This window comes from Mixophyes fleayi, chromosome 1 (assembly GCF_038048845.1).
Source record: "Mixophyes fleayi isolate aMixFle1 chromosome 1, aMixFle1.hap1, whole genome shotgun sequence".
NCBI lineage: Eukaryota > Metazoa > Chordata > Amphibia > Anura > Limnodynastidae > Mixophyes > Mixophyes fleayi.
In genome coordinates this window covers 71,309,694-71,436,967 of record NC_134402.1, presented here as the reverse complement: position 1 = coordinate 71,436,967, position 127,274 = coordinate 71,309,694, and the positions used below count along the sequence as shown (strand labels likewise).

Sequence of the window (127,274 nt, the reverse complement as noted above, 5' to 3'; positions counted from 1 at the left end):
TTCTTCCCTGGCTGTAAGGCCAGCAATCATCTCACCTGTGTTCACCTGTCCCGCTCATCCATTGGTTACCTCTTATTTATGAGACTCCTCCCAGCACCTCTCAGTGCTGGTTCTTCTCGTCAGACTCCTGGCCTGGAAGCAGCTCATGCACTCTGCTGTGCAACTCCCCTATAACCTGCTCCACTCGTTAGTGGCAACTCCTGCAGTTCATCGCTGTCATCTCTCCAAGCGTGCTTCAGCAATCACCTATTACCTGCTCCACTCATTAGTGGTAACTACTGCAGATCATCGCTACCATCTATCCAAGTGTATTGCTGTAACTCACGTATTACCTGCTCCACTCGTTAGTGGTAACTACTGCAGATCATCGCTATCATCTCTCCAAGCGTGCTGCTGCAAATCACTTACTATCTCTCTGTGGATTATCACTGAGCATCACTCAGTACTCCTACTCATTTGTGGCTATCTAGTGCCTACATTCTTCTCGGTACTAGGTTCTCTATCACTGCTCACTGGGAACTCCCCTAGAGGGCCGCGACCTGCAGGATGGAAGCTGCCAAGCCCAAATTCCTTTACGGGAACCTCTGGTGAAAACCTTCCACTCTGTTCGATTCCGTGCCTCTGGGTGAAGTACGATCAGTCCCAGGCAGAACAGAAGGATCCCACTTATCCTAGTGAATCCTGACAAGCACTTTGTTTTGTTTTATTTGATTTCATAACCAGACTAAAAATCTCTCTAAACGATGAAATGTCAGGCAGTGTATATGCGCTCACAACCAGCAGTGTAGGCAGATCTTTCAGTCGTTGGTAATATCTCTCCTGATCTTTCACCATCTGTGTTGTCTCGCGTTACTGACTGTCTTACTGCCATTTCATCTTGGATGTCTTCTCGTCAACTCAAACTCAATCTTTCAAAAATTGAATTAATAATATTCCCACCCAAAAACAGAAGCTTCCTGCCTGACATTTCTATTTCTGTTGATAACATGACCATAAATCCCACCCCGCAAGCTCGTTGCCTAGGTGTAATCCTTGACTCACAACTATCATTTATTCCCCACATCAACTCTATATCTAAATCATGTTACATACACCTAAAGAACATTTCCAGAATACGCACATATCTGACACAAGACACTGCAAAAACATTAATTCATTCACTCCTCATCTCCCGCATCGACTATTGCAATTCCCTCCTTACTGGTCTTCCCAAAGTCAGACTTGAACCCCTACAATCTATTTTGCACGCAGCGGCTAGATTGATTTTCCTTACTAACCGTTTTTCCTCTGCTGAGCCACTCTGTCAGTCTCTACATTGGCTGCCTGTATTTCAACGAATCCAATATAAAATTCTTCTACTAACATACAAGGCCATCAACAAAATTGCACCGACATACATTTCCTCACTGGTCTCGAAATATCTCCCCACTCGACACCTCCGTTCTGCACAAGATCTACTTCTCTCCTCCACTCTCATCACATCCTCCCATGCTCGGTTACAGGATTTTTTTCCGGGCTGCACCCACTTTGTGGAATTCCCTCCCACGCACAATAAGACTTTCCTCTAGTCTTCAAACCTTCAAGCGTTCACTGAAAACCCACCTCTTCAGACAAGGTTATGATATTCCTCAACCACCATCTTAATTTCCTTAGATTACCCTATTACCATCCCCTAACGCAAGACAACAACCCTCTGACCAACATTGCAACACACACAGCCCACTCAATACTTTTACCTTTGCGTTCTAGCTGGTCCATTGTGCAATATGATGTAGCACATGCCCTTGTGTTTCTAACTCCCATTGTCCTATAGATTGTAAGCTTGCGAGCAGGGTTCTCTTACCTCTCTGCATGTATTACCCAGTATTGTTTTATCAATGTTTGTTCCCAATTGTAAAGCGCTACGGAATTTGCTGGTGCTATATAAATAAATGATGATGATGATGAATATCGTTAATGATATCGCATTGGGAGAATTTTTCTGTAGTGTGTACCTAACTTTATTCCTCTCTGGTGAATTACAGGAAGATTTTTTTTTCATATGTAACAATAGCTAAAAAACAGGCATGAGGCAGGTGCTGGGTGGGCTGTTGGTCAGGGTGGCATCTGCCCCCTGGGCCGATCCAATAGTGGGCTACCTTGGGTCACCTGCATTTTTTTTTACCAAAACTTTTTGCCAATCCAGAATGGGAAAATCTACTCCCACTAAAATAAGGGACTGCATAGCTTCTCGCAGGACAAAACACTTTGCTCTGTTTCCTTTGGTGAAGAACCATCTGTGCCAGGAATTCTAGAAATCTATCATGTAACCCCAGCTGACAATGCTCCTTACCCATTTGTCTTTGGTGGAACTAAACCATTGAGCCTTTAGGTGGGAAGCCTGACCCTCAGGATGACTGTTTGTAATAGCACTGACTGTCTCGCCAGCCAGACCTGTCTACCTCTCTGTATCTTTCCCTGGAGTGCGGAGGACTGTCCTCTGGAATGCTGATCCCATCTCTTCCCATCGGGCCAAAGGAACAAAATCTCGACCCCTTAGACTTGGGACTAATTACAGAAAGGTAGGACCTCTTCCCATCTGTGAATTGGGCAATGATTTTTTGTCCAACTCAGGACAAAACAGGATTTCTCTGGAGTATGTGAGATTGCAGGGCCCTCTTTGATTCTGCATCTGCCTCCAAGGTCTGAAGCCAGAGGGCACGCAGTGCCGCAATTGCTTTGGCTGAAATTCTAGCCCAATGGCAGTTTCACCCAGAAACTCAGAGGCATCCCTCATATGCTCCACAAAGGTCTGATCTGGGTCTACAGACTCCTGAACCTCTACCAACTGCTCCATTCATCTTGCCTTTTTGACCCAAACTGATGCTAAACTAGGACTAAGGAAAATACCCACTGCTGTGTATCCTGTCTTAAGGGTGGCTTCCTTTTCCTATACGGACTATGCCTTAAGGTAATCAACATTTGGAATAGGATTTGGGGTAGCTTTTGATAGTCGAGTGATGGGAGCATATACCTTGGCCCAGGGATTCCTATTTAGATATATCTCTCTTAGGGAGAGGATTGCAGCCTGCAACTGCAGCACACCTGAAATTTCCAGTCAGGTTTAGCCCACGCCTTTCTAAACAGGTCTTCCAATTGGGAAGCTGAAGAAAAAGAAACATATTGCTTTTTCTCAGACTCCTGGTTGTCCCTAATCTGAAGAGTCTGTCTAACAACTTGCACTAAATCATTCACATCTTGTAGGAACCCTGCTCAAGAAATGATGAGGTGTCAAGGTCACACCCTCTGCCATCTCCCCTTTCTACTGGGAAGAAAAATCAGAATCATACCACTCCAGAGTCAGAAGCTAGTGCTTCCGAGATCCATAGGCGAGGCAGATGTCGGATACATGCCCAAGGAAGAGGATACCTGAACTAAGCCCAGCACAGACTTATCCAGATCCTGTATCCAGGATGGTTGGTCAGGCACAGATAAGTCAGAACCTGAAGTTTCCAGGGGTCTGGGCTCAGGGAAAGATATAGCACTCAGCTCTGAAAAAGCTTTGGCCAGAGATCTGCCTTAGGCTGTCTCCAACATATTTAGTGGGTGCACACACAGGAGTGCAGCCACTGATCCTTTACACATCCTGTGCACAGGGTATCTGCCCCAAAACTGGTCACAAGACAATTTGGAGAGACCTTTGCCACTATCCCACCTGTAAGCTTAGCCAGGACAAATTCTCTTTTCCAGTAATAGAAAGATGAGAGAAGAAAATGATTGATTACACAATCCAAAAGGATGTGGATATACACAGACAAAAGCCAAATAGAAATAAAAAGCCACAGCCAAGCCAACCAATACCTCAATAGCACTGCTTCCAAAATAGCTGCTGTGTCTCTGATGGGCTTGCTCATCTAGGAAGCCCCACCAGGGATGAGGTGCTGAAAGAATCTCACCACCTTCCAAAGATGGCAAACTTCCAAAGAACAGCCCCCTTAGCCAGCCAGTGCCTAGTGATTGGCTGCTATGAAAATCAGCCCCCACCTGGCACTCCCATGACACATAGGGAATGATGGCGGAAACTGCCTGGTTCCCCCCGAAGATGATCCTATAGTGAAAGTAGGCTGCCAGCAATTGGAGCCCTTGTGGGACCTCTGCAGCCTGTTCCAGGCATCCCCTGCCACTGCTGAAGGAACCAGTCCACAGTAAAAGGTAGCCACTGAAAAACGCAGAAAATAAAGCAAAACATATTTGAAATAGAATAAAAGTTCAGAAACTGCGATAGGCAGCCATTAGAAATGCTCCCATCTCCAGCAGGCACTTTGTAGACTGTACACCTCTCTACACCATTTATGTAAACTTAAATTTATTCACTTTATATATTCTAGCCTACTGCCATTCCAACCAACCTTTGCTGTGTGACTGGATTATATAGCACCACTAAATACTTTTCCCATTGCTATCTGTCTGAACCAATATGGAATACATGTATCAAATGACTGTTTTTTGTATAATGTAAGCTTGCATTCTGAGCCCACTTTGTCTATTAATACTCCAATACTCAGTCTTGTTTTTTCACTCTGTTCATTCCCAGTTAAAAAGCACTGTAAATTATGCTGGAAATATATAAATAAATGTTATTAATAAACATTTTATGAATACATATTTTAAATATTCCTATCACAGAAACCAAGAGAATTCTATTAATTACATTAATATTGTAAGATCCTCTAAATAAAAGGAGTTGATAAAGGTAAGCAGGAGAAAACTGTACTAGGGTGCAAAGTTGTCCACGTTCAGACCTTTAGCATGGACACTTCACTAATAAAATGGCTTTATTTTCCTAGATTTCTTTTTTCTGTTTTTTAATAAATTATTTACATCATCAGGGCAGAAGTGTTTCTCTCTTTCCCGCCATTGCTGGACACTGTAACAAAGGACCCTTTAAATCTTCAGACTGTTGCTCCTCCCCTACTATGCCCCTCCCATTCAAAGCCATGTTTAGGTTAAGTGCTCTTTGGAGTAGGGTGTTTTCGGTAGGGCTCACAGCCCTGTGTTGTGACTATGTGTTTTGTTTCATTCATTTTTTTTTTTTTTTTTTTTTTTTTTTTTTTTATTTTTTTTTTTCCCCTCCACAAGATCAGAGATGACTCCCCAAATAATGACTAGATTGTTGGTTGCCTTCACTCTGGGTTCCTGCGTGAGTAGCCTCCTGGCTTCCCTTACCTCAGGCATTTCACCGGCCCTAGAATTTAAGTGGCTGCACTGCAGTGAGAGAGCTTGTTTAATCACCTACTAGTGATGAGCAGCTCTCCATAAGTCGAGTACTGCATGAGCAGTGGACGCGACGCAGACTACTCTATGGAGAGTATAGTGACAGCAGAAGGAGTGTATGTATACAACCCGAGGGGGAGGAGGTCTTTTCACAAAGAGAATAGCTTGGCCACAAGAGAAAAAGTAGAACAAACAGATCTCCTAGGAGAAAATAGTTGCAGCAGTTAGAAGGCAGATGCACAGGAAGTGATTTGGTACCAATACAAATAATTGATTAATTCTAGGGGAACGGCCTCCTACGTAGCAGGTGGAGGGGGCATGGCTTCATTTGCTAAAGACAATTTGGTTCAGATTCATTAAGAAAGGAAAGGGGGGAAAAAAGAGTAACTTTGCACCTTGGCAAAACCATGTTGCATTGGAGGCAGGGCCGCCATCAGGGGGGATGCTGTGACAGCCAAGCTGAAGACAGCAGCGAAGACGAGACTGGAGGACAGCAGGCAGAGCTGTAACTGTACCTTCAGGACTTAACTTCTGCGGTGGAACGCACGTGCGTTCCAATGCAGTAGTTAAGGCCTGAAGTCTCTCTCTCCCTCCCTCTCCCCAAATATTATTTATATATATATATATATATCACTTTTTTTTTTTTTTTTTTTACACACACATATATATATATATATATATATATATATATATATATATATATATATTTATATATATATATATATATACACATATAATCACTTCTTTTTTTTACATAAAAATAAATAAATATATATATATTAGGGCCCCCGATCGTGACCACAAAAGGTAAGTTGTTGTTTTTTTCATTGCCATGGGCCCCCTTTCACCTGCCCATCGTGCCCAGTCGGAAAGACGGCTCTGGTTCATCGGGGGGCCCCGCCTGCTTCATTGTACTGGGCCCCACGATTTATGATGGCGGCCCTGATTGGAGGTGTAAATTTAAAATGCGATGACGGATTTATAGTTAGGATATGGCATGTCCTAGATGACCTTCAAATTTCAGTGTAAAAATAAAGCTATCAAGTATTTGTGTGCTACATGAAAAAAAACAGCCAGTATTTAACTTGTGTGCAAAATAATAAACTAATTTGCTCCCCTTACATTGTAACATGGTTTGTGCAGTAGAAAACTTACTCTTTTTTTTTGCCTTACTTTCCATAAGGAATCGGGCCCTTTATCTCCAGTATCGCTGCAGTTTGTCTTCCCCTCGTCCGGTCCCATATCATGGTAGGCTATATTTAACAAATTGCCTTACTACCTGGTGTCCTAGTGTGGTAAAGGCTGTACTCCTTTGGGTTTCCTATCTCAGGGTCAGGGTTGACTTCACTCTGTAGTGCTAGTAACCTCTTGATTGTGTAATACACATTTATTTATATAATTCCCTATTATACATTTGTAAAATGTCTTTAATAAGGGGGTTACCTTTACACAGCTTTTTCTGAGTTAATCTTTAAATGAATACTTTGTTATTCTTTCTCTGGTGGGTGTTTAAAAATTACCACTATGTCTGAAGAATGGACTTCCAAGACTCAATGGTCCCATGATCTTGTGGACAGTTTAACCCAGATGCCCTGTGTACAGTGTGTGAGACAGCACCTGCAGCCATGGAGAAGCTGGTTTGGACTAAGTCACTGGCGACATTCATTGTTGAACTCACTCGGGTAATGACAAACATAAGTGAACTTTTTCCATCTCAAAACACACCACACGTTTCTACTTAACAGCCAGGGCCGAGCACTAGCGGCTTCTCATGCAGAGTTGGGGCTGGTGTTAACTTTAGCAGAGTCTGCTCATACTCTGGCTAGGGCTTCTTCGTTATAGGAACATCTACTTTGCATCGCCCCACAGGAAAATAGGCAACTGCCATGTACTTGAAATAATACAGGTCATCGTTTCTGATTCTGATCTCTCTTCCGAAGAGGATGAGGTGTTGGTTCACGAGGTGGAGGACACATAGTGTAGAGGATACCTCCAGAATACAGTGTGGATGACATTAGTCCTGGGAGTTCATCAGACTTTAGGATTTGTGGAACCTGAGGGAACAGATTCTTCTCTTTTTTCAGAGAGAAGAAGCAGATGGTCTGTTTTCTACCATGCCCTCAGCTCAGAGGCCTAACAAAAACCCGACAAAAAGATTGCAATGATTGACAAATTAAAATCCTTCTACCCCTTACCATCAGAGAAGTCCATTTAACGAGAGAATTCTCCCATAGTATTGCTTCCCATTGTCAGACTCTCTAGAACCACAAATATACTGGTGTCAGGAATAACTTCTCTCTGGGACAATACAAAAAAGTGTGATGTTCTTCTTAGATCCGTATATGTGGCAGCAGGAAATTTGTTCAGACCAATCATGTCTACAGCATGGGTAGACAAGGGCATTCAAAACTTTTTGCGGAACACTTGATCTTCAAGTAAACAGGCCTAGAGCTGAATTGCTTGAATTGGCTGAACACCTTCAGGACACTACTGATTTTTAGGTCAGGAGTCTGGTGCAGTTGCCAAGCTTTCTGCATTCATAATAATGGCCAAGCATTCCTTGTGCTTATGTTCTTGGTCAGCGGATGCACAATCTAAATGAACACTATAGTCCTTACACTTGACATTATCACACTTTTTAGTTCAGAGCTGAAGCGGAACATTAGTGTAGCAAGAGAAGGTAGGAGCTCCTTTCTGCCCGTGAGCAATCCTAAACTAAAACAACCAAGGTTTTAGTCCTTTCCCTAGTTTTAAAGGACTAGAGCAGCTTGCACCAGAGGACAGTCTTCTCCCTCTTGGGAGGTTTTCAGAGGCAGCAGGTCTGCCAGACGCGATGCTTCCAAACCAGCAGAAAAGCTCTCTGCATGATGGGATGATGTACACATTCTTGTGGTGGGTGCCTGTATTCTGCAGTTTCAGGATCAATAGTCAGCCTCAGCTACAGATTACCTGTAATCACAGAAGACTGGCACTTACAGACACTATCTGGAAGCACGTACGGTAGTAATAGCCTGTAATAGTGTTGCAATGTTGTGTAGATATAACATAGGTAATGGTATGCTGTTAGTCTGATTTGTATGTGATTATGTAGTCTAATAAGAACTGGGCCCTGTTGCTATGAAAGTTACATTGGCAGTAAATTAGACCATTACAAGCACATGTGCTTAAGATGGCTGACAATGTGTTGATTCCTGTAATACTATAGAATTCCTGGAGTTCCTGTTATATTTAGGGTGGATTGTTGGTTCAAATGGTAGCATTTGTGACTGTTGCAAAAGATATTTAAAATAGTATATTATTAGAGGTTTAAGAACTGGACCCTGCTCATTGAGTGTTGTTCAGGAAGTGGTCAAATTGTTAAAAGGTAGTGAAGGGAATATGGATAGTGAATAATGGCTGTTGGACTTTGACTGAGATAAGTGAAATTAAATAAAAGATGGATCAATGTGGTAGAGTATGTGAGAATATTTGGTTAAAATGTATGTTTGAGTGTGTTTCTCTCTTCCCACAGGTCTCCCCCCTCCTCCCCCTACAAACACAATGCATTCACACACCTGAACAATAGGTAAAGCTTAACAAACACACATTCACACACCTTTAGACAATAGTTAGTCAAAACACACACACAATGACTTGTATATTTATATAACAGGCAATAAATGTAATGTATTGCACCAAAATCTATACTTTGTGTAAAATATTGTTAAACTGTTTACTGTTTTATAATATATACATAAGTTTTACAATTAGAATGTTAATAATACAACACATTTTAAATGATACTATATTTTGTACATAGTTTTTCGTGAAGATATAAGCATAAGCTATTATATGAATATTGGTCCTGTGGATTTAAGGAAAAATAAGAATTATATTTCTTAGGTTAAATCACAATTACCCATGCGAGGAGTGGGTTGACGGTAATAGTCATACATAACGGTATTAAATGGTCATCCATACATTTGCCAGAATATTAGATTAAAACCCCATAATCATCCTAGAAATCCATTTACTGTATGCCTAACTCTACTTCCCAATACGGGAGGTGGATAAGTGTCTAATATCAGTTTCAGGCCTTATTCTTTGGCCTAGCTACCGTCCCAAGGGTCTTCACCAAAATCAAAGCAGTCATGACAACTTTCCTACATTCTTAGGGTTTGACAATCATACCATATTTGAATGACGTGTTATTAAAAGCGACGTCAGAATCCATCCTTCAACAGCACATTCACCTGACTATCCAAATTCTGGAGAGAGACTACTGAATTCTTAAATCTTCCCAAGTCCTCTTTGATTCCAGCTAAACAGATTCTTTGCTTAAAATTCAACATAGAGTCACAAGGTATTCCTTCTGGAGTACAAAGTCCTTTCCATTATTAACGAGACCAAGGGGTATATTTATTTCTGCAGATTATTAAACATACACCCAAGTCTTTACTGGATTGATGGGATCTGTTTCTTCCAGTACATGGTATTGTTGGGGACCATGGTGTCTCTGTTCGAGGTGGTGACTTTCATTTTAGACCACTTCAGAGGGAGCTTTTTAGGAATTAGTCCAACCCTTCAGCTGGACAGACAGCAGTGGTTGATAAGAATCAAATTTAACAAAATGTCAAAAGCTGGGACTAGATATTGGTCACTACGGACCCTGTCTGGCTGGGTGGGGAGTGGTCATAAGTCCTCTTCAGTTCCAGGGACTCTGGTCTCACCAGGAGTCCTTATTGCCCCATCACTGTCCTGGAGCTAAGAGCGATCTTTCAGGGGCTTTCTGGATAGGATCCCCCTACCCTGTGATTGGACAATGCAGCAGCAGTAAAGAACTTGACCTAGGAAGACTAAACAGTGGGTTTAGTCTTTCAGGCTTGTTATCTTTTTTTACAGGAGGGTTTTGACAAAGGCCTCAGACTCTCTTTGAAGCTGCAGGTTTTGGCAATATCAATTTCCTTTCAGTGCAAGTTAGCAATAAGGAGACACATGCAGACCTTCTTACAGGTGGTTTGACATGTTCAGTTTCCCCTTTGTACGACCTGTAGAAGCATGTGTTCTCAAATTAATGCTCAGAGCGCTCATTAGAGAACCCTTCGAACCCTTAAACTCGGTTGATCTTCTCTGTCTCACCTGGAAGGCTTTAATTTTACACGCCATTTCATCGGCTGGTTGTGTATCCGAGTTGGGGGTGCTGTGCTGCAACACCTCTTCCTGGTTTTTCATTCTGACACGGAAGAGCTTCGTACCAAATCATTTTTGTGACAAAAATGGTCTCAAGGCTTCACTTGAATAAGTAGATTGCTGTTCTGACATTTAGTCCCAAGTCTCTGAATTCTGATGTATCTTTGCAACTTTTGGATGTGATCTGTGCTCTCAGATGCTATATGGAACATACGGCTTTGGTACGAGACCAATAACTTGTTCATTCTGTACATTGAGCACAAGCATGGTGTCACGGTTCTCAAACAGAAGTACAGCTAGGAGTCATGAATTCGGTGAAAAACACTGTGTTTATTTGCAGAGAGGTGATAACAGGTAATAAGGAGCAGTGATAAATACCAGGTTCCAGCTGATGCAGCAAGTAGCATGAAATGTCCAGAAACAATCAGGTAAGGACAACAGGAAATGACATCAGGATTAGGACAACAATAACCAGCAATGACTGCTGGGAGGATCAGGTATATATAAGGGGAATGAGACACACCCAGGTGCATGAGATAATTAGTGAACATACAGGTTAACTCCTTAAGCACAAGAATAATGCACAATAGCAGTACCTCTGGTGAAAAGTGGTACTGCTGGAACACAAAATAGAAATACAAATAATAGAATGACAAAAAGGCAGGAGCTGCCATGCAAGGCAGCATGTAATGCATACGCTGTAGGCAGATCATGACAGTACCCCCTCCCTTAAGGGCGGATTCCAGACGCCCAATTACCAAAAATGTCTGAAATCATCGGAATCATAGTCCAGAATTGGGGGGCCAGCAGAAAAGTCCTCGTCCATGGGTGGATGAGCAAAGGAGACTATGCCAGCTGCCAGTTCAAGCTCTGTAGACCATGCTCTCTTCTTTCGCTTTTTCTTTTTGCGAGAATTCCCTGGAACAGCAGTTTGAACCAATTGGGTGGAGCACAAAGAAATCTCTAGGCCAGGTGAGATGGGTGGACCTGCTGACAATACAGAGGCCCCGTAACAAGGCATAGCGGGAGGTGTTGGTGAAAACTTGTTGATCACTGCCTCGACAAATAGTTGTAAGTCAGAAAGAATGGGGTGATCAGACTCAACAAAAGGGTTTGCCCATTCCATAGCCTCTCCTCTAAAATGTGTTAACAAAAACAAAACTTGCCTCTTTGGGTCACTGGCAAGGCTAGGTACTGAGGGGAAATAAGAAGCACAAAACCTCAGTAGAGCACTAAATTGAGAAAGGTGCCCCTCAAAGGTAGATGACAGCTCACACTTGGCACCCTTGGCAACGGATGGTTCGGACTTGGCAGCAGGCTTGACAGGAGACCCGGACTGGGCGGCAGGCTTGACAGCAGGCCCGGACTGGGCGGCAGGCTTGGGAGCAGGCCCGGACTGGGCGGCAGGCTTGGGAGCTGGCCCGGACTGGGCGGCAGGCTTGGGAGCTGGCCCGGACTGGGCGGCAGGCTTGCCAGCACTTTGAGAAGCCTGAGGGCAGACAGCACCAAGTGGTAACTCGGGCTGGACCGCATGGACTGGCAACTCGGGCTGGACCGCATGGACTGGCAACTCGGGCTGGACCGCATGGACTGGCAACTCGGGCTGGACCGCATGGACTGGCAACTCGGGCTGGACCGCATGGACTGGCAACTCGGGCTGGACCGCATGGACTGGCAACTCGGGCTGGACCGCATGGACTGGCAACTCGGGCTGGACCGCATGGACTGGCAACTCGGGCTGGACCGCATGGACTGGCAACTCGGGCTGGACCGCATGGACTGGCAACTCGGGCTGGACCGCATGGACTGGCAACTCGGGCTGGACCGCATGGACTGGCAACTCGGGCTGGACCGCATGGACTGGCAACTCGGGCTGGACCGCATGGACTGGCAACTCGGGCTGGACCGCATGGACTGGCAACTCGGGCTGGACCGCATGGACTGGCAACTCGGGCTGGAGGGACAGAGCCCCCTCTGGAGCAGACTGGAAGGGCAGCGCCCCCTCTGGAGCAGACTGGAAGGGCAGCGCCCCCTCTGGAGCAGACTGGAAGGGCAGCGCCCCCTCTGGAGCAGACTGGAAGGGCAGCGCCCCCTCTGGAGCAGACTGGAAGGGCAGCGCCCCCTCTGGAGCAGACTGGAAGGGCAGCGCCCCCTCTGGAGCAGACTGGAAGGGCAGCGCCCCCTCTGGAGCAGACTGGAGCTCAGGAACAGAGACAGTGGCTGAAGACTCGGAACCGGACACAGTGGCAGGAGACTCGGAACCGGACACAGTGGCAGGAGACTCGGAACCGGACACAGTGGCAGGAGACTCGGAACCGGACACAGTGGCAGGAGACTCGGAACCGGACACAGTGGCAGGAGACTCGGAACCGGACACAGTGGCAGGAGACTCGGAACCGGACACAGTGGCAGGAGACTCGGAACCGGACACAGTGGCAGGAGACTCGGAACCGGACACAGTGGCAGGAGACTCGGAACCGGACACAGTGGCAGGAGACTCGGAACCGGACACAGTGGCAGGAGACTCGGAACCGGACACAGTGGCAGGAGACTCGGAACCGGACACAGTGGCAGGAGACTCGGAACCGGACACAGTGGCAGGAGACTCGGAACCGGACACAGTGGCAGGAGACTCGGAACCGGACACAGTGGCAGGAGACTCGGAACCGGACACAGTGGCAGGAGACTCGGAACCGGACACAGTGGCAGCAGGCTCCAAGCTGGAGGCAGATGATGTGACCTCAGAGCTGGAGGCAGATGATGTGACCTCAGAGCTGGAGGCAGATGATGTGACCTCAGAGCTGGAGGCAGATGATGTGACCTCAGAGCTGGAGGCAGATGATGTGACCTCAGAGCTGGAGGCAGATGATGTGACCTCAGAGCTGGAGGCAGATGATGTGACCTCAGAGCTGGAGGCAGATGATGTGACCTCAGAGCTGGAGGCAGATGATGTGACCTCAGAGCTGGAGGCAGATGATGTGACCTCGGCACAGGAGGCAGATGATGTGACCTCGGCACAGGAGGCAGATGATGTGACCTCGGCACAGGAGACAGAGGCTGGCACCTCGGCACAGGAGACAGAGGCTGGCACCTCGGCACAGGAGACAGAGGCTGGCACCTCGGCACAGGAGACAGAGGCTGGCACCTCGGCACAGGAGACAGAGGCTGGCACCTCGGCACAGGAGACAGAGGCTGGCACCTCGGCACAGGAGACAGAGGCTGGCACCTCGGCACAGGAGACAGAGGCTGGCACCTCGGCACAGGAGACAGGGGCTGGCACCTCGGCACAGGAGACAGGGGCTGGCACCTCGGCACAGGAGACAGGGGCTGGCACCTCGGCACAGGAGACAGGGGCTGGCACCTCGGCACAGGAGACAGGGGCTGGCACCTCGGCACAGGAGACAGGGGCTGGCACCTCGGCACAGGAGACAGGGGCTGGCACCTCGGCACAGGAGACAGAGGGAATGGGTGCCTCAGGACAGGCGGCTGGAGCTGGCAGATTGGGTCTCTTCGCAGAGAACAGGAATGCTGGAGCATAAACAGATTTGGAGTGCCGAGAGGAAACAACAGGAGATGGTTCAGTAAGCTGACGTTGTCTACGGACAGGACAGTCCTGCAAGAAATGTGCATTGCTGGCACAGTAGAGACACAGTTTGTTGGTTACTCTGCGCTGTCGCTCCACTTCGGTCAGATGGGGGCGTGGCCCACTTGTGAACCGGGCATTAGTTAAACTGCAGTTGTTAGTTAAATGCAAATTTGACATGGTATTATTGCAAGGTGTTGGCGGCACGGATTCAGCAGCAGACAGAGTTGGCTGGGTCAAATCAACAGCATTAGATTTCAGTGAAACCGTCTCTGATAGTCTCCTGAGTGGGTCCAAAAGCAAAGCGGAAAATCCGGCCAGCTGGGAGCGCAACAATATAATATCCATTTGTAAGGTTTGTAGCAGGGGTAATTCCATGATAGGTAAAACAGACATGTTGCAAAAGACAAATGAAAACTTGATTGCAGCAAAAAGGTCCCAGAGTAAAACAAAACTTTCACCTGACTCCAAAGCTGTTTTTTGGGCTGGTTATACTGTCACGGTTCTCAAACAGAAGTACAGCTAGGAGTCATGAATTCGGTGAAAAACACTGTGTTTATTTGCAGAGAGGTGATAACAGGTAATAAGGAGCAGTGATAAATACCAGGTTCCAGCTGATGCAGCAAGTAGCATGAAATGTCCAGAAACAATCAGGTAAGGACAACAGGAAATGACATCAGGATTAGGACAACAATAACCAGCAATGACTGCTGGGAGGATCAGGTATATATAAGGGGAATGAGACACACCCAGGTGCATGAGATAATTAGTGAACATACAGGTTAACTCCTTAAGCACAAGAATAATGCACGATAGCAGTACCTCTGGTGAAAAGTGGTACTGCTGGAACACAAAATAGAAATACAAATAATAGAATGACAAAAAGGCAGGAGCTGCCATGCAAGGCAGCATGTAATGCATACGCTGTAGGCAGATCATGACACATGGTTGGCCAGCATCTAAGTAATTATCATGGGCAAAAGTTTTGAGAATGACACAAATATATTTCACAAAGTCTGCTGCCTCAGTGTTTATGATGCCAATTTGTATATACTCCAGAATGTCATGAACAGTGATCAGATGAATTGCAATTAATTTAGTCCCTCTTTGCCATGACAATGAACTTTATCCTAAAAACAATTCCACTACATTTCAGCCCTGCCACAATAGGACCAGCTGACATCAGGTCAGTGATTCTCTCGTTAACACAGTGACGAGGACAAGGCTGGATATCACTCTGTCATGCTGATTGACTTAGAACAACAGACAAAGCTTTAAAAGGTGGGTGGTGCTTGAAATCATTGTTCTTCCTCTGTTAACCATGGTTCTTTGCAAGGAAACACATGCAGTCATCATTGCTTTGCACAAACAGGGCTTCAGAGGTAAGGATATTGCTGCTAGTAAGATTGCACCTAAATCAACCATTTATTGGATCACCAAGAACTTCAAGGAGAGAGGTTCAATAGTTGTCAAGAAGGCTTCAGGTCACCCAAGAACGCCCAGAAAGCACCAGAACAGTCTCCTAAAGTTGATTCAGCTGCGGGATCGGGGCAGGACCAGTGCAGAGCTTGCTCAGGAATGGCAGCAGGCAGGTGTGAGTGCATCTGCACACACAGTGAGGCGAAGACTTTTGGCGGATGGCCTGGTGTCAAGAAGGCCAGCAAAGAAGCCACTTCTCTCCAAGAAAATCAAGGACAGACTGATATTCTGCAAAAGGTACAGGGATTGGACTGCTGAGGACTGGGGTAAAGTAATTTTCTGTGATGAATCCCTTTTCAGATTGTTTGGGGCATCTGGAAAAACGCTTGTCCAGAGAAGGAAAGGAGAGTGCTTCCATCAGTCATGTGTCATGCCAACCCTAAAGCATCCCAAGACCATTCATGTGTGGGGTTGCTTCTCAGCCAAGGATGTGGGCTCACTCACAATTTTGCCTAAGAACACAGTTATGAATAAAGAATGGTACCAAAACATCTTCCAAGATCAACTTCTCCCAACCATCCAAGAACAGTTTGGTGATTAACAATGCCTTTTCCAGCATGATGGAGCACCTTGCTATAAGGCAAAAGTGATAACCAAGTGGCTCAGGGATTAAAACATCGAACTTTTGGGTCCATGGCCAGGAACCTTAATCCCATTGAGAATTTGTTGTCAATCCTCAGGAGGCGGGTGGACAAATAAAAACCCAGAAATTCTGACAAACTCCAAGCATTGATTAGGCAAGAATGGGCGGTCATCAGTCAGTATGTGGCCCAGAAGTTGATTGACAGCATGCCAGGACGAATTGCAGAGGTCTTGAAAACGAAGGGTCAACACTGCAAATATTGACTCTTTAAATAAATTTATTGTAATTGTCAATAAAAGCCTTTGACACTGAGGAATTTTACTTCAGTATATCTTAGCAACATCTGACAAAAAGGTCTAAAACACTGAATCAGCAAACTTTGTGAAAACCAATACTTGTACCATTTTCAAAACTTTTGGCTAGGACTGTATTGCTCACTGGATAACAATGCCACCCTTATAGGCACCTTTGGAATGTCCCCATTGTCAGTGTCCCCTCAATGGCAGAATTTGGGGCAATGGCAGGACGTTTTACTTACTATAAAATTAATTTCTCTGAATCCATTGGGGGACACCCCTGAAGGAAGGCGAGAGGGCACTATAAGTGTATTAGTCTAGGGCAGCCCGAACCCTTAAACAGGCATCGATGCAAGGGGCATAGTAGGAGAGGAACAATTTTTCAACAGTTTATGATTTAAAGTTCCCTGGCTCCAAATTACGCCTATTGTACCCTTTTGTTACAGTGCCCCCAATGGGACTCAATTTAAAAACACATATGTATGGCCCGAAAATAGGAACTCTCATTGTGTAGAGCTAGAACCACCATATTAGCAGAAGCACCTTGACGGCACAGGTGGCTTACCATAAATTTGCAAATGTGTGCAACTGAGATTTCTATAGTTCCTTTGCTGGTTATAGCAGTGTGCTGGGGGATCTCTCTGTGCTTGTTCCCATCAGGATAACCCCACCCTTTCAAGCACCTGCTATGAACCTATAAATTGATTGAGCAACTTCCACTTCTGTTTTAGTTTGGTTTAGTGTGGAATGTATAACTGCATAATCTAATTAGAAGAAAATATTAATTTGACACTACAAATTAGAGACAAGCCAAAACTTTATTTAGAACTTCATTCTAACAATTCTGAATTTACAAAAAGAAAATCATACAAAGACAAAGAAAGATTAGAATAGGAAAAGACAACAGTGCTTAGACTCTTGGAACAATGTAGGTTTCTTACAAGAACAGAACTGCCAGTGGCAGGTTTTTATTTATTTTCAACAGAGCCTAAATGGACGTATCCTAAAGAACATTTTATTACACTTTGTATTACATATTCAAATTCACAAGGTATAGTGCAGATTTAAATTTTGCTTTCGCTTTGTAAAAGGTCAATCATGTTTGCCGTAACTTCGTTTCATGCAGAATCGGCTCCAAAACGATCTGCAATTAAAAGATAAATATTTTTTTTTTTAAAAATCTAATGATAAATCAGTTCACACAAATAAATTGACGTATGCATGTGAGTGATTTAGGTTTGCCTTTCAAAAACACAAATAGTACTTGGGGCTCTATAGAATGCATTCTGTAAAACAAACTAATTGGTTTAATGAAAGTGGTTGCTGTTGTCTATCCATCTGGTTGGAGTTTACAGATACGGTAGAGTATGCTCCAAGGCCATGCTCAATTACAGTAGAACTCATGTATACAGAAAAAGAACTTGGAATTGTATTACTATACATACTTATACACATACATGCACACATATGCTGTACATTTAAAAAAAAAAAAAAACATGGTGGTCTTTAAAACAATATTTTGTTTCTAATTGTGGCGGTAAAGGATAATTCATTGGCAGCATTATTTTTTTTAAATTATCACCTAACCCTACATGAACTATGGGATCCCTCTCCGGCTCTCTCTCAAGCTTTCATCATCTCGCTGCTTCTGTCCATTGATGTTTTAGGTTACAGATCGAACAGTTACAGTGTTCGTTCCACCACATCTGTGGCTGAAGAAGCTGAACAACAGGAGCAGGAGGATGAGACCACCATAATGCTCTGCTTGCAGGCTACTAAAGCTGGGTACACACCACTGTTTTCGTCCAATAATTGGCTCAAACAGCCGACATACGACCGCTCGTTCAAAAGTCGGGTCAGTGTGTGCAGTGACACGATGGTCGAAAGTCTGCCCAAATGGACGATTGTCGCCTCATTTGGTTGGTCGTACCGTTTAATATTTTTGTTCCAATCTCGTTTCCGTTGTGTAGTGTGTATAAACTGCCGACTGATCCACAACAGTGAGTATGAAATTACAGTCATTGCTCACGACAACATGGCTGTAAAAAGTCGCTAAAGCGACGTCCGCTCTTCCCTTTATCATCCTAAACAAGGCTAGTGTGTATGCAGTCCATGGACCAAGCGATCGCATGTAAAATCGCTCGGCATAAAAAGTTGGTCGAAATTTCTCTAGTGTGTACCCAGCTTAACAGTATGGACTCATTTTTGTGGAGCCCTACTCATATCATGGACACAAACATTGAACAGGAGCGAGTGCCTGGGGATGAACCCCGTTTAGGAAGGGGGAACAAGGAGGTGAAAATTGTTACTATAAAGAGTTTAACCATTAAACTGCACAGAAACAGTTATGCTGGATTTCTAACTTAAATAACTGTGGTCAAGGGTAGGACCTGGCCAGATGAGAAAGCATCACTCTCCCACACGCCCGCTCTCAAAGGCGATGGAGGGCGGACGTGTGGGATAGTGGCGTTTCTTACCTGGAGACTTGTGGGGTACAAGCCAGCATCCTGGGGAGTCATCTATAAGGGATTGTGTTTTCTATGCCTATTTATTATCTGTGTTGTGGTAAGAACTCATCTGTAACTCTGTTGGACACTGTGAAATGTTTGTGTATTTTTTTTATCCAGTGTTTATACTGGTAATCAAGCAAAGTTATGATTTTACATTCACCCTTAATGTTCCATGTCTAAATTGGTAAAAAGCACAGACACCATTTCTTAATGGTAAAGGAACAAAAAGCACTTTATTGGCAGATGTGAATTTAAGGATTACAATAATAATACCAATATGTATGTTTGATGGATTATATGGATGTCTAATTAAATAATGTGGAACATATTACACTATATGTTTTTATCTTCATATATGACACGGGATTTATAAAACAAAAGATTTCTTCTTAAAGTAAACATTTTGGAAAAACCACAATGAATTCACTGCACAAAGTAACCTGTGAGACAAGAACATTTGACTTATTCAAACATGGTGATTTATACATGGTGATTTATATGTTTTCATAGTTAGAGACATACTAGTGCCATCTTCCACCAGTTTTTGTTTAATTTGTATATTGCCAAAGTAAGAACCTGGGATCACTTGTTTCTTTATCAATCACACATAAAATAACTATCTATCTACTACAGGTATCTTCAGAGAGACTCAGATGGAAAGAATGATGACATAGGTACTGTCTGTGGTATGTAAACGTGATAAAAAGATGTCTAGTGAACTCACCAGGCTCTTTCAAAGACAACTCATCTCCTGCCAACTCGACAGCACCATTTCCTTGTTCATTTAAATTCAGAATTTCATCACACAAATTATTTTTCAGTTCCTCTTTTTCCATCTCAGCCTTTAGATCTGCCTAAGGGCACAGAATAGAAACCTTAAGCTCATACAGTTAGGGAACCTGCTAGTATTTCCTCCTTTTAATACCCACAAATGAAGTAAATACCTTAGGTACAGTAAGTTTAAGAGGCAAATCCTCAACTTTTACAAAGTCATCTTCATCAGATTTCGGACTCAAATTACCAGAACCAGTCTCCTGTTTAACAAAGAGTCCACATATTAGTGACGTGCTCATAGATAATTGGTTACATACATTGAGAAAGAACACTAGTTGTAGTACATTAGAGTGCATGTAGCATGATCTTGGAAAAAAGTAGTGTTTCAGTATTTGAGATTTAAATATCTGCAGTTACAAAGTCTCCAAGTCCAAATAAGATAAATGCCAACGATTTAACTTAATGCCTAGTCTGTGGCATCCCGCTCACCTCCATTCCCCACATCATATCATGACACTGCCCCAGTTCACACACAATCATGAGAGGTCAATGCCTCCCACAAGATCAGCACACTAAACTACTACAAAAAATATATGATGATTGGCCAATAAATTGGATACATAACGGACAAATACTAGAAGATTAAAGACAAAGGGGTCGCAGACACTGGTAATACAAAATATATAGCCTTAAAAAATGTTTGCAAAGCAAAAAAAGTTAACATTTTGCATTTGACTTAATTGAGTTTAGTCACATTTAGCTCATGCTTGTGGATGGCATAGAACAAACTGACATATGATTGATGAACAGTCTAATAAGTTTGTGTTCTTTGAATGGACAAGCTCTTGTGACAATGTCTATGTATTCATATGCACAAACATAACTGAACTGGCAGAATAACTGCACTATGTATCAACTGTTTTCTTGTTTATTTGTTTTTAACATTTCTAGATGGAATAGAAAAAAGGAAAAACACTTACATATTCAGTAACTAAAACAGGGGAATCTGAGGATGGGCTTCCAGGTCCAGAGCTCTCTGTTGATGACAGAGATGGTTTGGTATCAACATCCACTGAAGACACATCACTTTCTGTCTTCAAAAGCAGTGGAGCAGATATCCTGTCTAACGAAACATTAGCAAGTGAACGTCTCTGTTCTTCCTCCACTGCCTGTTCTTCTCCTGGAACAAAACAAAATACATTCGTTTTTAAACAATGTTCAGACAGAAATAATTCAAACATGTAAAATTAGTTCAGCGAGGGCAGTACAAATGTGAATTAATTTTTTTTAATAAAAGTCTACACCTGTTTCTATAAACAGGAGCATATAAATATAGAATAATGTTATCTGTCCACAGCAGGGCATTACCCCACGGCTATCCACCTGCATACAACTATAGTTGGGGAACCACCATTTTAGGCTCTCACTGTTCATCAGTTTGAGCTGCAGAACCCTGTGTGGAGAACTTGCAGAGAAAAGGGATACTTGAAAAACATGAGCACTTGATTGGATGGGGTGCCGTGGTCTTGGATACTGACCCAACAAGTTTGTATGTTCAATCGGTGTTCTCGATAGTGACGGCTTATGGGTAAAATTATCCAAAAGTGTAAATCTTTTTTTTAAATCAGCTTTGGAATAAAGACATTTTCCATACCATTGTAACCAACTTCTAGATTCTTCTTCTATTCCAATTTTATTAGGGGGTTTACTTTGTTGGTTTTTTTTTTTTTCTTTCTTTTACTGTTACCAACCATGTCAACTGTCTGAAGATAACTTACCAGATCATTCTAACCATTATTGATAAATTACCAATTCTTAAACCTCTTAGCATATGCCCTTGTATAAAGGTTTTCCTGGGTTTGGCTCATATAAACCGCCTTCATGAATAAAATATAATTTTAAAATAATAAATATGGTGACCAATGATAATCCTCCTTTGTATACTCAGCACTTGCAATACAAAATAATTAAACAAAAATGGTTATTGTTAAAGTTCTTGCTAAACTCTCTCTGCAGCAGGTGAAATCTGACTTATCACACCCAATGTACTGTTATTGGCAGGGAATTTAGGAAACTTCTTAACATAAAGAAACTTGTTTACGCTCTCTAAATCATGGAGGAATTACCTGCTTCCTGTCTGTTCACCACTGCTTTGTTTTCACATATTGTTGTTTCCTTTGGAGTATTCTTCAAAATCTGCAGAATAAACAAAAAAATAAAAATAATGCAATATTGTTTTTTGCAACTATGAAAGCACTAACCAGGATTTATCAAATAATTACCTGATGCTTTTCATTGTCATCGGCAGTTTCAGTGCTAGCTTCCAGTGATGTCTGCACATCTAGAGGTCTTGCCTCAAATTCATAATTCTCCTCTTCCTCGTTCTCATCCTCACCACTACCATAGTTTGTTAAAGCCTGTGTTTCTGCTTTGGATAAACCTGTCACAATAATACACAGAGAACACATTTATCTCACCCCTGTAACATTAATATGCACATATATGTAATATGCACATAATATGCGACAGCACAGATTGACACATTAAAAAGGGAAATATTTTGAATATGTACTTCATACCAGAATCCACACCATACTTGGTGATATCTCAGAGATTTATCACAATGGCCTGTCTCACATTACATTCTTTTGTCAGACTACATAAGACTAAACAACACACCGTATAACAATTATCTTTTTCTGTTCCATTCACATTGTGTTACAGAAAAAGCGGACATAGAAAGATTAAGGTGACAATGTTTCAAATATCACTACCAACTTATAACACATTTCTCATTTACTATCATTTTGTAAGCAGAGGAGCTTCTCTCTCTTGTGGCTAGTTACTGTAATGAATATTTATATATTAGTATTATGCCTATTCATCCACAGTAAATAAATCAGGTACATTTAAAAAAGAATGATTGTATATGGTAACTAGACTAGAAATATAAAATTGTTTTGGAAACAAAGATACACAGATTACAAATTTATGAACATTCAATGCAGCTCTACACCGTGTCCCACGAATCAGAACATCTATTTTATATGTATCATACATTATTACTAAAGAAACAAAAATGCATTTTGTTTCATATATAAACCCATGAGCAGCATTATTCAAGAGCTACTGCTTCATAAGGCCAATCATGTAGTCCTCTCTTTATGTGCAGTATACAGAGTATGAATGTATATCAAACATAAAATGTGGTCACTGATCAACTGGAGAAAGTACAGCAGCTCACAAAAAATGCCAATAAAGACAGATCTGTATTTCAACAAAACAAGTAAAAAGTAAACATTACAGTATGTTTCTCTTTACCATCTTGTATAAGAGCATACCTTTATGGATGTACATTGTACTAAATAATTAAAAAAAACTATGTACAGTCTATTACAGTTGTTTTACATCTTCAAACAACTAATTTACCAGCTTTCACTTGGTACATTGCTCCAGCTTTCTGTTTTCCTTCTCTGAATGTCATGGAGGAAAGGCTGTACTTACTGTACAGTGTACTATCTCACAGTGCAGAGAGCAGCATCAACGTTAAATACAAACTTGTATCAAGACCTGTCTACTATTGAGAAAAAATTATTTTAAACAAAAATTTAAAACCTTATCCCTTTCCTTTGCAGTCTTTTTGGACTAAATCCCAGGAATGCTAATAGTTAATGGGGCAAATTCAATTCTCTGCGCTGTTCTATAGAACAATGCTGGGCGTGCATTATTACTGTTAGTATGGGAATTATAATGCAAATTTCTGCTCACAGAACAAAAATCAGCGTTCAAATTACTGTACTAACAATAATGTGCATCTATTACCGTAGTAACAGTAAGTGTGCGGCCTGTGATGTTCTTTACAATTGAATCTGCCCCAATATTGTTGTTCTGGATCAAAAACTTCCCTGGGCTAGAAGTTTGACACTTCTTATCCAACAGAGTACAAAATACTTTCATAACTGTACACATATAACCACAGAAGACAGAGATACATACTGAATGAGACAGGCACAGTTTCATTCCCATCTTCTTCCTCTGAAATGTCAGATCTCCCACTATGGACTTCGGACACATCAATATTTTTATTTTGCGATTTTGCAATGGTCTCTGTTTCATCTTTGTCCTAACACCAGCAAGTGAAATATTACAACAAATTGTAAACACAGAATACACACATTCACAGCCATAGCAGTAAAGCATTTCCAGGTTCACAATGACCACCAGATGACATGCTAAATCATGATAACTTTGCTTTTAAGTCTCCAAGTCGGAAGTGTAAGCTGCAGCTAAAGAGCTGATAATTCAAAAAGTCACAATACTACTATGTGAATGAATGTTAGAGGAATCATACTGTTGGTAACTATAATAGAATAGCATAAAATAAAATAAAAATAATTTGAAAAAAATACTTAAACTACAACATGTCCCTGAGAGAAATGCAATTTTAGATTGGGAATGTTGGTGTTAAACTCATGTTCAGATATACGTACAATTACCACCACTGTGATATGACTTAACACAAAGCAAAAACACACAATGTGCAGTATAGAGCAAACTATAGTCATATAATTGTACAGATTGGGGATTGCAGACAGTAAACTAGTGCCAGATTGGAAAGAAAAAAGGAGCTGTAGACATGCAATTCCTCACCAAACCTAGGATGGATTTTTTATTTAAGTAAACATCATGCGCCTACTGACATCAATATTAATAAATACACAGGAAGCAGATGTGAGGCACATGCTTTATGTACTATAAAGGTAGTTTACTATAGAGGTGCAGAATAGTTCATTGTAATTTAGTTTCACGCATCAACCTTCCAGCATCTGCCCGTTTCTCAATTCTACAACATTAGTCTTTTTATAGATAAGAGTGCTGCCATATGGGCCAGCAGTCATGTCTCTGTGATAAAAGTGCATTGCCACACAGATCTGACTTATCTGTATACATATATATTCTCTCCAAAAAAACAAGAGGCGGCAAAAACAAAACCACTTAGAGGGACGAAATAAAACAATTTCATGTATAAGCCACACACACAGTCAATTTGGCCAAAGAGGAAGTAAGCATTTGATTGAGACATATAAAAACATATACCTTGTCTTCATCATCAACCTCTCGGGGGTCTGAGCTCTCTTCTTCAAACATTTTCTGTGCCTAAGAGAGAGAGTAACATAATGAAGTTCCAATGTATACATGGACTACTACTATTATGCAAATTCATCTACAAATGAAAAATACGCATACGTCACAAATAAGAACATAGAAGACAGCAGTAAGCAATAAAAGAAGTCTCAGAATAAACATGAAAACTTTGCATGTGTGTTTCATAGGGTTGCAAACTATAGTAACTAGACGTCTGTTTTCAATATTCTGCACTACACCATGTATACAGCATTATTAGTCAGTGGTATTCTATGACACCACGCTACCATTGCAGATTGCACTAGGCAACCCATGCAGCTTACCTATTGACTATACTCCTAAAGCCTGAGTTTTCCTTAGTTTATAAGTGTAATAAAGATTTTTTTGCAATAAAGATATCCAAAAATATATACACCACTCAGACATAAATAAAATCTACAACCAATTTATTAAATACATTAGGTAACTTGATACTTCAAGGGATCCAATCATCAGAACTTTGCATAACACAGGAATTACTATTTATACTTGCATTAATGAATTGCATTATTTTTACATGAACTGTTCAATACAATACAAAATTATATTTTGCGGTACATTTGACTAGGCTGTAAAAATTAAATTGTAATCCTCATTTCCTGCTCCAGATGATTGGAGTGCTCATAGCAGCAGGAAATGAGTGACCACTTGTGTAATGTTAGTGAAGGCAGGGCTGGATGTGACACGGTCAGTATTGTGATGTGGAGTAGAATGGGGGGGCAAGCAGTCAGTGGAAGAAAAAAATCAAATGAAGAAGTAGAATGGTCATACCTATGCAGTAATATTGTGGTGTCAAAACATATCCATGTATAACTAATTTAATACATACAACTTGCTATGTAGAGCAGTTATAGCATTTTTCATAATATTTTGCAAGTAAAAGGTACACAGGACAACCTAGCATAGACAAAATATCACTATACAAAGTTCTTAATCCCAATTTAATTTATTATATTTAATAGAAATACTTTATTAGGAACAAATGTACATCTACTCATTAAAGCAAATATCTAAATCAGTCAATCATATAGCAGCAACTCAATGCATAAAATACATGGTCAAGGGTTCAGTTATTGTTAAGACCAAAACACCAGAATGTGGAAGAAATGTGATCTAACGGACTTTGACCGTGGAATGATTATTTGTGCCAGATAGGGTGGTCTTAACATCTCAAACTGCTGATCTCCTGGGATTTTCACATCTCTGGGGTTTATAGAGAATGGTGCACAAAAGCATCTAGTGAGCAGCAGTTGTGGGCAAAATATGCCTTGTTAATGAGAATGGTCAGTGAAGAATGACCTGACTGGTTCAAGCAGACAGGAAGGCGACAGTAACGCAATTGACCATGCGTTACAACAATGAAATGCAGAAGAGCATCTCTGAAGCATATCAAACCTTGAAGCAGATAAGCTACAGTAGCAGAAGACCACACCAGGTTCCACGCCTGTCAGCTAAGAACAGGAAAGTGAGGCTACAGTGGGCACACAGGCAAGCAAAACTGGACAGAGTGGAAAAAGTTCACCTGGTCAGGCTAATCTGCTGTGGAAAGCTGATGGTATGGTTAGAATTTGGCATAAACATGAATCCATTCTGCTTTCTGTCAACAATGCAGGCTGGTGGTGGTGTAATGGTGTGAGGAATGCTTTCTTGCCACACATTAGGCCGATTAATACTAATGGAGCATTGTTTAAATGTCACAGCCTGAGTAAAATTTGTTTACTATGTGCATCCCTTTATGGCCAGCCTACTAACTTCAAATGACAACTCCCAGCAGGATAATGCACGGTCACAAAACATACATCTCAAGCTGGTTCCACGAACAGGACAATAAACTCAGTGTGTACGCCAATGGCCTCCACTGTGACCAGATTTCAACCCAATAGAGCACCTTTGGGATGCTGTTAGCCTGAGAGATTCGTAGTATGAATGTGCAGCTGACAATCTGCAGAACTGCATGATGTTAGATAAACACAAATCAGAATCTCTAAGGACTGTTTCCAACACCTTGTTGAATCCATGCCATGAAGAATTCAGGCTGTTCTGGAGGCAAGCACTAGAAAGGTGTACCTAGTAAAGTGGACACTAAGTAAGTATATCTATCAATCTATCACAAATGGTAAACAGGAGGCACTCACATGGCATAAAAACTTTCAAAATGTATTAACATTAAAAAAATATTGATGTTTCAAGCACACAACTGCCCATTATCAAGACTGACAGAACCCCATAACACTCACACTTAAATACCAACAATGTCAGTGCATAATCATACACTAAACAGCTCTGTCTGCAATCAATGGAAGATTAGAAATATAAAAAAGGAAGAAGGAATAAAATAATGAAACCATGTACTTATCCTGTTGCAAGGCAAGGGTTAGTATGGCAAGTTATAAAAACTCTAAAATGAGATCAGTAATGACATTATATGCTATTATATGCTAAACTCACTGCACTGTAGTCAGCAATGCTAAATAACAAAATGCTTAGCAACATCTCCACAACATCGGCCACACAAAATGAGCAGACACCTGAAAAGGTGTCATAAATGTGTAAGGGATTATTGTTAAGTAACAACCCAAACATATCAAAAGTAAGAAACGGCTTGTAATCCACTATTGATATACACCACCCTCCAAAGGCATGCTATCTGCAAGAAATGAATACTAAAACAATTTGAACATATTTTTAAGTCCAGCGAGTGCCTACAGACTTAGACTGGCGTTCCAATTCATCCTACAGGTTTTCAATGGGGTGTGGTTTAGGACTCTGTGCAGGCCAATCAAGTTCTTCCACAACAGACTCGCTTAACCATTTTTGATTGACCTTCACATTATGCCGACATTGGAAAGGGCCTTACCCAAACTGTTGGCACAAAGTTAGAAGCACACAATTATTTAGAATGTCACTTAATGCTGTAGAATTATGTAGAATAAATATCTTCCTTCACTGGAACTAAGCAGACTAAAACAATAAAAAACAGCCCCAGACCATTATTCCTCCTCCCCCATTTATCATAGTATGCATTTGGGTAGGATGTTTCTTCCTAGCATCTGCCAAACCCAGATTCGACCATTAGACTGCCAGATGGTGAAGTGTGATTTGTCAAGCCAGAGAAGGCATTTCCACAGCTCGAGTCCAGTGGCACTGTGGACAATGATCTGAGGTTTTAGTGTGGTTTCTTGGCCATGGAAACCCAATCCCAATGAACAATTCTTGTGCCGACGTTGCTTCCAGGGCATTATGGAACTTCGCAAGTGATGCAACCAAGTGCTGATGATTTTTACCTGCTGTACGCTTCAGCACTGAGCTCCCCCATTTTGTGAGCTTGTGGCCTACTGGTTGCAGCTGAGCCGATACTGCTCCTAGAAGTTTCCTCTTCAAAACAACAGCATTTACAGTGGACCAAGGTAGCTCTATCAAGGCAGAAATCTGACAAACTGACTTGTAGAAAGGGTGGCAACCTATGACAGTACCACGATGAAAGTCACCGAGATCTTTGGTACAACCCATTTTACTGCAAATATGTGACTAGAGATTGTATGTCTGTATGCTCATTGTAAGCACCTGATAGCAATGGGTGTCACTGAAATGACCAAACACTAATTAGAAGGGGTGTCCACATACTTTTGGCCATGTCATGTATATCTATATCAACATACACACATCATTCAACATGTTATCCAACCAAAAGTCATCAAATGTGTTTAACAATGTAATGCCCCCACTCCACTACCACCCACATGCTGCGGGGAATTTATTATTTATATAATGGGTGAATCTTTGACATAACAGGCATTGTTTTAATAAATTCAGTCTGTTTACTTTGTTATCTGGGATAAGGGCAAATATGCAAGCATTTATTTCACCACTTCAGTTCCTGTGTGTGAGAAATGGAGAACAGTGGTGCTGTACGGTATGAGGAGTGGGCTGCAATTCCAATTTCGGAATTGCAGACCACTGTGCCAGACCACAGAGCAAGGGATCCTGGAAGTTAGGTTGGTGGGATGCATGGACACCCCCTTGCTACTGAGTGCAATATTAAATGAAGCTCATTTTCCAGGCTGATTTCTTGTGATAAAGGAATCAACCTGGAGTGGTTAAAGGTACAGGCGTCTGGATAACCCAGTCAGCACGAGTATGCAAAACGGTATATAAAGGCCAGAAAGCCCGTCAAGTGGTTGTTGTGCATAAAAGCTCTTGTTAAAGCTATTACAGAGCAAACGAACATCACTTTTACTGAAGATCCTGGTATGTTCATGTCACCTGTACCTGCTGCATTCCTTTAACCCACAGATTAGAGCCAACACTCTAAACCATCCCCTGACTGTATTGTTTTGAGCCCAGTTCCCTGAATCAATGATCTGCTCACTACCCAGCAGCATTGATGCAAATTAAACAGCCAGGAGAATCCAGCCACAAGCACTAGGCAAAGAGGCGCTGCGTTAGAAAAACACAACACCCAGACGTTAGCTGTTCCATGTACCGGTACAGGTGGTACTACGTTGGTGCACTCTTGGCACTTAAAGTCTGTGATCAGCTGGTTTGGCCAAACGGCATCAGTAGGCGTGGTTAGTAACGATGGGTCCCAGAACACAAAAACACCCCTCCACAGGGTGGGTAAATCAGTTTGGTTACACCCCGTCATACAGTCTAATAAGTATGGAAAACCCTGAGAAGCCTAGTCACCCTTCAAGAGAAAACAATTCAAAAACATATATTCAAATAAATAAAAATGTTTAGGTCATGTGATTTATTTCCTGTGCAGTTAATGCAAGAAAGAATAAACAGAAATTAGAGTGATAGGATTACCCATGTATAAATTCCTTAAACAAGTTAGAAAAACAACCATTACACACAACACATGTAAAATTTAATGTTACATATAAGCTCTTAAAATAAATAATTATATTAAGTCATCAACCTCTTTGGTAAAAGACTGCAAATCATCATCAGATTTTGGTTGACTTCTGCCTTGCACTGTGCTGCTGGAATTGTCCAGGTCTTGCATCAGCCTAAAGAAGGCCAGCTCATTGAATAAGACTTCAGAAATTTCAACAAGGAGATCTTCTCCACAGTCCTTCAGCTTTCTATTACTAAACTTTGCCAGGGAATCCTACAAAACAGAGAAGAAAAATACAATCCAATGAAAGTCCTACATAAGTCTATGAACAGATAAAACAGTATATCTGAATGACTGCAGTACTGTGCATGAGTGGAAGATACAGCATCTCTGCACAATGCCCAAATATAGTGCAATGTGCCACTAGTACCACATATATGATTCTTTACAGAAATCAGCTTCCCACCTACCCTGTTATAAGTGAGACATTTATTTAAATTTACTAGCAATTCCTTTGAAAGTAATATGTGATCGCTCACTGAAAACTGAGTTTGAGGAATAACCGTAACACTTTCCCAAGTAATGCACCCCTATTTTGAAACATGAAGTGAAAGGGCTAAAACTATTATTATCATAGATTTGTAAGGCTCCACACAAAGCTCTGCAGTGCCGTACAGTAGGGAAAACAGTACATACATAAAACCGTGACATACAGGGTAGACAAAATAAACGCAAGGATATGGAGAACTCCTCCCATTAGAGAGCTTACATTCTAAGTGGAAGAGGGCACAGCTGAAACAAGAGGAGCGTCTCAGAGTGAAGATTGGGACAGTTTTAAAACTATCGATTACAAATTAAAGGACAACACTAAAATAAAATCTGAATTACAATAAAACAGCATTATATTTTAATGATTCATTTTAATTATTACAACTATATATTTTAGCCAAATACATGATGAAAATATTTAGCATCACAAAACCGGTGGCAAATACTTGAACGGGTTGTCTACAACCGTCTTAACTCCTTTCTCTCCTCTCACTCACTCCTTGACCCGCTCCAATCTGGATTTCGCCTCCTCCACTCCACTGAAACCGCCCTCACTAAGGTCACGACCTTCTCCTCACTAAATCCAATAGACACTACTCCCTTCTTATCCTTTTTGACCTCTCTGCTGCCTTTGATACCGTTGACCACGCACTCGTTTTGCAAACTCTCAAATCTATAGGCCTATGTAACACTGTCCTCTCCTGGTTTTCTGCTTACCTCACCAACCGCTCCTTCTCAGTTTCTACATCACCCCCTCTTCACCTACCTGTTGGTGTTCCTCAAGGCTCCGTTCTTGGCCCCCTGCTTTTCTCCCTCGGTGTCCTCATCCACTCCTTTGGCCTCCAGTACCACCTCCATACTGATGATACCGAAAATTTATCTTTCATCCCCTGACCTCTCCCCTTCCCTTCTGTCTCGTGTCTCCTTCTGTCTCTCAGCCACCTCATCTTGGATGTCCCAACGCTTTCTTAAACTTAATATTTCCAAGACCGAGCTTATAGTCTTCCCCCCTGCCAGGACTCTCCCACCTTTCCCCCCTCTATATTTCTGTTAACACAAACCTCGTTTCTGTCCCCCAAGTCCGATGCCTTGGGGTCATCCTTGATTCCTCCCTCTCATTCAAGCTTCACATTCTGTCCCTCTCAAAATCCTGCTACTTCCACCTTCGGAATATATCTAAGACACGTCCCTTTCTCACCACGGAAGCCACGAAAGCCCTTGTTCACTCGCTTGTTATCTCTCGCCTTGACTACTGTAACCTCCTTCTCTCTGGCCTACCTGAATCTCGCCTTGATCCTCTTAAGTCCATCCTCAATGCTGCTGCCCGCCTCATTTTTCTCTCCCGCCGCTCTGTCTCTGCAGTCTCCCTCCAACAGTCACTACATTGGCTCCCCATACCCTACAGAACTAAATTTAAACGCCTCACTCTCACCTTTTAAGCTCTTAGTCAATCTTCCCCTCCCTACATCTCCAATCTCATCTCTACCTACACTCCTACCCGCCCCCACGCTCTGTCTGTGACCGCCGCCTCACTACTTCACTGATCACCTCCTCTCACTCTCGTCTTCAGGACTTTGCCTGGGCTGCTCCCCTGCTGTGGAACGATCTTCCACGTTCCATCAGGTTAGCATCTACTCTCAAAGGCTTCAACCGTGCCCTTAAGACTCATTTCTTTATTCAAGTCTATCAGTCCTCCTCCTAACTTCCTTGTCCTGGCTCTCTCCCCAAGTTAGTACCACCCTATTTGTGTCTCCCCCTTCCCTTTAGGATGTTCGCTCTCATGAGCAGGGCCCTCTTTCCTTGTGTGCTCCTTTTACTGTTCCTTCACCCTCTGTGCCTCTTGGCCTGCTTCGCTAGCCCTGATTTCCCTGTCTTCTTAAGCTTTGGCCTTCATCTCCCTGATTTCTACCATCCCTTTCACTATCTGTCCCAGATATAATCTGACTTGCTATACCCTGTCACTTGTGTTTGTATCATGATGTGTCTTGGTTCTGTTTTCTGTAAATGTAATGTACGGCGCTGCGGACCCTTTGTGGCGCCTTATAAGTCAAAGATAATAATAATAATAAATAGATGCATTTTTCTAACTTCAAATGGATAGGGCTGCCTGAAATAGTGGCAAACAGGAACAACAACATACCTGCAGTATGCTGCCCAGCTGCTTGTGGAAGAATTTCACAAACTCTTTGCTCTCATCATTTTGCTGGGTGAGAGTCAGGACCATTCGCCTGATGGAGGTCAGGAGATGAGAAGAGCACACTTCCTCCATGTGCTCCTGCCAAAACACAATAAAGTACCAACTTCAACCAACGTATCCATGGAATTAAAAGATTTGAACAACATAAACAGTTCAAATAAAGCGGGGTACTATTCTTACCTGTATTAGTTTCTCCAAGTTCTCCGGCAGGTGTGTCTTCCAAAATAAATGACAGGGGTGGGTGAAAATATTATCTAAAATGCAGCCCCAATGTACCGCATCTGTCAGTTTCATTTTGGCATATTTCACAACAGAAGCTGAAAACTGCATTTCAACACCCAGTCGTAAATACGCCAACATTAAACACACTGATCTCAGGAAATCTGCCGTCAAATATGGCAGCTACTGCAGACAGCACATGAGTGCCTTGAAAAGGACCACCTTCTCCGATATTAGGAGAACTCAGAGAAACTGCCAGGAAAGACTTGAGAAACGCTATTATTTTTTTTATATATACACTAGCGTTTCAGAATTACCGCAAAAGGAAATAAAATAAAATCTATTTCCTTGTTGTGTTTAAATGATTGTATTAACTCCCAAAATTAAATGAGTACTGTTTTAGTATGATTACTACTATTTTTATGTTTGACAAACTTTCTAGATAAACTTAAAGTTTCCAATCAATGCTTGTGGCTTCCTCACATGACCCTATCATAAAACATGTCTGGCTGCAGCACCAAAAATATTTCAGTTAGTAAAAACAAAGGCTAAAATGCTGACTAAACAAGCAGCTGATCAGCTGATATTGAGCAATTAGGCACAAATTAATGTGTGGCCAAAAGAGACTGCACTGCATAATAATTTACCACACACTAGGAATAAACTTACATATAAGACAGTCTTAACAGAATGTTCAAGATGTAATCTCTAAAACATAACCCTCAATACATATTTAAACTCAGCCTCATTAAAAATACAATTTTCTGCAAGTTAATACTAAAAAGTAATTAGTACTATGGTTTATATAATTTATTGTGATATAATCTCTTATAGCATCACTATAGTACTCAGCATTTTACTATCAAAGAATAATAACAACAGACTGCTTAATGGAAATAGTCTACTACAGAGTATATATTAAGAGAATGTGATAGTTTGAATCAAATACATTTATACAAACACTGTTTTAGTAAGTTCAATATAATGAATACTTATTTTTTTACACACATCCATCATAAACTGTCTGTTCAATATCATTGAACAGAAGCCAAAAAGGAATAAAAAATATCTATGGTAAAGACCTACCTGCTATCACCTCACCACCACTACATACGAGAATAAAAAAAACAAACAAAAAACAAAACACATGGAATAGAACACTGTCAACATAGAATGCTATAGAAAAGGAAGCTTGTATAATTATATCTTACTATTAATGAACAGAGGTGATGGTAAACCTATACTAGGTTCTATTAATAGTGCAAATACTGTAATTAGTGATGCTTAGCCTTTTGTCTCTTTTAGCTGGTACCCAAGTGTCCAAAAAGAGTTCACAATGGGGGAATTCACTTCAACGCAAAGTACCATCAAAGCCTCCTGTGATGTGCGCCTGTGCACACTTCCAGGTGTTAAGTAAAATATTGCTGACTGTTGCTCACAACTTCATGACTATATAAAAGCATGAGGGTGCATGCCAAACACAGTTATAGATATAGAACTCCTCTAATACTTAAAACCATAAAAACAGTACAGGACTTATATTATCACTTTTAGAGCAAAAAAAAAATACTTAAAATGAAAGAAGCATAAGTAAAATGAGGACATGTGATGAAAGAAGAGCAGGCACAAGAGAATTAGTTCATCTATGTAATTGCTGCATGTTTTGCTTGTCTCTGATTAGGTTTGTAAGATATCACCTAACCATTTATGAAATAACTTGTCTTCGAAGTGTTCCATGATGGAAAATATTTTGTTAATGATATAATGATATAGCTGCCTGCAATAGCATGCAGTAATGAGTGCACTGTGGGTAGAGAATGCACACTGGAAACAAGGAAGCATATGGTTACAGTTAATAGCAATGAAGTTTTGTTCTTAGCTAAATGTACATTTTCATATATGAACCATTGATGTAAAATGATATGTTCCTTAGTATGGTGTCCATGCACTGCAGCTCTGTAAGTATTACCTCTCTACTCTTACAGACAGCTGAAACTTCTTCAGGATCATGCAAGCTAGTGTGACATCACTGGCCCGGCCTTTGTATCCAACAACTAATCCAGGCAGCAGGTTTCTGCAAAGCATGTCCGTCACCCAGGGTTAGAGGAGCACACCCCACCTAACAGAACTTGCTGCAGTAGGGAGTGGGTGTGGAGCCTAGAGCTCTTCAGGACACAGCCCTTGCTATTTCTTATTGTCATATAGTGCCCTTGCTTAATTTTTTTTAGTAAGTTTCCTGTATGTATTCTAATTCCCTGCTCTGTAACAAGTACAATTCATAAAAATGTACAGCAGTCAATTCCAGTAAAACTCTGCAAATATGAGAAGCTTCTCAGCAGCTCTATAGTAAAACTGTTAACATGAAAAAGAATTTAGTAATTGGCAAGTTCTAAACTTACAAATAGCTATTAAAATTCATTTTGCACAGAAATGCATAAAGTAGGTATATACTGCCCAACATGTATTATACAAATATAAAACTCAACAGCGGTTAACATTACTATAGTGAATGCATACACTCAATACACAAACCAAAACTGTTCTCACCTTCAAAAATGGGATGACTTCCTTCATAATTGCCTTTATTTGCCGGTCTAACTGCTGAGTATCAATACGTGGGCAAGGAACTGCAGAACCATCATCATTGTACTGGTTGGTGTTACTACCTTCTTCATCATTTGAAACTTGTCAAAATAAAAGGAGAGTAAATTGTTTGAAAAAAATGCAATTTGTTACAGAATACTTAACCAAGTATGCCCCATTTCCAAAGAAAGTGAGTAAAGGGAAGATACACTACAACAATCAAATATGCAAGGCAGTATACCTACGCCATATTAAAAGAATTACAAATATGTTAGCCAAAAGACAAATTAATAAGTAACCTGACCTCTCTCATGATCAAGAGTTACTCACTCAGGTCTAGTGAAAAAGCACAATTGGGGACATATATAAACCCCTGGTACTCTGCAAGTGTCTAATCTCAGATGGAAATGTTCATATGCTACATAATTACATGTACATCTCTTCATTTTTCTTAAGATCTATCCAATTAAATGGGGAGTAGCTTACTTTTATCATATGAAGATTTGCATGAGACATTTTTCAGTATACAGACACAAAAACCAGTACCAGGTTAAGACAGGTACAGAAGGCTCAAAAATGCGATAAACTTAGAATGGGACTGAAGATATGGTACAGTTAGTAGTGTTATCAGTTTTCCAGCTGAACTGTACCTGCTTCAGTGGTCCATGTCAGGTGTTTTGACTTAAGGTATACCCACTAAAATGTCATAAAATATATATTTTGGACAGATGTGTTGATATTTTTTAATATCTATTTTACAGTAAAAAATAATCTTGAAGTTATTACATCATGTCCATGAAAAGACAAGTTTGAAGCAAAACAAAAATGGACTCATTAGTTATCAACAACCACATAAATTCACTGTTAATAGAAGGTGCTTGACAGCTTAGCTGCTATTGGTGGCAATATTATGCTTTTAGAAATTACCTTCTAAGTTAGTGGCAGCATTGTTAAGGTTATTGCAACAGTCAGCAACTAAATTATTTTCAGTCTCAAGCTTCATGCGCTCGTATTCTCTCATTCTTGCCAATGCTTGATCTAAATGAATCACAGTGTTCCCTGTAAATAGAGGAATAACATGTCTGAAATCAAAATCTTTCAAGTCTAAAAGCAGATAGCACTACATGAAATGCAGCTAATGGTCAAGGAGGACCTGAGCACTCTAAATAGCAGTTTTGTAAAAGATTAAACTCACCAAGGTCATCAGTTGCAAAAGGCTCAAAATTGGAAGAAGTCGATAGAGTGCTAATGTTATCTGCATCATTCTGTACTCCTTCATTGCATATTGGGCCAAGAGAGTTTTTTGCAAACATTTCCTAAAACACATCGGTATACCAAAAGGTCAGCATATTAAAATAAGACAGAACTAAGTAACCTATAGAAGATAACTGCTCATTCGCTTTAAAAACAGTAATGTTTTTATAAAACGTTCCTTTCTACATGGAAACTGTAGTGTCACTGCAGATCCCAGGTTACATTTGTGCCCTTACTGCAAACCGAACAGTGACCTTATCTACCTGCCAGTCAGCTAAGCATATGAGGACAGTGATTTGGATTCAAACTAAAAACAAAAAGACCTAATTTAAAAAAAAAAAAAAAAAAAAAAAAAAAAAAAGAGCACTGCACAGACAGATACACATCTGAGGAAGAGGATCCAACAGTACACCAACATTTACTGGCCAAGAACAGTCAGTATTTCATGGGAAGACACCATATTGTAGTCCCAAGATAAGTCGGATGAAATAAAACAAATTGCTTGGATCAATTTCTGCTCATAACTATGTGGACTTTGTCATCCTGAACCATGTAGATGTGATGAAAAATTGGAGGAAATGGGACACTGGGATATATAGAAATGCTCACCTGGAGTTTGGGCGCTGTAAATTTACCACCAAAAGTCTAAACGCCTCTTACTATATACCCCGCAGCCTGTTGGGAGACTCCATTATTTTCTAACCAAGGGCAAAACTTGAAGACCCGAATGAAATAGGGGGAATAAACCCTAAGGTTCTCCTACAACAAATGACTATTAACACTATAAACTATACCAAGGAGAACAAGAGGAAAAAAACGGTTAAGTGTCCACTGTGCTCTAATGGATTTAATACAAGTATAAAAATCACATTTTCTCTTTCATCCTATGGGGGCACTGGCCTCCTACAGGGGCAACTTTGGTAGGTTTCCAGTGTTCTAGTGGGGAAAAATCATATGGGTGGGGACTTTAGGAGATCTATGATATATTCCCGACTTACAATTCCTCTCACCAGGTGTCTGAAGTGGAATCAAAGCACCAATGAGCCATAGATCCAGAACTGCATACCCCAGGTATCTGGACATATTCTGACTCAATAACTAGGCTTTAAGTGTAAGGCTCCTGAGACAGTTCCTCTGTGTATGCCTGTATAGAACCAGTACTTACACCAAGTAATGTGGTCAGACAGTGTCAACTCAACTAGAGAGGCACATATGAAGAATCCAGATAAAGGATTTATTTCTATCGGATATTCTTGTAATTATGCACAATTAGTAGGTGAAAAGATAATTTGATAGATATTCGTGAAAAAGGCTTTTTTCACTAATATCCATTAGAACCTTTGACGGAGGGGTGCGCAAGCGCACCAGTCCGGAAGCAGTCGTGAGTGAAGCGTGCAAGAGAGCACAGAGCCGGCCGGCGTCTCTCCAGTGAGGTTACACAAGTAGGGGATTGGAACCACTTCTGGACTGCTGACCTTCCAGACATACTACACATATCAGGTATCCATTTCCACCCCTTTTTTTGGGATAAGGCAAATCTGGGATTGTCTCCTTGTTGGATCATGGAATAAGTATATGAAAGAGTCGGTATACATCTAAAAGAATTCTGATATTTAACCTTTAGTATATACCTATCTTTGCAATTGTTCCACCCATTTTTGAATTCGTTTTTTTTTATCATTTTCTGGACTGTTTTTTCATCATTTTTACAATTTTCCAATGTTATTATGGATTTTTGTCTGCAGACATTTTATATATTTTTTTTTATCATAGGGTATGTGTGTTCTTAACGTATTACATTAGTATTTAGTTTTTTGTGGTAATATTTTGTTTTGTTTTTTTCCCAATTACACATTAGGTTTTAAACCTGTTTACCTTTATCCCTCTTCACTTAGTTTCTTTTCTTTTGAGCGCAGGGGAGTGTATTATGTTACAATATATATTCACTTAGAGAGGATTAGGGATCTCCTCTTCATCCCCCCTCATTTTTTGCAGCCATCTTAGTTACATACGGAGAGCTCTGGTATTCTCCATTTTATTTTTTGTTTAGATTATAGTGAGAACGTCATTAAACACCCAGAACTTACCCCATCAACACCATCTCCACTCCCCTCCACCCTGAAAATCCACAAGTCTACATTGCCTATAAAATATTAAGACGCTTCTCGATAAGATATCAAAATAAGTGAACATTTTGGACAACACTTGTTCTCTCTCAAATTATATAGCTACAGTGGCAGATGTCAGGGTAAGAGCGGCCATTTTAAGGTGTGCATGCTTGGGACAATAATCTCAGTTACAAAAAGCTATATTTTCCATTTAGAAAGACAAACTATGCAAATATAAAAAACAAAACAAAAAAAACCACATTACATACATCATCAGTTGTAGCCAGACTTTCACTTGGTGTAAGTTCAGAGTTTGACGCCATCCACCCAGCTGATTCCAAAGGCTTGGAACAGTCATGTTTTGTCTCTGTATTTTCAGCTACACGTCTGGTCACGATATCCTACCAGAATATGTAATCGGTTAAAAATACATCAAAGGAAAACTAACAACCCATTCAGCAATTAAAAAAGGCTTTTACCTGTAGAGCAAAAAGCGCTTTTTGTCTTAGGTAATCTGTATTCAGAAGCTGCAGCTCATGGAAGAGTTCAATAAGGAAATGTGGTCGGCACTCGTTTTGTGAAATCAGTGTAGCAACTTCAGAGTAAATGGTATCACGCATTGCTTCAAACACCGAGAAGTCACTTCCAGCCTCTGGAGAAATAAATTACAGAAATTCAAGACCCAACCCGGATTGTAACAATATGAAAGAAAGTTTCATTTTAAAATATATCCTGCTTTTAAGTTTAGTAGAAAAATAAACTCAAGTGAAGAACCTGTCCAAAATCACCAGCATGGGAGAAAAATTAACACAAAAAAGTAAAAATCACAAAAACAAAAATGGCAACTACTTTCAATATAAAGGACACGATTGCCATGCCCTGAAAAAGAATCACATTTTACTAAACAAATCAGTAGATTGGTTTAAGGTGGGAATTTCGGTACTGTATGTGTAAAAAAACCCATGACATTTAACTTACACAGTTCAAAAGCAAAAATTAAAAAACTATACTACAGAGGATGGGACAGTCACACTGCCATTTAACTGCAGCTTGTTGTGAGATACAGCAGTAAGAAAACTGGTGCCAGGAATAAAAAAAAACAAAAACAACAAAAAAAACACATTTATATAATACTATGTACAGCACACAGACAGCACCAACTTGATTCTTAGTTTTCGCATTCATCCTTTGGGGGACATTGCACCATGGAGTATCGGGCTCCTTGAAGGACTTTAGCATGTAAACAACTTAAACAAGTCTTTGCACCTCCCCATCTCTATCCCTAGCCTGGGACCGTAGGTATTTATTTTTTACAGTGCCCACAGAACAGGTGCTTATCTACTACGTTCACTGAACGGTTTACCACTGCAATAGTTACTTGGACTGCAGACAGTCTCACTCGGATGTCTGCGTACTGAAGCAGGCCGAGGAAAAAAAACAGTTCCTCATGTTTCCAATGCGGGACTTCCTCCAGGGGTTGAGGTGGGAGAAGACTGGGTTAGGCAGCCCCACACTAGGCACCAATAAGCAAGAGAGGGCCTTCTATTACTGGTTGATGGTGGTGCAAGGCCTTCGGATAAGGTGCCTCCTGAAGGCAGCCTAGCACCTCCCAATTTTTGGGCAGAGTTCACGGACTGAAACCCACCAAAATAGATACAACTTCCACTCCTGAATCTCCAGCTGCAGGGAAGTACTCTTGAGCTGGGGTGGATTTGGTGTTTCTGAATGTGTTATTGTGTTTTATTTTCTTTTTTCTTTGGGTTTTGTGTCTGCTGTTTACAGGGATCACTTTTTTCCATATTGTGTACTCTGCATCTGTTATTATTGACTTTTGCACATGTGTAAAATATAATTCTAAGTTACCCAGTGGAAATCTGGCATAGATGCCTTATGTGCAGCTTTTTAGGTTGAACTGTCGGCACACCTGCGGTTTTCACCACTGAACGGGAAGAACCAGTCTATTTCTGATATCTCACAGTTTGCTGCATGTCCCCAGGCGGTAAGTGAATGGAACCACCTTTTCATCTCAGAAAATGACCCTATGCATCTGAGAGCGCTTATCCAGGGGTCTTTGGGTCCCTTGGCGGTGCCAGTTTACAAGTCAAACTGGGTGCATGCATGATTAAGTCTCTTGTAAAATGGGGAGGAATATGGAGAACTCTGCAGGAGCTTAGGTTCAGAAAACATCAAAGTTCTGTCCTAGCTCCATCCTGGGGAGGGTATGATTCAAAGTGATTTCACAGGAAACTGCGCGGGATGGATTTAATGTGGGCAGTTCGGCAAACACTACACATCCATGGCAGCGAGGAGTCTGACAATACTCTGTTCAAGAAAAAGAATAAGATTGCTTCTTCCTCTTAATCTTCGCAATTGGATAATTTACTCTGTGAGGAATGGACTAAACCTGAACAAAAGTTTCGGGTTACATGCATATTACAAACCCTTAATCCCTTGCCCAAGGAGTACAGGGAAAAATGGGACAATCCACCTAAGCTGGATGTTCTCCTTGCACTTTTGCTTAAGGTCACAGTACTTAAGAACAGTCTTGATCTTGTGACCAACTTCTGTTTTAGCAAAGCTGTGGAAAAGTGGTCGGTGCAACTTTTGGGAGGGTTTACATTTTGGGAGACCTGTGTCTAAACTAGTGACCTTGGTTGAGCATATCAGAGAGGATTCGGAATACTGTGGACCCTGGATGACGGTCATACTTGGACTAGAATTACGGCTCCATGATTTCCACACGCCAAACTCTGATTCAAGGCTTGGGAGGTGAATTCAGAATTCAAGATGAATTTGGAGTCATCACTTTTTCAGGTAGGGTCTTACTCAGGTCTTCCAATCGACAGTGCAAAGTGTCAGGCTTTGCACAAAGCCATTTATACACTTAACTCACTTTGCAACGGTGATCATGCAGGTGCCAGCCTACCTTTGGTTCAAAATGTTCCTTCCATTTTGAACCTCAACAACTATGCTCAGGTGGACAGGTTCAAGATTAAATCATTGAGATATAGTATAAACAGCATGGAATGGGACAAGTTCATGGTATCCATGGACGTCAAGAATGCCAACTTTCATGTTCCAACCTGTGAAAAGTCACCAATGTCTTCTCAGATTTGCAGTTCAGTATCACCTTTTCCAGCTTCTCGCTCTACCATTTGGTCTAAAAATGATATTCACAAAGATCATGACCGTCATGGCCATAATTCTGACATTGAGGGTGATGAGGATTATCCCTTATTTGGACAAACTTTTGATGAAAGCAAGTCTCCAACTTTACTTCAGGCACATTATCGGGAGCCACTGCGGAAGCAGGAGTCCTACTGGTTGGATCATCAATTACCCAGAAATCCAATCTGGCTCATTTATTTGGGTCTACTGTTCGAAAGTTGACAGCAGAGTGTGCATCTTCCAGGGCACAAGACATACTCCTTAAACAACCCAGTAAAGGGACTACTGGCTCGCAAATGGATGTCCGTTCTAGTCTGTACGAAGGCCCCTGGGCGGTGTGCACAGTTTTATTTATTTTTCAGAACAAATGCATCTCAAATTGGATAGATCATTTGACCAGTCTCCAAAAATGCATCAGTCGCTCTTTTGGTGCTCGAGAGACTACAATCCCAACAGGGACTGTACTTTTGTCATATGGAATTCTACAATTGTGTAGATGCACATTAACCTTTGGTTCAGGTGACTGTTGCCCTTTAGCGCTAGTTTCAGGGTTTGTGGTCATCGGCGGAAGCCAACCTTATAATAATGGTGATCTGTTGTGGGGAAAGTCCATAAGGATTCAATCAAACGCCGCCATGGCGGTGGCGCTCATCAATCAACAGGGAGGCACAAAAAAACTCCACTGAAATGAAAGAAACCAGGAGGATCATGAACTGGGCAAAAAAGAATGTTCAGGTAATATAGGCTAAGTTCTTCAGGAGTGGAAAACTGGAAGGCCATTTTCCTTAGCAGGAATGACCTGTATCCCGAAGAGTGGTCCCTTCACTCCCAAACATCTTCCAGCAAATGTACCAGAGACCCGTATGCATTTGTCAACACCTTGTCCGTCTGATTTATCAATTTAATCTGTTGGCAGTTCATCCTTGAAAAGGTAAAAAGAGTGGGAGTCCAAGAGCTGTTGGTGGCATCAGACTGACCAAGATAGGTACACAGATATTCTCAGGATGTCAGCGGGATCTTCATGATGTCTTCAGAAAGATCTGTTGTCTCAGGGACCATTTTACCATCAGACCTTAACACGACTGGCTCTAACAGTGTGGAAATTAAGGCTATGATCCTTAACAAAAAGGCATTCAATGATAGTAATGTAGAAAGAGACTGAGAGCTAGAAAGTCTGTCTTGACCAAGAATTATAAGGTCTGTTTCTTGGTGAAAGAAGTTTCCAACCCCTTCTTTTCAGTTAGCTAGGTTGCTCCTCTTTTTACAAGATGGTTTAGACACTGGGTCAAAACAGAGGTCTATGAGGGTTCAGATTTCTGCCCTGTTTTTATACCCAGAAGGGGTTGGCACTTTTTACAGACTTTCTAGCAGGGCATGACTCATGCGAGACCACCATTCAGTCCTCCTCCAGTACCTTGGGACTAGAATCTGGTGTTGACAACATCACAACAAACTTAACTTGAACCTCAGTCAGTGGAGGTCAAATTTCTCACATGAAAGATTGTTCCACGGCCAGTTGTGTATTAGAATTGGGGGCTCTTTCATTCAAATCTACCCATCTGGTGTTGTAGGAGTATGGGTTGTTCTCCATGCGAAACTACCTTTTCAACCTAAGGTGCATCTTCAGTGACGCCTCTGGTTCAAAATCTATTACATTGCACCCTCATAAATATTGAGACAACCCCTCCCCATCGAAAATAAATACATAAATTACGGAATGAATAAAAAATACATATTTGACATTACTGTGTAGGAGCAACATATGCACTTTACATGTTGATGTGACTGTACCAATTTATTACTTTATATGAATATAGGAGACATAAAAATTTTAACTTACCGGAGGAAACATCAACAGCTCTGGTGTCTTTTCTAAGCCGCTGCAAGTGCTCACAAGTGATGGGATTTCCTGCAGCCGTTTCCTCAGTCTGTGCATGCTTGCTGCTGCACTCTTTAGTTTCAGCAGTGCTGGAGGCACTGGCGCTGTGGAGATCTATATAAAACAAAGAACACATTCGCAACCAATTCAAATGACAGATTTGATCCTCTTTATAGTGATTTGCAAATACCTTTTAGCTACATTATAGTATTTGAATTGTAATCTGTATGGGTTTACTACTGGCAACTTCAAAGTCACAACAATTCATCGCACATAATTTGGATACCAAAAACTACGTGAAGCAGGACTGAGGCCACACGATTGACATTAAGAGCCAAGGATTGAAAAGTCATTTTACCATTTTTAAAAAATTGGTAGGATTTTTTTCTTTTTAACAGGTTAAAAAGTTATTTTTCTGCAAGATTACAGCAAATGAAAAGCCACACACATTTATGAGACACTTACCAAGGTTTTTTAATCCTCTACTTTTCTGATGGTAAATTTTTCTTTTCTTATTCTTTGTTTTGGGGGTTTTATCCTTAGATGCTAGGCTGGCTTGGGCTGATGATTTTCGGGATTTGAAAGTTTTAGTAACCGTTGTTGGATCCACTGGATCGGGCATACTGCTCAAACTTTCTAAGGACTCTTCATCAAACTGCTCTACTCTGCGTGTCCCCTCCAACTGCTTCAGGCAACTTCCCAAACCTGAATGACCTGCATCTTTACATGATGACTTTTTCCCTAGATCTTTACTTTGGTTTTCCAACCAGATACTTCTACTATTCTCGCCTTCATCAGCTTTAGGTGAGATCCTGTAGTGGAAATAAAAAAAATAATTTAATAGGCTTTCACTGATGAGGTAAAACAAAAATACAATTTGCTAATAATCAAGTATAATGTTCAGTCACCAGCCACCCTGGCAGAACTGTAGATATCCCATACTCACTCTCCCGTAAACGCTGCAATGGACCGCACACCTTGTGGCAACAACACGTGAGATTGGAACAAGAGGAATTTTATTCTTGCGATAATTCCATTTCTCTGGTTCCATCTGGGGGACACCGCTTCCATGAGGGTTGTATGAGGGGAGCACGGAATTGGCACTTAACTAGCCAATAACTTGTTAAATGCAACACTGCTGACAGACCCCTACCCTCTGCAACCCCCTGTAACTCCCCATTTTTATTATAAAGCCTCAAGGAAGATAGGCTAAACAACCAAAGACCATACAGCAGAAGGGAGGGAATGCAGTCTCCCCCAAATGGAATCAGAGAAACAGATTTTTAAGTATTTCATCTGAAGGACACTGCTACCATGGAGATGTTCTAAAGCAGCCTCCCTAAGGGAGGGACCGCTCTCACAGAGCGGCCACTGAGGCTCCATTTCGCGCTGTCCAAGACGCCACTACCGAACGGGTGACATGGGCAGTTACTTGGGTCTGGCGCAGGTCAATACGCACTGACAAAAGCCTGCTTAATGGTTGATCTAATCCATCTGGCAATAGACTGCTTTTGAAGCTGGCCATCCTCGTTTATGGGAATCGAACAAAATAAATAAACAATCTGTGCGCCGAATGTGGGAGGTCCTCTGTACATAAATCCGAGGAGCCCTGACCAGATACAGGTATTTCGTAGAATTTGGTCTGGATGATATCCCTTCTTTGAATGCTGGAACCACAATTTCTTGGTTCATATGAGAAGCGGAAACTTCCTTCAGAACAAATGTAGGAAACGTACGGAGAACTGCTCTATCAACGTGAAATACCAGTTATGGCTCTCAACATGAAAGGGATCCTAACTCTGACACTCTGCGAGCCAATGAAATCACCAGCAGGAACACTACTTTCCACGTTAAGAACCTGGATTCTGCAGAATGCAATGATTCAAATGGGGACCCTGAAGCATATTTAATACTAGGTTGAGATCCCAGTGTGCGCTGGGTGCGGAACATACGGAGGTTGTATATTCAGAACTCCCTGCAAAAACGTCCTAATATCCAGCATGTCTGCCAGTCGCAAATGGAAAAATAGAGAAAAGGGCAGAGACTTGTACTTTTAAAGGAGCCCAGATGAAGGTCTGCATCTAGTCCATTCTGGAGGAATGCCAGGAAACGTGGTAGACGAAAAGAAGCAGGATCTATTTTAACACCATCTAATGTAGGTGCGCCAGATACGGTGGTAGATATGAGCCGAAACTGGCTTACGAGCTCGCAAGAGCGTGTTCACTACTCTGGGAGAAAATCGAGGCAGGTCCTGATGATGGAATGGTCCTTGGAGAAGGAGGTAGTCTCTGAGTGGTAGACAAACCCCTCAACCCACCGCCATCAGGAGAATGTCCGCATACCAAACCAGATGTGGCTAGACGGGGACTACCAGATCCTTGGTAGTCCTCCTTGCCTGACCCGCTGAGAACATAGTGAATCATGGGAATTGGGGAGGGGGGGGGGGACGGACAGATACTCCCAACCTGAAGTCCCAGGGCATTGTCATGATGTCGACGGCCACCGCCAGGGGTTCCTTTGCACTTGCACAGAATCTGGGAACCCTCCGGTTGTGCCTCGACGCCATGAGGTCCAAGTTCAGAAGACCCCATCTTAGGACCAGCGACTGGAAGACCTCTGGATGGAGTGACCATTCCCCCGGCATTAGAGCATGTCGGCTCAAGACAGTCTGCCCCCCAGTTCTGGATGCCTGGGATGAACACTGCAGAGATTGAGGGAACGTGGAGTTCCGCCCAGGTCAAGATCTGCTTTGCCACAGACATTACTCATGCACTTCTGGTTCCGCCTTGTCTGTTTACATATGCCACTGCAGTGGCATTGTCGGACTGCAACCACATCAGGGATTCCTGAAGTACAGTCTGGGCACCCTGAAGGGCCATTAGCATGGCCTTCAATTCCAAAATGTTGATTGATTGAGAAGACTACTAAATCGACCAAAGACCCTGAAGTCATAAGTAAAGGGCTACAGCCCCCCACCCTCGCAGACCGGCGTCTGTGGCGACTAAGATGCAAGACCACGGGGCAAAGGACCTGCCTACAGTCAGGTGTTCCTGGACCAACCACCACTGAAGGCATACCCTTGCTTCGGATGACAAGCGGACCAGATGGCGTTCCAAATGTAGATGGGATCCTGACCACTTTGTTAGGAGGTCCAACTGTTTCTAAAGTTGACTCTATTTTCCCTAAGAGTGGCATGCATAGGGGGATGGATGGTCTGCAACAGGCTAGAGCCCGTGAAGTTAAATCCTGTAATGTCTTGTAATCCCCGTGTCTTGTCCTCCGGGAGGAATACTTTTTTTTTTGCTGGTGTCCATGATGAGTCCCAGAAAGGTCCTCCGCTGGCAGGGGGATCAACTGTGATTTTTGCAGGTTTATTAACCAGCCATGGTGCTTCACTACATTGATGGTAAGGATCAGGTGCTGTTGTAACAGATGAGCTGATGTGGCCTTTATAAGGAGGTTGTTCAGGTATGGTATTATTTTTACCCCTCTGGAACGAAGACAAGCGGTCATTACCAATATGATTTTTGTGAACACCCTTGGCGCTGTGGAGAGGCCCGAAGAACAGGGCTCGGAATTAGTAGTGCGCCAATCCCACCATAAATCTGAGAAGGGACCGATGTCCTTCCCAAATGGGGACGCGAAGGTAGGAGTCTTTGATATCTATTGACGGCAAAAATTTGTCTGCCTCCAATCTATTTATTACCGACCTGAGGGATTCCATGCAAAACCTGTCCAACCCCAGGTGTAGGTTCAACATTTTTAAATTTAGAATGGGTCATAATGAGCCATTTGGCTTCAGGACCAGAAAGAGGTTTAAGTGAAAAACCTGTTCTCTCTGGTTGGCTGTAACTGGGCAGATGACTCCGGCAGAAAGAAGAGAGGGGACACAGAGCTGCATCACTTGTCTCCTTTCTGGGTGGTTGCAAAGAACAGAGGTGGGGCTGGACCCGACAGGTCTATCACATACCCCCTTCGTCATGATCCCAGGAATCCAGAGGTCTCCGGGGGACGCTGTACATTGTTCTTTGAGCAGATGCAAACGATCACCCACTCCTGCAGAAGCATGGAGGGGTGGATGACAAACAGGCTGACTGTTTTTCCAGAAGCTTGGGTGAAGCCAGCCTTGTAGAGTAGGATGACCTACCTCTGCAAGAGTGTCTCCAGTTCCCTGATGGTCTGCTTCTATTAGCCTGGCTTTTGGCGGAGAAGCAACACCAAAAGGGTTGCCTAAATGAACCAAATCTAGGTTTTTTTGGTACATTTACTGGAAGGAAAGGACTTTTGCCGCCAGTCGCCCGGCAAATAATATCGTCCAATTCAGGACCAAATAACACTGCACTTGAATAAAGCAATGTTTCCAGAAATTTCTTAGATTCAGTATCTGCGTCCCAGGACCTCAGCCATAGAGTCCTTCTGGCTGCTACAGCCAATGCAGATATAGAGGAAGAAATGGAGGTTGCGTTCTGGGTATCCTGATGCCTCCTTTAGGGCAAGGAGAGTAAGTTTGAGTCTTGCAATCACTCCGCGAACTGGTCAGCTCATGCTTCAATAGCTTTTGCGACCCACGCAGAGGAAAACATGGTCCTGAAGGAGGTACCTGCCACTACGTAAAAGGATTTTAAGAATCCCTCTACTTTACGTTCGGTAGCGTCCTGCAGGGCAGCTGTTCCTGGCACCAGAAGTGTAGTGTGGCGTACTAAGCGTGCAACCGGAATATCGACCTTTGGGATCTGTTCCCAACGGGCCATATCCTCTTTCTGTAATGGATACAGGGCCAGGAATCTCAGAGGAATAGTTAACTTCCGATCTGGCTGTTTTCAGAGTCCGCGATTTCCGTTAGCTCCATAGACGGTGGAAAACGGATAGCGCGTCTTTTCATTTTTTTGAAAAGACCCTGATCCGAAGATTTTGGTTCGTTCAAATCGCACTGCCATAACCACGTCGTCAATGCCCTGATATCTAGGGGATTCTTCCAGGTCAGTGACCTGCGCAGATTCAGAGTTAGGAAAGGGCTCACGCTCCTCTTCCAATGATCTGTCGAAATCCGAGAGGAAAAGGAGACGATTAGTAGATCCGATACGTTTATGTCTAGACAGTATAGATCTTGGCGAGTCCAAGAAACGGTTTAACCTATCTAGGCCTCTGACCAGGGACGAGGACCAAGCCGGTTATCCCGAAGGAGGGGCTGGGATAGCATGATCGACCAGTCGCTACCAATTCTGCTGTCTCGGTGGTCACTGGTATCGTGACTGTCCTGGGAGGGACAATTTCTACTGAATTGGAGGGGAGAATTGCGCTAGCCGCTGGTAACTCTGCAGGCTTAGTAAGCAGCTATACCAGTGTGGCAACCGATTGCACCAGAAAAGATGCCCACTCCGGTTGCTCCGATAGTGGTTGTACATTTATCTGGGCATGTGTGATCTGTGCCTCCACGTCACAGTCAAAACAAAGCGCCCAGGGTACTGTTGTTCAATTGGTAACTTAACTTTACACTTTGAACAAGTGAAATATTTTGCACGTGGTGCCTTTCCCTTATCAGAGATATTCAGAATGGGAAAGTGTCACAATAATTGGCAGTATAAGTCTCACAAGATACAGGCTTGATATAAGTACAAGAATACTAACTAATCCATGACAGGCACAAGTAGTACCTTTTAATAAGCCTATGTGAAAAAAAAAGGTTTTTAAGTAGAATACTATATCCCAGCTACTAATATACCCCTATTTGCTAGCAATGAGTATAGAAGTATAGTAATATTTTGGCACTTAGCCTTCCAGCTAAGAGAGGTATACAGGAGAGGAGTCTTTTAGCAGCGTCTACAGCAGTGTTGACTAACCTGTGACACTCCAGGTGTTATGAAACTACAAGCCCCAGCATACTCTTCCAGCAATAAGCTGCTATATATTGGCAAAGCATGCTGGGACTTAAACATTGTAAGCTCCTGGTGCATCAGATTCAGAGGGGCATATTCAATTGTTGGCGTTATAGCCAAAATTATCGCGGCGCGCGCACTATTACCGTCATTACGGTAATAGTGCGTGTAAATACCGGTATTACGGTACTTTTCTCGCTGGATTTGAGCTCGCAGCTCAGGGAGCCGCAAGCTGAAATCCAGCTTACTATTACCGTAATACTGGTAATAGTTTTTCCGCGGTGGAAACCGCGGACAATTGAATGTGCCCCGGACAGTCATATGTTAGTATAGGCAGATAATATAAATCTTGAACCCCTTGTCTAAATATAAGTCAAGTGGCAGATTTGTTTATATTAGGTCTATTCAAAACCTTCTAAGCACATATATTAAGGAATACAAAATCATTCCCAAAATCTGTCTGTCATATTGATATATATCGCCATGGCTCGTAGTAAGACTATGGGGGGTGATTTGCTGTCTACCTAACAGTAACTCCAAGCTGGCTGTGGGTTTAAAGGAGCAATTGAAACAAGCAGCTTCAGTAATCTAAAGAGATCAGGTGCAGACAGTGAGAACGCCGACGCGCATTTTGTTAACTCTGCTTAGTCCTGGTATATGTGACATACAAGAAAACAGGCACATGGGCACATTTAAGCAGAATAATAAATGTATGGATGCAATTAATAGAACAAATCGCAAGGCATACAGGAAAAATACAGCATCAGACATGACAAAGGACATCATCAGACAAGACAAGGGGCATATGAGTTAGATGAAAGACATGAAACATAAGGTAGAGAGGACCCTGCCTGTGAGAGCTTACATTCTAGAGCAGTGTTGGCTAACCTGTGACACTCCAGGTGTTGTGAAACTACAAGTCCCAGCATGCTTTGCTAATAAATAGCAGCTTATTGCTGGAAGGGTATGCCAGGACTTGTAGTTTCACATCACCTGGAGTGTCACAGGTTAGCCAACACTGGTCAACAGTATCAGGCTGAGGAGAGTCTGCTGTCTTCCCGGGCAATCTTTTGGCGCACATCTGGGAGAATCCAAGATCCAGGCTGAGATAGGGGAGCTCTATAACCATTAGTTCTGCACTTTTAGATCATCGATCAATTGATAGGTGTAGCTTCTTATTTTAGACAGCCCACAGCCATTTGCGTTAATCTCCCGATGATTTTCTGCAGCTTTTCCAGAATTTCCCCTCCTTTCTCTGAAAGAGGAACTTTGTATCACCCAGCAAGATGGCGCCCGCCATCGCTCCGATTACCAGCGCTCTCTGCCTCTGAAGGCAGAGCCGGTATGTCGGGAAGCTGTTAGAGTGATCTCATGCCCCTGTCAGCACTAAAACACTGCTGATGCTGTCAGTGAGAACCTTCGGCTCTCGCAAAAAGACAGCTGTATTGCAGCTGCATTAATTATAGTGTACTTTATTTTAAAAAGAAAAAAAAAGTATAAAATAAATTAAAAACTAAACTAGTAAAAAAGTAAGCCCAACTCCCTTGGGCTCTTAATCTAAACTGAGGAGCTACAGGGGGTTGCAGAGGGGAGGAGACTGTCAGCAGTGATACATTTAACAAGTCAAGTGCCAACTCCATGCTCCCCTCATACACCCCCAGCAGTGTCCCCCAGATAGGATGAAAGAGAAATATACAGTGCTGTATTCATTTCTAACACAGGTTTGGACTTAAAAATGAGGATCTGTGCAATCAGTGCCTGTGTTGGAAAGAATAAATACCACAGTACCGTTTGCACCTACTCTTCCCCTGGTAAGGCGGGAAGATGATCTAATGCAGCACCAGCAGAAGCGAGTACTCCTGCACAGCAGGGTCTCCTGGTATGAGACTACCACAGTTCTGCTAGTTAGAGGGGATTGTACCATTTTGGTGCATACAATGTTAAACTAAAAGAAAATGTTACATGTAAAATAATTCTGAAGTTCTTAATAATTATAATAATTATTTACATCAATAAAAAATTAGCCAGAACAAAAAGCATTTCATTTATGAAATAATGTTTAACTGTAAGACTACTAAGTGATGTAAGGAACTGCTTCTGAATAAAGGCATTTAAATGGTCACTGTAATTTTCATAAATACAATGCACACACATATCCCTCACTCTTATATTACTACAAAACACAAGCCCATAACAGCCCTCTCCCTGTAATTATGGAATACTGAAAGCAAAGGATGATATGCACAGATATGTGCTTCCTTGAATGCTCCCGCTAGTTACAATGGATTAATGCGTTATACTATATCATAGTATATATATTACGATAGCGCTATAATATCATAGGATAAACACATTACTATAGGAGTGCAGTAAGTGAGATAAATGAGCTACGTAGGAGTAAAAAAAAAAATAATTGGAGAATGAACAACAAAAATAAAACAAAACAAATCAAACGAAACCTGTAGAACAGGTAGATGCATAGGCTGAAAGCAAACCCCAAACCCTTCCTACATAAACAATAACAACAATTCTATGTTAAAGATATGGGACTGGAAAGTGTTAGATGAAAATATCTTGTAGGTATTGGACACCAAATTGACTTTGGATCAAGGAAACAGCCATTTGAAAAGAATAAACAGCCTACCTACATAATCTCAAACATTCTCATAATACTAATATTTAACTATATTAATTCAATGTTAATAATACAGATAAAAAACATAAAAGTGATCATAATTAGTAGGCTGTGTGAAATTATCTGTGAATTTATAGTATATTGTTGTGTTATTTGCAAATAAATACTATATTTAGGGAAAAAGAAAACCCTTTATTAAATCTTAATAAAGGGTTTGAACACTGCTCGATAAAGTTTTTGATAAATCCTGTAAACCATGCCACCCTGTATAGTATATTGGGCATGGGGCTGGGGGGGTTATATTACAAGGACAACTCCTTTGAACTAGACATTTTCTGTCCATTTATAGTAAATATCACGTCACTATTTTCTTTTATCGCATACTAATTCCACTATGAGTAGAAATATGTACCTCTGCTTGTCTGCTGCATTTGATGAATTGCTTTCAAAAGGCTTGGGAAATGCCATGTACTCCGTTTTCCCCGAAATATTTGGATCATGAGATGGAAGGGGTATGTCAGGCTGAGAAGCAGAATTATGAGTGAAGTCTCCAATCCCGGTCTGAAAAACTGGATTAAAATTCATACCTGCCGCAAAATAAAAATTATCAGTAAAACAGGCAACGAAAGAGAAAAGCATTGTTAAACAGAGGTTTAGAGGATTACTAAATTTATTTTTAAAGGGGAAATAAACATCAAATAAAACATATTAGTGGTGTAATAGTTGTTTATTAAGCCTGATTTTGACATTATTACCCACCACTCTGATTTATCTCGAAGGAGATTCCAGCAGTGACAGAAGCAGTTTGCAGACACTTCACACCAATCAACTACATGCTCACTGCCCACATGGAAACCATTGTAAGTTTTTATACCTCGATCACTGCTGGAATCACAGGCCAGTAAAGTGGAATAAAAAAATAAACCTATTAATAGTTTTCCTGTCTTGATTGTGTATTGGTATAGGCTAGCAATCTGAGACAACCACATACACAAAGCGTTTAAATTAAATAATGACATTAATAAGACTACAACACTTACATACCTGGCACCATATTAGGGATATCTCCAAATGTAGGCATGTTGAAAACATTCATGGGTGGAGGGAGGAAACTGAAATTATTAAACACATTGGGAGCTGGAGCAGATGGAGCACTGCTGCCTCTGTCTTGTCTCTCTTGGCTGTTTTGCTGCAGGTGTTCTTGCTGCTGGCGCATAACATCATTCAGCATCTGCTTTAGCCTGTGAACAGTTATGTATGACGCAATTAACTCTACAACATGAACCATTGTAGATATTTTTGGTGCGTTAAAATAGCCCCCAACATGTAGAAATTCAAAATCCGTTTCTCTTAATCCATTGGGGGACACCGGGACCTTGGGGTATAGAGTAGGACAGGCAAACACTGGCACTTTAACTTTCAGTTAAAACAAAAGCTCCGGCTCCTCCCCCTCTATACCCCTCCTCCTGCTAGAGCCAAGTCTATGTTTAACCAAGCCCACAGAAAGGGAGAGAGAGAGAAACCAAAGAAAAGAGAATAAACTTAACACATCATTCTCTTAACAATCAAACAACATGTCAAACAGAAGGAAAAACCAGAGCGTGGGCGACCGGTGTCCCCCAATAGATTAAGAGAAACGGATTTTACGTAAGTATAAAAATCCCATTTTCTCCAACATCCTTGGGAGACACCGGGACCTTGGGGACATCCCAAAGCTGTCTCACGGGAGGGAACGCTCAGAAGAAATGGCTGGAAACACCTTTCTCCCAAAACTTGCATCCCTAGATGCAAACACATTAAACCTGTAATACTTTGTGAAAGTATGTACAGAAGACCACGTGGCCGCTTTACACAATTGTTCACTGGAGGCACCATGGCGGGCCGCCCAGGAAGCACTTACAGATCTTGTAGAATGCGCCTGCAGATTATCTGGGACAGGCTCCCCAGTCCCACTGTAAGCCTGACGGATAACAGCCGTAATCCACCTAGCAATGGTCACTTTAGAAGCTGGCCAGCCTCTTTTGTGAGCATCATAAAGAATCAAAAGATCCTCAGTTTTGCAAAATTTCGGTGATCTTTAAACATAAATTCGCAAAGCACGAACATCATCAAGATAACAAATAGACTCATCGTTATCGGAAGATGCGGAATCAGATAAAACCAGAATAACAATGTCCTGATTTAAATGAAACTTAGATACAACTTTAGGGAGGAAAGAGGGCTTGGTTCGAAGAACTGCCCTATCCTCATGAAAAACTAGCAAAGGAGGCTTGCAAGACAAAGCAGCAAGCTCTGAAACTCTGCGTGCTGTAGAAATGGCCAAAAGAAAAACCGTTTTCAACGTTAGAAATTTGAAATCCACCGTATTGAAAGGTTCAAACGGTGGATGCTGTAAAGCCCTCAACACCAAATTCAAATTCCATGGTGGATATAAGGAGGTTGAACATGGAGAACACCATGAATGAAAGTTTGCACATCAGGTATGACAGCAAGTTTTCTTTGAAAGAAGATCGTACGAGCTGACACCTGACCCTTAAGAGAACTAAGACGCAAACCTGCATCCAACCCATCCTGCAAGAACCTCAATAACCTGGCCAGACGAAAAGAAGACGTAGGATATCCCTTCTTTTCGCACCAACCAATATATGTCCTCCAGACTCGATGATATATTTTGGCCGAAGCCGGTTTTCGAGCACGGAGCAGGGCCTGCACCACCTGATTCATAAAGCCCTTAGCTCTTAGGATCCTGGCCTCAACAGCCACGCCGTTAAAGCCAAGCGTTGCAAACCTAGATGACAAAAGGGACCCTGGGTTAGCAGGTCTGGACGTATTGGCAACCGCCACGACCGACCTCCTGCCATGAAGAGTACGTCGGTGTACCAGGCCCTGCGCGGCCAATCCGGCGCCACTAGAAGCACTGGAACACCCTCTCTCTTCACCTTTTTCAGTACTCGTGGAAGCATGGCTATCGGAGGAAAAAGGTACACTAAGCGGTACTTCCAAGGGACGGACATAGCGTCTACCGCGACTGCCCCGGGATCTCTTGCACGGGAACAGTAGCAGGGAACCTTGTGATTCAACCGAGATGCCATCATGTCGATATCCAGTTGACCCCATTTCACCACTAACTGTTGAAACACCTCCGGATGGAGAGACCATTCTCCCGGATGCAGAGTCTGTCTGCTTAGGAAGTCTGCTTCCCAATTTTCTATTCCGGGAATGAAGATGGCCACGAGTGCTGAAACGTGAGCTTCAGCCCACAGAAATATCCTGTGTCTCCCTCATGGCCAAGGGACTCTTGGTGCCGCCCTGATGGTTGAGATATGCCACTGCTGTGACATTGTCCGACTGAATCTTCACTGGCTTTCCCTGCAGCAAGTGTAGCGCACTCCTTAGAGCATGAAACACTGCGCGCAGTTCTAAGACATTTATTGGAAGTTTGGATTCCCTCTGAGTCCAAAGCCCCTGAAACCGAGCCTGAAGACAGACAGCCCCCCAATCTCGAAGGCTGGCATCTGTTATCAGAATCCAATTCCAAATTGAGAACAAGCGTCCCCTGGTGAGATTCTGCCTGTGTAACCACCAGATCAGCGACTGACACGTCTGCGGAGACAGGCGAAAAACCTGACTCGCCAGATTCTGGTGGGATTTGTTCCATTGCGACAGGAGTTCCAATTGAAATTGTTGTGCATGGAACTGAGCAAACTGGATCGCTTCGAATGACGATTCCATCTTGCCCAGAAGTCTTATTGCAAAATGAATGGAAGGTCTCCTTGCCATCAACAGGGATTTCACCATCCTCTGCAAGGCTAGGATCCTGTCCTGAGGAAAGCACACCAGTCTCAGATGGATATCGAATAAGAGACCCAGAAACACCATCTGCTGGGATGGAATCAACTTGGATTTTTTGAAGTTGAAAATCCAACCATGCGACTCCAGGGTCTGGATTACTACCTGAATATGCAACAGAAGCTTCTCTGAAGAATCTGCCTTTAAAAGTAGATCGTTCAGGTAAGGAATGATTGTAATTCCCTTGGCCCTTAGCAGAGCAGCCATAACCGCCATGATCTTGGTGAAGATACGAGGCGCTATGGCGAGACCGAACGGAAGAGCCTGAAATTGGAAGTGCTTTTACCGAACTGCAAACCTCAACAGGGACTGATGACCCTTCCAAATACGCACAAGGAGATATGCATCCTTGATGTCTAGAGCCACCAGAAATTCTCCCTGTTCCATGCCAAGAATGACCGAGCGTAAAGACTCCATCTTGAAGCTGGGCACTCTGACCTGTGTGTTCATATCCTTTAGATTGACAATCGGTCTGAAGGAGCCGTCTGTTTTGTCACAAGAAAAAGATTGGAATAAAACCCCAAACCTCTTTAAGAATGAGGAACTGGAATAATCACTCCAGACGAAAGAAGGGATTGAATTGCTTCTGTTAACGCCAATCGTTTTCTTGGACAAGACGTAAGCCCTGTGGCGAAGAACCATCTGGGAGGAAAACCGAGCAGATCGATCTTGTAACCCTGGTTCACCACTCTCCGAATCCAGACATCGGTAGTGGACTGACTTCACCAATCCCTGAAACGCAGAAGACGTGCTCCTACCACTGACGACAGCGGAGGAGCAAAAAGCCTGTCATGCAGACCAAGCCTGACGTCCCCGCTGCAAACCACCTCTAGGGGCGGATGACTGACCTCTAGAAGATTGGCCTGAGGAATATCGTCCCCGAATTCTTCCTGCGGAACGAAAGGCCCGAAATCTGGACATCCTCTGCTTGGGAGCACTGAAAGAGAGGAAAGTTGCCTGACTAATAATGGAGTCAAGCTGCGGTCCAAACAAAACACCTCCAAAAAAGGGAATGGACTCAAGAGCCTTTTTAGACTCTACATCAGCCTCCCAGGACTTAAGCCAGAGAGTCCGACACGCTGAAACTGCCGAAGCAGAAATGCGCGTTCCAATCAGTCCCGCTTCCATAGCAGCCTCTACTAAATAATCTGTCGCTCTCTGAATCTGCTCCGCTAAAGGAAGCAGTTCAGAGGACGGCCTACCTGCCAACAAACCTTCAGACAGTTGTTCTGACCAGCATTCCACAGCTTTGTTAACCAACGCTAATGCCAACGCAGGCCTCAAAGAAGCACCCGCTGCCACAAAAATGGACTGAAGAACCGGTCTGTACCATCCTTAAGAGTGGTATGGTTAGGAAGAGGAACAGTGCCAACCTTGCCACAGCCGCATCCACTCGAGGAAGAGTCTCCCATTTAGCAAGAACTTCAGGGGGAAATGGATAACACGACTGCAGTCGCTTAGACACCAGGAACTTCCTGTCTGGGGGAGTCCAAGGTTCTGACAGCAAACCTTCCAATTGGGAAGAGGCCGGAAAAGCAAACGCCTTTTTCTTGCACTTTACAAAAAGAGAGGATCCAGAAGCCTCAGGAACTTGTTCCTCAGGAATATCAAGAACCTGACACACAGCCTGAATTAACTCCTCCACACTCCGACGATCAGTATGAACCTCCTCCACCAGAGAAGCAGCATCTATGTCAGAACCCAGCGGTAACTCACCCTCTTCCTGGGAACCACAATCAGAATCAGACTCATGTCCCAGAAGAGGTGCCGCCACCCTCTTCCGCTGACCTGAGGGAGACCTGTGCCCAGGCTGGTTCTACAGACTCCACTGGAGCAGAAACAGGCAAAACCTGAGCTGAGGAAGCTAAATCAGAGGATTGAGCAGCCTGAGACTGTACCTTCTGAGCAAGCAGTTCCACTGTATTAAATAGAGACCGAGCCCAGGCAGGCTCCTCCGTGTTTGAACAGGCGGCACCTGTTTCAACAGGAGCCGACAGGATACGCACAGAGCCTGCACGCCTGGCTGCCCAGACGGTAACTTAACGTGACAGACAGCACAGGTGAAACTTAACATAGTAGCACCAGCCCTACCACGCATAGATTTTTCCCTCTCTGACATGTTAACAGATGGGACAAAAACAGTACAGAGAAATACACACAGTACAGATAACAAGCAGCACACAAACTACAAGAGAAAGTGAGCCTGCGATACAGCTAAAAGCTCCCTAATTTATAAAAAATACAAACGTTTCACAAACCACCCCCCAACCCTTTACCGTTCAGTATACATGATAGAAAAGGGGAAAAACAGGAGCTTTTAAAATGGCTCAGAGAGCCGCCGGCTGTCAGACCACACGGAGACAGAAGTCTCCGATATACAGAAAGAAATAAACTGAAAATAAAATCAAAATTGCTGCTAAGCAGCCCAGCGCACAGCCCATTCGCCGAGCACTTAAACTAGACTGGGCTCTAGCAGGAGGAGGGGTATAGCGGTGGAGGAGCCGGAGCTTTTGTTTTAACTGAAAGTTAAAGTGCCAGTGTTTGCCTGTCCTACTCTATACCCCAAGGTCCCGGTGTCCCCCAAGGATGTTAGAGAAATAAGTGAATTTATTCCACACATCTTTTTTTACAATATGTTCTCTCTTCTTCTAATATACATATTTATCACTTACCACTACTACTATCCATTGCTTGTGCCATGAGGAGACCTCATTTGCACTATTTTGTGACAATAAAACATTTTTAGCAGATAATGACCACTGGTCAATCAACTATATAATTCTATATATGTGAATTACACATTACATTGTTGTTACATATAACTGCACTTAAATTGTGCAGCCGTACTGTGCTAAATATTCTGTAGAAACTGTCCTATGAGTGACCAAATGGTGTTCTCAGAATACATTAAAAGTAAAAACACAACATTCAATTTTTTTGGGCAAACTCCTTACAGACATTAATGCATCTATAGTGACAACAGTGAATGGACATCCATGTTTTACCTTTGGTGGGATATACAGGTCACTTAGTCTTAGTGGGCATTTACATATTGCACTAGCCTTCCAACAAGCCTCTGTAGTTCAGTTTTCATAACGAAACAAAAATGGACACATACCTGAGAACATTGTTCTGCTGCCAAGTAAGTTGGGTATAGCACTGATTCAGCTGGTGCATTATAAGGTGGACTTGTGGAGTTCCTACAGTACCGGGCATCACACCATATGGGTTTGTGTACAAGCTTTGCAAGTGGTATGAAAGGGACTACAAAAAAACCAAAACAAAAATTCTATAATTTAACAATGATCAGCCACATAGTCCTCAGGTCTTGAATTTTCGAAATGCAATCAAATAAAAATATGGTGTTCTTCACAAACCAGGGGAATTGGGGGGGGTGCACTGTAATGATGTACGCTCTGGATCACTTGTTAAAATTTATGTTGTAAGGAGGCAGGGATTGCCTCTAAGTCCTTGTAAAGCAGCAGTTACATGCAGAAATATTTAAGAGACATCGCAGTGATAAGATTTCTTTGCAACATATTTATGGTTTGTTTTTTTGTTTAGCAAATCATAAAAGATGAGATCCACTGGAATATAAGGATACCATTACATCAGTGTGTAATAGAATGCAACAGATGTCAAAGACATCATTCTAAGAGAGTGGGGTTTTATTTTAACTAGGTTAGATACAATCCACAGTAAAGTTGTGTGCAAAAAAACCTCCACCCAAAGATTGTTTAAGTGTGCAATGACTACCATGCCAATGCAAAGATGCTCAAACACTAAGCACCAACTTTTTAGGTTGAATGTGTCTTTGGATAAAAAAATACAGCACCTTATAGAATACAGGATAAGGAAATGTGATCATGGTAGTTTTTAGTTCAGTCCTGTATGACAAAACAGGGATGGGAAAGGGGGGGGGGGGGGGTGGGGAGAAAGACTCTCTCCTGACGCAATATATGCTTCTGTGAGCAAACACGTCCATGTTCACTTCGTATTCCAGAGATCAACTCTTTACGAGAGTATCCATCTCCCCATGTCCCCATTTCAAAAAAGCCCCAAAAAAGACGGAGGACTGAACTAAAAAAAACATGCAACATGCACGTGCATATTGCAAAACCTTTGCTGATACTTAATAGAACTAGTGGAAAAGGGCTCCATGCAAGAAGTGCTTGAAAAAAAGCCTACAGCTACTAATTTTGTGAAAAATCATGAAGACAGAAATCAGATCTTGCAGCTTGCTACAGAAAAACAAGACTAGATAGCATCAGCGTACTCTGCCACTCTCTATAAAATCCCCTTTCCCTGATTGATCTAGGGATTCTGGTTACTGACAGTCCTACGTGGTTACTTCTGGGTGGTGTGTACCTGCTGCAACACCTCTTTTCTGGTGACTGTGGTTTCCTAACCTCTTTTTTTGGTTCGGGACTGCAGTTTACTACTATCTTACAGTACTGACCAAACGTGTGCATCCCCTCCCCCCCGAAAACCCTGCTACAGTCACCTGCAAAGATGTGCTGCAGCAGCTACACAAACCACCCAGAAGTAAGAGGTTCCAGGTGCCGGTGAAAGAATACTCTACTATAACTGGGGGGACACTTTCAACTGGTGGAAGTGTTAAGCAGCATCAGTAGAAGTGGTCAGTAACAGCAGGTTACGGTCAGTTAACAGGGATCCCTAGACAAATCTGTAAACCCAGTGTTCTCCTCAGAACATTTTGCCAGCTGGGTGGCATTAAGAGGTAGCCGGGTGGGGGCAGAACGCCGAAACCCCCCCAACAGGATTATAGTATGAAATAATTTACCTATTCTATCTTGTATGACATCAACTTGACTTATTTAACTTTCAACTAGTTTTAAGGTAGGAAAATACATTTAAATGACTGGCACTTATGCAGGACACAAATCTTGTACCTGTTGATCACGCATCAAAGTCTGGCATATATTTGTGCTGAATTCAAGTTGTTTTTTGAGTTGGTTTATTTGTTCCTGCCAGTGTTCCTTCTCCTCCACTTGGGACAGCTCAGACACCCATCGCAGATTTTCCTGTCTTCGCATGCTAATATTCTGTTGCTGTCTTGTTTTAGGAGAGGGACGGTAATTGCCATCAACCGAGTATGTATGCTGGTTTTTCCATCTATGAACAATGACATTACATAAGTCACTTCCTAGTGATTTCACATACATAAAGCATAAAAATTGACAGACCACAATTATTATTACTGTCATTTACTAAACACATGTTCCTCTCATTACTACAATATCACTTCTTTACAATAAATAAAAAATATTAACAGAAAACTACTAGACATAGCAGGATTTCTCCTCGCGCCCCTACGGAGGACTTAGAGAAATCTGCGATGTTGTGGTAACTCAGGGTGCCTTCACAACTGTTCTGGAGGCACTATGCGCATAATTGATTTCCCCCCTGTTAAACAAGCCAATTAAACAAATATTCCCTCATACAACCTCACTGTTCAGAATCCATTTGCAGCAAAATGGACCAGTTACCTGGTGGTTCAAGACAACTGCCAATCATTCAGATGCATATTAAAAGTGGGGAGATAATGATTACTGAAAAGTTGAACCACATGACCCAGCCTACAGCAGCTTTCTTTGACCTCAAAAGTCTCACTTGTCCTCCAAAAAAGGGCTCAATCTCCAGCTGGTGTACATTTCTCTCTGACCTTTCCTAACTTGTAGAACTAGGAAATGTATATTAAAGATTTTTTATGTATAAGACTACTAACCCCTGTTTAGTGCTCTTTCCACTAAAAGCACTCTGATTAATGCTGCTTTGACGATAGGTGGTATTTTCACGGAATGTGTTGTCTTGCTCATCCTCCTCCTCTTCTTCTACCTGATTTATATCTGAAATGCAGGCGTCATCATCATCTTCATCAAGAGCACACTGTGTGGAACCTCCCCAAGTTGCCATTGTTCTAACAAAAAGATAGTAAAAGAAATAAATCAAACTGTCATATTACAGCACACTTTACTACAGGTCATCTTGTAGATTTATGGCATCACAAATGTTTCCACCATGACTGTTTCTGTATTCTCATTAACAAAAACACACTCCACATTAAAGGGAAATACCCTGATATATTTAAACATAGATTGTTAATTATTAACAATCTTTTGGAGACAAAAGGATGCAGCAAGTTTGGCTGTAAGCATACTCCTACATAGGCAATGTTTGTCTCCTCAAATATCATTTACAAAGATATTTTTAGCATATTTAAACCCTAAACAAGTATCTTACTAGATAAGGTTGATTTTTGAAATACAGACAAGAATAATATGCATGTGAACAGAGACAAAAGGAAATGTGGCCACCGATTTCTACAGCACCAGCCCCACTAGGCCTGTCCTGTACCACAAATACTCACTTTTCAGTTTTACTTTGGTGCTGAAGGCCTTGAGTTTCAGAGTCATCACTTCTTAAAGAGCCAGCAGACGTAGTTTCTGTGAGTCCTTGCCTCTTCTGATGCTCAGCCATCAAGGACTCCAGCTGCTTTCTTCTTTGCCGCAAATCTTCCCTTAAAATTTGGTGCCTGCGAATCTCTGACCATACCTTCATAAAAGAATTGAAAATACAATTTTAAATAGAATTCAATGAAGCAATATTACTACTAACATTTCAAAAATTGGGACAGAGTTGAAAGGTAAACAGCCCTGCCTACTCTATATTTTGTTTATGCGTTCTCCATTTCTGTTTTTATTAATTTATATAGTGGCAAGATATTATATACAGCACTGTGCAAAAGTTTTAGGCAGGTGTGGAGAAGTGCTGCAAAGTAAGAATACTTTCAAAAATAAAGGTGTTCGTAGTTTATTTTTATCAATTAACAAAATGCAACATCATCGAGTCTGTCTGGGATTACATGAAGAGACAGGAGGATTTGAGCAAGTCTACATCCATCCACAGAAGAAGATCTGTGGTTAGTTCTCAAAGACTCTCTGCAGTCTGGTGTTTAACAGAAGCATTTGCAGATTCAACATGTGCCAATACAGATAAAATTACAATATGTGAAATTTTATGATCCACCCAAGGGATTCTAACAGTTGAGTTTTTATCATGTAGGAGTTTCCGAAAGAGAGAAAGAATCCACTTTCAGAAGATAGTCTATATAAGGTACCACCGTAACTCCTTGTGACTTTAAGAGAGCGGCCATGGAAAGACTATGAATTTAAAACTGTAGATCCTGTATTGCGAATCTGAGAGAAATTCATGCTCCATGTCATTTATGACTGACTTTACTGACTTCATCTTGAAACTGTCCACCTGAAGATGAATTTTTAAGTTCAAGATGGGTCAAAAGGAATTTTCCAGATTTTGGATAAGAAAGAAAATAAAAACCCCACACCTCCAGAACCAGGACAATACCAACTCCTGATGACTTCAGGGCCTGAATGGCCCTTATAAAAACCATCCTTTTTGCCCTTTCCCTTTGCAGACAGGTGGAAAAGAATCCCCTCACGCAGCTTGTTTATTAGTGGTCTTGGAGGTGGAACACTAGGATATCAATAGCCCTCTGCTGTCCACCCAGCGGAACAAAGGACAGAACTCCTGAGGTGTACACTGTACATCTGCGCACCCAACATCTGAGCCAAAGGGCTCATCTAGCAGCCACTGGATTCAATAAGTCCAGCAACCACTGCAGCTTCTCTGATATGTTTCATTAAAAGTGAACAACTCTGATCTATGTTTGCCAGACTGTAAAGCCTCCATAACCTGTTCAGATCACTTCTCAATCGCTTTATTGACCCATGTCTTAGACCTGTACCTGCGGCCACAAAAAGATTTCAAAACACCCTCACATTTCCTTCTGTGCTGTCCTTCAGAGAGGCAGCATTCAGAAAGGCGATTCTAGCAGTGTTAGAAAGACAGACCACTGCGTTTCAAAATCGAAATCCCACCTTTTGGTATCACACAGCAATGGATAAACCCCTGTTAATCACAGTGGAATCTGAAACCTTTTATCTGGTTTTGTCCAAGCTTCCACTAAAAGCTCTGACAAATGAGGCGAGGAAGAAAAAGTAACTACGTTTCTTTTATCTCCTAAATAAAGAAATATCAGAAATTGGAGAGGGGGAAGAGCGCTATTAGAGGACAGCTAAGTTTCTAATTTAACGGTGGTATACAAATTAGCTACAAGAATGAGACACATACAGGGAATTTCCACACAATTCAAAGATATGGAAATCTAGTTACTCAGATCACTTGACTTTCCCACAGAGGGACTCAAGTTTATCACAGGAGCCTTGCTGAGAGGGAATCCGGGAGTGCAGTGGAGTTTTTAATAGTGCACTGTCCAAACCGAGGTGTCACCAATTCTGACAAGATATCCACTGTGAGATAAAGCCTGTCAAAAAGGAGGTGCCACGAGCTAGATATACACCTCCCCCTGCCGGTTCAGTTACCTGTGTCTCTCATCCCCTAGTGAGGACTACCTTTCACAGTAGGAGTCGCCACCTGAACTGCACTGTCCACAGACACCAACAGGTCTGATGATCGCTGAGGGAGCCGGGTTGCCTCTGAACTACTCCATGCTCTACCCGTTAAAGAAATACCCCAGTTAAGGCTCCAAAGCAGAGCCACTTTAAATAAATAAAATGAAAGTGCCCATAGACAACTGGTTTCCCAGGAGCACTTCACTCAGTAGCTCTTAGTTGAAAAATGGGAGAAAGGAAAGAGATGAGGTGCCGATCACGGCTCCACCTCCCCACACTGTCACTAGACAGCAGATTTCAGTGTGTATCACCAATATACATGTAAAATACTTAGTCTTTTAAATAACTATTGCAAATGACCAGAGAGAGGAGAAGTCTTCGAATATATAGTATTTTCTTCATTTGTAAGAAACCACCCAATGGATGTTTGAATGCGTATGTCAAGGTGGTCACTGTGTACATGAGAGGAAACATGCAATGCATAGTGGAGGTAAAAACAAAAGACTCCGCCCTCTGGAAGGACAATTCATTTACCTAGAGCTGGAAGTTGCAAAAAAAAAATGGAATGGGGCTGTGTATTGCAAAGCAGCTCCATATAATGAAAAAACGCTTAGACATCAACAGAACTAATATAATAAACTTAGAGATCCAGTATAAACATCTACTTATGATTATATTTATTAAATGTTTGAGCGTATTTTAAACCTTGCTATAAAGTTTACATTTAACCCCTCTGACCTGATTTGGCTCCAGATACAAGATTCTTAAGCCAAAAAAATATCACCGATTGTTATGGTTATATTTGTTAGTGTACTTTTGAAAATGTGGGGTGTTTTAATAAATAGGATTTTATTTGTCAATAAGTCAATCATTTGTGTTTGATTCTGCTACTTGGCCTGTAAGCCACTAATTCAGCAACCCAAGTGCATTGCTAAACTGCCAAGCAATCTTGTCGCTGGCAGCTCAGGTGGAGTTGCCATATTGCATATGGGGCTTATTAGCATTTACAGTATGCACAATAATGATTCAATTTATTGCAATAAAATAGTACTCAAGTAACTTGATTGAGTTGTGAGCGTTCAGTCACCATAAAACCAAACAGGGAACTAAAAAAGGTATTAAGTTTGGTATAGAGATCAAAGGATTGGAGAGTGTAGTCTAAATATCTGCAAACAGTGTTGCTTTAAAATCCTTGGTGACCAATCTTGATTGTTTTGATACGGTTTGAGTTTTTAGTATCTTTAATAAATGTTTGTGGAAATATAAAATTTCGCAGGACTCATCAAGGACAACACTTTTAGTTAGATATTCTTATGTTTACATAGTCTGCAAGATTTGGAATTTCTTTCTAATAAAAAGAATAAAGAGAAATGAAGGCTGATTGGTGTTTCCTACCTCATTATCCACAGAAGAGGAATCTTCTGGGTCCGGCATGCTCGGTAAGACGACGGTGCTGCTCTCATTAACATCTGGAGTTGAGGCAGCAGTTGGCAACTGCCTGGTTGTCGGGCATGTTCCAACACTAGATGTAGACAACTAATTCATAGAGAAGGAGAGGGGGAAAAAAAGCCTGAATTAATTATCTATATGAAACTCAAACATTACATGGATCTTTTTAATTGAACAAGTAATTAAGAAAAATATTTTTTTTAAATATTTTAAAAAAATGTATTCAAATGTACTATCATTTGTAATGTAATGTTTTACGAATATGTTCCTGCCAATAGCTGGAGCTCCATTGGTTGCTCCAAGAAGCGTTTTTTCCCCAGGGTTCTGTCAATTCAAATGAATTCTGTTTACCACTTTATTATAGTGTGGAAAGGGTGTGTGAGGGAGGACTTGCTGTTGGTCCTCTTTCTCACACCCAAGCTGCAATCTCTTCTGGTTTTCACCGGACAGAGAAAAGCTGAAGGTAGTCACCTTGGAAAAGAGGATTTTTATACTTACGATAATTCCGTTTCTCTGATTCCATCTGGGGGACACTGCTACCATGGGTTATATAAGAGGAGCGTGGAGTTGGCACTTAACCACTTAACTTGTTTAATGTATCAAAGCTGACCGACCCCTCCCCTCTGCAGCTCCTTAGTTTAATTATGAAGCCCCAAGGAAGATAGGCCAAACAACCAAAGACCATACAGCAGAAGAGCGGAATGCAGTGTCTCCCAGATGGAATCAGAGAAACGGATTTATCGTAAGTATAAAAATCCTCTTTTCTCTTTCATCCTATCAGGGGGACACTGCTACCATGGGGAAGTTATAAAGCACCCCCCCCCCCCCCCAAGGGTGGGACCGCTCTAACAGCCCTGCACGCAGTGCACTACGACCAAATTTGGCGTCTGTAGAAGCAAAGACATGGAATTGATATAAGTTTGTAAAAGTATGGACCGAGGACCAGGTGGCTGCTCTGCAAAGTTGGTCCGCTGAGGCCCCATTTCTCGCTGCCCAAGACGCCCCCGCCAAACAAGTGGAATGGGCAGCAAGCCGACCTGGCATGTAAGGATGTAAGCCTGATTAATGGTTGCAGTAATCCATCTTGCAATGGATTAGTTTGAGGCTGACTATCCTCTTATGTGAATCAAAAAGGATAAAGAGAATTTGTGCGTCGAATGTGGGCGGTCCTCCTGACCACATCCAAACACTCCATTGAACTTTTCCCACAAGACGATGGCCCTGCCTGAAATGCCGGAATCACAATTTCCTGGTTCATGTGGAATCCCGAAATCACCTTCGGTACGAACGAAGGAATAGTCCGCAGAACGGCTCTGTTCTCGTGAAAAACCAAATACGGTTCGGGGCAAAAGAGTGCTCCTAATTCTGACACTCTGCGAGCTGATGCAATGGCCTGAAAGAACACTACTTTCCACATGTTAACCTTAGATCAGCTGAATGTAATGGTTTAAAAGGAGGCCCTTTTAGCATATCGAGTACCAGGTTGAGGTCCGATGGTGCCGTAGGTGGAACATAAGGCGGTTGAATATGCAAGACGCCCTGCAGAAACGTCCTAATATACGGCATGTCCGCTAAATGATGGTGAAAGAAAACCGAAAGGGCCGATATTTGTACTTTTAAAGAGGCCAAACGGAGACCTGCATCCAGGCCATCCTGGAGGAATGCCAGGAAACGGGGAATACGAAAAGACAACGTATGGCAGGGGCGATTCTCACACCATCTGATATAAGTGCACAAAATCCGATGGTAGATGCGAGCCGAAACTGGCTTACGAGCTCGCAACAAAGTATTCACGACTCTAGGAGAAAATCCTCTAGGCCGCCAAAGGCTGGAAATCCTCTAGACCGCCAAAGGCTGGCTTCAACAGTCAGCCGAGGCAAGTCCTGATGTCGGAATGGGCCATGGAGAAGAAGGTCGTCTCATAGTGGTACACACTCCTTGACCTACAGCCATCGAGATAATGTCTGCATACCATACGCTCTGCGGCCAGACGGGAGCCACAAGAATCACTGGGAGTGCCCCTTGCCTTACTCATCTGAGCATGCGGTGAATAATTTCCCAACCTGAAGTCCCAGGGCATTGGCCATGATGTCTACGGCTACTGCCAGGGGGTCCCCTGCCCTTGCGCAGAAACTCGGGACCTTCCTGTTGTGCCTCGACGCCATGAGATCCAGGTCCGGGAGACCCCATCTCAGGATCAGCGACTGGAAGACTTCCAGATGGAGTGACCACTCCCCCGGCATCACTGCATGACGGCTTAGATAATCTGCCTTCCAATTCAGGATATCTGGTATGAACACCAATGAGACTGAGGGAACATTCTGTTCTACTAAGGCGAAAATTTATGCTGCCACTGTCATTGCTACTGCACTTCTGGTTCCGCCCTGTCTGTTTACATAAGCCACTGCTGTGGCATTGTCGGATTGCAACCTGACCGGACAACCCTGAAGCATGGTCTGGGCGCCCCGAAGAGCCATTAGCATGGCCTTCATCTCTAGAATGTTGATTGACAGGGAAGACTCCTGAGTCGACCAAAGTCCTTGCAGCCGTAAGTGAAGGGCCACAGATCTCCAGCTGCTCGAGCTGGCATCTGTTTACTATGATCCAGGACCATGGGGCAAAGTACCTGCTTACTGGCAGGTGACCCTGGACAGACCACCACTTATGAGACACCTTTGCTTTTGGAGAAAAGCGGATCTTCTGGTGTTCCAAATGCAGATGGGAACCTTACCACTTTGATAAAGAGGTCCTACTGGAAGCAGCGGGAATGGAACCGACCGTAAGGAATTGTTTCGAAGGTTGACACCATCTTGCCTAGGAGACACATGCTTAAGTGGAAGGTTGGACTGTGAGTGGCCAAGACCTGTATAGTTACTTCCCTTAATGACCTGGGCTTTTCCTCTGGGAGAAACACCTTTTGCTCTCTAGTGTTTATAATGAACCCCAAGAAGGTCATCCTCTGCAGGGAATCAATTGTAATTTCCTTAGATTTATTACAATAAGGATCTTGGAGCACCATGGATGGGTAAGTGTCAGATGCTGTTTCAACAGCATTGCTGATGCGGCCTTGATGAGTAGGTCGTCTAAATATGGTATTATCTTGACCCCTCTGGAATGAAGATATGCCGCCATTACCGATATGATTTTTGTGAACACTCTGGGCGCTGTAGAGAGGCCAAAGGGGAGTGCCCAGAATTGGTAGTGAGCTAATCCTACCGTAAATCTGAGAAGTGACTGATGTCCCTCCCAAATGGGGACGTGAAGGTAATCGTCCTGTATATCTATTGACGCTAAAAGTTTGTCTGCCTCCAGTCCATTGATCACTGATCGGAGGGACTCCATACGAAACCTGTCCACCCTCAGGTGTAGATTTAACATTTAAATTTAAGAATGGTCGGAAAGATCCATCCGGCTTTGGGACCAGAAACAGGTTTGAATAGCACCCCTGCCTTTTCTGGTACCCTGCAAATGACTCCTGCAGAAAGAAGAGAAGCAACACAGAGCCGCATCGCACGTCTCCTTTCTGGCTCACGGGGTAATGTTGCAAAGAAACGACAAGGGACTGAACCCGACAGGTCTATCATGTACCCTCTCGTCATGATCCCGCAAATCCAAACTTGGGAGGACTCTATCCACTGTTCTTTGAACAGACTCAATTGCCTCCCCCCCCTCCTGCTGCAGCAAGAAGGGGTGGATGACAGTCAGGATGCTGGCTTTTCCGTAGCTTTTGCCGACTGCCGCCTCGTAGAGAGGGAGGACCTACCTCTATAAGAGTGTCCACTGCTACCGGTCGGTCTGCCTCTAGTCATCTGACCCCTAAGCAAACGAGCCCCCCCGAAAGGGCTGCAGAAAAGAGCCAAATCAAGGTTTTGCCTTAGTAACGTACACTGGCAGAAAAGTGCTTTTGCCACCCGTGGCATGGCAAATAATATTGTCCAATTCAGGGCCAAACAAACTTGTGCCAGAATATGGTAACGTTTCAAGTGATTTTTTAGATTCTGTATTTGCGTCCCAGGACCTCAGCCACAAGGTCCTTCTAGCTGCCACCGCGAAGCAGATATGGAGGCGGCCGTCTCATATAAGCATCCAGAGGCTTCCTTTAGATGCAAGGCAAGGGGAAGCAATTCTGAATCCTGCAGTCCCTTCGCCAATTGTTCTGCCCATGCTTCCATCACTCTGCCAACCCACACCGATGAAAACATGGGTCTGAAAGAGGCGCCTGCCGCTACAAAGATTGATTTTAAATGAACCTCGACCTTGCGGTCAGTGGCATCTTGCAGGGCTGCTGTACCCGGCACCAGAACTGTAGTGTGGCGAGCTAAACAAGCTACCAGAGTCTCAACCTTTGCGATCTGTTACCAGCAGGCCAGGTCCTCTTCCTGTAGCAGGTACAGGGTAAGGAATCCCCTTGGAATCGTCAACTTCCGGTCTGGTTGTTTCCAAGCTGCATCTGCTATGTCTCTTAATTCCACGGACGGTGGAAAATATCCATTCTAATTTTTTTTATTTTTTTTTAAAAAGACCCTGGTCCGAAGATTTGGGTTCATCCAAATCCATATGGTCCAAGGCTTTCCTTACTGCTAAGACCAGATAGTCAATGCCCTGATATTTACGGGATTCTTCCGGGTCTATGACCTGCGCAGAATCCGAGACAAAAATGGGCTCACCCTCCTCTTCTGAAGACCTCTCACAATCAGAGGGATAGAAGAGGATTTGTAGACCAAAACCTCTTATTTCTAGAAAGTCCAGATCTTGGAGCCTCTAAAAAACGGTTTCATCTATCCAGGCCTCTGACTAAGGATAAGGACCAAGCTGGTTCTCCAGAGGTAGGGCCTGGGTTCGTGAAAGAGGATGATGAACCTGCCACAGCCACTTCCGATGTCCCGGCGGTCACGGGCATCTCTACTGCCACAGGAAGGGCAGTTTGCACTGAAACGGTGGGGAGAACAGCATAAACCGCTGTGAACCCAGTAGGCTTAGTAAGACATTTGACCAGAGTAGTAACCGACTGCGCCAGGGAAGATGTCCATGCCAGCTCCTCCTGGTAGTGGTAGTACATTAGACCGGGCCTGCGTACTGTGTGTCCTTGCGTCACAGTCAGTACAAAGTGCCCTGTGCCCTTTTGTCCAATTGGCAACTTTACCTTACATTTTGAACAAGTGAAATATTTTTTAAGTGGTGCTTTTCCCTTATCAGATATATTTGTATTAAGAGGAAAACACACTTATGCAATAGAAATTCAGTCACACAAGATATAGCTTGAATAAATACAAGTGTAGCAACTAATCTATAACAGTAAAAGTTGTATCTTGTACCCAGCATATGAAAAGATGTAAGTTGGCTAAGTAGAATACAAACTGATTTTACTACTACTTGCACACATAGAACAAAATATCCATCTATCTAATATGAATAGAAAGGTATACAATACTGGTGCTTAGCCTTCCAGCTAAGCACGATATGCAGGAGAGGAGTCAGTCAGCAGTGTCCCCTGAAGATAGTGTCAGGCTGAGGAAGTCTGTCTTCCCGGGCAATTCCTTTGGCGTTCATCCAAGTATGTGGTAGAGCTCTATATTATTTAGCTCCACTCCCCGACATTTCCTGCTGCTGCTCGTTGAATTGGTGCCGTTTTCCTTTTATTGTGGCAGCCACCGCATGTTCTATCCTCCGATGTCCTCACTAAAAAACGGATCCTGCAGCTTTAGCAAGATTGCACCCTCTTTTCTCCGAGAGGGGAACTTGGTATGCCCCAGCAAGATGGCGCCTGCCATCGCTCAGAGTACCGGCGCTCTGTGTCAGTGAAGGAGGTGCTGGTTTTAGGGAGGCTGTCAGTGTACCAGCGGCTTGATTAAGCCGCCTGTCGGCACTTTTAAAACACTGCCAGCTCTGTCAGTGAGAGACGTTCGGGTCTCACAAGACAGAGTAGTGCCGCTGCCCAACAGGAGTGTGCTCTCCATCTGTATAACACACTCCTCAGATCCAAGTAAAATAAAAATAGTACCCTAAAAAAATAAAGTAATATAAAAAGGTAAATTAAAATTAAAAAACTACTAGCACAAAAAGTAAGCTGGCACTCCTACGGTCGGCTCTCAAACCATCTTCCTTCATCTCTACTGAAACGGCATTCTCGGTAATAGTAGGCTCTGCCACATCGCATCGTGCCACATGAATATTTTCATATTTACCATATGATCTAGGGAAAGCTAGTTCTAACAAAAAATATAAAATGGCACGACTTGAAATATCACAAACACATAAATGATTTATTTATTTGGTTATTTCCAAACTAGTCATGCATTTCACACACCTGGAGGTCAGGACATGCTTTCCGTAATGTTTGAATTTTTTCTTGAATTTCAATAAGTTTTTTTCTTTCCTCCTGTAATTGTTTTAATTCCTGTTGCTGCTGCTGAAGCTTTGTTTCATAAAATTTCTCTCTGTAATATCAAAAGTTCCTTGTAAGTGAACAACTCAAAAAAAAAAAAAAAAAAAAAAAAGGAAGAAGTATTTTTTGTACTTCCATTAATTTCTTTTCTCGAAGTCCAATGGAGAACACTGGAACCATGGGGTATAGAGGTGTGTGCAGAAGTTTTGGTATTACGACAATCTTATTCAAGTCTGAGCTTCTACCCATATATCTTCTAGCCAGAAGCTTTGCAGCTATTTTTCTAAACGTAACGTGGCTGATAATAAAAGGCAGAGAGAGACAATAAAGAGGAGCTCATTCAGCAATAACAAAACTTAAGTCAAACAATGAACAAAACCAGAATACAATGGGTGGGTGTCCAGTGTTCCCCAATGAATTTAACCAGCGTAAAAAAAAAAAAAGAGGATTTATGTACTTACGTTAAATCCGTTTTTCTGATTCCGTCTGGGGGACACTGCTTACCATGGGGACGTTCTAAAGCAGCCCCCTAAGGGTGGGACCGCTCTGAAAACCCCGCTCGTATAGCACTACGAGCGAAATTTGCATCCGCGGAAGCGAATACATTAAATTGATAGAATTTGGTAAATGTGTGGACAGAAGACCAGGTGGCTGCCCTGCAAAGCTGGTCAGCAGAAGCCCCATTTCTTGCTGCCCATGACGCCCCTACCGATCTGGTGGAATGGGCCGTAAGTCTCTCTGGCACAGGAAGGTTAGCTCTAATGTAAGCATGCTTAATAGCTGCCGTAATCCATCTTGCAATGGACTGTTTAGAGGCTTGCCAGCCTCTTTTGTTAGAATCATATAGGACAAACAGAGAATCGGTTAATCTAATTTGAGATGTTCTTTTGACATAAATACGGAGAGCCCTAACCACATCTAACTTTTCCATAGACTGCAGATCAGACTGAGAAGTAGATGAAAAAACCGGAACTATAATTTCCTGGTTCAAATGGAAAGAGGATACCACTTTAGTAACAAAAGATGGAAGTGTTCTCAAAACCGCTCTGTCCTCGTGAAAAACCAGATAAGGTTCCCGGCAAGACAGAGCTCCCAAGTCCGACACCCTACGTGCCGATGCAATTGCCAAAAGAAAGACGACCTTCCAGGTCAAACACCTAAAATCTGCCACAAGTAAAGGCTCAAAAGGAGGCCCTTTAAGCATGCATATCCAGTACCAGGTTAAGATCCCATGGTGCTGTAGGCGGAACATAGGGAGGCTGAATATGTAAGACTCCCTGAAGAAAAGTCCTGATATCTGGCAAATCCGCTAATTTCAGGTGAAAAAAGACTGAAAGTGCCGATACCTGCTTCCAGCCCATTCTGAAGGAAAGCCAATAAGCAAGGGAGACGAAAGGAAGACGTGTGACATGTCCTTTTTTCGCACCATCTGATATAGGCTCGCCAAATCCGGTGGTAGATGCGAGCTGAAACTGGCTTTCGAGCTCGCATCAGTGTTCACTACACTGGAGGAAAAACCCTTAGCCCTCCAGAGGCTGGCTTCAACAGCCACGCCGTTAAACTGAGCTGAGGTAAATTCTGGTGACGGAAGGGACCTTGAAGAAGAAGGTCGTCTCGTGATGGAAGACAAAATCCTTGTCCTACCGCCATTGAGATTATATCCGCGTACCACACTCGGCGTGGCCATGAGGGAGCTACTAGAATTACTGGCAGACCGCCTTGCCTTACTCGTCTGAGCACGAGAGGAAGCATGGGAAACGAAGGAAACAGGTATCCCAACCTGAATTTCCATTACATTGTCATTACGTCCACCGCTACCGCTAAGGGGTCTCTTGCGCAAAACCTGGGAACTTTTTTGTTGTGTCTGGAGGCCATGAGATCCATATTCGGAAGACCCCACCTCTCAACTAGAGACTGAAATACTTCTGAATGGAGTGACCACTCCCCCGGCATCATTTAATTTCGACTTAGGTAGTCGGCCTCCCAATTCTTTATTCCCGGAATGAATACTGCCAAGATTGCTGGAACGTACTGTTCTGCCCAAGCAAAAATCTGAGCTGCAATTTTCATTGCGGCTGCGCTCCTGGTTCCTCCCTGCCTGTTGACATATGCCACGGCCGTGGCATTGTCGGACTGAACTCTGACAGGGTGGCCCTGAAGGAGGGTCTGAGCCCCTCGAAGGGCTAAAAGAATTGCCTTCAACTCCAACACATTTATTAATAAGGCGGATTCCTGAATTGACCAAAGTCCCTGGAGCCGGAGGTGCAGGATTACTGCCCCCCAACTTCTTAGGCTGGCATCTGTCGTGGCTATGATCCATGAGCATGGAGCGAAGGACCTGCCCTCCGACATATGATCCTGATTCAGCCACCACTGGAGCGAATCTCTCGCCCCTGGAGACAGCGAGATCTTCTGGAGATCCAAGCGTTTGTGGGATCCTGACCATTTCTGTAACAGATCCCACTGGAAGCATCGGGAATGAGTCCGACCAAAGGGGATCGTTTCGAAGGAGGCCACCATCTTCCCAAGCAGCCGCATGCACAAATGAATTGAGGGCTTGGGAGAGGACAAGACCTGAGTTGTTGTAGCCCGGATTGAACTGATCTTCTCTGTAGGCAGGAACACCTTCTGTCGACTGGTATCCATGATGAGCCCCAAGAAGACCATGCGTTGACACGGGACCATCTGGGATTTCTTTAAGTTTATCAGCCACCCATGGCTCTCGAGGATTGCTATGGTGAGTGATAAGTGTTGACGTAAGCCAATATTTGAGGAGGATTTGATGAGTAGATCGTCTAAATAGGGAACGACCTGAACTCCCTGTAGGTGAAGACACGCTGCCATCACCGACATGATCTTCGTGAAGACCCTTGGAGCTGTGGAGAGGCCGAAAGGAAGGGCCCGGGACTGATACTGGGAGTTCCCTACCGTGAACATCAGGAGGGACTGATGCTTGCTCCAAATAGGAATGTGGAGGTATGCATCTTTTATGTCTATGGATGCCATAAACTGATCCTTCTCTAGGCCGTTTATCACTGACCTTAGGGACTCCATTCGAAATTTGGCCACTTGTAAGTGCACATTGAGGCTCTTTAGGTTTAGAATGGGTCGAAATGAACCGTCCGGCTTCTTGACCGGAAAAAGATTTAAATAAAAACCTTTTCTTTTCTGGTTGTCTGGGACCTTGCAGATGACTTTTTGCGAAAGAAGAGAGGCGACACAGGCCTGCATTGCCTGTCTTCTTTGGGGATCTCGGGGTAGCGAGGTTACAAAGAAATGCTGAGGGATTGGTCCCATCAGATCTATCATGTACCCTCTTGAAATAATGCCCCGAATCCAAGGGTCTTGGGATGACGCTGCCCACTGTTCCTGAAAAAGAGACAGACGTCCCCCCTCCTGGGTAAAATGGGGCCAGTCAGGACGCAGGCTTCTCCTGAGTCTTGGAGGCCTGGCGCCTAGCTGCAAAAGAGGACCTGCCTCTGACGGACGAGCCTCGTGAATTCGGGTGTCTACCCTTAAACGACTGCCCTCTGGGCAAGGATGTACTCCGAAAGGACTGACGAAAGGAACTAAACCGTGGGGTCCGACTTCTACCAGAGAAAACCATTAAAGAGGTGCTTTTGCCCCCTGTTGCCTGGGAAATCATGTTATCTAACTCCGGGCCAAACAGACCTGATGCCGAAAAAGGAATGGATTCCATAGATTTCTTTAACTCAGGATTCCCAGGATTTCAGCCATAATGTTCTTCTAGCTGAAACAGACGCAGCCTGAATAGAGGAGGACACAGAAGCTGAGCTCTGAGCCGCCTCATAAATATATCCTGACGCCTCCTTTAAATGTAATGCCAGGGTAACCAACTCTGGGTCCTGTAAGGACTGTTCCAGTTGCTCTGCCCATGCCTCCATGGCTTTGGCAACCCAAGCTGAAGCAAACGTGGGTCTAAAGGAAGAGCCCACTGCTACAAATATAGATTTTAACTGGGATTCCACTCTGCGGTCAGTGGGATCCTGCAAAGTTGCTGAGCCCGGGGCCGGAAGGAGAGTATGACGGGCCAAACGGGCTACAGGATTATCTACTTTCGGAATTTCCTCCCAGCGAGCCACGTCCTCTTCCTGTAACGGATACTAGGAAGAGAACCTTTTTGGAACAGAAAACTTTTTATCAGGCTGTTTCCAGGCTCCCTCAGCAATATCTCTGAGTTCTGTAGAAGGGGGAAAACGAATAACCTTCCTTTTGGCCTTTTTAAATAGACTTCTGTCTCTAGGACTAGGATCCTCCATTTCTGGGAGGTCCAACGCTTGCCTCACCGCTAAAACCAAATTGTCAATAAATTGATATTTAGTGACTTCTTCCTGTTCAGAAGATGGAACCTTGTCAGAATCCAAATTTGAATCTGTTTCCTCTTCTGAAAGTCCCTCTGAATCAGAAAGGACCATGAGAGGATTAGTGGATCTGAGCAGCTTTCTTTTAGCTGGGGGCAGGTTTGGGGATTCAAGTAACTGGTTAAGTTTTTCCAAACCCTTAATAAATGCAGAGGAAGGTCCTGCTATAGCCGTTTCAGTAGAAACCGTGGCAGCAGGGAGCCCCACAGGAGTAGTAGCGTTATTTATCACAGACGCTGCTACACTAGACAACAATTGAGTAGATTGGGAGACCATCTGTGTCAAAGAGGAAACCGACTATGTCAGGGAAGCTACCCAGGCCGGTTCGGTTCCTCAGTCAGTGGGGCTGGAAGGAGCTGGGTTTGTGCAGAGGGGACCTCTCCTTCACAGGCTGAGCAGAGCGCCAACGGGTCTTTCTGCCCATTAGGTAATTTAACTTTACATCTAGAACATGTAAAATATTTTGCCATAGGGCCTTTTCCCTTTTCTGTCATTTTAAAAGGAAAAGCACACCAAACACACTTAGATAAGAGATATCTTAAGAGATGTTTTGTGAGAAACAGAGTGGACAACAAGAAACAGACTATTGTGTAATAAAAGCTGTACTTTTATGTGTGTAACAATGAAAAGATATATGTGCAAATAAGAATATTTTTACAATCCTACTAGCCTCCCTCTTGTAACTACATAAACAGTCAGTAAATGGTTAAAGAAAGGGTTTTGGTACTTAGCCAAAAGGGCCACTCAGGGGAGAAGTCCAACAGCAGTGTCCTGGTGTCTGCTCCCTTGGAGATAAGTTCCTTCCCGGGCTTCTGTTTGGCACCAGAGTCCGGACTGTACCATCTGTGCTGAGAGCAGGGGAGCTCTTGTGATAGTTCCCCCTCTGCAGCTTTCTGTCTCTCTCTTTTTCTCTTTTTTTTTTTAAAGGAACTTTATCGATGTATTTGGCAGAGTTATGGATGCCTCTTAGAGGTCTCCTGCAGCGTTAGTACCCCGATGCCCCCTCCTATTCACCTGAGGGGGGATCTTGGTATGGCGCAGTTTTCCTCCTCCTTCTTCCTGTACTTCCGCGGTCCGTTGAAACAAATCATGGCCGCCGGCGAGGTGATGCGATAGGCGGCGCTCTATGCCTAATGGCAGCGCCGGTTATCGTGGAGCCTCCTGGAGTGACAGCGGTCCAGTGAGACCGCTTGTCACTATCCTGTGACAGTTAATGCTCTGCAATTAAGAGCAGTCTGCTCTCTCTGACAGAATCCAGTCACCGCTGCCCAGTTTCTGTGAGTGTGTTCTCTTTCTGTAGAACACACTCCCAGCTCTGCCCTAAACTGACTGAACTATAAAAATTAAAGAAAAATAACGTTATATACAAAAATAAATGAAATAATCACTAGCTATTTCTAATAAGCCCAACTCCTTTGGGCACCTAGAAAAAACTGGGGAAGAGGCAGGGGGATTGTAGAGGGGAGGGGTCTGTCAGCAGTGTTAAAGATTAACTAGCTAGGTGCCAACTCCCGTGCTCCCCTCCACAACCCATGGTAAGCACTGTCCCCCAGACTGGATGAAATAGAAAACTATTTTACCCTTACGTCCACTGGAGGGACAACGGAGACATAGGGAGTTCCCAAAGCAGCCCTAAGTGACGGACTACGCCGTAGCTGCTGAGAGCAAAACTTTCCACCCTAAACTAATGTCCTTGGATGCAAAAGCCTAGAATCTGTACAACTTTGTGAAGGAATGAACAGAAGACAAGGTCTTTCCCTGATTCAGCTATTCTACCAATGTCCATTTCGCACATTCAAGAAACTTACACTGATCTGGTCTACTTTGTCCTCCCCTTTTTACAAAGAGAGAAGTCTGCTCCAATATAAGACTAACAAATTACAGAGGTCATCTATCTAGCAACTGTTTTTGGAGCAAAAAGAAAGGAACCCCTTTTCAGAAGACTTTTCAATAATTATCCTGGAGATCAATATATTAATTTAAGTGAAATTTTGACCTTATATTTGGTTGAAATTAATACATAAGACAGCCTTATCTATAATTGCTAAGAGAATAACTGTTAAAAACTTGAGCTCGACAGAACCTAAAAGTTCAGACAGGAGGAGGATTTTGTAAGGCTGTCAAAATAGGGTTAAGATGCCAAGGAGCAATGGGAGTAATATATGAAGGCTGGATATGCAGCACTACTTGCAACAAAAAAAAAAAAGAAAAAAAAAAAAGTTTGTACCTCTGGAATAAGCGACAGCCTTTAGTTGAAAAACAAAACAAAAACAAACAGCGTTGAAACCTGCTCTCTTAGAGAACCAAGCCTCAACACGCTGTCTAAGACCTTCCTGTAAGAACTGAAACAATCTAGCAAGTTTAATGGAAGTAGAGAAAATATCCTACTCTTTGCTCCAAAAAATGACAATTTTCCAAACTCTACGGTAATTCTTACAGAAAGATGGTTTTCTAGCCTTTAGAATGGTTTACAAACCAATCAGATTCTAGCTATCGTTTATTCAGTACATTCATTCTAGAAAATGATAGTAAGAATCTGATTGGTTGCTATGGGCACCATCTCCACTTTTCCTGTTATGAAGGTTTTGTAAATCTAATCTTGAATAGGAATAATTTGTTTTGTGGCTCAAGCAAGATGTTATGTTGACAGCTGCTTGACCCCTACTTCTTGACTATGTATTGGAATAAAGCTGGGTACACACACACTACAGAAAATTACTTCAGATGCGATTTCTGTAACAATTTTACTAACGACAGGAATTCCCGATCAGCATACAGATTCATGCATACGTAACTACACGATTTACCTTCGCATCTGTGACCTTCATTTCTCACAACCATCTGCTGAAAAGATTGTGACTGTATACTTTATAGATATCTGCCCACACTGCTAGTCATGAGTGCATACACACTTCTACATTTGCCCGACATCGTTCCATCATTTTTTAGATTGAACACAGAAAGCGCAAAATAAAGAAATCTCACATTACGCTGAAAGTGGACACACACCACTACGCCCCATGGTTTCAATGTTCACCAATGGATGTTAGAGAATGTGAGGGCAAGAAACACACCTCCTCTCCACAAAAAGTGGAAAGCCTTTTCAATATAAGTTAATACATTTGCATTACCTTGCTTGTTCCTTAAGTACTACATCTCTCTGTGCTTTAGATGCATTGGGGCGCGTATTATTTGGTTGCTGTTTTGGGTCTGCTTCCTCCAATAAAAGATGGCCTCCACTTTCTATAATATCAGCTGGTATTGTTTCTGACTCTGTATCATCAGCATACTGAGGAAAGAAAGAAGAAGAAAAAAAAAAAAAGTATGGCTCACACATGATTCATATTAATTGCGAATGTGACAAACAATTAACTGATATAGCAAAAAACAAATGTTCAGGATAAATAAAACAAATAAAAGTAATAACCGAAATTAAGTACAACTAGCCCTCAAAATGTCTTTCCAAAGTGTAATAATAATAATTTGTATAAGGGAGTGATGGCGAATTTATGTACTTAACATTGTGGTGTTTTACGAATGGGAGATGTCACTAATTATATTACCAACCCTACCACCTGGGGCACAAAGGTCAAAGGTGTACGCTACTGTGTTCAGCAGACAGCTAGAAGCTGTCACTATTAGAGCTCCTCCATACAACTATTACATACCGTACATCTATTTTTTCCCCATCCATGCTCCATCTTGAGTGTTTTCTAAAACTCCATGTGCAAGACTTGATTTACAGTAATTGTAAATATATACATAAGACAAGCAAAACAATTTGGCCAAATTTGACTAATTAATTTGAGTATTTTGCAGCTGGAAAATTGTGATGGTGGAGTGTATATAAAATAGGAACAAAACTATCTTATGTTACAAGTTCAATCAGTAACCCACCTCCCCCTAAAAAGAAGAAAAATCACACACACACACACACACACAACAAAACAGCTTGTTAGACGATTCTGGCCCTGAAGGCTTTCATGTTGTACAATTGTTCTTGAAATTCTGTCTTTTGTTAGGTATAAAGAGGAGTGGGAATGAAACCCGCATAGAGAGCACTCATTCCAGCCAGGTGCACATGGCTCATCTTACCGCTAATGGTGATGATGGATAATGCCCACTCTTGTCTTACTATTGTGATTCTTTCCTATTGCAAGGCACTACAGAGTATGCTGGTGCTATATAAATAAAGGTCAGTAATAAACACCTATGCTGATGACAGAACAAGGATAAAGGGACTTATCCCTGTCACTGCTCAGTCAGTCATTCACTACACTGGTATCTTTCTAGAGATGAATGATCTATGCCAGTATCCTTCTCTTCTCTGTTCACCTGTCAAAATACTAACCAGCGGGAATACAGTTTAAAAAGATGATGCACATTTTTCTCTTCTTGTTTTCAAATCTGAACCAGTAATAAAAGATTCACAAGTTAAATTTATGAAACACAATTGGCTCGAAATTGTGATTTGTTCTAGCATCATTGACCCTAGTGTTCTCCCCAGCACCTAATTCCCGGGTTTTTGTTTCCCAACCGGCTCTTGGAGCCCAACAGAATCCTATTACAATCGAATAAATCATGTTTCTCCTATTAGAACAGGCACTATATGAGCACTACAGCCCATCAGTGTGTGTTAGACCACTGACCACCAGCTAGAAAATCCTGGTAGGTGTGGACAATAACCTGCAACATTTTTCAATATCATTTCAAAGTATTACAACTGCCATCACCCGGCTACTTCTTAATGCCACCCGGCTGGCAAAGCTTTATGGGGAGAACACTGGTCCCTATTTCATGCTCTGTTTGCCCTCCATTCAACACATATTGGGAATACTGAATCCTGTTATGCATTTTCTTCTTTTTTCTAACGGTCACAAAGCCAGGAAAGAATACAACCAATGGTGCCATAATATTAAGCCAAGTCACAAACATTTTAATACACAAATGGCAATAACTGCACTACCACTCTGTGCTATCAATAAATAGCATACTTACAATTACCTAAAACATACTGTATCAAATGTTAAGGTCAACAATGTCATCCAGCTAACCAAAGCAAACATACAGGTACCATTGCAACAAGATCTTGCAGCTGTCTCAGTTTCTGCTTGGCTGCTATAAGACGGTTAAATTTTTCTTCAAATTCATCATTCTGTTCCTCTTCTGTGACACTACTCCGGCTGGAGAGGGATACAGCACTCTCTTGGTCCTCCTCTACATCTTCATCATCCAACTCAACATCCTGTCCTTTATCTTCAGTTTCTCTATTGTACAAGCATTCTGAAAGATATGGAAATCAAAATCACAATCACATAAGGAATGCCAAAAATAAAATCTATTGGAGTCATCCCATCAGAGCAGAAACGTAAAAATATAAAGGCTTGATTTTTTTATTTTTACAATAAATTGGTATGTAGAAATATAGTCTGAGATGATTCTACTCAATTCAAGATATCAAGAATAGTTGAAAACAATACACCCTATGGTAAACTGAACGAAGACATCATTTTATATATTTTCTTGCAGCAATGAACATTTATTTAAACCAGTGAGCAATATTTGAGAATTTCCTTCAAACCGAGACCAGATACTATTTGAAGAAACACAAAAAGTAATATATCAGATCATTCAGCGAATTAAACAAGAAATGGTTTCTTCCACAAGACCTGTGCCAACTCCACTCTCACAACCCATGGTAGCAGTGTCCCCCAGATAGGATGAGAGAGAAAATAAATGGTCTCTTTCAACAAGACCTGTACCAAAAGGTCAATAATATCAAGTCACACTTACTGACAATACAGTTCAATGAAGCATACCTAATGCAGAGGATGCGTTGAAGCTTCTTAAATTAACTGCAGATCTGTTATTTATTTCACAATCAGTATTAAGCGGCCTTTCATCTCTGTTATTTGTTCCACATTGTGAATTAGTGATGCTATTCACTGGTCCCCAGCTACTCATACGCTGTGGATTTCTGTAGAAATAAAACAATTAGCCAAATTATCATCCGAAGGAGAGACAGGCGCTATAATTATTAAGAGGATCATATTAACGTAGTTTCTCTTCTGTTTTTATATTTTGCTCTTACATATTCTTGTACATTAACTAGTTTCATTAATAGAGACTTTGGCACATTTTTTAGAATCTAAACGCCAAGTATTTAGGAGCCAGGCAAATGTTAGAACTTTTAAATATTGTATCCATTAATAAACAGCAGCTCATGCATATAGCCACCATTTCTCTTACAGACATTACACCTATTTCAATCCACATCATGACACATCTCTATACGCTTCAATCTCTAACCCTGTAACTTGCTATCCTATCCCTATCTGTGCTCCCTTACTCCTCAGTTACATCTCATATGCACAGTGTTATAGTGAAATAAGTGAAAGAAAAATAACAGAAAAACAGAAATTCTCTACAGTGCTGCTATGGACTTATTAACAGCATATCATATTTTAACACCCTATGTGTAAGCTAAAAATACAAAGAATGGAATGTGTACCAGAGGTGGTGAGGACCCACAAACAGTCTATAGAAGCACAGGCTGGCACTGTAAGTATAATGCCAATATAAAGTCCTACAAGTTAAAAGTGTTTTTAACCTTATGTTAATAACTGGCTGATTCACTTCCTGATCAGATTCAACCCATGAGTCTTCAGTTTCCTCCTCTTCCTCATCATCTTTAGTGTTCTCATTGACAGCATCTGTCATCATATCGGACGTCTGCTCATAATACCGGACCAAATCCCGCAGCTCATTTAGCCTTTTTCGAACTTCTTTCAATTTTCTTAACAGATGGGGAAAAAACACAATTTTATTAAAATGAAAATAAAATCCATCTCCCCAAGATAACTGTGAGCTACATACAGTGGGTTTAACTTTACACTCTAGAAATGTAAGACTCAAAAGAAAAAAGAAAAATCACTAATCAGCAATAGGTGACATTCATGGTTAGGTTAGTGAGTACCCCAGTTTGAGCAATTATGGTTGCTAAACTTTATTTTTAAGAGTTTAAAACAGGATTTTTGTACTATCCTTTTGTCTGAATCTGTTGGCAGACAGTGACGATAGGGTATAGAAGGTCTGGGCAGGAGTTTGCACTTCCCCTTCTACATCCGCCCCAAGCAGGGAAAGCAGTTATTTTTGTAATCAATTCCCACAGGAGACAATAGAGCAAAGAAACGAGAGAGAAACAAAATTCCCCAAAAACATGTCTACTCTTAGGCACCAAAGGAGCGAGCGGCATCTTTGGAGACAGTTGAATTTGCTGGTCAAGTGACTGTGATTAGAAGTTTCATCTTGAACACTCAAGTGGAATGACGCATATTGCAAGGCCTTGAAGGCCGATACCAACTTTATTAGGAGCTCCATGTTCAAATAAACAGAGAACTATTTGAGCTAAAAGAGAGTTTAATAGTCTCCACAACAAGCATATTATGTTTTGAGGCAAGAACACCCTTTGTCAGGTGTCAATTGGCAATAGTCTGCATAGGGAGCGTGGCGGCAGGAGGAGGCGCCGAAACAGGACTTCTTCAGACTTATCCTGGGGACTGCTACAGGCATGAAACTGTATAGATGCTGCTGGCCACATAATCCCCAAAAGCTTCCTACTTATGGAGGAACTCCAAAATAAAAACGGAGTTCCCTGACGGAAGAGAATTAGAAGGCAGGAGTTTCAGACTTCGTAAAGATAATTTAAAGTGTCAAACTCTTGCCTGGACCCTCTATACTAGATCAGTTTCACCCAGAGAATGTAAGAGAAAGTAACAAAATAAAACAAACAATTTCCAAACATGAACATGTGGAAAACAACATACGCATAAGGGAACATTAAATGTACAATACATTTGGGATTCCTATTATGCCTATTTGTACACATCAGTCCATTTCCTCCTCTCTCTATCATGTTGCAGGAGGAATATCACCAGAAACCTGGAATGTCTGCAAGTGGTACAGATATCAATTTGTACCGACTAGCCAATAGCAGTGGAGAAAATTTTACGACAATTTGCGAGCATAACAACATTTTGTTAAGACTACTGTGCTTAAATTCTTTTTATACCCCTAAATGTACAATTAGAATAGTCTCCATGATAAAAACCCCACTATGTTAGAGAGGATTTTCCTGACCCTTAGATAGGGTGTTGAGCAGTGACTTATTTTGCATTAAGAAGCGAGGACTGCATAAAATGACATACTTCAGTTTCTCTGCAGGATTCTGATTTTCTTCATCTTCACTATCATACATAAATGTGGCAGAAGTGTAAACAGCTGCTCTTGCTGGGCTATTTGTTGCCCTATTGTCAGAGGCCTGTGGAGCAGAGGCAGTTGAACCTATGCTTCTTTGATCCAAAACCCTCTGTGGGGAGCCTGTAGGACCAACAATTAAACAAGAATTTAACAAACACTGAAAAACAAATTTCATTTTAATTGAAGATCTTGGCTTAAATCACCATATGTTGGGTGCATGCTTTTTTTCTTCTTATTAGACTACTACAATAGTAGGTATGGAATATGCAGAATATAAGAAAGAAAAAAGTTTAAACATATTCAATCTGATCAAATGTTGCAGTCCACACATTCCCCCACAATTTGTGGAAATAAAACAAATCCACCCATCGTTTACACAAGATGGGAAAACCAGTAAACAAAAGAAAAGTAAAGCACGCTTTATACACATTTCTGTAACGTGCTTTTAAGTGTTTTCCTATGGACTTTTCATGTTTCACGCTTTTGCCAATACAATTTATTGCACTAGCGTACATTAAGAGAAACAGTTCAAAGTGTTCTAAAATTCTAATCAGGATATTAAACTTTTAAAATAATTTGGTAGGATGAGCACAAAAAGAAAACATTAAGGGGGGTATTCAATTGTTAGCGAGATCCCCGGAAAACGAGCGCTCTAAAAATATTAGTGCTAATACGGTAATTACGCGCTGAATTTCATCTCGCAGCTCCCTGAGCTGCGAGATGAAATTCAGCGAGTAAACTACCGTATTAACGGTATTTACGTGCATATTACCGTATTAACGCTAATATATTTTAAGCGTTTGTTTTTCCGGGGATCTCGCTAACAATTGAATACCCCCCTAACTCTATTTTAAAGCTTTTATCATGCTTAGTTACTCAATGAAAAGAGGATTTATGTACTTATGTTAAATCCGTTTCTCTGATTCCGTCTGGGGGACACTGCTTACCATGGGTTGTAGAGGGGAGCACGGGAGTTGGCACCTAGCTAGTTAATCTTTAACACTGCTGACAGACCCCCCCCCCCCTCTACAATCCCCCCGCCTCTTCCTCCCCAGTTAATTAAAAAGCCCCAAGAAGATAGGTCAATCAACCAAGAGCATACAGAGAAAAGGCAGAAGGGAGGGATCGCAGTGTCCCCCAGACGGAATCAGAGAAACGGATTTAACGTAAGTACATAAATCCTCTTTTCTCTTTCATCCAGTCTGGGGGACACTGCTTACCATGGGGACGTTCTAAAGCAGCCCCCTAAGGGTGGGACCGCTCTGAAAACCCCGCTCGTATAGCACTACGAGCAAAATTTGCATGCGCGGAAGCGAATACATTAAATTGATAGAATTTGGTAAATGTGTGGACAGAAGACCAGGTGGCTGCCCTGCAAAGCTGGTCAGCAGAAGCCCCATTTCTTGCTGCCCATGACGCCCCTACCGATCTGGTGGAATGGGCCGTAAGTCTCTCTGGCAAAGGAAGGTTAGCTCTTATGTAAGCATGCTTAATAGCTGCCGTAATCCATCTTGCAATGGACTGTTTAGAGGCTGGCCAGCCTCTTTTGTTAGATTCATATAGGACAAACAGAGAATCAGTTCGTCTAATTTGAGATGTTCTTTGGACATAAATACGGAGAGCCCTAACCACATCTAACTTTTCCATAGACTGCAGATCAGACTGAGAAGTAGATGAAAAAAACGGAACTACAATTTCCTGGTTCAAATGGAAAGAGGACACCACTTTAGGAACAAAAGAAGGGAGTGTTCTCAAAACCGCTCTGTCCTCGTAAAAAACCAGATAAGGTTCCCGGCAAGACAGAGCTCCCAATTCCGACACCCTACGTGCCGAAGCAATTGCCAAAAGAAAAACGACCTTCCAAGTCAAACACCAAAAATCTGCCACAGGTAAGGGCTCAAAAGGAGGCCCTTTAAGCATATCCAGCACCAGGTTGAGATCCCATGGTGCTGTAGGCGGAACATAGGGAGGCTGAATATGTAAGACTCCCTGAAGAAAAGTCCTGATATCTGGCAAATCCGCTAATTTCGGGTGAAAAAAGACTGAAAGTGCCGATACCTGAACCTTTAGGGAACCTAAACGAAGCCCTGCTTCCAGCCCATCCTGAAGGAAAGCCAATAAGCGAGGGAGACAAAAGGAAGACGTGTGACATGTCCTTTTTTCGCACCATCTGATATCGGCTCGCCAAATCCGGTGGTAGATGCGAGCTGAAACTGGCTTTCGAGCTTGCATCATAGTATTCACTACACTGGGGGAAAAACCCCTAGACCTCCAGAGGCTGGCTTCAACAGCCATGCCGTTAAACTGAGCTGAGGTAAATTCAGGTGACGGAAGGGACCTTGAAGAAGGTCGTCTCGTGACGGAAGACGAAATCCTTGTCCTATCGCCATTGAGATTATATCCGCGTACCACACTCGGCGTGGCCATGAGGGAGCTACTAGAATTACTGGCAGACCACCTTGCCTTACTCGTCTGAGCACGCGAGGAAGCATGGGAAACGGAGGAACCAGGTATCCCAACCTGAATTTCCATTACATTGTCATTACGTCCACGGCTACCGCTAAGGGGTCTCTTGCCCTTGCGCAAAACCTGGGAACTTTTTTGTTGTGTCTGGAGGCCATGAGATCCATATCCGGAAGACCCCACCTCTGAACTAGAGACTGAAATACTTCCGGATGGAGAGACCACTCCCCCGGCATCATTTGATTTCGACTTAGGTAGTCGGCCTCCCAATTTTTTATTCCCGAAATGAATACTGCCGAGATTGCTGGAACGTACTGTTCTGCCCAAGCAAAAATCTGAGCTGCAATTTTCATTGCGGCTGCGCTCCTGGTTCCTCCCTGCCTGTTGACATATGCCACGGCCGTGGCATTGTCGGACTGAACTCTGACAGGGTGGCCCTGAAGGAGGGTCTGAGCCCCGTTAAGGGATAAAAGAATTGCTTTCAATTCCAACACATTTATTGATAAGGCTGATTCCTGAATTGACCAAAGTCCCTGGAGCCGGAGGTGCAGGATTACCGCCCCCCAACCTCTCAGGCTGGCATCTGTCGTGGCTATGATCCATGAGCATGGAGCAAAGGACCTGCCCTCTGACAGATGAACCTGATTCAGCAACCACTGGAGCGATTCTCTCGCCCTCGGAGACAGCGAGATCTTCTGCAGATCCAAGCGTATGTGGGATCCTGACCATTTCTGTAAAAGATCCCACCGGAAGCATGAGGAATGAGCCCGACCGAAGGGGATCGTTTCGAAAGAGGCCACCATCTTCCCAAGCAGGCGCATGCACAAATGAATTGAGGGCTTGGGAGAGGACAAGACCTGAGTTGTTGTAGCCCGGATTGAACTGATCTTCTCTGTAGGCAGGAACACCTTCTGTCGACTGGTATCCATGATGAGCCCCAGGAAGACCATGCGTTGACACGGGACCATCTGGGATTTTTTTAAGTTTATCAGCCACCCATGGCTCTCGAGGATTGCCAAGGTGAGTGATAAGTGTTGACGCCAATCTCTGAGGAGGATTTGATGAGTAGATCGTCTAAATAGGGAACGACCTGAACTCCCTGTAGGTGAAGACACGCTACCATCACCGACATGATCTTCGTGAAGACCCTTGGAGCTGTGGAGAGGCCGAAAGGAAGGAACTGATAATGGGAGCTCCCTATCGTGAACCTCGTGCATACCTCCAAATAGGAATGTGGAGGTATGCATCTTTTATGTCTATGGATGCCATAAACTGATCCTTCTCTAGGCCGTTTATCACTGACCTTAGGGACTCCACTCGTAAGTGCACATTGAGGCTCTTTAGGTTTAGAATGGGTCGAAATGAGCCGTCCGGCTTCTTGACCAGAAAAAGATTTAAATAAAAACCTTTTCTTTTCTGGTTGTCTGGGACCTTGCAGATGACTCTTTGCGAAAGAAGAGAGGCGACACAGGCCTGCATTGCCCGTCTTCTTTGGGGATCTCGGGGTAGCGAGGTTACAAAGAAACGCTGAGGGATTGGTCCCATCAGATCTATCATGTACCCTCTTCAAATAATTCCCCGAATCCAAGGGTCTTGGGATGACGCTGCCCACTGTTCCTGAAAAAGAGACAGACGTCCCCCCACCAGCGCCACCTCCTGGGGAGTATGGAGCCAGTCAGGAAGCAGGCTTCTCCTGAGTCTTGGAGGCCTGGCGCCTAGCTGCAAAAGAGGACCTGCCTCTGACGGACGAGCCTCGTGAATTCGGGTGTCTACCCTTAAACGACTGCCCTCTGGGTAAGGATGTACCCCGAAAGGGCTGACGAAAGGAACTAAACCGTGGGGTCCAACTTCTACCGGAGAAAACCAGCAAAGAGGTGCTCTTGCCCCCTGTTGCCTGGGAAATCATGTTATCTAACTCCGGACCAAACAGACCTGCAGCTGAAAAAGGAATGGATTCCATAGATTTCTTTAACTCAGAATCCCCTTCCCAGGATTTCAGCCATAATGTTCTTCTGGCTGAAACCGACGCAGCCTGAATAGAGGAGGACACAGATGCTGAGCCGCCTCATAAATATATCCTGACGCATCCTTTAAATGTAACGCCAGGGTAACCAACTCTGGGTCCTGTAAGGACTGTGCTAGTTGCTCTGCCCATGTCTCCATGGCTTTGGCAACCCAAGCTGAAGCAAACGTGGGTCTAAAGGAAGAACCCGCTGCTACAAATATAGATTTTAACTGGGATTCCACTCTGCGGTCAGTGGGATCCTGCAAAGTTGCTGAGCCCGGGGCCGGCAGGAGAGTATGACGGGCCAAACGGGCCACAGGATTATCTACTTTCGGAATTTCCTCCCAGCGAGCCACGTCCTCTTCCTGTAACGGATACTGGGAAGAGAACCTTTTTGGAACAGAAAACTTTTTATCAGGCTGTTTCCAGGCTCCCTCAGCAATATCTCCGAGTTCTGTAGAAGGGGGAAAACGAATAACCTTCCTTTTGGCCTTTTTAAATAGACTTCTGTCTCTAGGACTAGGATCCTCCATTTCTGGGAGGTCCAACACTTGCCTCACCGCTAAAACCAAATCGTCAATAAATTGATATTTAGTGACTTCTTCCTGTTCCGAAGATGGAACTTGGTCAAAATCCAAATTTGAATCTGTTTCCTCTTTTGAAAGTCCCTCTGAATCAGAAAGGACCATGAAGAGGTCTAGCGGATCTGAGCCGCTTTCTTTTAGCTGGGGGCAGGTTTGGGGATTCAAGTAACTGGTTAAGTTTTTCCAAACCCTTAATAAATGCAGAGGAAGGTCCTGCTATAGACGTTTCATTAGAAACCGTGGCAGCAGGGAGCCCCACAGGAGCATTAGCGTTATTTATCACAGACACTGCCACACTAGACAACAATTGAGTAGATTGGGAGACCATCTGTGCCAAAGAGGAAACCGACTGTGTCAGGGAAGCTACCCAGGCCAGTTCCTCAGTCAGTGGGGCTGGAAGGAGCTGGGTCTGTGCAGAGGGCACCTCTCCTTCACAGGCTGAGCAGAGCGCCAACGGGTCTTTCTGCCCATTAGGTAATTTAACTTTACATCTAGAACATGTAAAATATTTTGCCATAGGGCCTTTTCCCTTTTCTGTCATTTTAAAAGGAAAAGCACACCAAACACACTTAGATAAGAGATATCTTAAGAGATATTTTGTGAGAGACAGAGTTTACAACAATAAACAGAGTATTGTGTAATAAAAGCTGTACTTGTATGTGTGTAACAATTAAAAGATATATGTGCAAGTAAGAATATATTTACAATCCTACTAGCCTCCCTCCTGTAACCACATAAACAGTCAGTAAAAGGTTAAAGAAGAGTTTTTGGTACCTAGCCAAAAGGGCCACTCAGGGGAGAAGTCCAACAGCAGTGTCCTGGTGTCTGCTCCCTTCGAGATAAGTTCCTTCCCTGGCTTCTGTTTGGCGCCAGAGTCCGGACTGTACCATCTGTGCTGAGAGCAGGGGAGCTCTTGTGATAGTTCCCCCTCTGCAGCTTTCTGTCTCTCTTTTTTTTTTTTTTTTTTTAAAGGAACTTTATCGATGAAATTGGCAGAGTTATGGAGGCCTCTTAGAGGTCTCCTGCAGCGTTAGTACCCCGATGCCCCCTCCTATTCACCTGAGGGGGGATCTTGGTATGGCCCCGTTTTTCTCCTCCTTCTTTCCTGTATCTCCGCGGCCTTGAAAAAAAATCATGGCCGTCGGCAAGATGATACGATAGGCGGCGCTCTGTGCCTAATGGCAGCGCCGGTTATCGTGGAGCCTCCTGGAGTGACAGCTGTTCAGTGAGACCGCTTGTCACTCTATCCTGTGACAGTTAATGCTCTGCCATTGAGAGCAGTCTGATCTCTCTGACAGAGTCCAGTCACCGCTGCCCAGTTTGTGTGAGTGTGTTCTCTTTCTGTAGAACACACTCCCAGTTCTGCCCTAAACTGACTAAACTATAAAAATTTAAAGAAAAAATAAAGTTATGTACAAAAATAAATAAAATAATCACTAGCTATTTCTAATAAGCCCAACTCCTTTGGGCACCTAGAAAAAACTGGGGAAGAGGCAGGGGGATTGTAGAGGGGAGGGGTCTGTCAGCAGTGTTAAAGATTAACTAGCTAGGTGCCAACTCCCGTGCTCCCCTCTACAACCCATGGTAAGCAGTGTCCCCCAGACTGGATGAAAGAGAAAAGTATATTAACAGCCGATTGGAGTTAAGCCCCGCAACGGCATTGTTATTTAGGACTTGTACACATATATGTGTTTCAGGTCACCCAGATTTTCTTCTTTTCTTTTTAAAAATGTAAAAGGAAAGGAAAATAGAAAGAAGTTCAGTGAACTGTAAATGGACCACGGACAAACTGACAGCGCACATGAAGAAAAACGGTGGAAACACAATTTCACTGTTTGTTCTGTTTCTCAAATCACATGCATGAGGAACTGTGATACCTATGTACACAATGACATGTCTTTTGTTTGATCTATGCAGAACGGAACAGATCAAACACAGAAGAAATACTCTTTGTGATGAGCCCCAACACAAAAGGCCGTTCGTGCATTTCCTCCTTCAGAAAACCATAATGTCCCCCAACCCTAATAATGTAAATGTAGGCTGGTAAAAAAACAAAAAAAAAAAACAAAAAAAAAAACTGCACGCCATTTATGCATTAATTTTCAAATGTGACACCCGCAAAATACAGTTTGTGGACATTTATGAAAACTGATGTATAGGGAAAAGGTGTTTTACCCTAAAGCCACAATTCAGAAGTGGTTTTATTTTGAAAAACCACAGTTGGAATGTGTTTGGCAAATCATTTGCTTCCTTTGCACCAGATCCCATAAATGCCCCTCTATGTAATTTACTTTTTCTTAAAATGGCCAAAAAAAGGTAAATGGTACAAACAAACTGCACACAATCCAAATCATTTACTTACATGTAGTGTTATTTAGATGGTGATCCTGTATTGTATGGAGTTCTCCAAGAATAGAGTCCATTTTCTGTCTCTTGCCTAACAGTACACCCACTTTACTAAGCAGTGGACCTCTCTCTTCTGACACAGGCTCCGATACAGAAGAGTTTACACTTCGGCAAACCTCTTTTGTAAGAGAGAGGCTTTCTGCTTGGCGTCTGTTATCTGGTACTGGTGGACTCTAAAAGTAATAGAAGAATAAATTCACATTACAATGAGATAGGACACAAAGCAACAACCAAATCATCCCATATAGTTGGAATCACATATTAAAAACAATTCTAGTCAGGGGGACATGAATTACACATCTAATGGCGTCTATGTTTTGCTAGCACTTGGAATCCAAACTCCGCCCATGTTTATAGAGGGGAGAAATAAATGCTATATGCAAGAACAGGATTTTTTTTAACTTGCATCATTTTCTGTCCATTGGGGGACATTGACGGTGGGGGCTATAGAAAGTCCTCGTCTATTGGCCCAGTCAAATCTAGTCCTGACTGGCTGGCACAGTGCAGTCTACCCCCTCTCCCAGATTAACCATCCTGAACACATAACCCACTAGGGTTGGTCCAGTAATCCAAGTGTCTATTTGAACAGGGTGCGGAGGTTGGGGAACAGGGTCTGGGAATCTTTTTTTTTATAATAGGCCGCGGTGAAACCATCTGGGCCCGGTGGCCTTTTGTGCTTTAATAATAGCCACTATTTCCTCTGACGAGATTTCCTCATTTAGTTGTTGGGCCGAATCCCAGGAAAGAGTGGGGAGGTTCACTTGTTTCAGAAATGCCTTTATGGTTTCAGTTGAAGGAGTACTTCCAGGGTTTGAGCTATCTAAGTTATACAAGGCAGAATAAAACTTCTGAAACGCTCATCCTATTTGATCAGGGCTGTAGATGGGGGAACCCAAGGCAGATTTCAGGGTCATAACGTTGTTTTGGGAGCTTTGAACCCTCAAACGGGTGGTCAAGATCCTGTCTGCTTTGTTTTCCTTCTCGTAAAACGTTTGCTTCAGCCGTTTCAGGCGTGGCCGTGGACCGCGAGAGGGGGAGATTCAAATCAGAATTTACTTTTAGCAGTCTGTTCAAAGAAGCTTCATCTGGGGAAAGTTTATGCTGTCGTTCCGGGGTCTGAAGTTGGATAGCTAACAAAGTGCGTTTAGAAATGGTAAGTTTCCTATGGCATGAGGCCATGCTAATCAAATGACCCCGTATCACCATCTTATGGGCTTCCCGTTATGAGTCAGCAGTTTAAGGGTGAGTTGCGAGTCATAAAGGATGGTGTCATTGAAGCGCCATGTAACAAGGTGGGAGCGGGAGACTATATCAGTGATGTCAGAAGATACGGGGGAGTGGTCAGACCAGACCATCGGGTGAGCTATCAAAGTGCTTATTTGAATTTATAGCAGGGGTGGAAAGAGCTTTTGGTTGTAGGTGTGTGTATTACCACTACCTATTAGTGATTTGTACCACTCTACTCTTCCTAAAGATCCTGTTCTATTCTTGCAAGATGCCTATACCTTACGAATTCTTGTGACCTACAAATGAGAGCTTCCGCTCTAATCCATCCCTTGGATGTCCTGAGTTGAAGCAAAAGCTCCTGAATCAACGCTCTGCCTGCTACCCCGCAGTTGTAATTCAAAGTAAGATCAGCAGAAACCTGCTAGAGTCTCCAGGGGCTGCAGCATGTACACACATGACCCTGAAACAAGTGGTTACAGGTGCTGGAGCCTGGTAGTAGTAACAACTACTCATCTACAACTGCACCATAGTGAGGAGCCATTGACACAGTCGGTGAATGTCTGGTAATAGCAGGTTACTGACAGAGGAACCAAAGACAAACCAGTAAACACCTTTCCCCAGAAAGGGTGATCGAGTAAGTCCATCCCATTACAGTTGGGTACATTTAGTATACACTGTAGTTGCTGGTAAGAGAATAGTGTTTAATTTTCATATAGGCCCTTGATTTGTACCCACCCACATACACTTTGCCCTAAAAATAGACATGTCCATTCATTACAATTCTGGAAGAGTGCTTGGAGACTATATTATTTGTCTCGTGCATATGTGCCAAACTTTAAATGATTGCCTAGTTTGTGTCGCACTGTGAGTCAAGGATCCGGAGGATGTCTGTATTCTTTGAAGATGGGGGACTAAACAGAGAACAACCCCAGCAGGCATCCTCCAGTAGCGTCTCAACATTGACCCTCTCTATCTGTCCCCATTGCATCAAATGTTGAAGTTGTGCTGTTAGATAACAGCAGTGCATATCTTAAAATTCAGGCCACAATTTCTTTTTGCTCATTACCCACACATTACCGGTTTTCTAAAATTGAGATATAAAACATATTGACTTGTAAATGCTGCATAATACAGCAACATCATTTGCCCAGCTAAAGTTCTATTTCCATAGAATACAAAGTAGTCACTGGTAATACCCACCTCTTATATCCTACTTATTTACTCATGGTATGATAAAAATTTAATTGGATATCAATAAGTAAAAGCATAGAAAAGGACATGCATATAGAGGAAATCAGTTACCTCTCCATTTGAACCCAACTGACTTATATATATCTTAGAAACATAATGCAGAACACAAAACCAACAACAAGCACACGTGAAAATATAATTCTATCTGCCCCAAACATCTTGTCTTGTTGAAGACACATTACAAATTGAGCATTACAACAGAATTAGATGGGGTAATCCCCCCCATCAATCATGTCCACATACACCCACCAATTAATGAGAGGGAACAAACACAAAGCATATACATAGACTTCCCTTGGGCAATCATTTAGTTATATTAGCTGTACCTGAACATCATGCAGCTGGTTGTGAAAGCGTTGAATTAAATCATTCAATTCTTCATTTAGCTCTGAAGTTAAGCTCAGTCCAGACACACTTCCTGTAGTCTCTGTCACGACTTAGGAGACAACAAAAGACATTGATAAATAACAGATGTTAAGATTAAAATAAATATATGAGTTCCAATTAAAAAGCAGTTTTCTCCCCAGAATCTATTTATAGGGTGCTCTACCGAGCTCTATGAGCACAGTTGTGTCCTACTATAATAAAATAAACCATTGTTTCTCCTCTTAGAACAAGCACTATGTGAGCACTACAACCAGCAGTGTGCGTTAGACCCCTGACCTGGCAGGTGTGGGCAATAACCTCCAATAATTTTCAATATTATTGCAAAGTATTACACTGCCCCCACCCAGCTGCTTCTTAATGCCACCTAGCCATTAACATTTTCTGGGGAGAACACTGTAAAGGCATGTCCACTTTAAAAGTGAAAAATTTGTAATAATATTCTTATAATTTATTAATGTCTATTTATATAGCACCAGCATCTTTCATAGCACTTTACATTTGGGAACAAACACAGTAATAAAATGAGACTGGGAATTGACAGATAGACAAAGCAATAAGAAGACCCAAGCTTACAAATCTATAAGACAATAGGAGTTTGATACATGAGCTTATGGATCCAGCCACACAGCAATGTTGTTCTGGCAGTCAGAAGGTTGTTTGAGTTTGAACGAGAATACATGGAAGTTTTGCATGAATTGTGCAGAGGGGGAGTAAGTGTTGAAAATTACCAAGTGATGTTAACAGCGTAGTTTGGGAACCTGCTAAGCTTTCATGAAGAGGTGAGATTACAGGGAAATTTTGAAAATTTGGAGCCTAGAGGAAAGTCGATGTGCAAGGGAGGGAATTCCACAGAGTGGGAGCTCCTTGAAAAAGTCCCAGGAATGGGAGGAGCCGAGTATGGTTGAGAGACACACATTTTGCGTAGAACGGATGGTTTGAGTTTGGAGATAATTTTTAAACAAGTAAAGACATGTATATTGGTGCTGTTTATAGCCTGTTATGTTATTAGAAGTAGTTTATATTGGATTTGGTAAGACACAAGCAGCCAAAGTAAGTACGGAGAGCAGAACCGCAGAAGAATGTTTTATAAGAAAGATTAGTCTACGTGCTGCATTAAAATTATATTGTAGGGCAGAAAGTCTGATTAGGGGAAGATCGGTAAGAAACAAATTGCAATGGTTAATGCAAAAGATAATGAATTAAAGTTTTTACAGTGTCTTGTGTGAGATATGTGCATATTCTGCAAATGTTTCTTAGAAGTGTGTAAAAGGACTTGGATACAGATTGGGTGTGGGGAATAAGTACAGCTCCGAGTCAAGGATCACACCTAGGCAAGTTTCTTGATTTTTGAAAGCTTGACTTTGATATGGCGAGAGGTCAACCAAGAATAAATTATATAAGGACATTCAGTAGCACGGGCCAACAGAAGGAGAGACCTCGAGAGCATACATAAATCAGCATAGAGGACACTGTTATCCAAAAGAAACTTATTAGTTTTCCAAGAGAATAAATAGAGAAGAGCAGAAGGCCCAGGACAGAACATTGAGGCAATTACCAAAATAAATTGCAAACAGGACTTTGAAAATAAACTGTGACCCTTACCACCACAGAGAAAGAGATACAGCTTAATGTCCCCTACACTAGACAGCTGCCGGCAGTGCCTGCAGCTTTTACTGCAGTCTTAGAGACTCTTACAGCCTTATCAAGACAGTGAGGGTTAACATTCCAAACTAGATTGCCAACGGAATCCATTTAGACAGTTACAGGGAATGGGATGGCCTAAATACTCAAAGTAGAATTTAAAAAAGCAAGTTTACCAGATTCATCCATTACAGCAATAGCTTGTTCCGCCTTGTGCTGTAAAGCAAGAAGAGCTGCCTGCCTTCCCTTCAAGGCCCTGAGTTGCTCTTGCTGCTGTAGCATCCTTGTTAGTAACGCATGTTGTTTCTTCATATTTTTTAGCTCTTCTTTAGCCTCTTGTTGAGGATCTATTGCCTGCAGACAAAAGAGCAATTTATTAAAAGAATACAATAACTGATATACATATATGGCATACAAAATAAGTGTTGCACACTGGTTGGTTGTTTCTGAAGTCTCATTACAACCTAGCAAAATATTTTTCTAAATCTCCTCTCCCATTAGAGAGCACAGCGGCTGCTACACGCAGACGGTTTTCCCGGGCTCTGCCAGTTCTGTATTTAGCCTGTTGTGTGAGAATGGAGAATAAGGAAAACAATTTTCCTAGGGGTACCAGTAGGGTCACAGCAAAGCCCACAGGAGCACAGACTACCGAGCGCTACGCGTGCCGATGGTTGCCGACCCATGTACTAGAAATTAATTTAAGCTTCACAACTCCTTATATAGATGACTGCCCCAATTCACAATCTGATTTAGGTCTAAAGCTGGTTACACACTACAGGTGTTTCAAACACTTATTGTGCGCCAATCACATGATAAACTACTCTTGCATCCGATACCGCATTAGTGTGTATGCTCCCACGATCATGTTTTATCACACCAAAGCACATCATATCATTTGATAACTTGACTTAAAATTATGAACGATGTTGAGCAAATTCTGAAGTGTATATGCAGTCATGACCAGCAGTGTAGGCAGATCTCCATAGAGTTTACAGAGTTATGATCCTTTCAGCCGATGGTTATGACAGATGAAGAGCACAGATCTGAAGTTAATTTGTATAGGTGTGTACACATGAACCTGCATGCTCATTAGGATTTTCAATCATTTGTAAAAATCCATCACATCCTAAGAAATTTTCTGTAGTGTGTACCCAACGTTAGGCTGATCACTGATGCAACAATTGTTCACACTTTAAAAAGACTCATTGTCGATATATAGATAGAATTTCAATCAAAGCATAAAGTGCAAAAGCATTTAAGAAAACAATCAGATAAAAGTATGAAACTATCTTTTCACACTTTATAAAATTGTTAGACTTGTCTCAAGATTAGCACACACACACACACACACACACTTAAAAAGATTTCAAGCATTTCAGAGGATACATTTTACACCATTCTCATTGTGTTTATTCAGCTGTCACTCACACATTTTATCAGATGTGAAGATTTGATTTTAATATGTATATGCAGCTTTAGCTGGAGAGATCAAAGCATTGTTTTACATTGTCAGTGAGATTAGACTTTTAAACAACTGTGAATAGCTTTGAAAACATTTTAGAAACTGTAAACACAGTAGCCTAATATAAGGAGTAAAAGAAATGAATGTTGTAAAGACAAAAAAAATTGACTAATCTGCAAAATAAGCCATGGTAACTTCACTCTACACATGCAATAAAGTTCAAGCATTACTACAATGTTGCTAACCACAACATAAACAAAAGTAATCTAAAAACATGACAACTGATATAGAACATAAGGTGCCATTAAGTAGTAAAATGAGAACACAATTGTATTAAGAAACACTGACAGCTTCATCAAAGCTAGATTAAGAAATTTGGGGGCATTAGGGCAAATAACATGCAGTGGCCACTGCCATGGAAACGTCATTGGCAAAATTAAGCCGGTGCATGCGAAAGATTAGCAAACCTAAACAAAGTGCTGGGCTGTGGGCACACAACACTCTGTAAATAGTGCCCATATATGCAGCCCTCATCACCTTCTTCAGCCACACATCAATTATTTTTATACTAGTGACTGGAGTAGATATAGGACATAACATCCTTAACACAAAGGGAACTAGCCTCTATTAAGACAGTGATCGGAAGCTAGCACTGTGCCTTCTGCCTATACTATGACTTCAGTCTAGGATATAGAATGTAAGTATTCATTTATTACATTACAATTTGTTTTAACTTACAACAAATGGTGTATATTATTATTTTTAGTTTGACTTGAATTTAAACCACCAGTTTAGCAAACACTATGGGGCATATTCAATTGTCATGGGTTCCCGCGGCGTAATAACGGTAGTAGTTAGCTGGATTTCAGCTGAAATCCAGCGAGAAAACTACCGTAATAACGTTTTTTCCGCGCACTATTACCGTAATAATAGTAATAGTGCGCGGAGCGCGAGATTTTCGGAGTTTCTGCCGACAACTGAATATGCCCCTTAATATCATTTCAAGAAGTAACATCTTTGTTATTACAGGGTTGACTATTATTGAATTCTATTAAATAATAAACAGGAAAGCAGTATGGAATTGAAGTTCAAACACATGAAGCAAGAGGCAAGTAGCCCACCCTTTAGCCAACAGACAACACTAATAGTGAAAAAGGGGCATGGTATTGTGTAGGTACACACACAAAAATACTTTTGTATAAGCGATTAACCAATGAAAAAAAGTCTCAAAGGGAAATTGTGAAAATATAGTTACAAAGCCAAATTAAGAGATGAACAATTATGCAGTCTACACAAGGTGATATTATAATGTGTACCTTAGGCTGTAATCCGTGCTGCAGAAAGCAAGTGCTACTTGGCCACAATTGCCTGTCATTCATAGCCAGTCTTTCACTTTTACTTGGAAAGGTGATACCAAGGTGTGGAATTGTCATTTCTGATGCTGAGCTCCCTAGATTCTCCTCAATTCGTGGTCGACTAAGAAATACCAATACCTCCTTTATTAAATAATTTAGTTGATTAGATTTTGCTACACAAAAACTTGCTAGCTGTTCATTTTAGATTAAAAACAATGTCACAAATCTGTACAGGGAGTGATGAATTTCATTCTCACACAATTGGAATTGTTACATAAAAGAGCACTGTTCAGTGATAACATTATTTTTCTTTAATTTGGTATACTTCACTTCTAAAATTCTAAGCCATCAACCAACTCAATGCAATAATGACATCTTATTTTATCACCTTTGTAAAATAATACTATTAAATTAAAAGACAAAGGAGAAGAAAACTAAATTGTAACCAACAGAACCTAACAAAGCCGTTACTGTTTCATCCAGTGAACCTACACAAATTTTAACCACCCATTTTGTGGGTGGAGCTAATAATCAGTGTTATGTGGTACGTGTATAAGACTGTGATCTCATAGTTGGAACATCTATGGAGAAGTGAATGATTTGTCCTTTTTTTTCATCTCTGGATTATAAAGTGCACCTTGCTGGACCATTTATATAAAAGTACCATTTATTTTGGAGAATTATGGATTATTTCCATTTCTGGATATTCTTTGTTTATGGACACTGAGAATGTTTGTTGTTTTTATTAATATGATCTACAAGTTCCATTTTTCTAAGAACTCTATTTTTGGGGCTCATGGAGTTTGTCTACTTTTTTGATCAGTGCAATGAGTCACATGTTGTGTATTACAATTTTGTTTGATTAAAACCTATACGATACAAATCTGTACTATATTTGATTTTACCGCCTGTCATTGATAGGTAGGCTACACCATTAGCACCGGGGAGGCTTTTATATGTTCTGAAATCCAGCCTACTCATTCACTAGAACAGTGACGGGTAACAGGTGGCCCTCCGAACCTTCCCCTGTGGTCCCCAGCTACTTCCTTCTTTATAGTCAGATTTGTTTGTTATAGCTTGTAACACTAGTTTAAAATGCCTGCTGAAATGTTATCACAAAAATAGGTCTCTTTCTTTGACTAAATGTATTGTTTTAACTTATTACTGATATTAAGAGTATGTGTAGCCTTTTTGAAGGTTAGATGGCTGCACTATGCGTGCCCTGAAGTGTATCGGTTTGCCTATTATTGCAGTAAGAAGTAGTGACAGCAATTAGGCATGAAGCTGTGAAGTACAAGTAAGGGAGGAGGAAAGAAGCTTCTCAATTATGTCACTATTTCCAAGTGAACGGATAGGCAGCACTATCACTAATGTTGCTACATTGTGCGTAGACATCTGGTACACTAACATCTGCAACTGCTGTAACATAATACATTTAAAATATTTGCAGTAAATTAACTCACACAAAAGTTTAATAAAGTTGCAATTTAAAACAGCCAGTTATACATATTTAACATTCTAGACTTAAAGAAACAACAATTTGAGCATACAGAGAAGAGCGACGTGCCTCTCTGCTCACTACACGTTTCGTGTGACTGTAGCCATGGAAACATGACGCTTCACATGCGTTCTGTGGTATTGCAGCTTTAAACCTTAACATCTGAAAGCAAATTTATAATATGTAACATCTGAAAAATAACGTATTGTTCCAAAAATGGAAAATTCCGCTGTTACTGAGCTGATTGAGTAAGAAGTTAGAGGAACTAAAGGAAACCTGTAAACACACAAAGTTTTACAGCACCATTGGCCTGGAATAAGGTTTAGAAATAAACCAATACAAAATCCATTACTGTGCAGAACCTCACAGAATTAAATAATAATAATAATAATAATAATAATAATGTGAGAAAAGTGCTCTAATACTTAGATTTTAAAGTGACAGTACAACAAAACAAATTGCATAACAAAACATACATACCCAATATTCCAGGATAAGTATTCTAAAAGTTATTGTCGCTTTTAACATATAACAGACAAAGATATTAATTGACTCTAATCAGATAAGTATTTTCATTGATAAAAGTGTACAGTGAACTAACTACACTCTGGAACCAACCAAAATAAATGAGGTTAAAACTAAAACTGAAATCAAAGCTAAAGCTGCGCAGGGCTGTCACTAATATCATAACTGGTGGTTCGCCATACACATCAGACCATATCATCTTGTAAGGAGAGCACAGCAAATTGAGACTCATACCAGTGGTGCCAGATTTTATTATACTTGTGTAAGGCCTTTCTACTATTGTACATAAACCGTTCATGCCTACATATCTCAGTAACTAAATTAGTCCACTGATCAACACTGGGAGCCTCCGCTCCATCCAACCACTAGCAAGGACCATCTTGGCCAGGAAGGACAATGTAAATATATATTTGAAAAATTGGCTTGTCTGAATTCTTATCTAATGCAATACCAAACAAACATATCTTGGGGCACATAGGAGGGGTGAGAGGTAGTGTAGAGGAGATGCGATCCCATATATTACAGCAAAATGATTGAACAACTGGGCATGTCCATAGTAAGTGCCAGAAAGTACATACGGGGTCTCCACACTTAGGACACTCAGAGGAGGTGAGAAGTCTCATCATGTGTAGGCTTGAGGTGATTAAATACACTCTATATAATATATAAAATGTATTTACTGGAACTTGAGACATGAGGTAGCATTTTTTGTACCCCCGTCACCAAGCTCCATTTGTCATCTGAAAGGACGCCCAGATCAGTCTCCCATTTATTTCTCAACTGATCCAATCCTCTCGTAGACACCTGAGGCAGTAATGTGGCATACAACACTGATATTAATTTACAGGAACCTAGAGAACCCATCACATTTTTAAAGGGGAGTCTAGGATCTGTGGTTGCTCTCTGAAAAATTGAGCATTAATGACATGCCTCAATTGCAGATATCTGAAGAAGCGGGAGTTAGGTAACTGGTAAGTGGACTTTAGTTGCTCAAATGATCTTAAGTGACCATCTATATATATTTGGCCAATAGTATGCACACCCGCTTTTATCCACATCACTGTATCGTCTAACTTCACCAATTCCCCAAAATCAGAATTATGGCACAGATGGGAGTCTGGATCCAGCCCTTCGCCTCTCAAGAGCGCATGTGCCACTGACCATATCATTGAGACCTGTCTTATAATTGGAGCCACCGCACTTGATTTGTGTCGGATCAAAAGTGGTTCGAGGGAGGGGTCCGTCTGCTCACCCAAAAAGTGTCCAAGAGCAGTATAATGTGAAGCACTTAGCCAAGGGATTATGTGAGTAAATTGAGAAGCAAGATAGTAAAGTCTAAGGTTAGGCAGGACCAGTCCACCTGAGCTCTTTGTCCTACATAAAGTATTGAAGCACACCCTAGCTCTCTTCCCTCCCCCATACCAACGAGATCTGGTACTTGTTAATATTTTGAAACAGATAGCGGAAAATACACTGGAGAATGTTGTAAAGTATATAAATATTTGGGTTGGATTGGGTTGCATTTTTATAAGATTAATTCTTCCAGTGACTGTAAGAGGAAGTCTTCTCCATGTATGACACTTATTTTTCAGGTATTCAGTTATTGGGTCTATATTGAGTTTGATGTAGTCAGACGCATGAGCCGTCATGTAAATTCCAAAATACTTACACTTGCTAGTCCATTGGATAGACTTGCATAGCACAGCGCCAAGTGGAGGTTGACAAACTAGAAGGAAAACCACAGATTTATTCCAATTGATTCTGAGACCAGAATACTACACAAAACCCTCAACCACTTCCAGAAGATTTGTCAAAGAGCCATCACGGTCTTTAAGGAAGTTCAGCATATTGTCCGCATATAGTGCTATACTATCAGAGATATTCCCCATTGTGGATACCTTTGATGCTTTCATGGGAGCAAATCAAACAAACCAACGGTTCTATTGCCAAAGCAAACAAGGCAGGGGACAATGGGCAGCCCTGCCGGGTGCCCCGACCCATATCAAACGGAACACTTATCCTGACCGCTGGTGCAAAATAGAGGAGCCTAACAAGTTTGATAAACCTGGAGACAAAACAGAAACTCTCCAGAACCTTCCAGAGATAGTCCCACTTGACCAAGTCAAAGGCCTTAGCTGCATCCAAGGACACAACCACTGCTCTCTCCGCAGGCGACTGAACCCTCTGGATATGAGTAAATAACCGCCTGACGTTAATCAGGGTAGGCTTGCCAGGCATAAACCCAGTCTGATCTGGGTGGACCACCTCCTGTATGACTCTATTAAGCCTTATAGAAAGGATTTTGGCATCAGTGGTGATTAAGGAGATAGGGCGGTATGATTCTGGGTGTAAGGGATCTTTACCCGATATTAATATAAGGATGACTATGGCCTCTGACATAGATTGGGGCAGCGAACCACATTCCAAGAACTGAGAATAAATTTCAAAGTTTGGGAACAAGGAATTTGTTGTATTCTTTATACACTTCTATAGGAATACCATCAATACTTACAATTATCCTTGGGGTATAGTTAAAAGAGGCTCTGAGAAAAACATATCTGTCCTCTGGATCAATCTGAACCTGATCCAAGACAAAGTTAAGCTGTTTTTTAACTAGCACCAAGACACCTCTGGAGTATGTTGATTAAGTGGCATTATAGGCACATCGCACCCAGGATTTTTTTTAAGGGAAAGAACCTTACTACCGGTAAGGTGACTTTCTAGTAGACACATTACATCAGGATCAAACTTTTTGACCTGGTTTAGTACCAATGACGCTTTATTTTGACGCTCAGTCACCTAACCTTCCGAGCAAGCAGACGTAATTATGGATACATTTTAATTTTGCCCTCGATTTAGGAAATGGGTGCAGTTATTATTGGTCAATCCTAGGACCAGGATTCTATTCTGAAAGAATGGGGACTTGCCAACTGTGTTCATGATGGGTAATGGGACAAGGTAAGGGTGCACTCTGCCACCAACATAATTTGTCCTGGAAAGAGAGCCTTTAGATGTACAATTCTCTGACCAAAGAGCAGGGATTCTTAATTGGTCAGCACCAAGAAAACATCTATATGCAAACGGCTCCTTGTTTTTCAAAGAAGATACTAGCAGAACTCCCTGGCCTGAACAGGATATTCTGAAGAAATCTGGCCAATTCTCAGGGTTGACCATTAATTTTTACAAATGTTTATTGCTACCAATGAATCAGTTTGTAGGGGTTTTTTTTTTGTTTGTTTTTTTTAAAGCTGTACGGTCAGAATATAGGTATCTGGAAAGGGGGTGTTGGAAGGCTGCAGACATTGCTAAACTCAACAATTGGAACTCAACCATGGAGAGTATACTGCAAAAGGCCAGGGCTTGTTGTGAATTGCCTTCATCAGTGATGAGGGACAATCTAAAGATCGTACAAAAATTTCCTAAAGTTCATCCCAGCAAATTTTTTTAACCAAAATTAAAGTCTTACACATCACTGTATTGCTGGCATGACAAGAAATAAAGGAAGGAAAAAACAATTAGCGCACAAACATAAGAATTACACAAAACATACAAGAAGCATATACAAGGTAGCAAATCTTGACAAAAGGGGAACAGACAACATAGAATGAAAGAGGGTACTGCTTTAAAATATAAAGCATGATCTCTGGAAACAAAGCCTACATTATCCTTTCTATGTTCCAAGGTTCAAAGATGATGGGGGACCTGACTGCACCAAATCCATACGGTGAAGGGGGAGAGCGTGCTAGTTAATTTCAGCAGGGCTTGGAGATGCTGGGGTTAGACTTATTTTACATTGCATAGGCAATTCAACATTGATTGGGGGGTGGAGTTTTTAGAAACCAACTTCCCTCTATAATCATGGCACTATAGAGCTGGCAGGCCTTCAAAAGGTTACAGAGAATACAGGAGTTCACCATGTTTGTTTCTATTCTGGAATAATTCCACCTAAGAAGATTGAAATGGCTGAGATGCTATGGAGTGTTCAGCTTACAGCAGATCTTTAAAGAGGGGACTCTAAAACCAGTTCTAAATTTCAATCCAAATATGATATATTTAGACATTTTTTTTTTTTATATCATTAGTTATGCAACTACACCCAAATAAAAAGGCAGTTGCCGGATTAGATTGCAGTAAGATTTCAACCACTAATCTCCCACAGAGGAAACTCGTGGGAGATCACTTGTCTTTTCTCCGTACTGATACTCCTGTACCTCTCTGCTGCTTTCAACACCGTTGATCACCCCGTTTGCCAACATGACCTTCCCTCCATTGTCTTTCATGACACAGTACACTCCGTACCTATCCAACTGCATCCTCTGCTTTCCCAATTGCACATTTCTCCTGGGGAACTAATTCACTCATTTGGAAGGCACATATAGAAACCATTGTAATTCCTACACTGTTCATCTGATTTGGATGTAAATTCCCTCAAATTCAAGCTCAAAGTCTGCATTTAAAGCCCATCTTGTTTGTTTCATTTCAAATCCATTATGGTGGTGTATAGAACCCAAAATATGAGAAATGTGTCGATGTCCCAATATTTATGGACTTGACTGTATGTTTAAAAAAATAAATATAAAACTGCTCATATAATAAACCCAAACGGAACTAAATATTGGGAAAGCCGCTTACCGTGGAATCTGAAGCCTCAGACTGCACATCAATGTTTAGTGATGTGCTCTCAGCTACAGAACCAGATCCCACTGCTGACTCTATAGTCCGAACATCCTCCTCATTTTCGCTAGCCTGAAATATTATATTAGTATAAATCAAACACGGACTTATAAAAGCTTTAGCAAATGTACACACTTCATGACGAGAATCTATATAAAATATACTGGATACGTAACATGCATTCAGTAAAGTTCACACTTACAAGCAACTTTTGAAGAAAATTTAGGTAACACTTTTCCTGGGCCTTAAGATGGTGAATTAAGTTTGATAAGCGCTCAACATTTGCAGACCTTTCGTTTTTCTCAACAAGGTCATCTCTCAGGGAACTGGCCTTGGTGATATAGTTGCGAATCTGTACAAGTCTACTCACAACCTACAGAAAAAGGTAGGAATTTGAACTATATCATAAAGGAGATATTGTTTTGTTTTCTCTTCTTCATGACAGAGACATAGAACAAAGAGAAAATGTGAACAGAACCAACAATAAAATAGAGGTTTTGAATAATCCAAATGTAGAACACAGAAAATAAGCCACAAAAGGCAACAGTCAGTATCGCATAATACCACATTTTGAGATGTTTACACACATGACGTTATCACTAAGTACATCAATAGCTTTATGCCAGAAATCCAAAAGTGAAAGACTATTTAAAAGCACTCTAACCTTAAAAACACACACACAAAAAGTTTCCTTACTTAACTGTTACAGCTACAGTGGAATTGTGTCTCTGGGCTCAGGCTTTCATCAAATTTAAGGGACTGTTAATGGTTCCTTTTCCCTACACCAGTGGTTCCCAAACTTTTCCAGTTCGCGGCACCCTTAGTTCCCAGAATTTTTCAAGGCACCCATCCAAAATAATTATCAAGCACTCCTGTTTTATTAGTAGTTGGGTCAAACTAACATAATAAGTATTTAGGTCAGGACAGAAATACTTATACCCCCCTCATAATGCACCAAAAACCCGGGTTTTTGCAGAGGCATGCTGAAAAACCCGGGTCTTGGTGCAGTATGAATAGTCCAACCACAAAATCCCGGGTCTAAAATCCCGGGACTTAGACCCGGGATTTTGCGAGAGATAATTGCCGTGTTGGACCCCGCTCGCCTGCAGTATGAATGGTGCAACCCGTGTAATTCCCGGGTCTCACCATTCATACTGTAAAAAAAAAAAATTGTGAAGTAAAAAAAATTTTTTTTAATTAATAAGAAATACATAAGAAATGTTTACTTAACTTATTTTCAGCCAGCGGTGTCTCCGGTGCATTGCCGGCTGTCAAGGGGACCTCTGGGTACTAAAATGACGTAATTTCTAATGGACTAGAAATTCCGTCATTTTAGTACCCAGAGGTCCCCCTGACAGCTGGCAACGCACCGGAGACACCGCTGGCTGAAAATAAGTTAAGTAAACATTTCTTATGTATTTTTTTTTAATTAAAATCTTTAACATTTTTTTTTTCTAAAACCCGGGTCGGGCAGGTGCAGTATGAACCCGCCCGACCCGGGAACCTTGTTATCTATACTGCCCTGCGCCCCGGCAATATCCCGGGTTAACAACCCGGGATATTGCCGGGGCGGCAGTATGAAAGTGGTATAAGTAAATTGTTTGCAAAAATACAAATAAACCCAAAAGGAAAAGAATATTTTTATATATTTTTTTCAATTATATTTCTGTCAAAGAATAATTTACAGCTAATATTAAGAGGAATAAGACCAAACAAAACAACATGTAAAAAATCATCACTCTGTGCCCCTCTTCGTCCACTCGCTGTGTCCTCCATTGCGGTTTCCTATCACCATTTCCCCTCCGTTTCTTTACTTGCCATACTTGGCCTTCTTTCTTCTATTTTTTTCAGTCTTTTCTTCTGTCTTCTTACCAGTCCGGCAGCGCCCAGGACCCAGCATTCTCCTTTCTCCTGTCACTTCTCACTGAATAGATCGGGTGTGATGACGCCATGCCCGACATTCGGCGAGAAGCAAGGAGGGAGGAGGGAGGAGGATGCTGGGTCCCGGGCGCCGCCGGATTGGTCAGTATTTTTTTTCCCTTGCGACGACACCCCTGGGAGCCACGGCGCACACTTTGGGAACAGCTACCCTACACCATAATTTCAAGGCAAAAAGCTTTGTAAAAGCTCAGAAGCAAAACACTCATTGGCGTTATGCTGAGCTTGCTGCTCTATTTTCAATTCTAATGATTATTAGGTTGATACTTAATGCACGATAGTCTAGGATAGCAATTTGGTGCTTAAATATTCAGATACAGAGGGAGCCTCTATTAAGGGGAGTACTGAGATCAGTCACTCTTACATCAGTATAGCTAACATTTGCCTGTGAATAGTGACAACTATGATCAGCGGTACACTTTGTACCGAATAATCTATATTTCCACCAAATTACTACTATCGGTATGGGTATTATGGATAGATACTGATCCATGGATACAATATATAATGATTAACGGTATACTCCATACTAAACAGTGTATCTAAGCAATAGATTCATTACAACCTATACTTACCTCAGTTCCGTGCTCAGCTTTAATTTATTTAGCTGATCTCTTCCTGTTCCCTCTGACACAGAGTATTGAGTGGGGTAAAATCACAGGACCTCCTAGACGCAGACCATTATTATATGCGTGCATATTATTCAGTCTATCAGCACATATGTTAATAAAAAGAACAGCAAGCCAGCAGGGTAGTGTTCTACCTTTTAACTGAAATATTACTGGTTCTTTAATCACACCAATCATTTTTTAAATATTTCGCTTTAACATTTTTAACGAAATTACTAATAAAGTTTTTTATTTTATTATCATACGATACCACAATTATTTGTACAAAAGTGTGCCCACCAAATACTAATTTCTCTTTCTATCATGATAAATTGATTCAATAGTATTGGAGCACCTCCTCTACATGATTAACCATTATTTGTAGCAATCAGTTTATAAGGGGTTAAAGCTTGGTGCGGTGTACAATCCAATTTGTCCTGCGCTGAATATCACAATACAAACCAGGTCCTGATTTGTAATTAAAAGGAAAAATGTGCATCAGTCTGGACACACTACAAATAATATAGCAAAACAACATCATGTCCCCTTATACAAACAGCACTTTATAATTAAAAGGAGACGTTTATACACCCCTGAAATATGAAGAGAATCGTAAAACACAATTTGACAATGATATAATCAGATGTGCAGTATAAGACAGAAATAGTTTTACAAATAAAAGCAGCAGTTACATGAAGAATTAGACTGGTACACATAGTATTTAAATAAGAGTAGATTTAAGAACCATGGAAAAAAGTACCTGGCTGCTGTCAATAGCTGGTTCTCCGCTTCCATCCTCTTCCAGAGAAGCATGGTAATTTTGCAATATATCTTTAGTGAGGGCAGAAGCTAGAAAGTCCTTGGGTAGTGAGGAAACACTTGTTTCTCTCTTTGGAGGGCTTGAAGAAGCAGCTTTATCTTTGTTAGTGTTTAACTGTAGTGGTAGAAAATTAAAAGGCTTCCGGTTCTCAGCAAGCTGACGCTTATTGTTTGCTGCTGTTGCTCTGCCTTGGGAGTCACTTCCAATGCTCCTCTACAAAAGAAATTCATAAACAAAATTTACAAAAACGTACAGAAGCTCCTTAAACTTAAAGCCTGAGAACAAGGACCTTTATCATTAAACAGACTTGTTTTCATTGAAAAAATAAGTGAGCATAAACTTGCTTTTCAGTCCCTCCCTTATGTTCCCAGACAGTATGAAAGCTATAAAAAGAGCACACCTGATCCATATCACCAAAATTGATTTTCTGCTTCAGTTTTTCCAATTCTGCCTGTTCTGGGACAGACATCTGAGACATATATCTGGTATGTGGATAAGTATGTGGTGTTCTGGTCCTCCTACGACCAACGCCTGGAGAGGACCCAGGGGAGATGTCATTGGTAAGTCGCGTTTCACATTCCATGCTAAACTTTTTCTTGTTTTTTTCAGAAGACCTGTTGGCTTTCTTTTGCCCAATCCAGTCCTGAGCAAAACAGAAAGAGAAAAACTACATGTATTAAGTATATGAAAATTAATGATAAGGCTTTGACTGCATCCATAAACAGAAAAAGGAAACTATTTACTGCAGATTTAACCAACATTAATCTCTTCAGGCCTTCTCAAAACTGTTCCCCTTTTCCATTCTGCAACATTGTGATTCCCAACTTTTCTAATGATGTGTTAGACGCGACACACAAAAATGAGTGTAAACTTATATGCAAAATTTCAATCATGAAAAAAAAAAAAATGTAAGTGAAAAATAATTCTAAAGTAAATAATTACTGTTTTTGTCCTCTTACAAACGTAATTCACAAATATTAAATTTGAGGTAATTTCAGCCCAGTGGATAAAGCTTTTAACCTGAAATCTGCAAATATATGCTGGCATCTACAAGGTCTGGATCTTAGTTTATGGATACTTGCCCAGATCAATCAGCCTCATCTCTTCCTAATTCTGTGCTGCTTTACTTTTGCCTATATGGCTATCTGTCACGTTTAAAGCATTACTGGCTGGAATTTGGAAGAACATTTTAGGTGGGAAAAAAACAAAACACTACACACAACACACGTTGTTGCCAAGCAAATGTTTTTCATTGCTACTGACAATAATATACTATGTCTATTTTTTTATATTACTTTTGAACCTAAAATTATTTAATGTTCAGTACAGTATTAAAATGGATTAAAAAATATTTCTAATAAAAAACTGATCAACACTGAAACGCAAGTGTTTCACAAAAAGTTTGGGAAGCACTGTTAATGTCCAGGATACTACTAGGTCTGAGGCCCATGCTGAATTGTGCATACACCCATTTGTTCAGTGTAAAATGTGAAAGTGCCTACTGTTCATGCCCACATAAGAAAATCTTCACACCTACATCCGTATACTGATCAGACACCTGCTCCCCTGTCATATGTTTGCAACTGAGGGAGCCATGCACGGAGACACAGATACTCCTGCCAAAAGTTGCATCACTTGCGGGTACCTAATGGGTGCTACCATATTGGCTCAAGCGTTCTGCAGAAAACCAAAACTTGCATATGATGCTATAGTCTTATATGATCGCTGAAAGCAGTTTATAGTTATTGCTGGCAAACTTCCATATGTTTCTGTCTTTTGTGGATGTGAGTGCACCTTTAAAATGAATGTGATTAGTGCAGTTCAATTTCAAAAAAATGAACAAATGAAGATAAACAGTACCATATTGTTTAGTCTGTCATCAAGAGACTCATGACTCCAGTTGGGCAGATCCTGATCAATAGCTGCTTCCTCAGGTGGACCTCCTCCAGTAGCCATGGTGAATGCAAGGGCTCAGAAGATAAAATAGAAATCTGTATGGGGATTTAAAAAAAATAAAAAAAAAATAATACAATAAAACTTGTTCTAAAATGCCCTATTCAATTGTTTTAATGTAGTTTACAGGAACATTAGTTACACCAAGTAAAGAACAAAAAATGTAATGGGTTGTGCAATTAAATATTGGAAAAGAACCTTGAACAACTAATACGTTACCAAATACATTTGAAAGAAACAATATATACACACATACATCACACACAGCAGGCTTCCCGAATGTGTTCAACGCACACAGTGCCCATAAGTCTAACTCTACTTTCCAAGTAGTCATTTCTCTCACTGGGAGCTTACATTAAACGCTAAGTCCATCTTTGTGAACATTTATAGCCTTGTTTTTTTTGTGGTTTTTTTTTTTTAAAGAAAAAACAAACGAATCAAAACAGTTTTATTATATCATAACCACTAGAATAATATACAGGAATATTAATGCAAATTGCATGACAGTATCAGAGGGGTTTCAAAGTAAAAAGATTATGAAGAGAAACAGTATCACATCCATATCTTTATTTTCCAAAATATATTGCCCACATGGGGTACAACCCAGTCATTCAGACTTTCAGGTCAATTTACCCATTCAGAAAGAGAAATTCCTATTTAATAGTCAGAAATCAGTAAGCAGATGTCACCAGGTGAGCTGTTATCCTGTTCTCTATGCTCAAACTGTATTTCCATAGTTTAGAATGATTGAGAGGACACATATGATGCAATGTTAACTGACCAAACTGGCCAACAAGGTATGAGCGTATTTGGCCAGCTTACAAAACAGCTGTACCTATAGTAAATGCTCCTCTGCCAAATTAGCAGAAAGATTAGAGTCTAACGTTCAGTATACCGGTTGTCCATGAGATATTCACTTCCCACTGCCTTACAAATACCACCTGAGATACACAATTGCATTAGTAGTTATATCGGTAGTTAGTACTATTCGTTAAAACACTGAGCCAAAAGCTTATTGCTAAGGAATAAGAGGATTATTCAAGTCCAGACGCAAATTGGCTGTAAATTGTATGTTTGAATAGAGTATGCTACTTTTGTGTAGTTCCGTCCGTAACCAAATGAAAGCTTTTCTTAAGATATGTAAAGTATTTGAATAGATGTTAGAATACACAATATATAAGGAGATGCATTCAGGCTGAAGTATACGCACATGTGTATTTACAATGATTTAACAGAACGAACACAACTTTTATTTGATCTTAAATAAAAATAACAGTTGCACACACACTATAACAATCTTAAAAAAAGTATTCAACTATAATCCATATAGTTTGTTTCATAAATTATTTCAAAATAACTAATGCGTTTGAAAATAAAACCTAAATGCATTCAGTTGTTCTGTGATAGCATACATTTATTTATTTTTTTAATCACAGAGTACTTTGCCAGTTATTACTATCATCCGGCATTTACACGTGCCCTGTAACAGATTTAAAAGATAAAAAAAAAAAAAAAAAGAAGAGTACTTATGATAAACATAGGATTTGAATTAGCCACATCTGTGTTAACACGCACTTATGGGACATGGACTATGTTAGTATTCCCCCCAATTCCGCCACAACTCATAAGGAGTCATACGTCTCAGATGAGTGCAGATATCAGTTACATGCAGTTGGGTTCATTGGTGTGACACCTATTTCAGGACATGCGCTGTGCATTATCACGCAAGATATGCTATGCAAATGGACCCGAATCAAGTACTTAGTGTTTAATTGCTCTCATTGTCATTATAAGCCTATTATGATATCATTAAACATATATAGACACGGCTGTGTAAAATAGCTCTGAGGAGAATCCACATTGATGTCCCAAACCTTCTGTTTTCAGTGATAAAAGTAATTTATTCCACAAAGTCCATATATCTTCAATACAATGACTACACTGAAGCAGACGTAGTCCAATGAGACGGCAAACAATTTTACATTCAGCGAGAGAAGCCCACACTTTGGTAACATTAATATAATGGGTTCGTAAATCAAATTCCAGACTTTTCTTAACATAGCTATAGGCTACATTTCATATTATCTGGTACTGTAGGCAATGTTACTACATATTGCCAATGCAAAGTTGCATTTGTTTGTATAGGCTGCATGTGTTATTGTAGCTTATTGCTGCCCACATGATTATTTAGTTACTTACTGAACATTCACTTCACACTTCATAAGCACTCCATAAAAAAATATGTATAGGATACATAATTTTAGACCAAGAATAATTTGTACCCAAATTATAGTCCTAATAACACCCATTGTAGACACAGTGGGAGAAACACTGTTTCAAAAAAATAAACATTTCAGAGATACAAAACAACACAGGTAGATCGCAATACATTTGGGTGGTTGCTGAACTACTTAATAGAGAAGTACAGTAGTACACAGGTGCACGAAGAGCAATTATTTTTGGACAGTTGATCAACATTAGCAAAAAATACAAAGGAGAAAAAAATCTGTAGAATTTGTAAATAGGTGACAGATGGCGGCTATGTAATTCTGAAAACTTTTCATATTAAAGCCTTGAACCACTTTCTTAAAAAAAATAGTTATACATCTTTGGACAAACTTTAAAATGTAAATTCTAATATATCGACTGTCCTTTTGTGAAACATTAATTGTAAACAGGACAACTTAAACAAATATACGTTAAATAGTGAGCAAACTACACTAGCATACATAGAATACACAACCAACTCAGGATACGATTGGCCTCTTTCCCTGTCACTCGCTCTGCGTTTGCCATTCAGTGGGAGTGTGTGAAGTGTTTACTGTTTCCACAGCAACAATACCTGTTATCGGAAAAATTCTACCAAAGTGGGGTGAAGCAAAACAACTGGACAACTGAACATATATAGCGTGTCTCGCATTATCGGATTAAACAGCTATGGACGAGATCAGGCCAAAAAAAAAAAAAAAAACAACAGCGGGAACAAAGCACACAAAGGCAACCCATGAGACAGTGCAGCACTGTTTTGTGAATTTTAGCCAACCATCATCTCTATAGCTCCTTGTTCAGCACACCAACCTGGCAGAGATCGTCGGCCTCACAGATAGAGATCCCCCGCCTGCATTGGTCTGCTTGCTGCGCTGCAGAGGAATGCACGTTTCTCCAGGTCTGAGGAGGTGCTGCTCATCTAGGGGCTGGACTCCAGCTAGCAGGAAGCCGGAGATCCCGCCGTACTGCTCAGTATCCGCGCAACAACAAACACCCGCCGCATGCGGGCGGCAAAACTTACTGGGATATATATTCCATACACCTAGCACCTCCCGTGTGACATCCGTACAGCAAATACACACACTGGAATGTGACATTGTTATCTCAATACTTAGATGACTACAGACACCTTACAGATCACCAATATTATTTATAAACAGGCTGGGTGACAACAGTGTGTCACACAGAACAGATCATTTCAGCACTGCGGATGGTGGTGTTCTTATAGTCAAGTAAACACAATATGCACTATATACTGAGGGAGGTGTCCAATCGGTGTAAACCAGATTTCTAGGCAGTTCTATGAAATGAAGACTCATTGCAGTATAATTGTGTTAAAAAAATAAATCTGTTTTCCAGCAGAGCTGCAGATGCTGACACTAATGAGATATATGGCACACAGTGTTCCAGTGTCAGGCAGCATCCTTATTTCTGTCCAGAGACCAAGCATATACAGTAGCTCGCAGGTGAAATACTTTATGCCCATTTTGCAATCACAATATTTAAAATAAAAGTTGTTTTTTTTAAGCATTTTTAAGGCAAGCTCCACAACACCATACCAACAGACATTTGCATCCTTGCAGTAGGTAGCGCTAATGATGAAGTTGGAATATACAAATGTATGTATGCACCTACAGCATTACTGTAAAGTATTTTTTCATATATTTGCCATAGTTTGCGTACACTATCCAAACGTCAAGAACCATCATGAAATAAAAAAAAAAGTAAAAATCTAATGGTTAAGTTGGCTAGATTCACTAATACCTTGTTTTTATTTTGCTAGATACACACAGATATGCAGTGTTAAGGATAAGCACTGACAACTGTCTTTGTTTTGTATACTTACATGGGCATTTATATTGCCATGCAGCTGGTACCATATATAATATGGGATATACAGAGTGCAGGCTTATTTTTTTTCTGCTAAGAAAATGTTTTGATACAATTATAAAAAAAAAAAAAGGGTGTGGGGATGGGAATTTCTCATTAAAGCATTCATGAACCTTGCATCAATATTATTGTTTATTAGGATCTCATTAAAATATATTAATTTTAATCCTTAGCAAAATATTAAAATAAAGAGGTCAAAAGAAATAGATTTAGTAATTTTAGATCATAAAAACTTACTACATTTTTTCTTATTTGGTTAAATTACAATTCCTTACTATTTTGTATAATTGTAACTGATCAGTTAACTGACCATTGACAAAAAGTTTTAAATGCTTTTCTAGATGTTTGTACTACGAAAGTTACTATAAAAAATGCAATCAACGATTTAATAAATGACTTAAAGTCCCGATCAGCATGCGATTTATGTGTACACACTATACACATTTTACGAACCGATCTGTGATTTTCGTCTGTTACAGCCATCGGCTCAAAAGATCAAGGCTCTGTATACACTGTACAGATATATGCCATCCCAGCAGCAATATGCTGAATTTAAATAAAGGACTGAATATTTAGACTTTGTAGATATTTTGTGTGTGTATATATATATATATATATATATATATATATATATATATATATATATATATATATATATATAGAGAGAGAGAGAGAGAGAGAGAGAGAGAGAGAGAGAGAGAGAGAGAGAGAGAGAGAGAGAGAGAGAGAGAGAGAGAGAGAGAGAGAGAGAGAGAGACATGTGCTTACATTTCGTAATGCTTAAATACACTTTTGTCCACTTCACATGTGCTGTGGTACAGAGTAGAGTGTACGCAGGTGCACTGAACCTATTGACTTGTTAATATAACCTATGAATGGTTAATATAGAGGTACAAGAATAAAACAAATATATTTTTAAAAAACAAATTTATATATATTTATATATATTTTATACACATCATCATCATCATCATCATTTATTTATATAGCGCCACTAATTCCGCAGCGCTGTACAGAGAACTCATTCACATCAGTCCCTGCCCCATTGGAGCTTACAGTCTAAATTCCCTACTATAGACACACACACTCTACACACACTATATGGACAAAAGTATTTGGTCACTTGACCGTTACACCACACTGGACTCCACTGAAGTTGTGTTCAAATACATATAGTTTAATATGGAGTTGGTTCCCCTTTTGCGATAACAGCTTTCACTTTTCTGGGAAGGCAAGCCTTCCACAAGAGGTTTCTGTGGCAATTTGAGCCCATTGATTCTGTAGAGTAATGAGGTCAGGCACCAATGTTGGACGAGGAGGCCTGGCTCGCTATCTCCATTCCAGTCCATCCCAAAGGTGTTCAATGGGGTTAAGGGCAAGGCTCTGTGCAGACCAGTCGTTCTTCCACAGTGAACTCAAACCATTTTTCTCAAACCATCTTTGTAGTCCTTGGTTTGTGCACTGGGGCACACTCCTGTTGGAATAGAAAAGGGCCTTCCCCAATCTGTTGCCACAAACTTGGAAGCAAAGCATTGTCCAAAATGACTTTGTATGTTGAAGCACTAAGATTGCCCTTCACTGGCGATAAGGGGGCCTAGCCCAAACCCTGAAAAACGGCCCCATACCAGTATCCCTCTTCCACCAAACGTCACAGTTGGCATAATGCAGTCAGGCAGGTAATGTTCTCCTGGCATCCGCCAAACAGAGAAGCGTGATTTGTCACTCCACAGAACACGTTTCCACTGCTCCACAATCCAGTGTTGGTGTGCTTTACACCACTCCATCTGACGCTTGGCATATTTCTTGGTGATGTGAGGCTTGCATGCAGCTGCTCGGCCATGGAAGCCCATTACATTAAGCTCCCACCGCACAGTTTTTGTGCTTACATTAATGCCAGTGGCAGTTCAAACTCTTCAGCTATGGAAACAGAAGAGCGTTGGCGATTTTTATGCACCATGCTCCTTAGCAGTCGTTGACTACGCTCTGTGATTTTAGGTGGTCTTCTACTTTGTGGCTGAGTTGCTGTAGTTCTTAAACGCTTCCACTTTCTAATAATATCACTTACAGTTGACTGAAATATCCAGCACGGATAAAATTTCACGAACAGTCTTATTGCAAATGTGGCATCCTATCACAGTACCACGCATGAAGTCACCAAGCTCTTCAGAACGACCCATTTTGTAACATAAATGTTTGTAAATGGAGACTGCATAGCTAGGTGTTTGATTTTATACACCTCTGGCAACAGGTCTGATTGAAACACCTCAATTCAATAACGAAGTGTGGCCAGTACTTTTGTCTATATAGTGTGTGTGTGTGTGTGTGTATATATATATATATATATATATATATATATATATATATATATATATATATATATATATATATATATATATATATATATATACACATACACACACACACCCAGAGAGGCTTTGCTGTTAACTGTTGTGAGTACATACACACTGGAGAATTGGTGCCACATCATTCCGTCGTTTATATTTCTAGTCCGGTTATAAAATCAAACGATACAATGTCCTTTGGGACGATAAAACATAATCGCTGGAATATACACAGTAATGCGATATGGAACCTAATGGTCATTTGTCGTGTGTTTGGCACATTAATAGAGTGAAAAAACCTCTAGAGTGTACGTGGTATAAGACAGACACTTGAACAGCAGTCAGGTAAACAGAATACTAATGTAGATACTACAGAAGCAGAGGAAAACCACTTGCAAAACCAACAAGTATCACTAATTATTGATAAGCTTGACAGAAGAACAAAGAGGCAAATTTACAAACCAAATTAGTGGCTTTACAATTATAACATCTTTCAAGAGAGAGAGAGAAAAAAAAAGAGAAAGACAAGTCTCAGAATGACATCAAAACTTGTTAATAGATAGGGCACTGGAAAGCACAAAGTCCAAACAGAACAATCCTTCCCTGTACAACAAAAGTTGTGTCCTGCTCTTTAAGACAGAACAAATCAAGTGAAAAATAAAGAACTCTACTAAATATACCAGCCAGGGCACCACTATTTGAGATTAAAAGCAATTTTAAAGCTTATTGTTCTACCAAATAAGTTAATAGATGTCCCAAAAGTAATCTATAAAGGTGGTCAGCCAAATATAAGTATCAGCTGGACATATACTATCTGTATTTCCAGCCAATTATTATCCAAGTAGCACCCAACCCGCAGACACATATGCACTTATAACCCATTAGAAACATTTCCTCCAGGCCTACAGAAAATACTACAGAAACTCCATGCTGACAGAGGTTAATTGAATATTTGCAATTGCTTAAATGAATGATTAATGAAATGTGTCTGACAATCAGATGTAAGTGTAGCTTTCACAGAAGAGAATGCAGTAGTGACATGCGGTCATGTGAATGATCAATGTAGCTTTTTTTTTTTAATCAGTTGTTGGTAAAATCGTTATAAATAACACATAGGGAGAAACTTTCTGTAGTGTGTGTAGTCAGCCTTAGTCTGACAGCCAAAAGTACAATCCACAAGTGTGTAACAGGTACACTAATTTTATATATATAGTGCTTCCTCTACAACACCACCACACTTGCCAAGTGGTGGGTTCTCTGTACAAGAGGAAATTACAACATAATTTCCATTATATGTTATCCCCTTTATAAGGCCAATTTATATTGCATGTACTTTAAAAATTTGAGTAGACATGGCGATGTAAGTATCAAGAGTATGCCTACTATTTTGAAACATATACTTAATCTAAAACCAAACCAGTGTGCAAATTTCTAATTTGCATATTAAACAACAGCTCAAATTAGGTTATTGCTGAATTAACACTAAGCCAAGGTGATCTTCAAAACACTAACACTTTTAGTAACAATTTAAACTTTTTACCTTACATGTTTTAACCTGCTTTACATGCTGTACTATATACAGTATATGAGTCTGAGAAGTCTGATGGTGCCACAAGTCTCAGCTTTCTGTTTCAAGTGTAGACAGCTCAACTCTGGAGGGGTCTGAACCCAACAGGGGTAAGAATAATTGATCCAAGAAAAGATAGTGGGTGAAAATTGACCAAGCAGCAGCAAAAACTTAACATTCATGCAGCATGGCCTGCTTTCACTCACATTTATGGACACTAGTCGTTCATCACCACAATCTTCATCAAATCCAAACCACTTTCAATAACCTCATTGTGCCGAACAGAAAACAGACACACAGCTCATATGTACTCTTCAAACCCATCTACCCAAATACTTGCAAATCTAGAAATAAGACAAATATTTATAAATAATTCATTACACGTGAGTGTTATACACAGATTGATTGACAGATGTACTCAAAAGATTAAAGTTTAGCAGAACTGGGCTTTTCATTTTATTACACATTTATTTACCGGCAAAAGCACAATGGGAATTCCATTTTGTTACGTCATGCTTCTACTTTTGTACAAATTTTGTACAAAGTAGTGCTTAATTGAATCTGCACCTTTTCCTTTGGAAAAATAAATAAATCAAGAATTCATCATACTCTAAGGAAGCAGTCAGATGAGTTAATGAGAGACTATCATCATCATCACCATTTATTTATATAGCGCCACTAATTCCGCAGCGCTGTACAAAGAACTCACTCACATCAGTCCCTGCCCCATTGGAGTTTACAGTCTAAATTTCCTAACACACACACGCACAGACCAGGGTCAATTTGTTAGCAGTCAATTAACCTACCAGTATGTTTTTTGGAGTGTGGGAGGAAACCAGAGCAACCGGAGGAAACCGACACAAACACGGGGAGAACATACAAACTCCACACATATAAGGCCATGGTCGAGAATTGAACTCATGACCCCAATGCTGTAAGGCAGAAGTGCTAACCACTACGCCACCATGCTGCCACCTTACCTTACAATAACCTCATCACAACATTTTCTAATCTGACCACTTTCTGAAGGACTCAAAGAACAGGTACAACTCAAACATCTGTCAAGTCAATTTGTTGAGCATCTGATCATTTGATGGCAAAGGACCTGTCCAATCAGTTGTAGTCTTCACTACATACTTCCCTCACAAACCAATGTGATTCCAGTGACTTTACTAGTACCTACTCAAACCTCAATTAAAAGCAAAGGAAACAGAATCAGATCATTTACGCACACCTAGTTTTACTGTGCTGATGTTAGTGACTATGGGGTATACTTACTAAACTGCAGGTTTTACAAAAGTGGAGATGTTGCTTATAGCAACCATTTAGATTCTAGCTGTCATTTTGTAGAATGTACTAAATAAATAACTAGAATCTGATTGGTTACTATTGGCAATATCTCCACTTTTTCAAACCCGCATTTTAGTAAATATACCCCAATGTGTGTTATGTGAGGCAAAGTTCATTCCAGTGCCAAATGTACCATAAGTACATATCAATGACAACTGCTCCACACACCAACAACAAAATGTTATGTGTCACTTGCTCCAATATGTAATATATATTTTTTACACGTTCGGTGGCACAATGTTACCATAGATGTGTTATGTAGAAAATATCCATGACAAAAACCAGAACATAGTAATAAAGCAACAGGACAGAGAGCAGCCATACCAAACCTCCAGCGAGGTATAGAGAGGACGAACAATCCCAGGTACACTAGACCTCTGGCTGTTGTGGAACTAGAAGTCCCAGAAGGCTGCATGCTGGAACTTCTAGTTAAACAACAACTAGACAGCCGCTAAACTGTCACTAGGGCTCCGACAGGTGACCCCATCCACAGTACACAACACAGGAGGACATAACCCTCTGCCTCACCCATAGGCTGAGCCACTGACACCCGCTCACCGGACACGTACCGACAGCTCCTTACACACACACAGACTGCCCGGCCCTGCACGTAGCTCACATCGCAGCGCTCACCTCGCACAAGGCTGCACCGCGGCCTCCTCCAATAACAGTTGGTCGCAGTTGCTATTCTTCATCCGCCATATTAGACTCAGGCTCGCGCATCGACGCGTTGCGGAAACACTGCCGGTTACCCCTAGCAACTGAGGGCAGCGCGAGACGGGACTAAGGGCGGGAAGACGGGGAGCCGAGGGAGAAAGGTTCGTCACGTGATCTGTGCCAAGAACACAGTAACGGATGGCCGCAGTGCTGCTCCCCCAGGTGGCGATGATGTGTACTGTGGGATGTCATGACCTGCTACTGGGAAGCTCGGTGTATACTTCATGTTTCAGTCTGAATGGTCATCGTTATCCGTTATACCCACATGGGCATCTTCACCCATGTTCACCTCTGGTTACCTGAGCTTAATGATGAAGTCGTTAATTAATTTAAGTTAACCCTCTTCCTACCCACCTTTAGCATAGCATTTGTTCTTCAGGAGGACTTGGCATCTAGCAACAGCTATTATATAATTATATAATTAAAAACATTTTTATATATCATAGAGCATGGGGGTCATGTGATCAGCAGTCAGAATTTCTGTCAGGGGAAGATGGAGGCTGCTATGTCAGTAGCTGTCACTGATAATATGAAGATATTTAAAGCTGTAAAGTGTATGTTACCATATGAGGGAGGTTCCTCTTCCACAGAAGAGGCTCTACCTATTAAAATGCCAGGGAGATCTTGGCAGGGACCCCTAGAGTTCTCATTTTCATCTAACTCCTTTTCAGGCTATATTAATCAGACACACGCAGCAGGTTCCAATAGGTAAAGGTGTGTGGAGTCTGTCAAAAAATAGGGGAAGCTCATCCAAGCAAAACAACATCCCCTGTTACGGCTTGCAGCAGGCGTGCTGAATTTGCCCTCGGGGTTCCATACATCTGCACAGTTGAGGCAGCCAGTTCAGGGCCTTCGGTGTAATTTACTCTCCGTTGGGCCCCAGCCATGAGGAAAAAGATAGCTACTCCTCTCAGGAGGAGAAGGATGTTATACTTTCCCCCAGTCAGTTGATGGGCTGGGAGTCAGATCCCTGGCATCCACTGACAGGGGTAAAATTAGCAACCTGCAGATGACCAGGTTAGGATTACCCCAGCCAAATTATTCTACACAAAACACGATTCTGAGGTAATGGATTTCGCTAAACGGGCTTTCCGTACCACTCTTGCAAGAGAGTAGGACCTAGTCCTCAGGAATCATACCGTTCTCCCAGATATTCTGATCTGGACTTTCAGTCGTTGAATCTGGAGAAATTTTCTGTAGTGTGTACCCAGCCTAATACATAGGAAGCGCAGTTTCCCATGGTGGTATAGCCTCAATGGGGCTGGTTCCAGATAAGACTGATTGGGCACCTGCTTAATTTAGGCCATCAGAGGGCATCTTCCCAGCCTTACCCAAAGTCCTCGTTGTCCTTCTTTCCAGGGAGGCAGGGACGACTGCCTGTTTCCTGCCTGATGCGTCTGGTCACCTATCAACCAGACGCACTTCTTCCGGCTGGCCGCACTACGCATGTGCATCTCGTTGCCAGGACAACCAACCATCTAGAGCTCCCTTCTGCACTGCGCATCCCGATCGGCTTGAACTCAGACTGTTTCACTACTGTCACACATTTACTGCTTTGCTGGAACCTGTCTTGGAGAACCACGCCCTGCGTGTCCCTTGCAGCAAAACCCAAACCTTGCTGGAGTCCCTGGTGAAGTCCAGGAGCGCGTTGGACTCCACACCTCCAAATTCAGTAGTGTCAATCCCAGCAAGCAGGTCCCATCCATTGATTACCTTGTGAAACTCAGATTGAGAGTGACTCTGGGATCATCAGAGCTCTGAGGAGAACAAAGGGCACCCATTTGTCAGGTGGTAAAAGTTAATTTGGTTATGTTTCTGTTTCAATCCTCGGTTAACCCTTGGGTATCTTTTTGAGGAAAAGTGGTCATACAACTGACTGGCACTAAGTACAATATGGCCGGTCGGAACAATTTCTTCCCCGGATGTCCATAGCTTTCTTAGGGGAAATATTGGAGAATTACAAAGAACCTCCGGGACCTCACCTGGCAACATTTAAGAACAAGTAACAACAACATATAATAAAACCATCATCATACAATAATATACAATCACAGTTACATTACCCTCATTCTTTCAGCATCCCTTCTCTTTGTTAAGATGAAGGGTGTGGCGTGAGAGGTTCAGGGCAAAAGGAAAAGTGGGTTTATAGGGGCACAGGAAAAGTTGGTGGTGGGGGCAAATGCTAGGAGAAGGTAAGTTGAAAGATATGATACGAGGGCTAAAGGAAGACACAACAGGAAAGAAAAAAAAAACAAACACCCACAATATGGAGACAGAGACACGCAAACGCAAGAAGTGGTATGACAAAGCGAACCATGGGGAGAACTAAGAGAATAATGTATGATCTTTGATAATACAATTTATTATTCACAAGGTGTCATGTAAATCATATAGTAAATAAAGTGGAAAAAAAAAATAAAAGGGGTCGGAGTCGAAAGTGCAGGACTGGTTGGCACGCTCTTGGGCTTTCGATCTAGTAAGATCTTCAAGCCATGCCACCTGATTTGCCTTTGTTATGTTAGACTGTTGTTATTCATGGTCAGTGGTGTGTCAATGCATTGGAAAGGGGGCTGCTAAAGGAGAATGTCGTGAACATAGAGAGCTTGCAGTTATTTATAAGGGATAATTCATAACTGCAGTGTAAATAGGCTATATCAAATGAATCCATTGATAAGTTTAAAGTGTAAAATTTAAAGTTCAGAGAGTCTGATGTAAATGTGTTTGATGGCTTTGCACATCCCAGTGTGAGAAGATAAGCCTGCCACTTTTAGCAGCTTCAAAGATCTTTTACTGTAAGTTTTAGACACTTGAATAGACTTTGTGGGGCCGATCACAGCTGGAGATCCTGGTAGGCAGCATGTTAAATCCTAAATATGACCTTCAAAGGAAAATGTCATAGTTCATATTTGGGAAATCTGGGAGTCACTCCATACTGATGAGCAGAAATCATACCAGGGTTGTGAATGGCAGGTACGGGTGGTATCCGTGAACAGATAAAATCACATATCTTTGGGAAAGGTATGTCTCATTGTCATAATTTCATCATGTTTGGTATTTAAATGTACAGAAGATTATGACCGGTTTATTGAAGGGGGAGTTATGTCGCTTGGATCTATCTGTGAAGAATTTCCCACAGGTCAAAACTGGGAATATTTGTGAGCCAACTACAGTGACACCCAGGGGACATCCCTGCCTCCCTATTAACATTAAACACTGTCCCTTTGAACACCATCCCATTTGAGTTTGCTTAAAAACCTGTGTTTTGAAGGGACAAGTTGTCAGTCTTTTTTGGGAAATCAAGTTACATTGATAAGCTGTCCATCTTCCTAGCCAATTCCCCATGGCGCAGATTGTGCAACTCACATAAGTGCTATTCTGAATGTAACTCTTTTTATTTTAAACTGTTTTTGCTTGTTATGTCAATATATTAATTGTTATTCATTATCTTTTTATCTGTATGCCCTGTATTTTTGTATATTAAATCTATAATTTAATAAGTTGCATCCTTGATACTCTAACGAATCCATTAGCCTATTAGAAGAGACAGATTGCTCGACCAAGTTAACCCTTGGAATGCCAGTGTGTGATTTGTTGATACATTTGATTAACAAGCTGTGTGTGCTTGCATTTACATCTGTGTAACAGTCTGGAGGTGTGAAGAGGTAACCCTTTGTGTGCTGGTGTGGGTCTTGCTAGTCTGTGAATAACTAGAAGCCTGTGTGCCAGTGTGGGACAGTATATTGGGGTCCTATTGCCCGTACTCAATAGGTGGTGGCAAAACCTGAAGTGTCTGGGGGTGTGAGAGCGCTGTGTTTTGGCAGTGATTCCGTAGGTCTATAACCTGTGTGATTGGTGAGAGAGACTGCGGGCTGAAATCGTGTGTGACCTCATACAGCAACCACCCCAAAGTCACTGCAGCTGGGAGCGTGTTTGTGAAAGAGAACATCTCACAAAGCGATGCTAGCAGTTGAGGATCTCACGCTACTCTGCCCTTAACAGAATCCTACTTGGTTGGATATCTTGGTAAATATCTAAATTACATACTTCTATAAATGCCTCTAAATGAGTCATGACATATATGACATGAGTAAGTTAACTTATACTATTTCTAGTGTTTTTTCTCTTTGTACATTACCATTAGAGGTTGATTTTCTAGTTTTCTTTTTATCTTCTAATTTGTTGAACAACTATATTATATGTATTATTCTTAATTGTAGTCTAAATCCTATCTTTACATCATAGTGATTATTTTTTTAAAACCTTACTGTGGCTGGATCACGTAGAAATAATTTATTGTAAAATTTAATTTTAATTAGGAGTGCAGTGCACCGCTCTATATCATTGCAAATGTACTTATCTTTTTATATTGGTATGTGTGGAAATGTATTGACTTCTGAGACAGTATGTCATGTTTGGGTTTCGCAACTGTCTGGAGACAGGTATTCTTCATCTCTGGGTGACCAAAATGTCTGTTAAGCCTGAAAAACAGGAGGAGGTAGTTATTCTTGCTGGTAGACTCCCTATGCAAGTGATCACAGATGAACGTGAATTTTTTAAGTTAAATTGCATTCAAAGCAAGATTAGAGAAATGTTATATCCTGATGGTAAACATTCAATAGAAAACCTCAATGTAGTATCATTCCATTGTATTTTCTGGATATCATTAGTACAGTGTTGGCTAACCTGTGACACTCCAGGTGTTGTGAAACTACAAGTTCCAGCATACTTTGCCAATATATAGGAGCTTATTGCTGGAAGGGTATGCTGGGACTTGTAGTTTCACAATACCTGGAGTGTCAAAGGTTAGCCAACAATGCACTAGTACTTCAAACTAGTAACTGTCCTTTTCAGGACTTCCCAAGCTAATAAACATCACTGCTTAAGGAACCTACTTTGATGTCTACTTACCTGCTGTAATACCTGTGACCTACAGATTAGACCCAATCTTATCCATTATCGGGCTTTCTTAGGTTGTGTCCCAGCGCCTAGTACCAACGTTCTGCCCACTACCCCGCAGCTCTGGTCAGTGTTATAGGCCAGGGGGAACCATCCACAGCAACCCTGATCCTAAAACAAAAGATCAGGCGTACAAGCCCAGGTGTACCAGCAAGAGGGTACACTACCAGTGAGAGTTACCCAGACCGACCGACGCGGTTCTATGTGCCGCTAAGGAGCCTAATTGTGGTGGCAGTAAAAGCCCCTCCTACTGTGATTAGAGGGTGTATTTGGGAGAAAGAAAGGGGATGATGGCAAGGCAAGCCCAGTCAGTCCCCAGCAACACAACAGACAGTGTCATATGAGGTCCATCCTGTCATTTTATTTCAGATATAGCAAAGCAGGGTAAAAGCATGTACAAATTAAAGCATAAATTATATAATAAATTGGAGACATAAATAAGGCAAATATGATGATAGAGAATCTATT

The 127,274-nt window shown here is 41.6% G+C and overlaps 1 protein-coding gene across 7 annotated transcripts; it reads right to left on the bottom strand.

The window, feature by feature from the left end:
- Positions 1–17,162: 17,162 nt before the first annotated feature.
- PCM1 (pericentriolar material 1) lies at positions 17,163–121,918 on the bottom strand. 7 transcript variants are annotated; one of them, XM_075196533.1, is made up of 39 exons: positions 121,767–121,917; positions 111,624–111,754; positions 110,164–110,406; positions 109,704–109,976; positions 106,600–106,770; positions 106,356–106,469; positions 97,060–97,237; positions 95,182–95,291; positions 92,334–92,550; positions 84,868–85,039; positions 83,271–83,456; positions 82,480–82,637; positions 81,729–81,943; positions 79,792–79,949; positions 72,201–72,330; positions 65,840–65,980; positions 62,380–62,564; positions 61,738–61,929; positions 60,902–61,124; positions 59,107–59,252; positions 53,184–53,380; positions 52,552–52,726; positions 44,094–44,440; positions 43,590–43,742; positions 39,061–39,233; positions 38,851–38,982; positions 36,415–36,535; positions 36,147–36,278; positions 35,184–35,320; positions 32,361–32,495; positions 29,753–29,944; positions 24,745–24,804; positions 23,644–23,770; positions 21,930–22,087; positions 21,774–21,843; positions 20,628–20,827; positions 19,818–19,907; positions 19,598–19,727; positions 17,163–17,507 (listed from the first exon to the last, which is right to left on the bottom strand). In XM_075196533.1, the coding sequence occupies exons 2-39, from the start codon at positions 111,717–111,719 to the stop codon at positions 17,482–17,484; spliced, it is 6,063 nt and encodes a 2,020-aa protein (XP_075052634.1). In that variant the 5' UTR covers positions 111,720–111,754; positions 121,767–121,917; the 3' UTR covers positions 17,163–17,481. The 7 variants fall into 7 exon arrangements, with proteins under 7 accessions (XP_075052634.1, XP_075052653.1, XP_075052643.1 ...); XM_075196552.1 differs by having other exon boundaries at positions 81,735–81,943; XM_075196542.1 differs by lacking the exon at positions 121,767–121,917 and adding an exon at positions 114,795–114,875.
- Between the last annotated feature and the right edge of the window lie 5,356 nt (positions 121,919–127,274).

Excerpts from the sequence above, each read along its gene's own strand:
- PCM1 (XM_075196533.1), bottom strand. The coding sequence starts at position 111,719 with ATGGCTACTGGAGGAGGTCCACCTGAGGAAGCAGCTATTGATCAGGAT. Across the intron at positions 92,551-95,181 it reads ACCAGCTGCATGATGTTCAG|AGTCCACCAGTACCAGATAA; the intron begins GTACAGCTAATA and ends TATTACTTTTAG. Across the intron at positions 79,950-81,728 it reads ATCTTGTTGCAATGGTACCT|TATGCTGATGATACAGAGTC; the intron begins GTATGTTTGCTT and ends TTCTTTCCTCAG.